Source organism: Geotrypetes seraphini, chromosome 13 (genome assembly GCF_902459505.1).
Source record: "Geotrypetes seraphini chromosome 13, aGeoSer1.1, whole genome shotgun sequence".
In the NCBI taxonomy this organism is placed as follows: Eukaryota; Metazoa; Chordata; class Amphibia; order Gymnophiona; family Dermophiidae; genus Geotrypetes; species Geotrypetes seraphini.
The window spans coordinates 62,778,612-62,922,790 of record NC_047096.1 but is presented as its reverse complement, the minus strand read 5'-3'; the positions used below and the strand labels follow the sequence as shown (position 1 = coordinate 62,922,790).

Here is a 144,179-nt window from a genome sequence, read left to right as displayed (position 1 = left end):
CATTCCACCAATGCCTAAGCTCTGTCCTCATCTGCACAAGCCTCAAACACTTTAAAATCATAAGTAGCAACATTCTAGAGCTCAGATTGTGATGTCATAATGCCTCATTCCACCAATGCCTAAGCTCCGTCCTCATCTGCACAAGCCTCAAACACTTTAAAATCATAAGTAGCAACATTCTAGAGCTCAGATTGTGATGTCATAATGCCTCATTCCACCAATGCCTAAGCTCTGTCCTCATCTGCACAAGCCTCAAACACTTTAAAATCATAAGTAGCAACATTCTAGAGCTCAGATTGTGATGTCATAATGCCTCATTCCACCAATGCCTAAGCTCCGTCCTCATCTGCACAAGCCTCAAACACTTTAAAATCATAAGTAGCAACATTCTAGAGCTCAGATTGTGATGTCATAATGCCTCATTCCACCAATGCCTAAGCTCTGTCCTAATCTGCACAAGCCTCAAACACTTTAAAATCATAAGTGTTCGAGGCTTGTGAAGTTAAGGCAGAGCTTACAGGAATGGAACAGGGACATCGACAGGGAAATTGAGTTCCTGCGGGGACGGGGAAAAATTTGTCCCCATGTCATTCTCTAGTTCTCATGTCAAGAGATGACAAAGAGGAAATGCCTTGACTGTACTCTGACTCCCTGTTATAAAAGAAACTCTAGGTCAGCAGCTTACTTGAACTCCAATGCAGAAATGCTTGCGGTAGAGCCAGTGGCGTAGCAAGGGAAGGAGATGCCCGGCATCACTGTGCCACCCCCCCCCTGCACTCTTCCCCACTGCGTCTGTCCCCTGCACTCCTCCCTTGCCGCACACCCCCTCCCTCTACATACCTCTTGAAATCCTTGCTGGCAGTGGGCAGCATCTTTTACCTGCTGCTTGCATCAGCCTTGGCTGGCTCTGATGTCACTTCTTGGTCCCACAACCAGGAAGTGATCAGATGCAGCGCTGAGGCCGACGGCTTGTGCTGGTGAACGTTTGAAGGGGTGGGTGGGTGGGTGGAGAAGAGAGGTGATGGTGCCCCTGCCAAGGCGGCACCTGAGGTGGTCTGCCCCCTTTCCCCATTCCTACGCCACTATGTAGAGCTGCACATGGCTGTCTGAATGCATGATATACAAAAAGAAAACTGAATGCATATTTTATGCATTTGAAACCTATGGCAAATGTGGGAATGACATGGGGGCAAGGGAAGCAGGATGGCTTGGCTAGGGTGTGTTGGGGAAGTAGGCTGGTTTGGCTTGTCGGGGGCAGGGAAAGCAGAGTGGTTTGGCTTGGCAGGAGGCAAGGAAAGCAGGGTGGCTTGGCTTGGCGGAGCGGGGAAGCAGGGTGCATCAGGGAAGCGGGCTGGCTTGGCCTGTCGTGGGGCAGGGGAAGCTGGCTGCATCGGGGAAGCAGGGTGGATTGGGGGGGCAGGGAGACAGAAAGAAATGAAAGAGAGGATGCACAATCAGAAGGAAATGCAACAAGTCATGAAATCACCAGATAAAGGTAGGAAAAATGATTTTATTTTAAATTTAGTGATCAAAATGTGTCACTTTTGAGAATTTATATCTGCTGTCTATATTGTACACTATATTGAATGGGATCCGGAGGATCCGGGATTCAGGTGAATGGATCCGGGGGTCCTGTCCCGTTTTGAGGAAAAAAATAAATAAACGGTCACGTTACTAGACGCATGCATACAACGTTTCAGGGTGAGCACAGCTTCTTCTGAGCATGTCCAAACGATACATCATGATACATTGTGCCATGTGTCATTGATACATTGGTGCTTGTTTTTCTGCACCTATATATATGAGTCTTGCACAAAATGTTTGTACTTGAAATTTTTGAGATGCTCATGTTTAGGCACAAAACAAGGTGCCGATGTGTGCTTTCACTTTCAGTTTTGATCAGTCACGTGCACAAACTTGCACGGGCTTCCTTCTGCTTGCATAACAAGACAAACCTGTACTGTGTCTGCCTGTGTGAGCTAACGTCCACACAGAATTCCTCTGTGCATCGCTCGGCACGTACAACTAGCGTTCGGCCAGCAAAAGCCCACGGTTACTTTCTACGTCGGCAGCTCTGCTTACCTTGTGTTCCTGCGTGCCGACCGGAGGACGAGTGCTTCTAAAGAGCGCCGTGGCCTCCTCTGAGGTTTCATATGGCATAGAAAACATCCAGGCCCAGATAGAGCCCTGTGAGGCTGGCAGAAAACTCAGGAAGCAAAGCATCCAGAGCAACGCTGGTGTCCCCATGATCCAAGCAAAGCATGTATGTGCTCTACAACAGGATAGTGGGGAGTTTATATGGCTCCCGTTGTCCCTGTGCCCCGCTGCTACAACTGTTTGCCCCCATAATGGGGAAAGTGGAGGCAAACAGTATTAAAAACTTAACTAATCACCAGCCTTCTGCAAAACAACAAGCTATTATTAAGTCCCAGCAGCCAGGTTCCAGAAATACCAGGCTATAGCCTGGTACCCTTATCTTAATCTTTTTTCCCCCCCTGGGGATAGCTGAACAAGCAGCCAGTGGGGTGAGATTTACAGCTCTCATTTTTGGTACGGATGGGGCAGGTAGCTGCGGGTTAAGCTAAATTCTGCTGTATAGATTTGGGTAATGAGCTAAGGAGTTGTTGGGTGTAATTACCAGTCAAAGAGGTTGACAACAGGCGCCACATGCCCCAGAATAACCATTGTCAAAGGGCCCAGGGAGTCTCTCCTTATGTCACTTCTCTGGTGTAAACTGGTCATTTATAAAGCCTTATACGACTTTGTGTTTTGTTTGCCTTCCTACTGTAGTGAAGGAAAATTATTTGGTTTTGAGAAAAATGGATTTTGACAGGTTGTTTGTTGTTGTTTTTTTCAGTTCTTTATTCATTTTTTTTTTAACTTACAATAAGTGTAACAGTATTTATAGCATTTAAAATTCACGTACAACACTTAATATTCTGCTAAACATTATATCAGACTTTTCCCCTCCCCCTAATCAATTACACTCTTAAAATTCCAGAAAACCTATCATAAGCCCCATTCTTATATACCTTATTTAATGTTCAAATCAATAAAAATCCCTTCCCTCCCCTCCCCCCATTCTGGATATGTATTATTAAGAGAAAAAAAGAAAAAGAAATATTCAAATCATTACAATATTTTGTTAATGGCTCCCAAATCTCCTGAAAGGTTATTGTCCCTATTTTCTATCTACATGTTTCTGGGTGGTAGGTGTTAGTGCCGTCACGATTCCGGGGACTTTTTCCTTAACAGTCTACAGCAGAGATTTGCCATTACTTCCTGGCAGTAGTAATGGATTACTGCAATATCGTTTATCTAGGTATCCCAAAGAAAACAGTACAAGAATTAAGAATAGTGCAAAACACTGCAGTTCGCTTGATCTTCGGATTGAGGAAAAACGACCACGTCAGCTTTTACTACAGAAGGTTGCACTGGTTACCAATGGAGGCGCGAATAATGTTCAAGTTTGCCTGTATTTGTTTCAAGCAGGTCTGGGGACTAGCACCTTCTTACCTACTACCACATTTCGTACTACACAACCCCACACGGTCAACCAGAAACCGTAACATATTTACATACCCAAAGATTACAGGCTGCAAATGCAAATCCTTTTTGGACAGGTCCTTCATGTTCCAAGCAAGCAAACAGCAGTCCTGGCTGGGTAATTACATCAATGGAGCCAGGCTGACCTATGGCGCCTTCCGGAGAGCATTTAAAACTCTACTGTTTGACAAATTCATCTCCTAAACAGAAGCCTCGCTACTTACAAAGTTATATTTTCCCTCTGTCAATTTCTGTGTAATATATTGTTCCCTCACTTTCTGCATTTTGCAATCCGCTGATTGTCCAGCATTATTCCTTGGGTTGCATACATGAGATCTAAATTACATACTTAAGATTCATATTTTCCTTTTAACTATTTCTTGTTAATAAGTTGTACCCTCACTACTTGCATTCTGTAATTCGCTGACTGTCTAGTTTTATTCTGTAATTCGCTTTATCCAGTATTTTGCTTTATTCTGTAATCCTCTTCATTCTGCAATTCGCCTTATTGTCCAGCTCTATTCTAAAATTTGCAGATTGTCCAGCTTTATTCCTTTGGTTGCATATAAGAGATCTATACTACATACTTAAGATTCATATTTTCCTTTTATCTATTTCTTATGTAATAAGTTGTACCTTCACTTCTTGCATTCTGTAATTCGCTGATTGTCCAGCCTTCTTCGTTGTGAACCGCCTAGAAGTCATTGTCGACTGTGGCGGTACAGAAGAATAAAGCTATTATTATTATTATTATTACCTTGGTTCTAGACGCGACCATGTGGAGCTTCTGAGATCTGTAGGCCTTCATATTTGCCAAGCATTCAGTTATGTATGGGCTCCAGACCTTCTGATGTAAGAACATAAGAAGTTGCCTCCACTGAGGCAGACCAGAGGTCCATCTCGCCCAGCGGTCCGCTCCCGCGGCGGCCCATCAGGCCCATTGCCTGAGCAGTGGTCCCAGACTATCCCTATGACCTACCTCTGCTCCTATCTGTGACTGGCCTTATCTAAAGACAGATCCAGCGCGGGTAGGGTTACCATATGGCTTCGGAAAAAGGAGAATGGATTGAGATATCCGGGTGTTACCTCCATGGCTTTCAATGGAAGTCAAATCCAGATGTTTCAATCTGTCCTCCTTTTCCAGGAAAACAAAACAGGGAGAAAGATCTCCACGACTTCAAACATGAACAAACCAACCGTGGAGATGTTCAAAGGTCCAGGTGGGCAACTTTATTTCAAAACTCTGCCTAATTGTGCGAAGGCTTGACATGCACATGTTTCGGCCTAACCGGCCTGCCTCAGGAGCTTTGTTATTAACTTTAATTACTATGCAGAGCAGTACATATCATACATAAAAGCTTCTGAGAAACACACTTCAGGATAAAGTTCTTGTGAGTACCATCCACATGATAAAGCAGTAGATAGGAGGGGCCTTAAACAACCTGGGTCAATCAGAGCCTCAAGCCCCTCCCCAGATGCACCGGCAAGGAGCCTAAGGCTCTGATTGGCCCAGATGCATAAGGCCCCACCCATAGGAGGGGCCTTAAACAACCTAGGCCAATCAGAGACTCGGGCCCCTCCCCAGATGCACCGGCGAGGAGCCTAAGGCTCTGATTGGCCCAGATGCATAAGGCCCCACCCATAGGAGGGGCCTTAAACATCCTGGGCCAATCAGAGACTTGGGCCCCTCCCCAGATGCACTGGCGAGGAGCCTAAGGCTCTGATTGGCCCAGATGCATAAGGCCCCACCCATAGGAGGGACCTTAAACAACCTAGGCCAATCAGAGACTCGGGCCCCTCCCCAGATGCACCGGCGAGGAGCCTAAGGCTCTGATTGGCCCAGATGCATAAGGCCCCACCCATAGGAGGGGCCTTAAACATCTTGGGCCAATCAGAGACTCGGGCCCCTCCCCAGTTTGCACCGTGGAGGGGAAGGCCTGTCATTTTGAAGAGGTGGGTCTGCTGACCAGAGGTAGTAGGCATCCTTCCAGCCAGCCATCTAAGTAAGGTAAGGGGGAGAGGGCGGAGATCATTGGAGGCACAGGGGGGTGTTGCGTGTGGGTGGGAGAGAGTGAGCCTCTCTACCACTGCTGAGGGGGTGTTGGAAGTGTGTTGTTTGCGGCAGAAGAGAGTGGGCTTCTCCCACTACTGGGGGGATGTTGGGGTGTGTGTTGCTTGGTGACAGGAGAGAGTGGGCATCTCTCCCGCTGTTGGGTGGAGAGTTGCTTGACTTTAGCAGTTTGACTTCGGTTAGCTATAATACATGCAGTAAGGCTCAAACAAATGGTACTAGAGCCCACTAGGGCCCAGGCCATCCTGGACCTGGTACTTACAAATGGGGAAAGCGTCTCGGAGGTCTCGGTGGGAGAAAAGCTGGCCACCAGTGACCATAACATGGTATGGTTTAACCTTAAGAAAGGCTTCCCTAGGTCACAAACAAAAACAAGAGTACTCAATTTCCGAGGCACTGACTTCGCACGCATGGGAGATTTCGTCCATCAGACGCTGCAGGCTCATGAAGTAACTGATAATGTTGAAACTATGTGGTCAACCTTGAAATCGACCCTTCATGAGGCAACTCAATGCTACATAAAATCGGTAACCAAACAGCAAAGAAAAAAGAAACCCCAATGGTTCACTGATGAGGTCTCGTACCTCGTCAAAGAGAAGAAAAGAGCATTTCTCGTATACAAATGCTCGGGGGAAAAAGAAGCAAACATTGTATACAGGGCAAAGTCTGCAGCGGTCAAAACAGCAGTCAGGGAAGCCAAACTTCAAATGGAAGAAAATTTAGCGAAAAACATTAAGAAAGGGAACAAATCCTTCTTCAGGTACGTTAGCGACAGGAAAAAGAACGCAAACGGGGTAGTACGCCTTAGAACGCCAGAAGGGAACTATGTGGAAACAGATTCCGATAAGGCCAAACTGCTGAATGATTACTTCTGTTCAGTCTTCACCTGTGAAGCACCAGGACACGGGCCACGGCTTGAAGCAAAGCAAAGCATGGAAGACCCATTTCAGAATTTTGATTTCACACCAGAAGATGTTTACAGAGAACTGTCGAGACTCAAGGTGAACAAAGCCATGGGACCGGACAATTTGCATCCAAGAGTGCTCAGAGAGCTATGCGATGTTTTGGCGGAACCGTTAGCCATGCTCTTCAATCTCTCCCTAAGTACGGGGAGAGTCCCCCTGGACTGGAAAACTGCCAATGTTGTTCCTCTGCACAAAAAGGGTTGCAGAGCGGAGGCTGCGAATTACAGACCAGTAAGTCTCACATCAATAGTGTGTAAACTCATGGAAATTCTACTTAAAGGCAAATTAGACACGATATTGGATGAGGGAAATCTGAGGGATCCCTGTCAACATGGATTCACTAGGGGCAGGTCATGCCAATCCAATCTCATCAGCTTCTTTGACTGGGTGACAGGAAAACTAGACTCGGGAGAGTCTCTAGACATAGTGTACTTGGATTTCAGTAAAGCTTTTGACAGTGTCCCGCACCGTAGACTATTAAACAAGATGAAATCAATGGGGTTGGGTGAGAAACTAACTGCATGGGTCAATGATTGGCTGAGTGGAAGACTTCAGAGGGTGGTGGTCAACGGCACCCTCTCTGAGACATTGAAGGTGACTAGCGGAGTGCCGCAGGGATCAGTACTGGGACCGTCCCTTTTCAACATATTCATAAGGGACTTGACCCGGGGGCTTCAGGGAAAAGTAGCACTGTTCGCCGACGACGCCAAACTGTGTAACATAGTAAGTGAAAGCAATCTCAAGGATAATATGACGCAGGATCTGATCACGCTGGAAAACTGGTCCTCGACATGGCAGCTGGGATTCAACGCTAAGAAGTGTAAGGTCATGCATCTCGGCAGCAGAAATCCATGCAGAACATACACCTTGAATGGAGAAGCACTAACTAGGACTTCAGAAGAACGGGACTTGGGAGTAATCATCAGTGCAGACATGAAAGCTGCCAAACAAGTAGAGAAGGCCTCGTCCAAGGCAAAGCAAATGATGGGATGTATCAAGAGAAGCTTTGTCAGCCGCAAACCTGAAGTCATAATGCCACTGTATAGAGCCATGGTGAGACCTCATCTGGAATACTGTGTGCAATTCTGGAGGCCACATTACCGTAAAGATGTGCTTCGAGCCGAGTCGGTCCAGCGGATGGCCACTAGAATGGTCTCCGGACTCAAGGGTCTCTCATACGAAGAAAGACTGGGCAAATTACAGCTCTATACTCTAGAGGAACGCAGGGAAAGGGGTGACATGATTGAGACATTTAAATACGTCACAGGTCGTGTAGAGCTGGAAGACGACATATTCGTTCCCAAGGGACCCTCGGTCACAAGGGGGCACCCGCTTAAACTTAGAGGAGGGAAATTTAGTAGTGACACCAGGAAGTACTTCTTCACAGAAAGGGTGGTGGATCAATGGAACAGACTTCCGGTGCAGGTGATCAAGGCCACCAGCGTGCTCGACTTTAAGAATAAATGGGACATCCACGTGGGATCCCTACGAAGGTCGAGCTAAGGAACTAAGTCATATGCACTCAGACTTAATGGGGTGGGTCAGTAGAGTGGGCAGACTTGATGGGCTGTAGCCCTTTTCTGCCGTCATCTTTCTATGTTTCTATGTTTCTATGTTTCTATGTTTCTATTCCCCCCCCCCAAAAAAAAAGACTATAATTTGAGAATCATGTAATTTTTTTTTTTTTTTTTTTATTAGCCACAACACACGCCACAAGATGCACTTTTAACATTGCTGGCGCTGTACCGGCATCCCTGGACCAGTGATTTTTGTTGCCAAAAGCCAATGCTGCTGTTGGAGAATGACTCAGTGATGTTTAAGAATCCACCAGAGTGCTTGTTTCAATATTCGAGAGCCCATTTTCATGGCAGTGTCGGAGACTGCTAGAAAGTTTGCTAAAGACCGCGATAAGCCGTTTTGATAATCCGCCACTAAAATGCATGCAGGCTAAACCGTCTGGAACCAGTTTAGCGACCGCGTTAAAAGCCACCTTAAGTTTTGAGAATCTGGCCCGTAGTGACTGTTATCTTGGTTTAACTATTATGTTTGCTGAATATCACTAATTTGATAAAAATAAGTCCAGTCTTCCTGGTGCTCAAACTTCATTTTGGCCTATCTGTTGCTGTGACCACAGAGCATTCGGAAGCACAATGTTAGATAACATTGCATTCAGGTAGCGTGGAAATGCCAGCACCAGTGCCAAAGACATGACCAGTTTTAAATCTAGGAAGGAATGCTCAGAAGGACCAAGAGAAAAGGCAAAGCAGCAGGTAGGTAGCAACTGTCCTACATGCTGAGTGGGGAAAGAGCAGGAATATCTCAACACTTTTGATCTGATGTTCTGATTTCTGTATGTTCAGCAAGAAAGTGCTGGGCCTGCATATCATATATGTAAACCGCCTTGTAGAGGCCGATCACATTTCGGTTTTGATGCCAAAACCAGCCTGAAACTGTGTTCGGCCTTATTTTGCTTTAGTACAGAAATGTTTGTGCACATACTCGTATTACACCTCTCCTCAAGTCACTTCAGTGGCTCCCCATCCAGGTCCAAAAACAGTTCAAACTCCTCTTACTGACCTACAAGTGCATTCATTCTGTAGCCCTTTGATATCGCTCCACACTTATCTTCCCCTATGCTCTCCTCCCCCCCCCAACCCATGTACTCTGTTCACTGGGCAAGTCCCTCCCATCTGTACCCTTCTCCTTCACTGCCAATGCCAGACTCTGTCCCTTCTATCTTGCTGCACCGTATGCATAGAACAGACTGCATGGGTCATTACATCAGGTTCCGTCTCTATCGGTATTCAAATCCAAGCCAAAAACCCATCTTTTCAAGGCTGCTTTCAACTCTTCTCCCACTCACCATAAAATTACCTTTATCCATCCTATCATTCTCTCTGTAAGTGACTCCCCAACCCCTATATGTCCTGACTCTCTGTCCAAATTAGATGATAAGCTCAAGCATGTATAGGGCTGCGTATGCCTTTTAGTGCTATAGAAATGATAAATAGTAGTGGTAATTGTTCGGCTGGAACCAAAGCTATATGCACATCCCCCACTCCCTCCTCTTCCCCCAATCAAAAAGAGCCTTCCAGATCTAACCTCTGGTGGCAGCCCCCTCCTAAATCCTCCTTCCTGGCAGTAGCCCCCTACTGGTTCTACCTTGTTGATGGGTAGTAGGTACAGGAGCATCTTCACTTGCTCCTGTGCACAGCTGGTTCCAGGTTAAAATGGCTTCTGGGACGTCCAGTGCAATCTCGCAACACCACTGCTGGAAGTCCCGGCACCAATTTTGAGACTGGAACCGGCATGGGCAGGAGAGAGGGAGGATCACTCCTGCCTGTGCCGGTTCCAATCTCACAATGGCTGCTGGGAGCTCAAGTGACAGTCTAGCTAACCATTTTAATCTGGAGCCAGTTGTGCACAAAAGTGAGTGGGAATGCTCAGTGTTGGTCAAAGTACTTAAGTAAAATAAAATGTACTTAAGTAAAAATAAATGTACTTAAGTAAAAATAAATGTACTATAATTTCATACTTAGGTAAAAGTATAGTGAAAGACACATTAAAAAATATTTATTTATTTAAGGGGTGCCCAGTTAGGATAAGGCCATAGTGGACAGACTGACTGAATTCTTTGCTTTGGTCTTTACGGAAGAAAATGTAATAGAGCTTCCTACACCGGAAATGGTTTTCAAAGATGATGATGCCTTAGAACTGAAAGAAACCTTGGTAAACCTGGAAGACATACTAAGCCAAATTGACAAGTTAAAGAGTGATAAATTACCTGGACCGGACGGTACACATCTCAGGTTACTGAAAGAACTAAAACATGAAATTGCTGATCTACCGTTGGTGATCTGTAACCTATTGATAAAATCGTCTGTAGTACCTGAAGATTGGAGGGTGGCCAATGTTAAGCCGATCTTTTAAAAAGGGTTTCAGGGGAGATATGGAAAATTACAGACTGGTAAGCCTAACTTCAGTGCCAGGCAAAATAGTGGAAACAATTATAAAATTAAAATTGTGGAACTGGTAGACAAACATGGTATAATGGGACAGAGTCAGCATGGGTTCAGCTAAGGGAGGTCTTGCCTCATACATTTGCTTGACTTCTTTGAAGGTTTGAATAAACATATAGATAAAGGTGATGTGTATCTAGATATTCAGAAAGTTCCTCATGAGAGGCTCCTGAGAAAATTAAAGCCATGGGATAGAAGGCAATGTTCAGTTGTGGATTAGGAATTGGTTATCGGACAGAATACAGAGGGTAGGGTTAAATGGCCATTTTTCTCAGTGGAGGAGGGTCAATAGTGGACTGTTGCAGGAATCTGGGGCTGGTGCTATTTTAACTATATTTATAGATGATCTGGAAATTGGAATGGCGAGTGAGGTGATTAGTGCAAATGACACTACACTGTTCAAAGGACTAGATTCACTAACCTGCCCGATCGTGACCGATCCGTGTCCAATCCTGGCAGGTCCGATGGATTCAGAAACCAATAATATTCTAATGGGGGCGATCGGAGGAACGCCCCCATCCGCCAACACGGATCGCTATTGTGCAATCCTGATACATGCGCAGACCATCTGCTTTCCCTGTAGATGGTCTGCGCATGTATTTGTTTTTGCTGCATTTTTTTTTTTTTTTTGGGGGGGGGCGACTCTCCTGCTATCTCTTCAACTACAAAGTTGTCTTGAAGGGCGATCCCCGGCGGCAGCAGCCTCTTTAAAAGGCTAAAACTCCCCCTGTTCAAACTCAGGCTCCCTATGACAGAGACAGTCGATCAAAAAGTTTGCAACAGTTTGCTTTGGATGAGCGCCAGGCACTCTCCATACACAAGAGGATGGGGATTGGATAGGAAGCTCAGCTAAAACTCACTGGTCCTGACTCTTCTGCTCTCTGCCGCCTTCCCTGCAGTGCGTGCCCGCATGTTTAAAGCGGGGCTCGTACTGCAGGGAAGAAGGCAGAGAGCAGGAGAGTCGGGGCAGCAGAGATCAGTCTGGGCAGCAGAGAGCAGGGTGTGTTTGGATTCGGGGCAGAGAGCAGGGCGGCGAGAGGAGCTAAACAATGCAGCCAACAGCCACTGCTCTCCACCCCCAGGACTTCTGCAGAGTAAAGGCAGTTAGATTGGGGCAGCAATGGAGATGGAGAGTGGGAAAGGATGTTTGCGACTGGTCCCCAGCAGTCGCTTCTTGGGTTGATTGGCCAGCCCAGTCGGTTTGCAAAATTTGTTTAGTGAATTGTGTCCCTGCCTACTTTGCATGCCTTTCCCTCATTTGCATGCACGAATCAGAATTGGATCAGCAGAGAGGTAAGTGAATCGGGTCGCTAAGGGATCGCAAACCGATTGGTACGCGATCGGTTTGCTTTGTCTCTCTAGCCCAAAGCTGTTAAAATGATTTCAGATTGTGAAAAATTGTAGGCAGACCTTAGGAAATTGGAAGGCTGGGCGTCCAAGTGGCAGATGAAATTTAATGTGGATAAATGCAAAGTGAAGCACATTGGGAAGAATAACCCAAATCATAGTTACCGGATGCTAGGGTCCAGCTTGGGGATCAATGCCCAAGTAAAAAGATCTGAGTGTCATTGTAAATAATACGCTTGAAACCTCTCCAATGTGCTGTGGTGGTGGCAGCGGCCAAAACAAACACACAAGATGCTAGGCATGAGAAAAGGGAAGGTAAACAAGACTGTTATAATGCCTCTGTATCGCTCCATGGTGTGACCTCATCTGGAGTATTGCATTTGATTCTGGTCCTCTTATCTTAAAAAAGATATAGTGGAACAAGATAAGGTTCCAAGAAGAGCGACCAAGATGATAAAAGAGTTTTTTCTAAAAATTTCCAGCCAAATGTTTAGCTACTTATTGAAATATATCATATGCTTTCTTTGAAAGGTTCCAATTAGATAAAGAGACGGCTGTTCAAACTAAAACTTAATAACATGTTGTAACACAGGCATATTGCTTTTCCTATTGGTTAATATGTATGAAAAATGTTCCTCTCTCCTCTTTGATGAGGATTCTTATTGCCTTAGAATACTGTATGCATTATATAATGTTATATTCAAATAAATTAAAAAAACAGCCCCCCCCCCCCCCAAGATGAAAAAAAGGATGGAACTCCTCTGGTATGAGGAAAGACTAAAGAGGTTAGGGCCTTTCAGTTTGGAAAAGAGACGGCCGAGGGGAGATATGATTGAAGCCTACAAAATCCTGAGTGGTGAAGACAAGTGATGGTACAAGTGGATCGATTTTTCACTCCGTCAAAAATTATAAAGACTAGGAGACACTCGATGAAGTTACAAGGAAATATTTTTTCACTCGGAGAATAGTTAAGCTCTGGAACACATCACCAGAGGATGATAAGGTAGCTGGTTTTAAAAAGGCTTGTTCCTGGAGGAAAAGCCCAGAGTCTGCTATTGAGAAAGACATGGGGAAAGCCACTACTTGCCCGGGATCGGCACCATGGAATGTTGCTACTATTAGAGTTTTTGCCAGGCACTAGTGACCTGGATTGGCCACGGTGAAGTGGGATACTGGGCTAGATGGGCCATTGGTCTGACCCACTGGATAGAAACATAGAAAAATGAAGGCAGAAAAGGGCCATAGCCCATCAAGTCTGCCCACTCTATTGACCCTCCCCCTTAACTACCCTCTGAGAGATCGCACTCTGATGACCCATCCCCTTAACTCTACCCTCTTACAGATCCGACATGGGTATCCCATTTATTCTTAAAATCTGGCACGCTGCTGGCCTCGATCACCTGCACTTGAAGCTCATTCCAATGATTAACCACTCTTTCGGTAAAGAAGTACTTCCTGTTGTCGCCATGAAATTTTCCGCCCCTGATTTTCAGCGGATGCCCTCTTGTGGCCGAGGGCCCTTTAAGAAAGAAAATATCATCTTCCACCTCGAGACGACCAGTGATATACTTAAATGTCTCAATCATGTCTCCCCTCTCCCTTCGTTCTTCGAGAAAGTATAGCCGCAATTTGTTCAGCCTTTCCTCGTACGAGAGATCCTTGAGCCCCGAGACCATCCTGGTGGCCATTCGCTGAACCGACTCAACTCTCGGCACATCTTTACGGTAATGTGGCCTCCAGAATTGTACACAGTACTCCAGATGAGGTCTCACCATGGTTCTGTACAATGGCATTAGGACCTCGGGCTTCCGACTAACAAAACTTCTACAGATACAACCCAACATTTGACTAGCCTTGGATGAAGCCTTCTCCACTTGATTGGCAGTTTTCATGTCTTCACTAATGATCACCCCTAAATCTCGTTCTGCTGCAGTTCTAGCCAAGGTGACTAGAAGTCTGTTGTGTTAGAGAGACAAGAATTGCTACCAGCTTTTGCCTCAATTGTGCTTTAAAGTGACCCAACTCATCGCTGTTCTCCCCTTATATTTAGGATGAGGAAGAAGTCTGACTCCTTCATCAGGATCTGTGATTGTTACACTGACATGCCAATGCTCAGAACTCCAGCGCTGTAGGGAACAGTGCCAGGAATACTGCAGAAACAGTGCAGAAAACCACTTCCCAATGTTTAACACTAAAAGCATTGAGCATTGGGAAGTTAAGGAGGATAAACTTGCCTGGTGGATGCATACCCAGTCAAAATTGGGGCGCCGGGATCCCCTGCTTTATGTTTCCAGGTTAAACTAGGACTTTGAACTGTACAGCCAGTGGCACAGCGAGGGTGAGAGGCGCCCCTCCCCTGCCCTCTTCTCCATCCCCCACCCCATACGCTCCTTCACTTCCCTTCCCCTGTACTTCTTTAATATTCCCGGCATGAGCAGCAAGCAACCCTGACCTGCTGCTCACGCTAGCGTTGGCTCTTCCTCTGACATCACTTCCTAGGCGCAGGTCCAGGAAGTGACATCACAGGAAGAGCCAGCGCTGGCACGAGCAGCAGGTTGGGGTTGCTGCTCACACCAGGAACGTTAAAAAGGGACAGGGGCGCACGTGTGCAGTAGTGGGAGGGAGGGGGAGGGGAGGACATGTGCCGGTGCACAGGGCAGACCATCCCCACCCACCACCCCTTACTTGGCCACTGTGTACAGCACAAAAGGCAGTATTTTTGAAAGGGTTTTTGCTCTCATTCTGTGCTTGTGCTCCTCATAAGAACATAAGAACATAAGCAGTGCCTCCGCCGGGTCAGACCATAGGTCCATCCTGCCCGGCAGTCCGCTCCCGCGGCGGCCCAAACAGGTCACGACCTGTCTGCATCACCAGAAGGGGCTCCCTTGCCACCTTGGTTTCTCATTTAAGTCCTATCTTCCCATCGTAGTCCTAACCCTCCGGTCTTGCACATGCACGACCTGTTGGGTTTCTATACTCATTACCTGGTTAGTTTTCTATACCTGTGTTACATCCCAGCACCTCTCTCAGTATCCCACGATCCCTTTATCCCTCAGGAATCCGTCCAATCCCTGTTTGAATCCCTGTACCGTACTCTGCCTGACCACTTCCTCCAGTAGCGCATTCCAAGTGTCCACGACCCTCTGGGTGAAAAAAAACTTCCTTGCATTCGTTTTGAACCTATCTCCCTTCAGTTTCTCCGAATGCCCCCTCGTACTTTTTGTCCCCTTCAGTCTGAAGAATCTGTCCCTATCCACCCTCTCTATGCCCCTCATGATCTTGAAGGTCTCTATCATATCTCCCCTGAGCCTCCTTTTTTCCAGAGAGAAGAGCCCCAGCCTATCCAACCTCTCGGCGTATGGGCAGTGTTCCAGCCCTTTTACCAGTTTCGTTGCTCTCCTTTGGACTCTCTCAAGTACCGCCATGTCCTTCTTGAGGTGCGGCGACCAATACTGAACGCAGTATTCCAGAGCATAAGAATTTCCATACTGGGACAGACCAAAGGTCCATCAAGCCCAGCATCTGGTTCCCAACAGTGACCAACCCAGATCACAAGTAGTAAACCAGATTTTACGCTGTTTACCCTACGAATAAGCCGTGGATGTCCCCAAGCTATCTCAATAATGGCCTATGGACTTCTCTTTTAGAAAATTAGCTAAACCTTTTTTAAATCCTGCTAAGCTAACTGATTTCACCACATTCTCCAGCAACGAATTCCAGAGTTTAACTACATGTTGTATGAAGAGAGATTTTCTCCAGTTTTTTTTTGTTTTTTTTTAATCTACTACTTAATATGAGCTTCATCATATGCCCCCTAGTTCTAGTATTTTTGGAAAGAGTAAACAAGCGATTCACATCTACACTTTCTAGCACCAGGGTTAGGTTCTAATCATCTGTCCATGAATGTGGAGGATTGTGTTCATGGAATGTTTATTCAAGAGATTGTCCCAGTACCTCTAATACCTTGTCTAATGGGCTGCAAATGGAATGTTTACTTTACTCTTCACACTCTTCTCCCCTTTGTCTTCAGCCATTGTGAACAACTCCTAGTCTAACACAATCACAAGACGCAAGACAAGCTTAATGACTTGTCCCATTCCTTAATTAAGGCCAGACCTGAAGGTGCAAAGTCAAGAGAACAGGTGCTAATAATTGCTAAATGTCTGGAAGTCACATGATTAAAAATGAATAAACAGAGGCTTGGCTCAGTGGCAGTGTCATGCTCTGCTCACATGGAAGGTCAAAAGTTTGGCTGGCAAGAGCTGAGGGTACTGCTGCAGTGCCATCTTGCCCCCTGTCATTGTGTAACAGTGATACCTAATATTCAGATTAAGCCCCTGATGCTTTTAGAAAAGCCATAAAAACTGCCTTATTCGACAGAAATATCACCTAAAAAATATCTACACAAAACACCAAATCAATTTCTAATATTTCAAACATGTCCACCCCTGCGTATAAGACTAAAATTTCTAACATCTGTTAACTATCTGTATATTGTATTTTGCTGCCTTTTTTAAGATTCTGCATGCTGTATTTCTCTTACCTCTGCATATTGTAACTCGCTGACTGTCCAGCTCTCTTCAGTGTAAACCGCCTAGAAGTCTCACGACTATGGCGGTATAGAAGAATAAAGTTATTATTATTACTAGTATTTTAGCCCGTTACATTAACGGGTGCTAGAATATATGTCTGTCTGTCTTTATTTCTGTCTCTCTCTGTCCCGCTGTATTTCTTTCTGTCTGTCAATCTCCCTGGCCCCCTTTGTCTGTCTGTCTTTCTGTGTCTCTCCCTGTCCCTGTGTCTTTCTTCTTTTCTTTCTGTCTCCCTTCCTCCTGCTGGTGCTAGAATATATGTCTGTCTTTCTTTCTGTTTCTCTCCCTACCCCTGTCTCTTTCTTTCTGTCTCTCTTCCTCCCGCTGTCTTTCTTTCTGTCTCTCGCTCTCCCTGGCCCCCTTTGTCTGTCTGTCTTTCTGTCTCTCTCCCTGCCCCTGTGTCTTTCTTCCTATCTCCTTCCCTACTTCCCTGTGCAGCAGCCGCAACATTCCCTCTCCCTCCATTTCCCTGTGCATCAGCATTTTTTCCCTCAGTCTAGCTTCTCCTGCCCCTCCTACACTCACTACTTTATCCACTAAAACTCCCCATAGGCAGGCTCTTAAGTAAACGTCCCAGAAGAACATTTCTGAGACAGGCATCAAAGGGGAGAATACTCACAGAGGCAGGCTCCTGAGTGAGGGAGCGTCAACTCACCGAGGCAGGCTTTCAGGATTGCCTCTGCTCCCTCAGTCTGCAGTTTCCTTCCTGGCTGGGCTTGCCAGCTCCTCAATGAGGCTACGGCATGGGTGCTCTTTTCCTTACAGCTGCATCTCCCGGCTCGTCCCCTTCTCTCTTCCAGCCAGCTGTTCCCCTCCTGTCCGCCGTCAAGACCGTGAGAGAGGAGCCTGCATGGACCGAACAGCCCGAGCCCCGACCAGTGTAACTTTCCAGTGGCTCCTCTCACGATCACCGCCTTCTCCGACGCAGGAGCGGCTCGTGAGAGGAGCCGCTGCATCGCCTTTTAAGTTAAAAAGAAACTTTGGTCCGGCCTGTAGGTCAGGGGTTTCTCGGGCTGACCGCTACCCGCTGGTGGCTCCGTGCTCGCCCACCGCGGCCTGCAGTCGCCGGCAGCCGACAGCCACCACAGCCTGCAGCCGCCTCGGGGGAAGAGAGAAAGAGAGAGATTCGCGCACATGCGCACTCCTACCTGCGGTGCCCTACAGCGCACGGAAAAACGGGAGCACGCAGGTGGGAGTGCGCATGCGCGGCTTAGGGTTTTATTATATTAGATTATTAAACTTACCATGCCTTTAGTGTTCGCCAGTAAACCAGTTCTAACTGGTTTAGCGTACAAGCATTTTAGCTTCCAGTGTACAAAATGAATCTGTGTGATCTTTTTCGTGCCTCGTAACAGCCTCTGAGAATAGTATGGAAATGAAGTACAATGAGCTCATTAATATTAAAATTAGCACTGCAGGCGATGCCCAGTCATTGCCGAGTGATGCACAAAATGAAGCACTGACCTTTAACGCTCCAAAATTACCGATAGGTCTGGAGGTGCCGCTAGCATTGAACTGTGTGCGTTAAAAGCATATACCAGCAGGTATGGGGCTGCCGATTGCATGAGAGGTGAAAGTTTAAAAAAAAAGTATGGAATACATGCATCAAACTTTTATAGGGTTGGGGGGCACAAAAAAACCCATATATGAATACATTTTGCTATACAAAATGTGTGTGTTAAAAACGCATCTCAGGTGCATGTGTTAAAGGCACGTCTCAGGCGCTTTAGTTAAAACTGTATACCAGCAAGACTGGGGCTGCCAACTGCATGGTGTAAGTTCAAAACAAAAATACATTTGCATGGTTTGCTGGTAGTTCTCTGTCCCCCAGTGATGCTTATGATGTAGCTTTCTCTGTTGCATGCACACATTTATATCTCTTTCCATGAATTATTCTGCACGTGTGTCAGTTGCTTTCTGTATCGACTGATTGAATGGTATTTCCGTGGACCTCATTTACATGGGAAGTTTGTGGAGCATTGCTCATTGTTTAGAAATTGGAAAATTTATCACCACTACAATGGTTCACAGGATTTTAACAGTGGCTTTAGAGTATTGGGGCCTGAGAATACACACAGCAGATGCTTGAGGGTGTCATGGTTTGTGGTCATTAGATCGTGGATGAAAGCTCTGGATAGTTGCAAATGGAGCCCTTTATAGTGCTGCTGTCCTTGTAAGAGACATTTCTGATCAAGCTGGAGGACTAGAGAAGAGGAGCTGCCAAGTTAATGTGTAATTGAACTCCGGAATTTGTTGTCAGATGATGTGGTGAAAGCAGTTAGCTTAGCGGGGTTTAAAAAAGAAAAAAAGGCTTGGCTAACTTCCTAAAAGAAAAATCCATAAGCCATTATTAAGATGAACTTGGAGAAATCCACTGCTAATTCCTAGGATAAGCAGAATAAAATCTGTTTTATTCTTTGGGATCTTGCCAGATACTTGTGACCTGGGTTGGCCACTGCTGGAAACAGGATACTGGGCTTGATGGACTTTTGCTCTGCTTCAGTATGGCAACTCTTATGTTCTTATGTTAGTTCCAGGAGGAAGACGTCTTGGTCCACCCTAGTTTTGAATTTACACCTCCAGAGCTGCAAAGAGAGCGCAGTCTTTGAGAGGGAGATGTTAAGCCACACTCCCAGCTCTGCCCCGCCATGCCCACACCCCCCACTTCTGGCTCCACCCTCTGACAGACCTTGACTACAACACCAACAAGCTGACTCCACAACCATTACCTCCTGTTGTGACATTAGTCTCATAAGAGTTATGAGATTTTACAGTTTTCATCCTGCAACTGGTCCTGCGGCAGCAGTCTTATTAATGCATCTCTCACAGCTGATGTAGGGGAGGCTGCTCATCGGAAGATCTTCACTTCCCAGCGGGAGTGCTAGAAATGATCCATAAAAGCAGGATTCTCCTGCTGAACATAGAAGAATTGGCATATCTGTACTTTAAAATAGTGTGGGATTTATAGTCCTTGATTCTACCCATTGAATCAGTGCTATAAGGCCAGGATTCACTAACCTGCCGATTCGGGCCCGATCCAGGCAGGTCCGATGGATTCAGCAAACTCCAACTGCAGGCACGGATCGCGCTATAGCGATCCCCGCGCATACGCAGACAATCTGTAGATGGTCAGAGCATGCGCAGGATCTCTGGGCCGTCGGAGTTGGGGGTTTTTTTTCTTCTTCAATTTTTTTACACTGAGCGCAGCCAGGGAACCTGAAAAGTGCTGGACGTCAGGCCGGCATAGATTTTTTAAAAAGGCGATCGAGGAACTTTTGGGAGCCCGTGGTTATAACCCACTTAAGCCCGCGGGTTAAAACCATGGGCTTGCAGTGCAGGGAAGGGTGGGAGAGTTGGGGCAGGCAAGGTGTTCGGGTTCGGGGCTGGAAGGCAGGCATGTTCGGGGCAGGCAGGAAGGCACGTTCGGGGCTGCAGGAGATCGGGGCTGATAGGACAGAGAGCAGGGCTGCAGAAGGCAGGGCAGTCGCAAAGGACTTCAGTGACTGGTCCTCAAAAGTCGCTTTTTTTTGATCGGCAAGCCCAGTCGGTGTTGCAGGGTTATGTTTAGTGAATCACGTCCCTGCCTACTTTGCATGCCGTTGCCCTCATTTGCATGCTCGGATCGAAGGATTGTCAGAAGACAGGTAAGTGAATCGGGCCGGGGTCGCAAACCGATTGGTACACGATTGGTTTGCTTTGTGAATCTAGCCCTAAGTCCCTTAACACCTTGTGAAAAGCTTGTCAGAAAGCCAGGACTGGCCTATAATCTCCCTCTTGGAATGTAACTTGGTAGCTCTGGAAGAAGGAGTCTTTCAGTTAAAATAATAATAATAATAATTGCAAACTAATCTTAGAAAAGGGACTAGAGAGCTTTTCATTTAATCCTGTCTCTCTTTGTTACATACACAATCTCAAGGTCGGGGGAGGGAGCTGAATTAAATAAGAACATAAGGCTAAAAGTTCACTAGGGTGCCTAATACCATTGCACTAGTCATGAGTATTGTATTCCTGCTTTAATTCTGATTAGACACATATATGATCAGAACTGGTTATTTATCAGCTTCCTGCATAGTTAATCATTCTAGAACCATCCCTCCTAAAAGTCTTGTAAAAATACAGAATTGGATACCATACTTTTTAAATATTCAGTTTTGTATATAGATGAAAGCAATTTCCAAAAGCTATTTACCTGGGCAAATTGCTCTCTGAAAATGAGTGTGCACCCCCCCCCCCCCCCCCTATAAACAGGGATCCTGGGTCTTTGAGTTTCTATAACTTGTAAGCATTTATTGGTTTGCTTTGACTGCAGTTGCTCTTTGCTGCCCTCCAGAGGCAGGCCCTGGGAATACTACTTTAAAGAATGTTCCAAATCATAAGAGCATAATAAGTACAGCCATACTGAGTCAGAACAAAAGCTTTCTGAAAATCTAAATATACTACATCAACCAGCTTACCTTTAGCCACATTTGTATTCACACCACACCTTCAAAGAAATCAAGCAAATTTGGCTGAACCCATGCTGACTCAGTCCGATTAAACCATGTTTGTCTAAAAGTTCCATAATTTTATTTTTTTTAAATAATAGTTTCCACTCTTTTCCTCATCACTGGTCTGTAATTTCCTGGATCACACTTGGAAACCTTTTAAAAAATCAGCATAACATTGGCCACCCTCCAGTCTTCAGGTACTAAGGACAATTTTAGCAATAGGTTACAGATTACTAAAAGCAGATCAGCAATTTCATGTTGGTGTTATTTCAGTACCCTGAGATAGTTACCATCTGGTCCAGGTGATTTATCACTCTAACTTGTCGATTTGGGTCAGTATGTCTTTCAGGTTCACAGAGATTTATTTCAGTTCCTCAGCCTTGCCACCCTTGAAAACCATTTCCGATTTAGGTAGATATCTTACAGAATATCTTCTTCTATAAAGACCAAAGCAAAGAATTCATTCAGTCTCTCTGCTATGGCCTTATCCTCCCTCAATGCCCCTTTTGCTTCTTGATGATCTAACAGTCCCTTGGATTCCCTCACAGGCTTTCTACTTCTGATGTACCTGAAAAAGTTGTTTCTATGAGTTTTTACCTCTTTGGCAAGTTTCTCTTCATATTCTTTTATAGCTTTCTTTATCAAATCTTTACATCTAACTTTCCAGTGCTTATGTTGCTTCTTATTTTCTTCATTTAGATTCTTTTTCCATTCTTTAAAGGATGTACTTTTGGCTCTAATAGCCTCTTTCACTTCACTTTTTAATCATGCTGGCTCTCATTTTCTCTTCTTTCCACTTTTGTTAATAGGTGGAACACATCTGGTCTGGGCTTCCATTATGTTATTTTTAAATAAAGTCCATGCCTGATTTAAAGCCCTAACCTTTATTGCCGATCCTTTTAGCTTCTTTTCAACCATTTCTCACATTTTATTGTGGTTGCCCTTTCAAAAATTAAATGCTGCTACAGTAGATTTCTTTATCGATGTCACTCCAGATATCAGCTCAAATTTGATCATGTTATAATTACTGTTTCCCAACAGACCTAAAAATTTTACCTCTTGTACTATGCCCTGCATTCCACTAAGGACTAAATCTAAAATAGTTCCCCTACTGAATGAGGGAACAATCTGTCATAAAAGTGGAGAAAAAAACCCTCAGCCGTATTAAAAGCACTGCAGTTATAAGCACAGCTTTTCCATAAACAGCAAGCTTTCATTCACTCATTAGTCAGCAAAAAACTCCACTCATTCTCATTCTTCAATAACCAAAACCCCTGGGAGATATTTAAAAGTAGAAAAAGGAACTCCAATGAAATAATAGGAAAGTTTAAAACATTCATACAACATTCACTCGGAGCAATACCAGGGGAAAAGTTTTACCTGATTAGGGAAAAAGAGAAATTAATGCCCCAAATGCCATCTTAGTGAGGGCGCAAGCACCCGTCCTCCTCTCTGCCACCCCACTGCTGCACGTACCACTTCCCTTCCCCCATACCTCTGTAACTTTCCTGGCATGAGCAGCAACCACCAACTTGCTGTCACACCAGTGTCGGCTCTTTCTCCGATGTCACTTCCTGGACCCATGCCTAGGAAGTGACGTCGGAGGAAGAGCCGATGCTGGTACGACAGCAACTTGGGGGTTGCTGCTCGCGCCAGGAACGTTACAGAGGTATGGGGGAAGGGAAGCGGCGCAGGAGGGGGCAGGGAAGGAGCATGTGGATGGTGGGGGGATGGAGAAGAGGGCAGGGGAGGGGCACCACCGTCCTGGGTGCCTCTCACCCTCGCTATGCCACTGACTGGCATTAACCGAAACCCTGTGTGGCACCATCACTCTGTGCATAATAGTACTGTTAGGCTCCTGTGTCATGTCACAAAATTTGACCATGTCTCACTTTTATTTAACATCACCACTGGCTTCAATTACAATTTATCTTATTTTATCCCACAAGGTTATACCAGATGTCTGGGAAAAATGCAAATATGTCCTCTTTTTAGAGGACCGTCCAGGTGCCTGAATGGATTTTCAAAACATGGCAGTTTGTCCGGGTTTTCGCATCTGGAGGGCCTCTGAGCATGCGCAGATGCGACACGATGATGTCACTCACATGTGCACATACATTGACATCATTGCCTCGCCTCTGTGCATGCTTGGAGGTACTCCAGATATGGTCTGGATTTGGGGAAGAATAGACGAGGTTTGTGTAGGGGCAGGGCTGGGGGCAGAATGGGGCGGAGCCACGTGTCCTCTCTTTTTTTCATGAAAAAATCTGGTAACCCTGTATACATACCCTTTATCGTTCTTCCCATGAGTAACCCTAATGGTTAGTGTAGTGGTCTGAGAACCAGGAAAACAATTCAATTCTCACTGTGGCTTCTTGTATCCCAAGTACAAAACCCACTTAGATTGTGAGTTCACTAGGAACAGAGAAAGTACCTGTATATAATATGTAATCCACTTTGATTGTAGCCACAGAAAGGCAGTATATCAAACCCCTTTCCCTTGTCATTCTATACACCTCCACCCCCGAACTCTTTCCCTTGTCATTCTAAAGTATTGGAATACCTGTGTGTGCATCCCTGTGATGCCTGCTAAGCTGGAAAAAATAATAATAATAAATCCTGTTTGACAAACCATTCTACTTTTTACCTAGTAGTTAAGTGAGGGAGGAGAAGCATAAAACATTCCTTCATAACCTCAACCCCTCTTAGCAGCCGTACAAGCTAATAGGAATGGAAAGTGTAATGTATACATAGGATGAGACTTAAATTACAAAATCATAAACACAGCTGGAGCTGTGTGGAAGGCAGATGCTGCAGATGGCTTTGTGTACAGCACAGAGCTAATCTGCTTCTCTACACTCATCCTAGACTCCAAGTCACATGGCAGGGTGACTTGGGGCCTGGGGAAGGGGTGGGCATTTACTCCTACTCTAAAAAAATCTTTCTCTAATCGCTCTCCCTAAAAATTAGACATTGGTTCTAGGAGCATGATCACAAACAGGCTCCTCCCCCTCCCCCTCCCCCCCCCAATACCCTTCATGCATGCAGTGAAAGGGAGTGATAAGCCTCTCACCAGATAAAAGAAGGAAGGAATAGAGTTCCAGCAGTGGACTGAGAGCCAGAATTCAAATTCCATCCCTCCCACTGTAAGAATATAAGAATTGCCATACTGGGACAGACCGAAGGCCCATCAAGCCTGGTATCCTGTTTCCAACGGTGGCTAACCCAGGTCACAAGTTCCCAAGGAGAAAAACAGATTTTATGCTGCTAGAAATAAGCAGTGGATTTCCCTAAGCCATCTCAATAATGGCTTATGGAGTTTTGTTTTAGGAAATTGTGCAAAACTTATTTTTTTTTTTTTTTTTACCCTGCTAAGCTAACTGCTTTCACCACATTCTCCGGCAATAAATTCCAGAGTTTAATTACACACTGAGTTAAGAAATATTTTCTCCTATTTGTTTTAAATCTACTACTATGTAGCTTTATTGCATGCTCCCTAGTCCTAGTATTTTTGGAAAGAGTAAACAAGTGATTCACATGTACCCTTTCCACTTTTACTCAGAAATTTAAAGACCTCTGTCATATCTGCCCTAAGCCTTCTCTTCTCCAAGCTGAAGAGCCCTAGCTGCTTTAGCCTTTCCTCAAAGGGAAGTTGTCCCATACCTTTTATCATTTTCGTTGCCCTTCTCCGTACCTTTTCTAATTCCACTATATATTTTTTAGAAATTACCCTAAAGCCTAAGCTTGGGGTTTTTTCAGTTAATTAAATAGCTGCCTATTGGATAACTCAGATTCTTAAAACCAGCTATTAAATATTTAATACAAACAAGTATTATGTGAATCAATTCAATTTTAATCTTCACTTCCCAACTTTCACACACATACTACAGTAATCACAATGACTGTGTGAAAGTTGAGAAGTGAAGATTAAAATTGAATTGATTCACATAATACTTGTTTGTATTAAATATTTAATAGCTGGTTTTATGAATTTGAGTTACTATATATTTTTTGAGATACAACGACCAGAATTGTACATAGTATTTGAGGTGCCAGCCATACCATAGAGCAGGGGTGCCCACACTTTTTTGGCTTGCGAGCTATTTTTAAAATGACCAAGTCAAAATGATCTACCAACAATAAAATTATAAAAAACACAAAGCACACCGTACGCAGAGAAAATGTTAATCATCATTTATATTGGGTCTTTTTTTCAAAGAGATCAAGACAGATGACTTTAAATTATGCAACGTCACCTCAGTAACAACTATACTAAAATAGACAAATATACCCCCCTCCCTTTTTACTAAACCGTGATAGCGGTTTTTAGTGCAGGGAGCTGCGCTGAATGCCCTGCGGCTGCTCTCGACACTCATAGGCTCCCTGCGCTAAAATCCACTACTGCAGTTTAGTAAAAGGGGGCCATAGTACAAAATATAGACAGCAGATATAAATTCTCAAAACGGACACATTTTGATCACTAAATTGAAAATACAGTAAAATAATTTTTCCTACCCTTATTATCTGGTGATTTCATGAGTCTGGTTGCACGTTCTTCTTCTGACTGTGCAACTTTTTCTTCCTCTCTCCCTGCTCCTTTTCTTTATTTCTTTCTATCTCCGTTCCCCTTTCTTTCTTTCTTTCTCTGTCTGTCTTTCTTTCTTTCTGTCGCCCTGTCTGTCTTTCTGTCCCTGTCTTTCTTTCTCCCCAAGCCGCCGCCACCGCCGTCATCTGGGTAGAGGCCCCCAAGCCACCGAGTTCTCCCTGCTCCCTGACGCTGTAACAGGCCAGCAGCCTTCCTCCCGTCGTCAATTCTGACGTCGGAGAGGAAGTTCTGGGCCAGCCAGGCAGCGATTGGTTAGCCCGGAACTTCCTCTCCGATGTCAGAATTGACATCGGGGGGGAAGGCTGGTGTGCCTGGCGCTTCTGCAGTCTGGCCTGTTATAGCGTCAGGGAACGGGGAGAACGCAAAGGCAATGTGAGTCTATCGCAGAGCCCGGGATGGGCTCCGCGATCGACTCGCGTTGCTTTTGCAATCTACTGGTCGATCGCGATCGACCTTTTGGGCACTCCTGCCCAAGTGATACATAGGCATTATAACATTTTCATCTTTGTTTTTCATTCTTGTGCTGATCATTTTTATCTATTTGCTTTCTTAGCCTTAGCTTGAGGGTTTCACTGTATCCGCAACGATGACACCTTAAAGTAGATCCTTTTCCTGGGCAGTGACTTCTAACATGGAACCCTTTCTCACATGCATTACTTTTCATTTGCTCACATTAAACATCATCTGCTATTTTAATGCCCAGTCTCACAAGATCCTCTTGCAATTTTTCACAATCATCTTGCAACTTAACAACTTTGTGTCATCAGAAAATTTAATTATCTCACAAGTTATTCCCATCTCTAGAAAATTGATAAATATGTTAAAAAGCAGCAGTGCCAGCACAGACTCCTGGGGAACCCCCATTATTTACCCTTCTTCATTGAGAATATCGACCATTTAAACCTACTCTCTGTTTTCTTTCTTAATCCATAATCCATGCTTACTTATATGTTCTATCATTTTGCCCGGCATTGTCGTTAGACTCACTAAACGATCATTTCCTGGATTACCTCTGGAACCCTTTTAAAAAAATTGGTGTTACTGTAACTGAATGCAGCTTACTTTGAACTACAAAAGAAAAAGTCTTTGGGCTCATTTTACTATAGGGCAGTGGTTCTTAAACCTGTCCTGGGGACCCCCAGCCGGTTGGGTTTTCAAGACGTCCCTAATGAATATGTATGAGGTAGATATGCATATACAGTAACAGAGGTGACAGGCATGCAAATCTGCCTCATGCATATTCATTAGGGATATTTTGACAACCTGACTGGCTGGGGGTCCCCCAGGACAAGTTTAAGAACTATTAGAGAAGAAAAGAATCTTACTTCCTTTAAAAAAATCCTTAAAAGCCTATCTTTTTAAAGACGCTTTCAACAGTTAAATTTTAGACATACGACCAAATGCTTAGGTCTTTAACTCTTTACCCTCCCTTTCGTCTTTCCCCTTTTTGTTTATTCTCTCTAAGAAAGAATTGTAACTTTTCCCTCCTTTCCTCCCTGACTCATGTTTGTTTTATACTTGTAAGTCTGACGTTATTTTGTTGGTTTTTATAACCATGTTTTTTAGAAAGTTGTACATCGCTTAGCAAATTGAATAAGCGATTCATCAAATATCAATAAAAGCTTGAAACTTGAACTACTGGCTTAGTGAACCACCCTTCCTTCCTCTGACATACAAATTCCTAGCAATATAGTGGGCCCTATTCCCTCCCATGAACCTGATTCCCATGACATAAAAAATGAAGTCCTTATAGTCTGGTAGCCCCTCTTCCCTTCCCATATCTTCCTTACCCTCCTCTAAAAGTTGCAAGGCAGAAGCAATGCTCACTTGCTGTTGCCTTAGCACCACTATTGTCTGAAATGGTGGCACCTGACTCATAGCAGTACAGCTTGGGATGTACCATGTGGGATCAGTTTGCCAAATAAGGGCGTTTTGTATTTCTTATACTCCACCCAGATTACCAAATAAAGCAAAAATTCCTTTATTTGGCACACTGACTATGCAAAGCAACCCAGGATGCATTGCACGGGGGTTAGGGGAGCAAGCACTGCCATTTTGGACTATGGTGGCATTGGAATCAGGAGTAAGTGGGCATTGCTCTAGCTTAGGAAGGGATGGGGCGGGTCCGGAAAGGGGTATCCATTAGACTACCAGGAATTTTCTTTTTGTGTATTAGGTGGGGAGGTTGCATTTGGGAGAGGGAAGTGAAGTCCCACTAGACTACTAGGGCTTGTATATCAGGGGTAGGGGGCGGCCAGTTCAGGGGCAGGAGGAAAGGGGCGGTCCAATAGACCACAGGTGTTAGCAGGAGAGGGGATGTATTGTCTGGCATGCTTCCAGTCAGTGCATGAGGTGAACCACAGGAAGGAAGACATTTGCATGAAACAGCTGCATATTACTGCAGCAGTGTATGCTGTTTTTCTGACAGTACACGCTTTTGAACCCTTTGCGTCAGGGAGCTAAAATGTGTACTGGCCTGTCAGTGGACTCTGAGCTTTCATCTCACCCCCTCCTCATTACTTCTTAAGCTACTTTGCCACTTAGGCTCAACTTATAGAAGAAGTGGGAGGGGAAGCCTAAAATTGGGGTGATGCCATTTTCAAAGATTAGTTTTTTCCTATTTCGCAGTAAAAGAAATCTCTTAAAATTTACAAACACATCTGGATCTGGTGCACACAAGGTGATGATGATTTTGTTGGCTAAAAATGACCATTAAACACATTACTACAGCTTTCCAGATGTGCTGCAGCATTTCACAGTCAGCCAGGAGGAGTACAGCAATTCTCCTGAGGGGCGTATCAAAAGTTATAGTTTGAGGCTGCCAGTTCTACACAAAGGATATACTTTGGGTTTCATAGGGAGACATCAAATCTTCTCATTATCCTCCTTCCCAGATGTACTGCTGTATTATTGTCACATAAATGCTGGTCTCGGCTCCAAGAACCAGCACAGAAAGCTGAACAGAATATTTTTGAGGCTGGAAACACAGAACTCCCTTGTATCAGGTCCCGGTCTCCTTCCGCCTGAGTTAACTCTAGCAGCAAACCTCTCTTCTATCAAAAGCAGGAGAGGGGACCATAAGTAAACCACTTTAGTTGTACCACTGAAAGGTGGTATATCAAATTTGTGACCCTGACTCTTACCATAGTTGGATTATCTGAGTTCACACAGGGTCCAAAGAGCCAAGCTGAGCCAGTCGTAAATGGCCTTATGTACCATGCGTGGTACCTTGAATTGGACCCTGCTTCTGACTAGCAACCAATGTAGTTCCTTAAGGAGAGATGTAACCCTCTCATATTTGGTTTTGCATACGATTAGCCTTGTCGCTGTATTTTGGAGCAATTGTAGTCTCTTAAGGCAGTGTTCTTCAACTTTTTGACACCTATGGACTGGCAGAAATTAAATAATTATTTTGTGGACCAGCAGTTGAAGAACACTGGGCTAAGTTTTGGGTCAGACCCCATCCATCTCCACCCAATCTCCGCCCCAGACCCCACCTCCATAATAGTACTAATTATACACCATTTTGTTCCATTCATTTTTCATATATATACACACACACACACACACACACAATATAATCGTATTTAATACATGCCTCTAATACACACCGTCGAGATGGGTGCTTTTAATATTTTTCCCCATCACTATATTACTATAATTTTTTAATTAATAAAAATTTTTAAAACCCTTTTACACAACCGTAGCATGCTTTTTAGCGTCAGCCATGGCAGTAACAGCTCTGATGCTTATAGAATTACTGAGTGTCGGAGCTGTTACCCCCACGGCTGGTGCTAAAAACCACACTATGGTTTTGTAAAAGAGGGGGGGGGGGATTTTTTAAAAAAAATTTTTATTAATAAGTTTTTATTCATTTTTATCATAAGCTACAACCAGAAACACACATCTGAAGTGTGCTTTTCACAATACCATTACTCCCGGACCAGCAGGTAAATTTTGGTAATTAAAAGCAGTTGCCTCGCTTGGAGAATCACTCGGCGATGATAGAGAATTGCCCGGAATGCTCACTTAAATTTATCAATGAGCCCATTTTACTTCCATTTTAATAACAATGACCTCGTTGTACTACATTTGCATGGCAGAGTCGGAGGCTGCTAGGAAACTTGGAAAAGACCACGATGAGCCGTTCTGATAACTTAAAATACTGGCACACTAAACTAGCTGGAACTGGTTTTGCGACCGTAATTAAAGGCATGGTAAGTTTTGAGAATTTGGCCCTGAGAATTTTGAGCTTCTAAATCTCTCACTGTGATATACCTCTGCTCATTAGAAATCCTTATTGGAGTTTAATAGTTTTAAGGACACAGTGTAATTAACAAGGTAGCAGTGAAGTTAGTAGGTAGGGATATCTATGCCTTTATTTTGAGCAATAGCTAGTAATACAGTAGTGAAAGGTAAATTGTGAGTCCACATACAGACTCTTACAGAGCTGTTTAAGACAATGTAATAGGTTGACTTCATATAAGGGTCCTTTTACAAAGGCCTTAGAGTGCCTTTATACCAGTCTTTCCTGTATGCTAAGATCATTTCTACCACAGTCAGAAATGTTTCAAGTTTTATTTTGATTTGATAAATCGCTTATTCAAATTACTAAGTGAGTTACAGCAGAATAAAATATACATTTAGACATACTATTTAAAATTAACAGTAATAGGTTGGACAGGCAGATTTTCTACTTTCTGAATTAATGACCATGCACTAATGTTCCCATCAGTATGTGACCATTAACAAGAATTAACACATGAGCCCTTACCATGTATTCTAATTCTGCGCTAATCAGCGCAAGACAATACTATCATGCTAACTGATTTAGCACAGGAACGCTCACTCTCTGCCCCCTAAACATGCTCCCTTGGTCAACCACAAAATCCTGAGTAGTGTAGAACGGGTACAAATGAATCAATGTTTTTACTCCATCAAAAATTACAAAGACTAGGGGACACTCGATGAAGTTACAGGGAGATGCTTTTAAAACCAATAGGAGGAAATATTTTTTCACTCAGGATTGTTAAGCTCAGGAACATATTTCCAGAGGATGTGGTAAAAGTGATCAATGTAGATGGGTTTAAAAAAAGGTTTGGACAAGTTCCTGGAGGAAAAGTGCATAGTCCGTCATTGAGACAGACACAGGGGAAGCCATTGCTTGCCCTTGGATTTGTAGCATGGGATGTTGCTACTATTTGGGTTTTTGCCAGGTTCTTGTGACCCGGATTGGCTATTATGGAGACAGGATACTGGGCTAGATGGACCACTGGACTGACCCAGTATGGCTGTTCTTATGTTCTTAACCAATAAAAAAACATGGGTAGTACACTCGTTTGCAACTTGTCACAGGATGCCTCAGCATGCCCTATGGAAAGCCCTTTTAAGCTGCAGTAAGCATGTGTCAGTGTTCAATGCAGCTTAGTAAAAGAACCCCAAAGAGTTCTTCAGAAAAGATTTCACAAGAATAAGCTTGGATTTGAAGAAGTTTCTGCAAGACATCCAGATTCTTTATTACTCTGTACCAGAAGAGATTAATCCTATTCAAGCAATAATGCAAAAACTCTTTTGAGAATTTGTAAAGCAAGTCCTCAAGAGAGATAAGATCAAAACTATTTAATAGTCTCAGATTGAGCTGTCTTGTAAAAATGTCCACCGTTTCAATTTTTCTATGAGCCACTGCCTTATCCTGTAGTGGGAGTAGCCTGGATAGCTTCAGCCTGGGAAAGTGATTCTCTGCTTCTCCGAGTCTGATCATGTGACCCTTAACTTGAGATTCCAGCTAGGAAAGTTTCTTGTCCTGTAAATAAAACCAGAACAAACTTGGTGAGGGGCACTCAAAGCAGTCCTAGAATGGGGCACTCACATTTATACACATAGAGGGACATAATCAAAACAAATGTCTAAGTCCGATTCGGACGTATGGTGCTAGATTCCCAAAGTCAGCAGTGGGAAAATGCCCATTTTTGAAAAATACGTGTAGAATATTTTTTCCCCTCGAAAATTGTCTATTTGGATGTGGTGTAAATATGGATGTCCAGAACATCCATCTGTACACCACATTTTTGACCAAAATTTCGTCCAAGTCCCAAATGCCCAGAATAAGATCATTTGAACATTGGACGGGCCAATCTTGTAATGGACTGGCCACCTAGACATGGCAACAGAGCAGTGGGGCACCTTAGAACTTCACAAAAAGGGTGCCAGATAAACATCTCACCAAAACTCTCTTATAGGTTATGGTGAGCCCCTAAAACCCACAATACCCACCTGTCTACAACCCCAGTGGCATGACAAGCCCATGTACCGTGACTGGAAAGGCTCATCAAACTAAACTAAACCTTAAGTTTATATACTGCATTCTCTCCATAATTATAGAGCTCGGCATGGTTTATAAAAGGTATATAAGGAAGGAACAGCATAATGGGGTTGGAGGTTGAGTATAGGGGGGAAGAGAGCCTTATATTTTTGTGAATAGCCTAGTTTTTAGATGCTTTTGGAATAGTTGGAAGGAGTCCAGATTCTGTAGTGGGGCAGAAAGGTTATTCCAAAGCCCTGTGATTCTGAAGAAGAGAGATTTTCCTAATCTTCCCGCACAGAGAATACCTTTTAGTGAGGGTGAAGGATAGCTTAAATTTTTGGGTGGACCTGGTGGTATTGGGACTCAAGGAGTTCCAAGATAGTGGAATTAGGGGAAGAAGGATGCCGTGTAGGATCTTAAAAACTAGGCAGGCGCATTTAAAATGAACCCTGGGAATTACTGGAAGCCAGTGAAGTTTGGACAGAAGTGGGGAAACATGATCAAATTTGCTTTTTGCAAAGATCAGCTTGGCCGCAGTGTTCTGAATTTGCTGAAGTCTTTGGAGACTTTTTTTGGTTAGACTTAAATAGATGGAGTTACAATAGTCTAGTATGGAGAGGATGATAGATTGTACAAGGATGGCAAAATGTTGTTGGTGGAAGCAGGATCTCATTTTCCTCAGCATGTGGAGGCTAAAAAAGCATGACTTTACCAAGGAGTTGAAATGGTCATTGAAGGAAAGAGAAGAGTCGATAATGATGCCTAGAACTTTGCTTGAGAACTCAAGCTGCAGTGTGGCACCAGAAGGCAGTGAAATGAGGGTGAGTAGCTGTTCTAATTTTAGGCCGAGCCAGAGTAGTTTCATTTTGGACTTGTTCAGTTTCATTTGTACTGAGAGGGACTAGGATTGGAGTTTCATTATGCATACTGATATGTTCTGAGAGAGGTTGGTAAGGTTCGAGTATATCTCGAGAAGGACAAGGATGTCATCAGCATATGTGTAGAGTGTTTCAAGGGAAGATAGATGGAAGAGTTTCAGGGAAGACATATAGATGTTGAAGAGAATAGGGGATAGAGGTGATCCCTGCGGGACACCGCAAGTCGGTTTCCAAGGAGAGGATGTTGTGCCATTTGTGTTAACAGTGTAGGAGCGGGATCGTAAGAATTTCAAGAACCACTCTAAAACTGTGGAGTCAATGCCTATCTCGGAGAGTTGATAAATTAGAATATCGGGGTGGACAACATCAAAAGCTGCAGAAAGAAAAAAATTGTAATAGGACAACAAACTTATTACGAGAATATAGTTGTTGCGTCTTTGAAATTAATGAGGCCAGTAGGGATTCGGTGCTGAAGTTGGGTCTGAAGCCATGTTGGTAAGGTAAGAGAATGGAGAATCTCTCTAGGTAAGATGAGAGTTGGGTAGATATGATGGCCTCTAGCATTTTGGTAAGGAGAGGGATATTTGCTATGGGACAATAGTTAGATGGTGAGGAAGGGTCAAGGTCAGCTTTTTTCAGTAATGGGGTCAAGGCAATATGTCCCATTTCTGCGGAAAATAGGCCCGATAGTAAAGCAGAGTTTATAAGTCTGGTGAGGGATGAGATGGCCTGCGCGGGAATTTTCTCATATAGGTAGGAAGGGAATGGATCCAGGGCACATTTGCAGAGAGAAGGATGGGAGCTGGCTCCACCACCAAGATGGCACCCTGTACGGACCCCCCGCACCCCCCCTTACTATGCTATGGGATATGAGCAGAAGGATCTGATACACGGGCATAATGCTGCAGCTTTTGCTAGATATTTGGGAGAAAAATTGAAGGTGATTAGATCAGCAGGTAAGAGGATTTATGGAGTTGCAGGAGGAAGATAAGATAAATGAGAATGAATTAGACATTTGGGATGAGTTTAGAATTTTGACTGAAGGTAAAGCAAGATTGTGACAAATTTGACTCCAACAGGTTCGCGTTTCGATCCCTGTTTATCAGCAATATTAAGACTTTATGTGATCAAACTGCTCCTGCTTTGGTAGTTATTGTTAATAAGTCATTGGTTTCAGGAGAATATCCATGTTTAGTGAAATGTGCAACGGTGAAGCCTGTGTTGAAAGGAGAAAAGCTCAATCCAGCTGTTCCGAGTAATTATTGTCTGATCTCAGTTTTGCCCTTTCTCGGAAAAGTGATTGAGGAGTTTGTACTGGATCAATTAGTCCAGCCTGTGGAGAGTATAGGTGAATTGGATCCTTTTCATTATGGATTTAGAGCGGCAGACAGTTAACCCATTGTTAATATCTACTATTGATGAGATTAGAAAAGGGAAGGATAAAAATCAGACCTTTTGTTTAGTGTCTTTAGATGTCTCTGGAGCATTTGACTCTATTGATTTTAGTTTATTGTTATCTAAATTACAGAGATTGGGAGTGAAAGGGAAGGTCTTTGCATGGGTTGAATCTAACTTAGGGCTAGATTCACTAAACAAATCGATCGTGTATCGATCATTTTGCGAGCCCTTAGTGACCAGATTTCCCTCCTGCACTATTCACTAACCTCTCCTGCGATCCGCATCGAATCCGTGCATGCAAATGAGGAGAAATGCATGTAAAGTAGGCAGGGACACGATTCACAAAAGAAAGTTTCAGATCTGACTGGGCTGACCGATCAACTCTAAAAGCGACTGCTAGGAACCAGTTGTTCAGTGGTTTCCGACTGCATATCCTGCTCTCTGCCCCAATTCAAGCACAAATCTCCTGCTCTCTGTCCCAAAGTCCTGCTGCCCTGCACTGCCCCAAATCTCCCCAAAGTCCTGCCGCCCTGCACTGCTCCGAATTTCCTGCTCTATGCCCCAAAGTCCTGCCACCCTGCACTGCCCTTCCCCGCCCTGCGAGCCCGTGGTTTTAACCCTCGAGTTTAAAGCAGGTTAAAACCACAGGCCCACAGGGTTGAAAACTATTTAAAAAAAAAAAAAAAAGATCGCAGCTCCGATGGGCATGCGCAGACCATCTACAGATGGTCTGCACATGCATGTGGATCGCCCATGTGTGATCCATGGAGGCAGATGGGGGCATTCCTCTGAGAACCCCCATCTGCATATTTTATAAATTGTGAATTTGTCGGACCTGCCCGGGTCGGGCCCAGATCAGGCCCAATCGGGCAGGTTAGTGAATCCAGCCCTTAATGGGTTGATCAATGAAGGTTTTGAGTAAAGGTGAAATTTCTGAAGTGGTGAATGTGTGGCGAGGTGTTCCTCAAGGGTCTACATTATCAGCCTTCTTTTTAATCTGTATATTTGGCTTATATGTGTGGCTATATTTTTATGAAATCAGGTTTCAGGTTTATTTAAAATTTGATATACCACCTTATCAAAATTCAAAGTGGTTTTACATAATATATAAAAACGTACATTAAAAACAAATAGCAAACCAATGCTTCAAACGATCAGACACACTGACAAACATTGACTTACCGATACAGGATAGAAAAGGGCAGAAATACAATATATATAAAAAAGAAAGAGAGGGGAAGAGGGGGAAAAAAACCCCAAAAGGAAGGGGAACAAAACATAAATAGTCAAGAATAATGTAAAATAAGCTAAAATGATTGTAAAATAGCAAGAAACAGATGTCCAATGCTGTCCTTAAAAGGACTATTATGCATCATATGCGTCTTTAAAAAGAAAAGCCTTCAAGTTACTTTTAAATTTGTCAAGGGATGTAATTTATCTTATATAATTTGGTGCTGAATTCCAGATGGTAGGGGCCGTAACAGAAAAGATGCTAGTGCGCATAGTGTTAATGTATCTTAAAGAGGGGATGGATAGCAAGTTTTGATTAGATGAACGCAATGTATGATGGGGGGGGGGGTATGGGGGATTAATAAAAATCAGGTTGGCCGGAATGTTGACTACCTGCTCTATGTGGATAAGGTACCATTTTACTTTCCTGAGGATGGATAGGTAGAGAAATTTGTTAGGAGGTTAAATGAAAGTATGAATGCAGTTGGTCGATGGATGAGAACAAACTGGTTTTGAATGTTGCTAAAACATAAGTTATGCTTGTAGGAAAGAAGGATGAAGAGGTCTGACCTGTGGATGTGAGACTGGGAGATTTTGGGGTCCCGATGCAGAGAGAGTTGTGCCTGTTGGGATTGATGTTAGAATCCCATTTGACTGAGTGGGCGAGTAGCACTTTCATGGGGGCGCTAAAAAGTTCTCAGCCCAACCAACTTCCTAAATTCTGAGCGTTATTTTTGCCGCTGTAGCAGAAAAGAGTGTTTATTTTATTTTGTTAAGTGCCTAATTGCAGAAACAAAAATCTCTTTTCGACATTATTTCAGATCATTGATTGAACTATGGGCTAGATTCACAAAGCAAACCGATCGTGTACCAATCGGTTTGCGACCCCTTAGCGACCAAATTTCTCTCCAGCCTGATTCACTTACCTCTCTGCCCACCATCCTCCGATCCGTGCAAGCAAATGAGGAGAAACACGTGCAAAGTAGGCAGGGACGGGATTCACAACACAAAACTTCACATCCGACTGAGCTGGCCGATCAACTGAACAAGCGACTGCTGGGGACCAGTCGAAAACATCTTTCCAACCCTGCTCTCTGCCCTGCTCTGCAATCTCTCCTGCCTGCTCGCCCCGGATGCCGCCCTGCTCTGGTCTGGGGGGAAGGTCTCTCACCTGTGGCTGCAAATTTAAAAGGTGAAAATGCATTATTTTTCATTAAAAAGTGACCGAATTCCACCCTGCTCTGCCCCGCACTGAGAACCCATGGTTTTAACCTGCGGGCTTTAAGCGGGCTACAACCACGGGCTCAATTTAAAAAAAATTAAAAAATGGCAAAACGAGCCATGGCTCGCGAGAGCATGGGGAGCGTGGAGTGGTGGGTCCGTGTGGCCTGGTGACCGACTTGTCGGTGGGGGGGAGTCACCGATGGGGAGTTCGAAAAAAACAACAACAAAAAAAGGACACAAAATGCATGCGCAGACCATCTGCAGAGAAACCAGATGATCTGCGCATGCGTGGGGATCGCACACCAGCAATCTGGGCAGGCAGATGGGGACTTTCCTCCAATCAACCCTATCTGCATATTTAACTTTGCAGTATTCGTCAGACCTGCCAGGATCGGGCCCGATCGGACAGGTTAGTGAATCTGGGCCTATATCTACATGTTCTCTTCTTGGTTGAGCTGAGAACTTTTCACACACCCTGGTATATTGCAAAGTCTAGTACTCTGCAAAGTAGATTACTGCAATGTGCTATATTTAGGTGGGACAACATGTGAAATCCAAAACACTGCAGTTAATTCGGAATGCAGCAGCTTGAGTTTTGACAAGCAATGCATGTGACCCCGATTTTGAAGCATCTACATTGGTTGCCAGTAAGGTGTAGGGTTTAGTATAAGGTCTTGATGTTAATTCATCAGATTTTATATGGGCAAGCACTATAGTATTTGCAACAGGCATTGTTTCTATATATGCCCAGTAGATCATTAAGATCAGAAACATCAATGCGATTGTTGGTAGTTTATGTGTCAACGAGCCAAGCTGCATTTTCAAGACTGTGGACTAGAGAGTTGCACGGGGACAGAAATCCCACCCATCCCCGCCCGGATCCTCTCCATCCCCACCCGTGCCCGCCAGGATCCTCTCCATCCCCACCCGTCCCCATAAAAAGCAGCAATTACTTCTGACAGGATCATCAATTCCACAGTTTCTTTTGTGTTTTTGCTGCTGTTTTCCTTGTGGAATCTCTTTGGTGGAACCCTTTTTTTTGTTTTGTGTTCAGGTAATTAACTTATAAACCCCCCTCTTTTACTAAGGCTGCCGCGTACATTATATTATATGGACGAACCCTGCTTCCAAAGCTTTCCATCCCCGTGAGGGTCCCGTTGGCCAGAGGGGGGTTCCCGCGGGAGTCCCGCAATCCCCGTGCAGACCTTTACTGTGGACCTCACTCAGGCAATTGCTCAAAACTCATCTGTTTGGGCGGTGGGGGTGCTAGTGTGGCCACAGGGCTGTCGGCTCCCCGTGTCCCACTGCCTGGACTGGCTGGCAGAGGGGTGGGGGTGGGGTGCTCCGCCCTGGGTTCCCACCTCGCCAGTGACACCACTGGGTGTTATGGCAGCCAAATAATTGACCCTGCCCAACACTAGCTGCTAGTGGTTTATAAGAACTGCCATCCTGAGACAAAGCGACGGTTCATCTAGGCCAGTATCCTTCTCCCAACAGTGGCCAATCCAGGTCCCAATCCCTGACCTACCCTGTTTCCCCGATGGTAAGACACTGTCTTATTTTTTTTGGAAGGCCAAAATATGCTCTAGGGCTTATTTTCGGGGGGATGCCTTATTTACATTTTTTTCTAAAAAGGGGGGGCTGTCTTATTTGACGGCTGAAGAATCGGTCGGCCGAAAAATCATACCGTGTATGGCCAGCTTTATCCATCATACCATATATTGTACCATTTAATGTCCCCAATGTTCTCCATCAGGGAAACACAGTAAAGAGATTATTCTGTAGTGCAGCATCAGAGGGGACTTGACAATGTGAAACCATTGTTTATATACCGTATGCATTTTAAACAGGCTTTATATACAGTAAGTGGTATTGCTCACAGCAAAAGAAACCTGTCTGCGGGTCTCACTTTTGGATGTTCTGGCCGTGAACAAACTCCTGCAGTCTCCGTTAGGGAGGGATGAGGGAAGCTGCCTGTGTTTCCTTGCGCGGAGTCACGTGCGCGCGCTGCAGTCCTGTCACTTCCTCCTCTTCACTTCATGACGAGGCGCGGCACGCAGCCATGGAGGCAAATACGGTAGACGGAGGGACCACACGGAGTCACCCACCGTACCACCCGATTCGGGTAAGCGCAGGTATCGGTGGGTGTCTTATTTGCGGGGGGGGTGCCTTATTTTACATTTTTTTCTAAAAAGGGGAGGCTGTCTTATTTGATGGCCCTGCCTTATCATCGGGGAAACAGGGTAGCAGGATTTCCTATTCTGCAAACACCCGCCTGGGCCAATAACACTATGTGCGAGCGTCAAGACGCATCAGTCCCAGAGCAAGATATTGGGGAAATTGTTCTCCATCTAGGACTAAACCCTAACAAGACGACGCGCTCCGCAGCCGGACTGTAATTAGCAGCAGAGAGCCGCAAGGGGGCGCCACGGTTCCCCCCCCCCTCTCCGTACCCGCGTTATGAGCGACTCCCCTCCGCCGCAGCCCTCTGGCTGGGTTCCGGGCGCGGACGGCGAGAGCCCACGCCCGGCTCGGTGGCGCTTCTGTCCGAAGGGAGGGGAACGGGGGGGCTCCGATGCTGAGCCTATAAAGCTTCCTGCGGCGCTCCGCCCGAGCCATTCGCGGGCAGCTGCCATAGGGGAGGGGGGGGGGCGGAGGGAGAAAGTTTGGAGAGATGCCGTCCGGGATGCTGCTGCTGCTGCTGTGTCTGCTCGGAGAGGCCGCCGCGGAGCCCACTCGTGACACAGGTAGGTTGAGCTGGCGAGCTTCGGAAGCAGGGGGGGGGGCGGCGGGGCGGGGCGGCTCGGACCTCCCGACGCCAGGAGGTGCACTGCAGAGAGCGGCGGGCTGAGATGCTAATGCTGTAGGTGGGATCCACCTGACCCTGGGCCATCCGCCCGGATGCCTCTGAGTTACTTCCTACTTTGCTGTTTGGGAGAAATGTTTGATATTTACCGTTTGTATTGTCACATGTTCCCCTTCTGACCGTCTCTTGTATTCACACAGTCTCGATTTCTCATTTCCAGGGCAGGTTTAATTAAAGCTCTGGTTTTACGCCCCCCCCCCCCCCAATTTCTTTTTGCAGCTTGCTTATTTCTTGATTTTTTGGTGAGGTCACTGGTCTGCCACCTTTTTCTCCACTACAATTATTAAAAACCAAACAAACACACTCCCCTACCTTTCTTCTCTGCAATGTTTTTGGATCCTCTGGTACTTGCATTGCATGTCACTACAATGAGAGACAGACCTCGGTCACAGATAAATCACCAACATTCAACTGATAAAGGCGGTGCAGTAGGATGGTTTCTTCAGCCATGAGATGTGGATTAACAGTATCAGACCTTGCTCTGTTAACCCTTTCAGGACCAAGGGACATATTTGTCCCATAACTTTAAAATCCTATACATTTTGATTGGGATAGTCTACAGTTCTAAATTTGATATGTACGGATTCCATATGATACTGCCTTTATGTAAACAAACTGGTTCCGACATTCATTCATTAGCGTCGTTGCCAGATTGACGAGAAGATTCACTTGCCACACTGTCCATAAGCCAGAAGTGTGATTTTTTTTAAAAAAAATAATGATATTTCACAAAAAAAATCAATTTTTTGGCATCTGCAAGCCCTTTTTACCATAAAAATGTCGTCAAAACCACAAAAATTGGCCTACGATCCTTATGGTCCTGAAAGGGTTAATGCCCTTCACAGCCAGCATGTGCCTTGCTGAGTCCCTCTCATCCGGTCCCATATCTGATGACATGATGGGATTAGGCTAGAGAGGGATTTACTAGACACAAGACTCTACCCCCACTCAGTACTGAGCTGACATGCAAAGGTTTCTAAGACTGATAGGTAGTGCTGTGCTGGTTCCTCACTTTGGCTAATGCCTCCACTTGGCTTGTTTTGTGCACATCAAGGTCCCGATGCTTAGGAATGAGCTTCACCTTTAAGTCAGGGGAAGTTGCCTATGACTTGTCGCAAATTTGCTGCTGGTGATCTATTCTGCATTATGCCAGAGAGAGCTTCCTTCTGGTACTCACAAGTGAACTTTTCCTGGTTTCTGATTGCTCCTCATGACTCTGGATGATCTCTGTCTTCAAGTTTCAAGTTTATTAAGTCTTGATGAATCGCCTATATAATTTGCTAGGCGATGTACAATAAAAGTGACATGTATTAATAAATGAAACAAGTACCGTGTTAAAAATGACATAAAAACAAATTTGTTGTGTAAACATATAACATACTTTACAAACTAATCTAAAACCTAATTTCACAATAATGTGAGGGTAAAACATACAAGACATGTGAGGCTAAATAGGGAAATAGTTACAATTTTGATAGAGGAGAAGAAGAAACATACAGAATATTCACTTGGCACTGACGTTTTATTTAGCAATTCCATTCTTGGGGTGGGGGTGGGTGGGTTTCTCCTTCACCACAACATCCAGTTTTCTTACATCAAGCTTTATATCAGTTTGGATGGAACAGTAAAGTGTTTTCATTCTCTACTGTCCTGCCAGTACTGTGACCTAGCATTTTCCTGGTATCACAGTGTTTTTACACTTTACATTTGTTTCAGGTTAGCGTGTTTTGCATATATTGTGACATGAAAGTTTTTGCTTATAACCCACCTGTGAAGAAGGTGTTGATATAAGCTTCCAGAAGCACCTACCCTCTGAGAAAGGGCTGAAATAAACAATGAGGATATTTGGGTTTGGGACAAGGTGAGGAGAAGGGAACAGGGAGAGAGAATCTGTCGGCAGACATTTGGGAGTGAGGTAAGGTAGGGTGAGGGTAATGCATTTATAGCTCTATTGCCTTTCTGTGGTTGGAAGTAAGGACGGGAACGGTGATGAATTTTGTCACCATGTCATTCTCTACATGGAGTAGGGTGAGTGTGTGATTTGAAAAGTATAGAGCAAGGTGGTTTGGAAGCAGAAGCTGCTTCAGTTATTTTTCCCTATCTCTGTTGATTTGAACCTAGGGGCAGCGGAACACTGTTTGATTAGAGGGGCTAAATAAATGAATCTCTGGCCCTGCCTCCAAGCTCTCTTGTTGCTGATGCTGGTAGGCAAAATATTGGTGGAACCATGGCCTTAGTGGAATGCCCCATTCCATATACCTATTGGGTCAAACTTTGGAATGAGAGAGATGGTCTCTTCCAATTGACTCTTCCAAGGGAATCATGTTTTCTTCATGCCTTATTTGATGACTTTTTAAAATTTTATTTTAAGTACTTTTTTTTATACTTGTCAAATAAAAAAACAAAACCCCACACAATACTGAGAAAGAAAAAAAATGTAAATAAAGAAACCACATGAAAGAAAACAATCAGTCTATATTGGGGTTTTCAACCCAGTCCTCAGCATATACCCAGCCAATCAGGTTTCAGGATTTCCATAATGTATATACATGAGATAGATTTGCATACAATGGAAGCAGTGCATGCAGATTTATCTTGTGCATATTCATTGTGGATATCTTGAAAACCAGCTTGGCTTGGTGTGTTCTGAGGACTGGAATGCAGTTGGCTTCCAGCTGGGTCGGTTCCTCAGGATGCAAGGGGAGGGGGGTGGGTGGATTTGGGGCGGGGGGAGGGAGGGAGGTTTGTTTTCCTGTTGTTCTGTTTCATAAATGAAAATTGTGAACTTTCATGGGAAGGCTCTGTTTGAGTGCCTGATTTCTGGCCTAGCTGTATAGTATACCTGATTACTGTATCTATGGTGTTATTCTCTTTTGGCTTGGTTGCTGATTGTACCTCTCGTGATTGGTTCATTCAATAAAAATATATTCAAAAAAGAAAAGCAGCTGGGCACAGTGGTGTGCCATCACTGTGATTTAGGGGTCCTTTTACTAAGGCATGCTAGCCGTTTTAGCACATGCTAAACGCTAACACATCCATAGACGATAATGGACGCATTTGCATTTAGCGCAATTAGCATGCGCTAAAACGGTTAGCGCACCTTAGTGAAAGGACCCCTTAACACTGCTTGTTACTTTCTATATTAAGTAGCGTTGCTACTAAAATAATCTGGCAAACATTAGCATATCATTTTACAAATCAAATTGCACGCAATCAAATGCGCTTTAGGAATGTGAAGCTTCCTAACAGAGTAAGATGCGGTTAATCTTTGTCTGGGCAGACAGGATGATATGTGATATTGCTAGAAGGATTGGGTAGGAAGTCGCTGATTAGAAAACGAGTGTTCGTTTGAGCTTGGAGGGTGGCTTCAAGCTCAGGGGGTCTCTTTTCAAAGACTCATCCCATGTTCCAATCTCAACAACCCCCCCCCCCCCAGAGTAAAAAATACAAAATTAATAATTGGAACTTTTTAAATAAACTCTAACAAACTGCAAAATTTATTTGAAACTCTTTCCTTCTCCTGCAACCAACCTACTCTTTCTTCATTCTCTGTCTCTGGTTCAGAGTTCTTTATATATTAGAATTAGGAATCTATAGATGTTGCTTCTCATGTATCGCTAATTAATAAAGCGTGGGATAAACATAGAGGGGTGTAAGCCCTGTCTGTATCCTGAAAATAGCAACTTCAGGTCAGGATCAAGTATGCTGATTTTATATGTATCTCTATGGGGGAGGGAAAGACTTCTTAAAGTTGAAATTGAGAGTAAATGTTAATTAGCAATATAATTAGGATGTTGGTTTAATTGTTATCATAATGAATGTGACCATGCTGAGATTACAATAATAAAATATTGGTGTGGTGATGTTAGGGTTACCAGATTTTCCCAAAGGAAAATCTGGACCCATGGCCACGCCCACAGGCCTGCCTAGTTCTGCCCCATTCCGACTGCGTCATGACCCATTCTGCCCCCCCCCCAGACGGCGTCCAAGCATGCACAGATGCGACACGATAATGTCATGTGCACATGCGCGGATGCCCTCTCCCGACCCAATTTTTACAGGAAGCTTTTCAAAACTCAGTATTGGGTTTTGAAAAGCCATCCGGACCCCTGGACATGTCCAGGGAAATCCAGATGTCTGGTATCCCTAGGTGAGGTGATATTGCAGCATCATACATGTGATAAGCATGGTAACACACAGAACTGAAAATGGGATCCTTATACAAAGCTGCAGTAGGAAGTGGCCTTAGTGTGCCCTTATATAGGTTTTTCCCACCTGCTAAGACCATTTTTTATGTCAGCAATAAAATATCTGATTTTCTAATTTTTTTCTCTCTTAATGGTCATGCGTTAATGTTTCAAAAGCAAAACAAGACAAGCATGGTAAAGAAGAACACAGGGAAAAAGACTTCAAACAGCCAGATGTAGATTAAAACTACATCTTTACTGGGCCACCCAATATTAGCATTGGTCAACAAAAAAACCCATGGTCACTTTTAAATGCTAATTAACTCTTGAGGCTCATTTTCAAAAAAGATAGACATCCAAAAGACAGCTTAAACCAGCACTTGGATGTCTTACTAGTCAAAATGTCCAAGTGACCCAGTAAGGCTATTCTTATATTCTTATGAATTAAATAGGGACTGTCTCCTGAATATTTTAATGTGCAGTGCTGCAGATAGTGACCAGTCAGACTCCGGGCCTGCCATGGTCCCTGTTAAATCTGGGAGAAAGGGTGGCAAGAAGCCCAAAAAGGGGATTTCCAAGGCCAGCTCCCAGTACCAGTCAGGCCAGCTTGATGATGTCACAGACCCAGAATGGGGGAACAGGGAAACCCTACCCAGTCACTATCCTCCACACAGCAGAGCTAGAAACATAGGCTTTAAATCTATTCCTGGGAATAGGGAGCAATGCTATTTCCCTAGTGTCCATCTGGGGAGCCAGAGAGAGACCCAGGTGAGATCCAGTTCAACCAGGATAGGGCATGGCTCCCCACATGAAAAGCCTGTAGATTTGACTAGGCTGTTAGAGAGGATAGGGAGGAGGAACAGGCTCTCGCCAAGGAACAGCTTCCCAGCCTAAGCCAGGATAATCTGCCTGACCCAATGGAAGTAGAGGAGGTAGGTTACTCTACAGCTATGGTCTCAAACTCAAACCCTTTGCAGGGCCACATTTTGGATTTGTAGGTACTTGGAGGGCCTCAGAAAAAATTGTTAGGGCTTCTTCTAATAAACTGCGCTAGCAATTTCTAGCAAGGGGAGCCGAGCTGAATGGCCCACACTGCTCCCGAGGCTCATAGAGTTCCTATGAGCGTCAGGAGCAACGCAGGCCATTCAGTGCGGATCTGCGCTAAAAACTGCTAGCACAGTTTAATAGAAGAGGGGATTAATGTCTTATTAAAGAAATGACAGTTTTGCATGAGGTAAAACTCTTTATAGTTTATAAATCTTTCCTTTTGGCTAAATCTTAATAATAATATTGTAATTTATAGCTAAAGAGACATATGATCAAGAAACTGTTTTATTTTACTTTTGTAATTAAGATAAACATACTGAGGGCCTCAAAATAGTACCTGGCGAGCCGCATGTGGCCCCCGGGCCGCAAGTTTGAGACCACTGCTCTACAGTATTGGAATTGCAGCTCCAGCCCAAGAGGAGCAGATGGAGTTCCAGGAAACGTAGATTCCCCAGGAGCTGTTCCAGGAACCAGACTTAACGGATATGGGTTTGGCTGCCATTTGCAAGTACTGATTGCAGGACTGTGAGTTTTTGGATTTTTTCCTGTGTTTGGGGACATTTGAATGGAACTGTTGTTTTGTTTTTTTTAACTTCTGCTTATTTTGCTGAGGATATGTTTTTTGCCTTTTTATTTATTTACTACCAGAACTGTTGAGTTTTGATTTCTTTGTTCTTGTTCTCAGCCCAAGCTTCTAGGAAGCTGAGAGTGTCTTTTGTGGGAGAAGTTTGCCACTATTTGGGAGGGAATTTTGAAAGCCGTTATTTGTGCTTTACTAATGCAAATTTGAGGCAATTCTGGCCCCAGCATTGCTGTGATAGCTGGAGGCTGTCGTGTTTGGCCTGTTTAAATGCTTGGACTGCTACAGCTAAGGAGCTGGACATACCTGTGACCTGCATTGGGCAGGTTAGGGGAAAGAACCTTGGAAAAAAGAAACTGTTTGAGTGGAAAAGTACAGTTTTTTGATTTGATAGAACTGTGTAGGGAAATCCTGAGCACTTCACAGGATTTTCCCCCTGAAGTTTTTTCTTTTGGAAATTACATTTTGCTTTTGGCTTGGCACATTCTGACTATTAAAACTATTTTGAAAACTGTTGCACTTGGAATTTTGTAGGTTAAAAAAAAATTTTTTTTTAATAGTATTTCAGTCCCTGAAGAGTTGACTCCCTCTGAGTCACACGCCCGGATCGGTTTGCTATGGCCACTAGGGGCACTGTTGAACCCTGTCTAGAGACCCTGGTGGTGGCTACAGTGTGTCTAGCAACAATAATAATAATTATTTATTTTAATATACCGCCTAACCAGCAGTTCATAGTGGTTTACACAATAGGTACTGAGCATACAATATAATAATATCTTACATAATAAAATTCTAAGTAACTAATTCAAGCATTAAAACTAATGAATAAAAAAACACAATATGAACTAAAATAAGTATAGATAAAAAGAGTAAAAGTACATTATAACTACATAGATGGTAGTAGTAGTAGTAGTAGTAAAGGCTTCAGGCTGAAAAGAAACCCAAAAACCACAAAAAATGTGTATTTAAAAACATTCAAAGCATTGTCCATATGGACCAATAGAGAGGAAACTCAAACTGGCCAACCAACAGTGCTAGCATGTAAGGCAAAGCACTGTTGGCTGGGAAGATAGGGGTGTAGGGGGAAGAAATGAGGAGAGACTGAAGAACGCAATTTTTTTTTTTGGGGGGGGGGCATGACCCCCATGGTTCCCCTGTTCTGACACCTATGCCTGCAGCTGCTGGCCCCTGGTGCTGTGCATCTGCAGCTCTGCCCAGCCCAAAGAGCAGTGCTCTGAGGTGCAGCTCATAGTTGCCCGCCTCAGATGGTAGGGGATCAGCTGCAGGAACTGACAATTCAGCTGCTCAAAGTGGCTCCCATGGCTCTCTAGCAGGCAGAAGCTCTGCTCTTACATCTGCCTCCTCTGCACTATCACTCCGATCACAATCCTGTTGCTGCTGCAGGAGAGAAGGAGCTGAGGTTTGACCACTGAATTGGTGAGGCTGATTTTAAAAAAATAATCGATTCAACTGGAGTGAATCAGTGAATCGATTCAAATCGAGAATCAGACAGTTCTGCTGCACAGTATCTTATCTTTAAACACTTAAAGGCCCTTAATATGTATTTAAAATTTTTGGATGAGAAGCAACAATATGTACGGACAAATTGTTGTACCAATATCTTTTTCATTCTCTGCTTCAGCACACTTGGTCCAACAGGAAGTCAATCAATTTGAGGAATAATGAGTGTGATTCTGCCATACCTGAAGAGTGTTACAGGTTTATTACCTTGACAGAGAACCATTTGCAACTAACCCCCTCTTCTAAAAAGCTGTGCTAGTGGCCCCAAAGCCCATAGAGATTTAAAAGGCTTTGGGGCTGTTGCCGCGAGGCAGCCGCTAACGCGGCTTTGTAGAAGAGGGGGGTTTTTTACCTTTGGGTTTTTTAAAAAAATCGCAGGCTGCTACAGTAAAAACTCCAATATTCATAGAATTCCTATGAACGTCGGAGTTTTTATTGCAGCGACACGTGATTACAAACCTAAAGCAGTTTAATAAAAGGGGGCCTAAGACTCTGGATTTATCCTAGATAGATTTTTAAGAAACTGATGCTGCTTCAGCATTTTCCACTGGCTGTTGCCTAATTTGTTTTCCTAGACCAGAGGTCACGTGGTTTCTTCTAGGTTTGACTGTGTGATGATCTGCAAATTTTAATACCTTGGTTCTTTTCATTATGATCTAGTTTTTGCATTCACATAGGTCCTTTACTCTTGGTAACTTAGCTAGAAGTTTGCAACAGAGGTTCATATTTGACAAATTTGTCTAGTAGAAATGTGTGACCTGTTAACTGCATTATGTATGTTGGCCTGTAACTCGTTCTGAGTTCTTTGGGGAGGATGGCATAGAAAATGAAATAGATAGATAGAAGGTTAGTTAACTGTATATTACTTTACCAAGAACATGTTTTCCTTTGGATGGAGTGCTACAGTTAATTGTCCAGGATCACAGAAAGGGTGTTTCTGAAGGACATTAGTAGAAACTAGCTCTGACAAGTTTATGGTGTCCAGCTGTCTTACATGCCTCAGGCTTTAAAAAAAAAAGAAAAGAAAGATACATTTTTCTTCTCTATTGTGCAAAAAAGAGCATCTAATCCAATTCATTTTGTTAGAGCATTATGATGTCCTTAATACTAAACCTGCAAATGATTTTTGGAAGTTGATGTCTGTAGACAAGTTTCTTCTCGCTGCTACTTGATGACCACTTTAGCAAAATAGAATAAGATTGGTCTCACTTTATATTGCTCCTTGCTAGCTGTAAATTCTCTCTTGTCATTCTTAAGATGTCCTTGACATCTCATTTATTTTATCCTCTGACTATCAACAGACATGCAAACATATAAAGGATATAACAAAAAGACTAATAAAATCAAACAACTGAACAATAAAAATACAAAACATTCTAGATAAATAAACATGCAGACACACCACAATTTAAATAAATGCACAAGCAGGTAATTCATAACAGGGGGGTCATCTGCTAAAAGCATTACGACTAATCAAATGCTCTCTTAGGCTTCCACCACTGGCGTCATGATTGTTGCAATTATCCTGGTCGCACAGCATCTGGACCCTCAATGAGACCAAGTTAACTGCAATAATCAAATGCCGATTTAAATAAATAAGACTTTAGGCTGTTATGGTTCAAGACCAAATCCTGCTTCAAATGCAACACTGTTGAGAGTGCATATACCACAATGAAGAATCTCTAACAGAAAATGTAAAGTCTAGCAAATTCCATCCCTAGTGCTAGAATTATCATAAGGATAGCCATACTGGGTCAGACCAGTATCCTGTTTCCAACAGTGGCCAATCCAGTTCATAAGTACTTAAGTGCTCAAAGTTTTGAGGTGGAAGACAAGCATTCAAGGAGTCAACCAGCTCACAGTAAATGATGGCAGATAAAGACCTGCATGGTCCATCCAGTCTGCTCAACAAGGTGGCCAGAACCATGCCTGCACTCTTGTGTGTGGACTCTAACCACCCATGCTTAAATACTTCTGGCGGAATTCTGCACAATGCAGAAATTCGGCAGAATTGCAGTCGCAGAGAATTCCCTTTTCCTAGGAAGAATCTCGACCGTGTCAGCATTTTTCGGTCACGATAAAGGCAGCAATTCCCACACTCTACCTGCTTCAAACCTGCAACAGAGGGGAAGCTTCCAGGTTACCAGCAGGCAGCATGTGAGAGTCGCTGCCGATACCACGTCCCAAAGAAGCAAGCCTTATAGTACAGGAGAGGAGCGGAAGGAAAGTTGTTGGCACAGGGGGAGAGAATGAGTGAGAGGAAGGAAAGTTGTTGGCACAGGGGGGAGAAGAGGGATGAGAGGAAGGTTGTTGTCACAGGGGGAGAAGAGGGATGGGGAGGATAGGGGGATGTTGGATCTAGGAGATGATGAGGGAGAGGATTAAATTGCACATAATGAGGGAGGGAGAGGATTAAATTGCACATAATGTAGAGGAGGAAGAGAGAGATGGTGCATGGAGGGGGATAGAGAGATTTGACACAAGACACAAAGAAATGAGACAGAGAGGTGTTGGACATGGGGTGGATAAGAGGGAGGGAGAGATGCACATGAGTTGGAGGGAGAGAAGGAGGAAGATGGATCCAGGAGTAGAATGGAGTGATGAAGAGATGCCTGGAAATGGGAGTGAGAGATGAGAGTGGGAGAAATGCTGGACTATGAGGGAGAGTGCAGCAGGGAAGAGATAGGGAGATGTCAGGCTATACAGGGTGGGGAAGGAAGAGAGAATAGATGCTGGGCTATAAAGGTGGAGGAAAGAAGACGCTGAGAATGGTAGAGCCTTGATGGGGAGGAGAGAATGGCAAGGAAACAGATGACAGGATAGATATAACAGAGGGTAGAAATATGGTAATGGGGAGTACATTGAAGATGAAAGGGAATGGAGGGTTGAGGAAGGAATGAGATGGGGAATGGGAGAGAAATTTGATAGGTAGCTGAAAAGTGAAAAAGAGGAAAAGGGTAAGAAAGAGGCAGAAAAGAGCTAAAAAGAAATGATCACTATATCTGAGGCAGGTATAGTGAGGAAATAGGAGAGAGTAGATAACACAAATGGATAGCAACCACTTGAAGGAGAATTAGTAGACGACAGGAAAGCAGAAAAAAGAAACTGGAACCAACATAATGGAAAAATAAGACATCCAGACAATGAAGGTAGAAGAAAACCATTTTATTTTAAATATTTTAATGTAATATGGATAATAATTAGCAAAAAATATTGTTTAAGTTTTGATTTAAAAAACATGCAGATCCACCCGCTGCGTCGGGGGAGAAAAATCCAGCCTGCCTTCTATGTTCTTCACAGGCTGAAAGCGTTTGTGGTTTCAGCCTGTGAAGAACATAGAAGGCAGGCTGGATTTTTTCCCCCAACACAGCGGGTGGATCTGCAAAACGGGAGCCCCGTGAAGAGGTCTTCAAGCCTCTGGGAGAAGTGCTAATACTTTGGATAAGTACTGCCTTATTTTGTCTTTATGTGACTTTGGAAGTTTGTACAGTTGTCTCTCAGAAGGTGTAATTGAATGTGTTTCCTGATACTTTTGCACAAAACTCTTTTGATATTAAGAACTGGACTACAACTGTCATGATAACTGACCTTGTCTAGGGGAAGGGATTTATGTTCCAGTGCCTTAACTAAAACTGAGCATTTGATGTACAATATTTATGATTGTGGTGTTTATTGCTAGGATATTGTGATAATGTCAGCTTGCTGATTGAGTTTTTTCAGCTTATGATGGAAGGTGATCTGACCTGTTTTATGTACTCCATTGGGGTTCAACAGGGTTTGGCTCTTTATACCTGAGGCTTTTTCTCCACCTTTGTTCGATGGATTGGTTGTGACTGGTTCTGTAATGAATGGATTTCAATTGGGTTAGAAGAGGTAGCCCCCATGGGAGAGGGCAGCAGCTGCAGTGGAGTCCCCTGTGGTCCTGTAAATTTTATGCTGGTGGCAGCAGCAGCCTGACAGGCTGCCTTCAGCCTGCCCTTGAACTTTACCTCTGCTGCGTCACTACCCACAGAAAATTGCATCGGAGGAAGCAGGATATGGCAGAGGGAAGACCCAGGGACTGGCTGAAGGCAGTCTGTCATGCTGCTGCTGTCTGTAGTGACTGACATAAACTTTACAGGATTAGGGGTGGGGGGGTGGGACCTGTGACGAGGGGGGAAAACAGAAGAAGAGAGACTAGACTGGGGAGGGGGAGAAAAGGCTTGATCTGTAGAGGAGGTGAGGTCAGAGGCTGGGTATTTGGCACCTATAGTTGCTGGTGCCTTGGGCCAGAGCCTCACCTGGTCTAACGATTAAGCTGGCCCTAGGCTACAGGCTAGGGGGCCTGAAAGTTAAATGAGAGGGGTTTAAGGCTGAACGTTTATCAGGGCATCCTCTACTCATAGGTGCAGAAAACAGAACCTTAAATACATCATGGCACCTGATGTCTGTCTTCACACAGATCAGATGTTGAGAGTCCTCTAAATTCCTCAGGCCTGTTTTACAGAGATTTATTTCTCCACAGGATGGTTCTACAGGAACTCCACAAGAGGAAGAGAAGGAAAGAAACTGCTGCCATGGAAACGGCAAACCCGGGAGACCGCAATCCACCAGCAGGAATCTGAGGATGCTAGAATCATCCAGGATTTGATGGGTGGTATCCTGGCCATAGATACCCTTCCAAATAATGAAACACAGATTGTGGTAAGCTAGGTTTGAAATCATAGCCTGGTCAGTAAAGGGGTGGGGAGGCAAGGATCTACATAACTTGCTTTCAATATATTTGAGGTAGCTTAGTCAAAGCTCATAAGTATTCATGCAAGAAGGAAAAGAATGCAGTGTCTACTATCTCACTGCACTTCATGTGATATATGAGAATTTCATTTTATTATTTTTTCAACTTCTTATCCAGGTCAGTCTGATATTTATAGTTTATCCTGTGCTGTATGTTTGCTTTATAATAAAAGTCAATCATCTAATAAGCACTCCTTCCATAATAATAAATTACAAAGTGTTGGACCATCTGCAGGTACAGATCTTAAAAGTCAATTGTAGAGATTTTTATACCAATATTTATCAATCCATATATATAATTTTACAAATTTTCAAAAGAGCTTTTTTTCAAATGTTTTTCACATACATAGAAAATCTCAAAATGTACTTAACTCAAGAAGAGATTGTGGAAACCCCATCCAGGAGAAATACTTCTGACACAAGAACCCCCCCCAAAAAAAAATATTGACCTGTGACCTTCTATACTCTATTTGCAGCCATTTGTAAGCTGATATGGATGCACTGTAATATTTTGGGACTATATAAGGTTTTATCCCAGGACAAGCAGGCATGATATTCTCACATGTGGGTGACGTCATCTACGGAGCCCCGGCGCGGACAGCTTTTCAAGCAAACTTGCTAGAAGTTTCAAGTTTGCACACTGCACCACGCATGTGCGTGCCTTCTGCCCACTAGAGGGCGCATCCCACCTCGTGGTCCTCAGTTCAAATTTTTCCGCGGAGCAAGAAAGCCCTGTGGATCTGAGCTCCAGTGTTTTTGCCTTCTAGCTGCCGCGTTTAGTTTGGTTTTCCTTCGAATTAGTTCGCGGTGCTGTTTTTCTTTTCGGTTCTTTTCAAAAAAAAAAAAAAAAAAAAGGTTTCGTTTTCGTCTGGCTCCGGGGGCTCCCGGAAGCCGTGGCCGCGGGACGTCGGTACGTTCCCGGCCGTCTTCTTTTCTTCGTGGATGTCCCGTCCTGTTACGGGATTCAAAAAGTGCAGCCGGTGTGAGAGGTTGCTTTCCATCACTGACCCTCACCGGTGGTGCATTGTCTGTCTTGGGCCCGAACATCCGACAGAATCGTGTGATCGCTGTGCTACCTTCCAAAACAGGGCCCTCCGTCGCCGCAAGGCCAGAATGGCGGAATTGTTCGCCGTCGACACGCCGCCTAAGGCCTCGACGTCGGCCTCGGCTTCGGCCCCGGCCTTGACCTCGGCCTCGGCGTCCTCGGGGGCCTCGGCCTCGCCTCGGCCCTCCTCCTCGAAGGCGGCATCGATCAAGCAAGCTTCGGGTAAGTCCTCTGTTCCATCCCCTTCAGCAAAGAAGCCATCCTCGAGTCAGGCCAAGGCGGGTGGGTCGACCCCGGCCCCGCATCGGACCTCGACTCCGCACACCCCGAGGGAATACTCGAGACCGAGGTCGCCCTCCAGGGAGTGTGCCCCGGACTCGGAACTCCCCACCTTCGTGGGAATTCCGGCCTTCCAGGATCTCCTCCGAGCTCTAATCTCATCGGAGCTGTCGGGAGCCCTGGAAGTGTTGCAGCGTGCTGCGGTTCCGGCGGCCTCGACCTCGGCCGGGGCGCCCTCGGTCTCGGAGGCCCCGGCCTCGGCTCCCTCGACCACGGGAGCCCCGGCCTCGGCGACCTCGGTCTCGGGTACTGTGGCCCCGTTCACCTCGGTCTCGGCCCCGCCCCGGACCTCGACCTCGGGGGAACCCCCTGAGCGGAGTGTAAGGCTTAAAGAAAAGTTGCGCAGAGTGCGCCGTCTTTCCTCCTCTTCCTCCGGGTCTTCCAGACACGCCTCGCCCTCGACGCGACATCGGACGGGGCGTCGATCGAGGAAATCTAAGCGGCCCCGAGGCTCGCCTCGGCGCGACCGTTCCTCGTCGTTCGGGGGCGAGGCGCTGCAGGTGTCGGAGTTGCGCCTCGACAATCCGAGGCTCCTCCGCTCACCTCGTGGGAAGTCCTCCCGGGCCGCCTCGCCGAGGAAACGGGAGAGTGTCCCACGAACCCCGGGGTCCTCACCCAAGGGCTCTGCGAGGAGGACAACTTCTCCTTCCCCCTCGAGGGCCCTCGAGAGGGGATCCTGGGATTCGGGATCTGTTAGGGATCCTCATTATTCCCATGAGGCCTCCCCCCTCTCCTCGGTGGGGCGGTCGAGAACCCCGTCTCCCCAGGCTAGGCCGTCCTCTTTTTCATCCTTCGTTCAGGACATGGCCCAAGCCCTGGGGATTGACCTGGCGGTAACTTCTCGGTATTCCAAAGAATTTTTGGAGGAACAGGACCTCCCCACACCTCCTAGAGAGGTGCCTAGACTCCCTCTCAACAGTGTCCTTCTGCAGACCTGGCTGAATAACTTGGCAAACCCTCTTACAGTCACGTCTGTACCCTCAAAAATGGAATCGAAGTATAGGACGATTCCTCCTAAAGGGTTCGATAAGGCGCAACTATCACACCAGTCTCTTCTGGTGGAGTCTGCTCTAAAAAAATCACAGCCCTCACGGGTTTCTGCGGCGTTTCCACCAGGCAGGGAGGGGCGGACCCTGGACAAGTTTGGCCGTCGCCTCTATTCAAATTCCCTGATGGCCACCAGGGTTCTTAATTACGCCTTCACCTTTTCCTCCTATTTGCGTGGTATGGTGAAGGTCCTTCCTCAATATCGAAACTCGTTACCGGACTCCCAAAGAGCAGGATTCGATAAGTTTATGTCCAACCTGTCTCAATTGCGGTTGTACCTATTCCATGCAGTGTACGACGCCTTTGAGCTGGTTTCGAGGGTGTCGGCCCTCGCAGTGGCCATGCGCCGCTTGGCCTGGCTTCGCACCCTCGACATGGACCCAAATCTGCAGGAACGTCTTGCAGACTTGCCTTGCGTGGGGTCCGAGTTATTTGACGAGTCATTGGATGCGGCGACCAAGCGGTTGTCGGAACAGGAGCGCTCTTTAGCATCCCTGGTCCGCCCCAAACCTAGGCCCCCGCCGCAGAAACCTTTCCGGCCTCCGCCGCGCCGATATCCCCAGAAGTCGACTCCGGCTTTCTCGAGGCCACCTCCGAGACGTCCGTCTCAGCGAGGCAGAGGGGGACAAACCCAAGCCCCGGCGCAGGGCCCTTCCAAGCCCGCGCCTTCCTTTTGACGGGCTGAGCGGACGGGGCGGGTTCCCCTCCGCAATCTCTCAGGAACCCCTTCCTATCGGGGGGCGTCTTCGGTTCTTCCGGGAGGCATGGACCGGGATTACCTCAGACGCTTGGGTGCTCCGGATCGTCTCCGAGGGCTACTCGCTCAACTTTGTGTCCTCGCCACCGGACAGTCCCCCAAGTCTAGTCTCCTGCAACCGTTCGCAGCTACCGACCCTCCTGACCGAAGCCAAGGCCCTCTTGAAGCTTCGGGCGGTCGAACCGGTCCCCAAGAACCAGCGGGGTACGGGGTTTTACTCCCGTTACTTTTTGGTCCCAAAAAAGACCGGGGACCTGCGCCCCATACTGGACCTCAGGAGGCTCAACAAATTCCTGGCCCGGGAGAAGTTTCGGATGCTATCTCTCCCGGTTTTGTATCCTCTCTTGGAGGAAGGGGACTGGATGTGCTCCCTCGACTTGAAGGAAGCATATACCCATGTTCCGGTGCACCCCGCCTGCAGAAGATTCTTACGATTCCAGGTGGGGGACCTCCACCTCCAGTACAGGGTACTACCCTTCGGCCTGGCCGCGTCCCCACGAGTATTCACGAAATGCATGGTGGTGGTTGCGGCATCCCTGAGGTCCCGGGGGCTCCACGTGTTCCCTTACCTGGACGATTGGCTCATCAAAGCCCCGACCAGGGAGGGGGTTATCTCAGCGACCCGACAGTCTATTGCCTTCCTGCAAACCCTCGGGTTCGAGATAAACTTTCCAAAGTCTCAGTTGAGGCCAACTCAGTCTCTTCAATTCATAGGTGCGGTGCTGGACACGGTGCGCCTGCGCTCCTACCTCCCGACCCAGCGGTCGGAAGCCTTGGTACGGATGGGCCGACAGGTCTCTCAACTACCGAGGGTGTCAGCCCAGCGCATGATGATGCTACTCGGTCATATGGCCTCGACGGTACACGTCACGCCGTTCGCAAGGCTGCATCTGAGGATTCCTCAGTGGACCCACGCGTCTCAGTGGCGTCAGGATTGCGATCCGGTGTCTCGCCTCATTTCGGTGACTCCGCTTTTGCGGAAATCGCTGCGTTGGTGGACAGACTCTTCAAATCTGTCCATGGGGCTACTGTTTCGCACCCCTCCCTTTCACAAGGTTCTGACCACGGACTCCTCGGAGTACGCGTGGGGAGCCCACCTCGACGGTCTTCGCACGCAGGGCCTGTGGTCGGCAGAGGACCGTCGGTGTCATATCAACGTGCTAGAACTTCGGGCCATCTTTCTAGCACTCCGAGCCTTCGTTCACATATTGCAGGACCAGGTGGTCCTCGTCCGCACGGACAATCAAGTGGCAATGTACTATGTGAACAAGCAGGGGGGAACGGGGTCTTGGCCCCTCTGTTCGGAGGCGCTTCGCCTTTGGGAGTGGGCGGTCTCCCGGAACATCTTCCTCCGGGCGGTCTACATCCAGGGAGAACTGAATTGTCTGGCGGACAAACTCAGTCGACTTCTCCAACCGCACGAGTGGACTCTACACTCAGCAGTTCTGCGCGAGGTTTTCGCTCGCTGGGGAACACCGCAGGTGGACCTGTTTGCCTCTCCGGAGAACCACAAACTACCACGGTACTGTTCCCGGATGTACTCGCGGGATCGTCTGGAGGCGGATGCCTTCCTTCTCGATTGGGAAGGGAGGTTCCTGTATGCATTCCCTCCTTTCCCTCTGATCATGCGAACGTTAGTACATCTAAAATCGTCCACGGCCACGATGATTCTCATTGCTCCTCGGTGGCCGCGGCAGCACTGGTTCTCCCTGCTGCTTCAGCTCAGTGCCAGGGAACCTCTTCTTCTGCCTGTCTCTCCTTCTCTGCTGTCTCAGAGTCAAGGATCCACGTTACATCCCAATCTGCAGTCATTGCACCTGACAGCTTGGTTTCTTGCTCCCTGACTCCTCCGGATCTGTCGCAATCGGTAAGGGAGGTCTTGGAAGCCTCTCGCAAGATCTCGACGAGGCTTTGCTATTCACAGAAATGGACCAGGTTTTCCACCTGGTGCTCGTCCTTTCAACTGGATCCGGTATCGGTCCCGGTATCCTCGGTTTTGGACTATTTATTCCATCTGTCGCACTCTGGCTTGAAAACCAATTCGGTGCGTGTTCATCTTAGTGCTATCTCGGCTTTCCACCAACATCTGGAGGGACGTCCCCTGTCACTCCATCCCTTGGTGACACGCTTCATGAAAGGGTTACTCAAGGTTCGTCCCCCTCTTAAGCCTCCTCCTGTCGTGTGGAATTTGAATGTGGTTTTGGCTCAACTAATGAAACCCCCCTTCGAGCCACTCAACAAGTCCCTCTTGAAATTTCTGACTTGGAAGGTGGTGTTTTTGATTGCCCTCACCTCCGCTAGGCGGATTGGGGAGTTGCAAGCTTTGGTGGCGGATCCTCCTTTCACCGTCTTCCATCATGACAAGGTGGTTCTCCGCACCCATCCTAAGTTTGTCCCTAAGGTTGTTTCTGATTTCCACCTCAATCAGTCCATTGTCCTTCCTGTGTTCTTCCCTAAGCCCCACTCCCATCCTGGCGAGACGGCGCTTCACACGCTTGACTGTAAGAGGGCGTTGGCATTTTACCTTCAACGCACCAGGCCTCATCGGAAGGTTCCTCAATTATTTTTGTCCTTCGATCCTAATCGACTGGGGCATCCAGTTTCCAAGCGCACTCTGTCTAACTGGTTGGCTGCTTGCATTTCCTTTTGCTATGCTCAGGCTGGCCTTCCGCCCCCGGGTCGAGTCACGGGGCATAAGGTCCGAGCGATGGCAGCTTCGATAGCTTTCCTCCGATCTACTTCTATGGAGGACATATGTAAGGCTGCCACCTGGTCTTCGGTTCATACATTCACCTCTCATTACTGTCTGGACACCTTATCCAGGAGTGACGGCCGGTTTGGCCAGTCGGTGTTGCAAAATCTGTTTTCCTAAATTGCCATCCTCCCACCTGCCCTTTTTTCTGGTTGGCTTGGAGGTCACCCACATGTGAGAATATCATGCCTGCTTGTCCTGGGATAAAGCACAGTTACTTACCGTAACAGGTGTTATCCAGGGACAGCAGGCATATATTCTCACAACCCGCCCGCCTCCCCGGGGATGGCTTTCTTTGCTAGTTATGGAACTGAGGACCACGAGGTGGGATGCGCCCTCTAGTGGGCAGAAGGCACGCACATGCGTGGTGCAGTGTGCAAACTTGAAACTTCTAGCAAGTTTGCTTGAAAAGCTGTCCGCGCCGGGGCTCCGTAGATGACGTCACCCACATGTGAGAATATATGCCTGCTGTCCCTGGATAACACCTGTTACGGTAAGTAACTGTGCTTTCTCTGAATTCCCAATAACAGTATACTGTATAATTGTGGAAGATCATTGGAAGAACTTTTGTCTATCTTCAAAAAGCTGGTTACTTGGGAAGCTCAGTCGATCTTTTGTTTTTTTTTTTTTTAAGTTTTTTTATTGAATTTTTTTTCCATTTAACAAGTGTCATAAATTTTCATACAATTATCTTAACAATACACTTGATATTTTTATAATATATTTTATATATAACATTTCTTGTCTTATTTTTCTTATGGTTTTATATATCATATAATTGTAATTATTTTTCTTATAAAGTTATACAATATATATATTGTAATGATTTTATTAATTATTATTTAAATATGAACCTTTTCCCCCTCCCTTTATTACGTTATTTTCATGTAAGAATATCATCTATTATAATATTTTATTTATAATGTATGATAAAGAGAATAATTCCCTCCCCTTAACCCCAGTCGATCTTTTGTTTTCAAGTTTGTAGAGATCTTCCCTCCCTATTGTTTTCTCCATATATGGTTCTCCTCTGTACTTTAAAAATACTGAGTTGTAGTTCTGTTTCCTCCTACCTTGTGTATTAGTCGGTCTGTAAGTCTATTTGTCTAACCCATTATTCTAAATTTTAAATTGTATGTCTAAATATATGTTTTATCAATTTTGTTCCTCGCTTAGTAAAACTAAATAAGCGACTCATCAAACTAAAATAAAACTTGAAACTTAAATGAACTTCCTGACTCCATTAGGCTTTTAGTCCAGCTGCAATTATTTCGTAAATTCCTGAAAACTTTGTTCTTGCAATTTTTAAATGGTTTAACCACAGTCTCAACAAAATGATAATATAGTTATTTTTCTTATGCTTTTCTTATGTACTTTAGTTTCTCCTAGGACAAGCAGGATAAACACATATGGGTGTTGTCCCAACACCTCCCAATTTGCGGATAAGCTCTCCAATAGCTCAGAGAGATTTTTTTTTTTTTTCCTCTGAGCATGTGCAGTGCCCGGGCCCCACTGGGCATGCCCGAGCCCTACCCATTTCCCCCTGCTTCCCCCTAATCCCCAGTCTTTAGTTTCCGCCCGTTCCCATCGGTCGGATTTTTCTACAGCTCTCCATTACAACTTTTCTACTCAACTTGAAGATGCCTGAATCATCTAAAGAAACAACTGGGATGCAGGAGGAGGATGAACACACTGGATCCTCATGAATTGTGCGCCCACTGATTGGATCCGGCGCTCGAGGTTTCCATGTGGCTTGCATTGTGCGCACATGTCACCACGTGCACGTAAGCTAAGGAAGAGGGCACTGAGAGACTTCATGAAGAGAAGTGAGGCCCGAGAATCTTCCTCCAGCAGCCATCCTCATCGGAGCGTAGCAGCGGGGGATCCACAGACGAATCCGGTGAGGAGCCTCCAGGACATCCTGGCTCAGTCAACCCCCCGACTGCAACTTGCCCGGTCGAGAAATCTCTCCCGGAAGTCCTGCATGCTGTCGCTAGCCGCCAGCCCCTGCAGGAAGCCGATAGGAGTCTCACCAGACCGAGAGATCTCTCCAGGAGTTCCTGCATGTTGCTGCTTACAGCCAGCCTCCGCAGGGCATGAAGAGAAGTGAGGCCCGAGAATCTTCCTCCAGCAGCCATTCTCATCAGAATGCAGCAGCGGGGGATCCACATGCTACAGTGGCAAGGAGCCTCCAGGATGCCCTGGCTCAGCTAATCCCCCCGCCTGCACTTGGCCCGGTAGAGAAATATCTCCCGGAGTCCCTGCATGTTGCCGCTTAGAACCAGCCTCTGCAGGGCAGCCGATAGGAGTCTCGCCAGACCGAGAGATCTCTCCAGGAATCCCTGCATGTTGCCACGCAGCCATCCTCTGCAGGGCAGCCGATAGGAGTCTTGCATGCTGCTGCGTAAATCCACAGCCTCTGCAAGCAACAGATCGGGGCTTTCACCCTCCAGACGGCATGCTGCCTCTTACAGCCAGCCACTGAAGGGAGCCGATTGGGGTTCAAAGGTAAGTCCTATCTGCTTGTTTTTGGGAAAACCTCTGATAATCTGTTGCAGCCCCGAGGGCTCTGCCCCACCCTCCTCCCAATCTGAATTTAAGGAGAAAGAATCTCCCATGCTTCTTTCCCTTGGAGGGGACCTGCAGACCTCTCCCCCCAGTAGGAGACATGCTGCCCCAGAGTTCAGCTTATAAAGGACATGCTGAAAAAAAACTCAAAAACAAAACAAAACCAACTCGATGTTTCTTTCCCTCTTGGGGTCCTGCAGAGTCTACAATTCACACCTTTCCCACCCCGCCCCCCTCCCCCTCTCAGGTTGGGAACGAGGAGTCTGCCTTTCTCAGCAGGGTGCTGTTATCTTCAGAGATGCGGCATGCCAGACCATGCCTCTCCAAGGGTGGGGGTTTGAAACTCCTCAGTCTAAAAAGCTGTTTGCTCTTCATAAAACCTAGGCAGAGTGCTTTTCCAGCTAGCATGAGGGACTCTGTACTATTCATGATTTCTATAGCACTGAAAGGCATATGCAGCGCTGTACAGTTTAATATACAATAGGCAGTACAGCAGGAGAAGCCCACTCAAGAGGCATTATCACTCCTCTTTCTCTGCCTCCAGGCACAGTGGGAAACGCAGCCAGGAGCACTGGCACAGATGAAGGGGTGCATCCTGCCCCCTCTCTGCAGGCTCTCCCCCCTTCTCAAGAAGGACAGAGAAGGGCGGTGGGGTACATGGAGCCACCCAACCAGTCAAGTGGAGCAGCACATGAACATGCGAACCACCAGGGGTGGGACCAGCAGCCACAGTTAATCCTCCTGCTGACCCACTCCTCTCTCAGCGGGCTACACTCCCCACAATGCCCCCCTTTAGAGGGAGCCACGCACAACAACATGGCGCGGTTCAGCGGCATGCCATGCACCCAAGCAACGGAGGAACAAGCTACACACCAGCCTCCAGCCACGCCCCGAGTCACCACCCACAAAAATAAATATTTACTAAAAAAAACCAAACAAACAAAAACCCACAAACGAGGACTCACCCCAAGTCCCTCCAGAAATTCACAGCCTTTCTCAAGATCCACATGGGTGGACAACAAGTACCCAAGACAGAGTACTACAAGGCCTGAACTACCAGTACCAGTACTTCACGCAGGCAGTGGCGATTCCAGTCCACAAGAACCTCCTGGACTGCAGAGACGAGATTTGGCTGACTCCCTCCTCAGGGCAACCAACATCAAGGAGACTGGGATTGAAGTATCAGATCTTTCCAGCCCAGGGATTCGACAACCCGCAGCGGCCATACATGGACATTGCGGTAGCTTAAGAGAAATAGGGCAGCACGACCCCCCCCCCCTCCAACCCCCGTCAGGGAAGGACCTGAAAAACCCTGGTTTCCACGGGGAAAAAGACCTTCGAGAGCGCAATGCTGAGTGCACGAATTGCTGCGCTCCAGTTCCAGATGCGGCTTTATCAGGAGGCCAGTGAGAGGAAATAAATAAATAAAATAGAGACTCCAGCTCACAACTGAGCCAGTCCACACTGGCAGCAGTCTGTGCCCCAGCGCTCGCAACAGTAACATAACTGCTATGCAAACAAGCACCGCCCGAGGGGCAGGGGCATCCAAGGGCAGCCCTCTCCCCAAGGCAAAAACAGAACCTTGATCACCCTCCGGCCCAGCATGATCAGATTGTCTGCGAAGGCTTGGCCCAGGATCACCATCGACCAGTGGGCCCTCAGCATCATCAAACAGGGATTCCGAATTCGTCTCCACTCCCGTCCCCCCCCCCTCGAGTGGGCGGGGCACCCTCCATCTGACGACCCAACTTTCCTGCAGCAAGGAGAGGACCTGCTTCGGCAGAATCAATAGAGGCGGTGACGAACAGAGGAGATCACCAAGGGGTTTCTACTCCAGGAACCCCCACGTCACCATGGACAAGGACAACGCTCGTTCCTGGATCTCTGTAAGCTCAACAGATGCATACACAAGGTCCAGACGCACTCTCTGGGTACAGTCTTGGCCCTGTTACAGCCCGAGTATTGGCTAGTATCCCATGCACCCAGCCCACAGGAGGCATCGTCGCATCTAAAGCCAAGACAGACGCCTCCAGTACAAGGTCCTGCCCCTTGGACTCTCAACGGCTCCAAGAGCGTTCACAAAGTGCGTGGCAGTGGCACATCCTCGCCTTCAGCGGGGTGCGCGTCCTATCTTATCTCGACAGCTGGCAGCCCCGTCAACCACCATAACCCTCCTCCAAGAACTGGGGTTCCTCATCAACTACATGAAACCCCACCTGATACCCATCCAGGGGATATCGTTCATCTGGGCAGTCATCGACACCACGCAGACCAAGGCCATCCTACGGGACTACCAGATCGATGCCATGACATCCCTGGCCCAGTGCATCCCTGCCAGCAGCTCATCATCAGCACGCTCCGGTCTTTGTTGTGCAGCACACCAGACTACTCATGTGATCCCTGAAAGGGCACCTCAGACGTCACTGGGACCAGTGTACCCAACCTCTGACCACCCACCCACTGGAGCTCAGGGCCTTAGGGAATGCCCTCGAAACCTTCAACCAGGCAGGGCAGTCCTCACCCAAACAGAAAACCAGGTGGCCTCGCACTATATCAGCAAACAGGGAGGGACAGGGTCAACCTCGCTATGCAAGGAAGCTTGCCACATGTGGGAGTTCTCCAATTCCATTCAATGCACCATCCAGGCAACTTACCTCCTGTGGGAACAGAACGACCTGGCAGAAAGACTCAGTCACCAGCTGGATCCCGATGAGTGGTGTCTCAACCCAGCAGCGATGAAGAAGATCTTCAGCACCTGGGGCACACCGAGCATCGACCTGTTTGCAACCGAACCGAACTCAAAATACTCGACCTTCTGCGCAAAAAGATCGACCCATTGCCATCTCAGCCCCGACGGTCTGTCTGTGAGTTGGAACACCCTAAGTCCTGCAGAAGATTCTTCAGGACAGAGCAACGGTGATCATGATTGCCCTGATCGGGCTCCTGCAACCATGGTTCCCGTTCCAGCAAGGGATAGCGGTTCACCCACCTCTCCCCGCTCCAGATCAGTGCAGTTCTCATTACCACCTCCACCACGACCTGCGTTCCTTAGCCCTGACCGCATGGATGATGAGAGGATGAACCTACCACAAGACGTGGAGCACACTCTTATGGCAGCCAGAAGACCTTCAACCAGAAAACGCTATGGGTTGAAAGGGAGAAGGTTCCGCTACCAGTGCACAGACACGCAACGAGATCCCTACAACTGCCCCATACCGGACATCCTGCAGTACATACTGAGCTTATCTCAGGGGGACCTAAAACCCACTTCCATCAAGGTCCACCTAAGTGCAATCACAGCATACCACGCTGGCCTAGACAGCAAACCAGTGTCGAGGCATCCAGTAATCACAAAATTTCATGAAGGGACTGTCCAATCTGCACCCACCGGTCAGACCACCACCGCCCGGATGGGACCTCAACTTGGTGCCGCATCATCTCACCTCGACCCCTTCAAACCTTTGGGGGAGGCAGATCCCGTATTCCTGGCTGGGAAAACCCTGACCATCGTGTCTACCGACACACTCCCTCATGAGAACAGGGTGGTACCCAGAACCCACCCCCGATTCTTGCCGAAGGCGGCTTCAGCGTGCCTCCCGGCACTCTACATCTCCCCACAGGGAGGCACACTGCCACCTCAGCAACACCTCCTGGACTGTGTGCGGGCCCTGACTATGCAGCAGATTAGACAAGCCTCAATTGTTCGTCTCCTACAACCAAAACAGACCAGGACTTCCGGCCACCAAACGCAGGCGCGCGCGCTGGATATAAGAGTGCATCCCCTTCACCTATAGAAAAGTGCAGCATCAACCACAGGTGGGAGCCAACGCCCACCAGCGCAGAACCATAGCCAACACAACGGCACATCTGGACCACACACCAATAGGGGACATCTGCGATGCAGCCACTTGGTCCTCCATGCACACCTTCACCAAGCACAGGTTCCCTCACGGGAGGGACAGCAACCACTAGCACAGCCTTGACAAACACTGATCAAGTAGGGTGTTATAAATATCGACAAACACTGTTCAAGTAGGGTGTTATAGATATTGATTAAGTAGGTCTTCCAGCACTCCTTCTAGACTGAATGTGGAATAGGCAAGTATGAATTCTCATATGCAAGTACGAATTGTCACTATTGACCAGTTATGAATTGTCACCGTTGACCAGTTGGTTTTCTCACTGTTCATTGATTGTCATTGACCAGTTTTCGCCGTTCTGTGAGTTAAGTAGGTCTTCCAGCACTCCTGTCTAGTCTGAATGTGGAATAGGCAAGTATGAATTCTCATATGCAAGTACGAATTGTCACTGTTGACCAGTTAAGAATTGTCACTGTTGACCAGTTGGTTTTCTCACTGTTCATTGATTGTCATTGACCAGTTTCGCTGTTCTGTGAGTTAAGTAGGTCTTCCAGCACTCCTATCTAGACTGAATGTGGAATAGGCAAGTATGAATTCTCACATGCAAGTACGAATTGTCACTTTGGACCAGTTGGTCTCTCACTGTTCATTGATTGTCATTGACCAGTTCACTGTTCTGTGAGTATTATTGCTCAGTTAATACAGCACTTTATCTAAAACCTTGTTTCCACAACTTTACCTGCTTTGCCTGATTACCTTGCCCGGCTCGGCCTCCACAGCCAGGCGAGGGATGCACAAAGCGCTAAGGCGCAGGTCCAGTCGGTACATCCCTCGGCTAGGGAGTCACCCATATGTGGCTGACTCATCCTGCTTGTCCTAGGAGAAAGTGTAGTTACTTACCTGTAACGTAGGTTCTCCGTGGACAGCAGGATAGTCAGCCACACAACCCACCCGCCTCCCCATACGGCCGACCCGGCCACAGATAGGAACATCCTGGGGATTAGGGGGAAGCAGGGGGAAATGGGTAGGGCTCGGGTATGCCCAGTGGGGCCCGGGCACTGCACATGCTCAGAGAAAAAAAAAAAAAAAAATCTCTCTGAGCTATTGGAGAGCTTATCCGCAAATTGGGAGGTGTTGGGACAACACCCATATGTGGCTGACTATCCTGCTGTCCACGGAGAACCTACGTTACAGGTAAGTAACTACACTTTTTAATTAGTTCTTCCTTCTCTTATGTTTTCTGCTATGTACTCTACTGTTAATTATATGTGAACTGGGAGATGACCCGGTATATAAACCAAAGATTAGATTAGAATGGTCATACTAAATGTGGCATTGCCACTGTTGTAGTCGAGCTTCGAAGGGCTTTCTTGGGCTCATACTATAACAAAGCGATGTCTTTCCTACTTGTGCATCTTCTGATCTAGTCATCAAAATCTTTCTGTCCCTTCCTTACGACACAAAAATCCATCTTTTCAGTAACAGCTCCTATATATTGGAATGCTTTGCCTCTACATCTTCATCAAGAATCTTCAGTAGTTAAGTTTTAATCCAACCTTAAAACATTCCTATTTCAGGATGCCTATAACATATAATTTTAAGTTATTTTTTTTATTGCTCTATATTTTAGCAATTTTTTTTCTCTCCCCTCCCTTAAGGTATACCTCTGTTCTTTCTTCTTTCTTTTTTTTTTTTTATTAATATTGTATTTCTCTCCCTGTAAGTGTATTTTAACTTTATTCAATTTTATTTTTATTGTTAACCACTTAGATATATGATAAGTGGTATATCAAGAATGGAATAAACTTGGAAACTCTCGTATTTAATTATTTGTCCATGCAATCTTTTAAATGTAGGAAGAACTACTTGTTCTTTTATGCTTCCTTTAAATAAGAATAAATCTCAATTGTGAACAGATAGACTGTCTACTCCATTAGCTGCACATTAGCAAGTTAAATAACACTCATCCCCCTCTTTTACTTAACTGTGATAGCGGTTATTAGCGCTAGGAGCCGTGCAGAATGCTCCACGCTGCTCCCAATGCTCATAGGAACTCTATGAGCATCAGGAGCAGCGCAGCTCCCTGCTCTAATAACCGCTATTACGGTTTAATAAAAGGGGTGGGGGGTCAGTGTAAGAAATTCACTGATGAATTATTGATAAACTAGAACGTTGGTGGGAAGGTAGTGATTATGACTGTTATTAAAATATAAAGAAAAACATTGGATATTTACATTGAATACTGTTGTTCTGAAAAGTTTGAATGAGGAATTAGAATGGATGATGTTCTGAGTTTATTGGCCAGTCATGGTCATGTGACTGGGGTATATAGGGGAAGGTATCACCATCATTTTATAAATGCTTTAATCTATAGCTGTGCGCCACAAAAGTATGTTTTGAAAACTTTAAATATTTGGACTGATATAGAACCTTGAAAACATTATTTTTCCAGGGAAATCTTTCCCTGATACAGTAAACAAAGAATGATGTCATGTCAAAAGTATTTCTTATGAATGGGGTTGCTATAGTATCTTTTTGAGTTAAATACACATTTAAGATTTTTGTGTTTTTAAATCTGTCTACTGAAATTTTCCATGCGAACAAACCGGGAATAAAAAATGATGAACTCCAGAAACAGTTATCAAACACTGAACCTATGAACAAACAATAAAATATGCAATAAAATAAACACTGATACAAAGTATTCCGAGAATGCTTTGTCCACAACCCCCCTTTATTCTCCCCCTATCCTCCCATCCCCAAATCAGCACATCTTTGAGAATTTTTATAAATGTGAAAATCTTTTGAAAAAAGCTCTTTTTTTTTTTAAGTTGTAAAAATATATATAAGGACTAATGATGGATATTGATACAGGTATCTCTACATATGATTTATGAGATCTGTGCCTGCTGATGGTCCGATACTTCATAGTTTATAATTATGGTAAGAATGCATGTTGGATGATTATTTACCTCTTCACCAATCTGACTTGTCTTTGCACATTCTTTATTCTCAGGAAGTGCTTTGTAATAAATGCATGCTCCCAGAAGCTCCAGCTGTGTGTGAAGCACAGGAGTCTGTCTAATCCCCCAAATTCTATAAAAAGTGCTAAAAGTTGTGTGCACAGTTTTGGTCACATACCCAAATTGTGTGTGCAATTTAATTGAATAATAAACAAATTAATGCCAATAACTGGCTTTTTAACAAGTAATTATTGGCGCTAATTGAAATCAACGGCGCCCTGTTCCCTCTAAGCTGAGCAGGTGTCCTCCAGCTGCATTGCTACCACTAGGGGGTGGAATATTTTCAGTCGCTAAGGACAGGTATGTTCCCTGGAGTCCTGCAGAACTTGCCTGTCCCTCACAATTGAAAAATGTGACAGTAAAACAGCACCCTCTATTGGTGAGACTGTGGGTGGAGGACTCCTGCTCAGCTTAGAGGGAACAACTTACAAGTGAGTTAAAAAAGAAAAAGGAGGCGTGGAAATGGGCAGATTGGGGCATAATTATAGAATAAGGGCATCAGTGCTTAGATGTAGGAACAGGCATTTGCACCACTAAACTAAACTAAACCTTAAGTTTATATACCGCATCATCTCCATAATTATAGAGCTTGGCACGGTTTACAAGAGCTTAATATAGGAAGGAACAGCATAATGGGGTTGGAGGTTGAGTATAGCCTAGTTTTCAGGTGCTTTCAGAATAGTTGGAAGGAGCCCAGATTCCGTAGTGGGCAGAAAGGTTATTCCAAAACCCTGTGATTCTGAAGAACAGATATTTCCCTAATCTTCCCGCATAGAGGATACCTTTTAGCGAAGGGAATGACAGTTTAAGTTTTTGGGTGGACCTGGTGGTATCGGGACTCGAGGAGTTACAAGATAGTGGAATTAGGGGAGGGAGGATGCCGTGTAGGATCTTAAAAGCTAGGCAGGCGCATTTAAAATGAACCCTGGGAATTACTGGAAGCCAGTGAAGTTCGGACAGAAGTGGGGAAACATGATCAAATTTGCTTTTTGCGAAGATCAACTTGGCCGCAGTGTTCTGAATTAGCTGAAGTCTTTGAAGACATTTTTTAGTTAGACTTAGATAGATGGAATTACAGTAGTCTAGTCTGGAGAGGATGATAGATTGAACAAGGACGACGAAATGTTGTTGGTGGAAGCAGGATCTCACTTTCCTCAGCATGTGGAGGCTAAAAAAGCATGATTTTACCAAGGATGGTCATTGAAGGAAAGAGAAGAGTCGATAATGATGCCTAGAACTTTGCTTGAGAACTCAAGCTGCAGTGTGGCGCCAGAAGGCAGTGAGAAGGGGGTAGGCAGCTGTTCTAATGTTGGGCCGAGCCAGAGTAGTTTCGTTTTGGACTTGTTCAGTTTCATTTGTACTGAGAGGGACCAGGGTTAGCGTTTCATTATGCATTCTGTTATGTTCTCAGAGAGGTTGGTGAGGTTCGAGTCTGTCTCGAGAAGGACAAGGATGTCATCAGCATATGTATAGAGTGTTTCAAGGGAAGACTGATGGAAGAGTTACAGGGCAGACATATAGATGTTGAAAAGAATAGGGGATAGGGGTGATCCTTGCGGGACTCCGCAAGTTGGTTTCCAAGGAGCGGACGTGTTACCATTTCCTTAGTGCAAATAGCCATGCCTAAATTAAATTGTGGTTCCCAGGGGTAAGCATTGTTCTATAAACCGCGCATAAGTTTAAGCGCAGCTTAATCAGTAGCACTTATATCGGCACCAATTTTTTGGGCACTATATATAGAATTTAGCCTAATATGGGAAGAACTTCAGCAGCATATTTCTGGATGCTTTCTACAGTTGTAGGATACAGCTTTTCTGGCAATCTAATTTTCAAAATAAGGTAACACAAAAGTCAGCCAAAATAGGGCTGGTTTCACAGCCTAATTATGTAAGCTCTTGAAAGCCTGAATATTTACTTGGATTTACTGTAGCTCATACTTTTTCCAGTAATAATTCAAGGTGTTACATTTAGATCATACATTTAGATTACTGTTCCCACTAAGCTGAGCGGTCCTCTATCTCAACTCCTTCAAGCCAAGTACTCCCTAAGTCTAACAAATATCAATTGAGTACCACCGCCCAATCTCCGCCCCAGACCCACCCAAGCTCTGATCCTGACCCCACCCCTATAATAATAGTACTGATTGTAATGCAATTTCTTCCAATTCATTTTTTTTATACAGACAATATAATCTTATTAATACATAATGGTAACCAAAAAGTAAAAAAAAAAAAACGCAAAGCACACCGTATGCAGAGAAAATGTTTTTGTTTTATTACATTTCACGTAATTCATAAGACAAATTCTTGTTACAGAAACTCAGGGAGCAACAATATTACAAGAAATCATATAGAAAGGAGAAGAAGAAGAAGAAGAAGAAAAAAAAAGAGAAACATTTTTACCTTTCCTTAGACCACAAAACTGTGGGTGTGAACAAAGAACAATAATAATGAGTTTAATTACATCCAAAACTTAAGGAAAAGGGTTAGTGTTTTCCCTCTTCGCATTTTTTATTTTTTCCTATCCTAGATTTATTCTCTTATGATTTTCTTAACATCAAAGAAGTCCTTCAGTTGTTCTGGGGCATAAAAAACATATTTCGCTCCCGCATAATGGACCAGACACTTGCAAGGATAAGCTAACAAGAAAGTCGCTCCCATTTTAATAGTTTCTTGTTGCAAGGATAAGAACATTTTTCTTCATTCCTGCTTAATCTTTGCTACATCTGGTAAACCCAGATTTTCTGTCCTCCAAAAGGAAGATGAGCATTTTTGAAATAGTCATAAAGCCATGTTCATGTCCTGATTGTAAAGGAATGATACAAGCAAAGTCGCCCTTTCAGAAACATCATCAATAGATTGTTCCAGAATCTCCGATATATTTACCAAATCAATCTGCTTTTCTTCTCTATTTTCTTTTCCCACAACTCATAGGGATTCTTTTTTTTTTTTTTTTTTTTTTACAGATAAATAATATATCTTATTTATTGGTGGAATATGGTCTGAAGAAATTTTTAAATTTTCCATTAGAAACCGTTTAAATATATCACTAGGCATTAACCCAGGAGTTTTAGGAAAATTTAACAAACAGAGATTCAACCGTCTGTTGTAATTTTCCATTTGTTCAAATTTCCTGTGAAAAACCTGATTCTCTTTAACCACTGAGATATTAAACTGTTGTAAATGTATATCATCTTGTATTTGCTTGACCCAACTAGTGAGATCTTCTTTAATAGATTCTACAATCTTAGTAAGATTTTCTACATTAGTTGCCATTAATGTTACCTCCTCAATCGATTTAGTGACTGTAGTTTCCAAACGTTGAAGGACTAACTATATGTTAGTCAGAGATACCTCCATGGTTGTAGCAGAATCTTCTACTGCCTTGCTCTGTTTCCTCAGTGTTACTGGTGATGACATCATACCCACGCTAGAAGATTCTCCTGCTCCACTTCCGGGTGCGGGTGTCTCCTCGACCGGTGCCCCAGCAGTTGCTGGACACGGAGGACCATTGGAATCCGGAGGCGACAAAGAAATTTTCAAGCCCTTGGAAGAGGGGTGCTCTTTCTCTCCTCTTCTCCGGGTACAAGCATAGGGTTCACCACCACAAAGCGATCGATCATCTGCTGCATAGGGGCAGACATGAGGACCGGCATTGGAACAGTCCTCACAACCATGGGCCCAACCCAGCCTATGTACCTAAAGCCCTGCCCACAGGAGGGGCCTATTCCAGTTGGCCCAGCCGTCTCAGGCCCCACCTGTGGGCGGGATTTGAGCCACCTGGGCCAATTGGGTCCTAAGGCCAGTCATTCAACGGATGGCTGGCCTGTCAGACGGACGGGTTTGGCACCTGTCCGTCCGACCAACGTTATTGAAGGTACAGGGGGTTGGCGGGGGGGTTGTGGGGGCCCTTGGGTCGAGGGGGGGTGATCAGGGGGGTGGTCGGGGTTTGGGGGGGGGGCCCTTGGGTCGAGGGCAGGAGGGCTTGGGCTCCCTCCTGCTCCAATCCTGACGGGGAGTTCGGGGGTTCCTGGGGCAGGAGGGCTTGGGCTCCCTCCTGCCCCGATAGTGTCGGGGGTGCCACGGGGCAGGAGGGCTTAGGCTCCCTCCTGCCTCGATAGTGTTGGGGAGGTTGAGGGTGCCATGGGGCAAGAGGGCTTGGGCTCCCTCTTGCCCCGATCTTCATCAGGGGTTCAGGGCTGCCGCAGGGCAGGAGGGCTTGGGCTCCCTCCTGCCCCGATAGTGTGGTGGAGGTCGGGGGTGCCGCGGGACAAGAGGGCTTGGGCTCCCTCTTGCCCCGATGTCGGGGGGTGGATTCTGTAACCAGTGTTGGTTTTGACAGACACCGGTTACAGAATCCAGCTTTTAGGCAAAAGACTGGCTCCTTCTTCGCCTAAAAGCCCTTGTTTTGGACGTTTGGGGCTTAGGCTTTTTTTAGGTTGATTATATGGTATAAGTTTAGACGTAGTGGTGGTCTGGGAGTTTAAACAGCTGAACATAGAGGCGGCCATTATTAAAAAAAAACCTCCTTTTGGACATTTTCCCTGCTTCTACTTTCAACATTTAAGGCCTTAGGCCAAAAGGGGACTTAGACTTTTTTTCTATTATACCCCTCTAAGTGAAATTATGTGTATAAAGTTATGCACTCAGCTGTAGATTCTTTTTTACCTTGGCTCCGTGGATCAGGTCAGTACAAACCTTCTCAAGAGACTTTACATTGCGACTTGTCAGGGTGATTCTAATCCAATGGATGGCAACCTCTTGTTCTACAGGTGATTTAGTAAATTTTAGAAGAGGGCAATTTGTGAGCTAAATCCTTTGAATATTGGGCCCCACATTTTTTAGAATTTAGTCTCTCCCTTCCTTTTTCCCATTCTTTCACACATTCCTTCTTTCTCCATGAAAGGGGATTCTGAAAGGGGGGGACAGAGGCAGAGCTCAAAGGCCTAGCAACACTCGGACAACTTTCCCAAAACGCTTAAGAAGTGTGATTTGGAAAAAAGGCCTTGTGAGAAGACTTAAGATTACATCTGATAGCTAAAACCTCCAAGGAGTGTTGTTGGTAGGAAGCTTTGGACCTGGCAGTGACTGGTGTGCAGCTGCTAGTTTAGGAGAAGCAGCCAAAGTCCATATGGACATACAGCCAGCCTCTGGTCTGGGTGTGATGTGCAGCTGTAGGGTGGAGTGCACAGAGTGGGGTGGGAAAGACCATGGTAGGTTAGGATCTGTGATTACAGTTATGTTCATCTATTTTCCTTCCTTTCTCTATATTTTCTGCTTCCTAGGGATGTAGCCACGGGTAGGCCTGGCCTGCCCATTTTGGGCTCAGTCCCACCCAGCAGCAGAGGACTTTGTCAGAGCTGGCGTTGAGGAGCAGACTGGGCTCCCACAGTCTGGGTTCAGTATGCAGCAAGATAGATTGGGATAGGCTGAAGTTAGCATGGACGGCGACTCCAGCTGTGGAGCAATATGGCTGATGCTGGCCAGCAATGGCATAGTAAGGGGGTGTGGACCGCCCTGAACACCAAGTCGGTGGGGGTGCTGGCACTTCTCCGCCCTGCCCTGCCACATCGCTCCATACCTGCCTCCCACCTTGTACCTCCGTATTATCTTCGCTAGCGCGAGCAACTTCTGCCTTTTACTCGCGCCAGCCTGGTTCCCCTCTGAATCACTTCCGGTGCGCTAGCGAAGATTAAGAGGTGCGGGGGGGAAAGGGAGAATGCAGTTGTGGAATGGGGGCGGGAATGGTGTGGGGGGCGTGGAAGGAATAGGGGCACAGAGAGGAGGGTGCAGGGTTGGAGGCGCCACCACCCCGGGCGTTACTATTCCACTGCCAACCATACTTCTAAAGCCTGTGTCCATATGCAGCAATAGGGATCAGGAGCAAGAATGCACATTTTTACCACATTCATATAGTTGGAGTACAAGTCTTGCCTAACTTGGGGGAGAGGGGAAAAAAACATCTTATAGTGCAGTGTCCCGCAAACTTTCTCGAGCCGCAACACACTAAAGCTAGTGGCTGCGGCTCAAGGCACCCGGAAGTTCTCAGATGTTGCCGTGATGACATCACGCACATGTGTGACTTCATCACTTCGATAGCCATGCCTGCACGAAGGTCCTACAGAAGGGCCCTGAGATGCCAGGGGGGGGGAGGGTGCTAGCAGGGAAGAGGGCCGGAGAGGTGCCAGTGCCCGCTGATTGCCTACAGGACGTGCCTCTCGAGAGGCACGTCCTGTAGGCAGTCAGCTGACACTGGTGCCTCTCCTCCACCCCAGTGTGCCGCGGCATATCTGAAATCTCAGGAGGCACAGTTTGAGATACACTGTTACATTGGAACTTGGCAAGTAAAATACTGAGTGGTGTAGAATAGGTACAAATGGATCGATTTTTTAACTGCATCAAGATATACAAAGACTAGGGGACACTCGATGAAGTTACAGTGAAATACTTTTAAAACCAATAGGAGGAAATATTTTTTCACTCAGAGAATAGTTAAGCTCTGGAACGCATTGCCAGTGGATATAGCTGGTTTAAAATGCCAGTGGATGTAGCTGGTTTAAAAAATGATTTGGACAAATTCCTGGAGGAAATGTCAATAGTCTGCTGTTGAGACAGACATGGGACAGCATGGAATGCTGCTACTATTTGGGGTTTTGCCAGGTACTTGTGACTTGGATTGGCCTCCGCAAAGACGGGATACTGGGCTAGATGGACCATTGGTCTGACCAGTAAGGCTATTCTTATGTTTTTAAAGGGCTCCTTTTACTAAACCACGGAAGAGCTTCTTACCGTGGGCTTGCATGTTAAATGCGCTGATGCTCATTCAATTCCTATGCGCGTCGGAGCATTTACCCTGCCAGCCCATGATAAGAAATTCTTCTGCGGTTTAGTAAAATAATAATAATAATTTTATTTCTTATATACCGCTGTACCGTGAAGTTCTAAGCGGTTTACAATAGAAACAGAAGAAATGCAATAAGTAAGATTAATTAAGATGAAGAGAGAGTACTTAGAGTTCCCTGACTGTCCCAAAGGCTCACATTCTTGCTAAAGTACTTGAGAAAAATAAGTTAGTTAGGTTATAAACATAGAGTAGAAGAAGGTAGGAAAACAGTTCATAGGAAAATTAATTTTGAATACATTATATATTGTTCAAGGCGGAATACAAATTATAGGAGATTTGGACATTACCAAAAGAATTGCGTAATAAAGATTATCTAGATAAATTACATAACAGTGATTCATGTACATTACATGGTGTGGTAGAGGATTCAATTATGAAAATTACATATCAGGGAATCAAGTGATAAGAGAATATAGTGGAGAATATCAGTATATACGGTTTACAGATTGGAAGTTACCTAATAATGACATAAGAAGTTTATTGGATAGTGTGGAAAATGTTTATATAGGAATCAGAGTATGTATGATAGGAAAGGTTCTAAGAATTGATTAATGTGTTATTCTATAGAGGGAGAGCTTGTGCATAAAGGGAGGATATTAGTTGGTAATGACGTGTTTTCTGAATAGAAATGTTTTGATTTCTTTTCGAAATACTTTGATGTCTGTTGTATTGATTATTAGTTTGGTGATTGTGGGGTCAATTTTTGCTGCCTGTGTCGCTAGAAGGCTGTCGTATAGTTTCTTAAGACGGGTTCCATTATTAGGTGGGAAGGTGAATAGGTTTTGAGTTCTTCTTGATCTGGATGAGAGGTAGCGGTTTAGGCGGTGAAAGCCAGTGAAAATGAGTAATTACTGGATTGCTGGTTTAACATTGCCTAAAAAATGAATGTGACCGTTGGTCTTTTATCTGCCATCATTTACTATGTTACTATGTTATTATGAATAGCTAATAATGCTTGTCAAGATAAAAGTGCCACTGAATACCCAGCTTAACCTCCCTATACAAATTGTATACAAGTAGATTTAGGACATGTATTTGTGCGGGCAATGCTGCCACAAGATTTAGCCAAGAGGTTTCTGAATATCAGGGCTACTCAGCTAAATTTTTAAAAAAAGAAAAAAAAAACATTCTGGGAAGACCCTGGCCTTTCTCACCTGAGTCACCTGTCTGTCTTTGTGTAGATAAAGTAACTACTCACACAGATTTAGGGGTGTAGTTATCAACTAGAGAATGACACGGTGACAAAATTTTATCACCGTTCCCGTCCCCGCGGGAAACCATCTTCATGTCATTCTTTAAGGAGAGAGGGAAGAATCAGAGTATGAATGGCCACAACCACTGACCCTCAAGCTTTGCTTTGAAGAATGCTGGTGTAGAAGACTGAGGTTGAAATAGACACTAGAAAATGACATGGGATTATTTCCCGTGGTTATCCGTGGGGACGGGAACGGTGATGAATTTTGTCACCGTGTCATTCTCTATTATCAACATAGGCTATCATTTAGATGTGCTATTTTATTACATATGTAATTTTCTGCTAGGGTTGACAGTAAACTAACTCTTCTTAACAGTAGCCCATATTGATTACTTCCCCCTTTACCTAGGTAAAGGGGAGGAATTGAACAGGAAAAGAACTATCTTCCTAAGGTCCACTTTTAACCAGGTAAATCCTCATACTGTCAACTTTTATCAGTTCTAGTGGAAATGAAGATAGTCGTATAGAGATCTTGCAGGCAGGCTGTGCAAGGGACCTGGAAGGTTCACCAGTAATGATAGCTTGACAGGATCAAACTAGCAAGCTGAGTCTTTCTGCTGTTTACTAGACGAGTTCCTGAAAGTGCAGGCACGCACATGGTTGGGTCTGTCTGGCAGGCTACACAAGGGACCTGGGAGTTGGCTGTTTAGGTAATGACATCGCTAGTTGTGCCAGAGTCTTACAGTTAGATATGTGATAGGTTCAGGAGGGAACTACTGTATGTGGGAGTGTGTGGCGCAGTGGTTAGAGCTACAGCCTCAGCACCCTGAGGATGTGGGTTCAAATCCTGTGCTGCTCCTTGTGAACCTGGGCAAGACACTTATCCAAAAAAATCTCAGGAAGGACATACAAAACTCCTAATTTTACTAATAAATTATGCCCTATTGGAAACCATAGGAGGGACCTACCTAGACACTGTCAGGTCTACCCACTGCACTCATACAAAGACCCACTCATTCACTTAACACACAAAAAACAAGAAAAAAAGTGGAGAAAAAGCCTCAGTTCATCTTCATATGGCAAAAAAACTCCACTTATTGTTTATAAGTGGAGTTTTTTGCCATATGAAGATGAACTGAGGCTTTTTCTCCACTTTTTTTTCCCTTGTTTTTTGTGTGTTAAGTGAATGAGTGGGTCTTTGTATGAGTGCAGTGGGTAGACCTGACAGTGTCTAGGTAGGTCCCTCCTATGGTTTCCAACAAGACACTTATCCCCCATTGTCCCAGGTACATTAGATAGACTGCGAGCCCACCGGGACAGATAGGGGAAAATGCTTAAGTACCACTTAGGCTATAAGGGGTATAGAAATAAATAAATAATATGATGTTCTAACCAAGATGTGGAATACAAAGGAGGAAGACAAATATAGATTTCCTGGCTAAGGAGAAATCTTGCAGGTGGTCCTATAGCTGGCAGCTGGGATGTATCATTAGCAATGTGGACAGGATAACTGAGGCTGGAGAAGTTGAATGGATTTTAATGTTATTTATTATAATACTCTGGTACGTATTTGGTATCCCATTGTCTCGCATCAAACAATAGTCACCATATGGTCCATAATGCCACATTCAAAAAGAGCTCCTAGTGGAAGGAAATATGACTTTGATGGATGGACATAAGAAGGAGAAGATGACCTCTGGATAAACCCATCTTGAGCTTCAATAGCCATTTTCTTCCTGCAGTCATTGTGAATAAAACAGCAATTTACCAGTAACTATAACAGAGACAACTTAGAAATCCCAGAGCAGCTGCACAGAGGCAAAATGGAGATCTAATTTTTACTTTGTGATGTTTGAGAGAGTGGAGAATGCTTTGCTTGACTCATGACACTGCTGAAAATGTCATTTCCATCCATAGCAGACACCACAGCAGTCTATGGGAACGTAGAACCCAGGTCAGTACTCAAATGTCGCAGTATGTATTCTTTTAAAATTCTGGCCACTTCATTTAAATATATTCCTCCCTGATTTTCAGTGCTATTTAACCTGCCAGGAACAGCTCCTGGCCAGTTAAATAGCATTTGGCCAGCTAACCTCTAATATTCAGTGAAAGCCAGTTATCTCCACTGAATATTCATCTAGCTGCAAATATTCAAGCGCTGGCTGGCTACGTTTAGCAATCAAATCGGGCCACGTAAATAGTCACTATTAACCAGCTAGCAATAAATATTGAGAGAGCCAGTTTAACCTCCCTGGATATTAAAAACTAGTCACTGGAAATGGCCTGGCATGGAATATCCGAGTTGAGCGCTGGTGTCAGGCGGACAGCTCCATTACGTACAGTCAGTCCTGCTGTATAGGGAATGATGCTGAATATAATTGGTGAGCAGTAACTGCCACCAGCTCTCCATGTAGCTAGGTGGTTTAATTTAATTTAATTAGCCTTTTGCAAACTAGAAAAGTTGCATAGAAATTGCTGTAGTGGGTTTGGGTCTTCCTAATCTAATGTTATTATATTTAATTGGCCTGCTTATCGTGTCATCTAAAAGATTGGGCTTTGAATAGGGAAGACTCCCATAGCTGCAGTCTGGAAGAAATTGCCCAGTTACCTGTATAAAAGTGTGATGGTGAGACCACTGAGGGACCTATGGAAAGAACTATCAAGTTTAATGGGACAGTGCTCAAGAAACTTTTATCATTCAGGGTCTTTGCTTATTGGGAAAATGTAGGAGAGGGCACACATTGAAACTACTAAGCAGCAAATGTAGAACAAATCAAATAATTCTTCACCCAATGTATAATTAAACTCTGGAGTTAATTGTAAGAGAATGTGGTAAAAGCAGATATCTTAGCAGGGTTTTTAAAAAGTTTGGATAATTTCCTAAAAGAAAAGTCCATAAGCCATTATTAAGATGGACATGGGAAAATCCACTGCTTGTTTTTTCTAGGATAAGCAGCATAAAATCTGTTTTACTGTTTTAGAATCTGCCAGGTACATGCGATCTGGACTGGACATTGTTGGGAAAAAAAGATACTGGGCTTGATGGACCTTTGGACTGTTCCAGTATGGCAAGGCATGTTCTTATCCAATATAGGAAACACAAGGGGGCCTTCAAGTTCTGAGCAATTTATTGAAGGGCCCGACATGGTCTGTGTTTCGGCATGTCCGCTTGCGTCAGGGGTCATTCAATGCAATCCACAGAAGATCAACGGTGATAAAATTAGCCAAACAAATAACACCCAAGTATTGACGCACTCAACAGGTGGTATCCTTGGTGCAGCGAAAATATAAAGTGCACGCATGCAGCTAGGGCTCTTCAGCCTGGAGAGATGGAGATAGGATAGAGGTCTATAAAATACGGAGTGGAGTGGAATGAGTAGATGTGAATCACTTATTTACTCTTTCCAGAAATACTAGGATTAGAGGGCATGTGATGAAACTACCAAGTAATAGATTTAAAATAAACCAGAGAAAATATTTCATCCCTCAATGAGTAATTAAACTATAGAATTCATTGCTGGTGAATGTCGTGAAAGTGGTTTGTTTAACAGGATTAAAAAAAATGGTATGGATAATTTTCTAAAAGACATGTCCATAAGGCATTATTAAGATGGACATGGGAAAATTCACTGCTTGTTTTTTCTAGGATAAGCAGCATAAAATCTGGTTTTCTCCTTGGGATCTTGTCAGGTACTTGTGAGCTGTGTTGGCCACCTTTGGAAACAGGATACTAGGCCTGATGGACCTTTGATCTGTCCCAGTAGGGCAACTCTTATGTTCTGATGGATCCTTTTTTTCTGGACACCATGTGAAATACTAGCATAAGTCCACATTTTAGTGTGTAATTATAGTCATAAACACATGTGGCATATTTAAGGCTGGTGTAAATGCTTGCATGTAATTAAGTCTTCTGTAACCTTAGTGCATAAGTGCTTGGCATCATCATTCAATCATTTATTTTAGTATTTATATACCACTTATAGTCCAAGGGTTTACATTCAAGTACTCAAGCATTTTGTCCCTATCTGTCCCGGTGGGCTCACACTTTATGTAATGTATCTAGGGCAGTGAGGGATTAAGTGACTTGCCCAGGGTCACAAGGAGCAGTACAGGATTTGAACCCACAGCCTCAGTGTTGGCCCAGTTTCTTTGGTGCTGAGGCTGTAGCTCTAACCACAGACCCATCCACACCTCTCCTATGTCCACATCCACTTGCAGTTACACCCTAAGGTTCTAGAATACTAAGGGCTAGATTCACTGACAATAGCGACTCAATCGCTGTTGGCCGATTTCCAACAGTGATTGATTCACTATTAAGTTTGCATGCACGGAGGTGCAAATCATTTGCATGCAAACCCACCAACTCAATTGCTCAGTGAGCAATTGAGACATGCGCAAAGCCCTAACAGTAGTGACAAGGGAAGTAGTCTAAGGCCCTGATTGGCTTAGATGCCTTGGGCTCCTCCCTTGGGAGGAGCCTGAGGCATCTGAGCCAATCAGGGACTTCCTTAGGAAGGAGCCTAAGGAAGTCCCTGATTGGCCATTGACTCCTTTCTAAGGAAGTCCATGATTGGCTCAGATGCCTCAGGCACCTCCCAAGATGCAACAGGGAGGGGCCTAAAGCCCATTGTCCTCAGAAAAAAGGAGGAGCAGGAGGTGTTTTGAATACCTCCTGCTCCCAATGTTAAGGTAGGATTTATGGGGCATGGGGTGGCAAGAGGGAGCGGATATCCCTCCTGATTTTTTGGGTGGGAGGGTAGATTCTTCATGGCAGGAGGGAGTGGGCATCCCTCCTGCCATTTGTGGATCGCCACATTTGTTAGGGGGGCACGCATTGTCGGGGTCATTGGGGGAGGGATTAAAATTTTTTTTTTATGGGTCAGATATTATGTGTGTATAATACATGCAAAATATCTGTGCCATTAAAAAGAAAAAAAATCCTGGCAGACCTGTCGTTAACACAGTTATTGACAGGTCTACAGCAGTCGGGTTTTAGGATCGTAAAACCCAATGCAAATAGCCAAGCAATGTAAGTGAATCAATCGCTTAGCTATTTTGCATGGGGTTGTACTAATTTGCATGTCTGGATCTGAAAAAGGGCGATCGAAGGGAAATGCACGTAGTGGGCTTTTTTGTGAATTGGGTCGGTTAGCAGTGATCGTTGCTAAACCTGTGAAACATCGCTGACTTTAGTGAATCGGGGCCTGTGCAGTTACATGCCTAACCACACGTTTGTGCTAATTAGCATCAATTAACACTAATGACCAATAATTGGTTGTTGTGAATGCCAATTAACAGCTAATTTGTCATAACTTTAAAGTGGAGGAGTAGCCTAATGCTTAGTGCAGAGGGCTGAGAACCTCAGGAATTGGATTTGATTCCCACTACAGTTCCTTGTGACTCTCGGTAAGTCACTTAACCCTTTCTGTTATCCCAGGTACAAAACATAGACTGTGAGCCCACTATGGACAGAGAAAGTGCCTGCATGTAATACATGTAAACTGCTTTGGTTGTACCCTACAGAAAGAAGTACATCAAATTTTGCATGCTAAAGGGCCAATATTCAAAGCAATCTAGCCAGTCACTGACTGGTAAAATTATTCTCCTCACTTATCTACTCCTAAGCGCCCCCCTCCCTTCCCCCGTGAACTCCATTTGTCGGGTAAGTCCCTCGTATCCGTACAATTCTCCTCCACTGCCAACTCCAGACCCCATCCTTTCTTTCTTGCTGCGCTGTATATCTGGAACAGGCTGCCAGAGTCGATACATCATGTTCCGTCTCCAGTTGAATATTACCCCCTAAATTTTCTTTATCTTTCAGCACCATGGTATTTCACCCTTTGGCATCTGCAGTCAGGGTTTTATGGCAGACAAAATTGCATTAGTGCAATTAGATGCTCAGAAGTTGTGGGCTCTAAAGAGTTAATAAGATTCTTTTGTTAGTGGAATGAGCTGAAAATTGTATTTTTTTTATTGGACTGGCCTAATGTATTTTTAACTATCTGAACAATTAAATTGTTTTCATCATATCCGTGTGACCCAAGCTAAGGGTGATGGTGTTTGGTTGGACTTCACCAGTAGTGCTTTCTATGTTGTAAAGTGCTTTAGTAGGGTTGGTCTGATTAACTAAGTTCCAAGCCTGGCTAATGCCCCAAGGTGATCTGCAGCTATGGGATGCTGTGAAAGAACATAAGAACAGCCTTACTAGGTCAGACCAATGGTCCATCTAGCCCAGCATCCCATCTTCACGGTGGCCAATCCAAGTCAGAAAACCCCAAATAGTAGCAGCATTCCATGTCACTGATCCAGCTAATGCTGGGTTGGGCGTTCTTTTGGATTTATTTCAATTCTTCTGTTTCTGCTTTCACAATGAATTCTCTCTAATTGAAGGTTCCTGATGAGGGATTATTGTTCCGAAACTGAAGTTCAGTTGAACCGTCTATAATTTTGAGTTATTTTCAAGTTTGTTGCAGAAGAACAGTGTTTTTGGAAATAGACCATCCCGCAGGAAATGTCTCTGGGAGTCCTTGCTCATGCCGGATTTCCCATTGAGAAGTCTTTCTCATTGACTTTTTGCAAAGACTGTGCAGTTTTTCTGTTTTTCAGACTGTGTCAGTGCTTTACTGTGAAAGTTCTTATATAATATTTAATCACTAAGTGTGTTTGCACTATTTATTTGATTTTCACCACACACGTGAATACTCTGAGGGTGTGGTGCGTTGGGCTGTGACCCGTGCACGGGTTGTAGTATCGAACGTTTTTTATGTTCATTTGACTTATACTGAGGTCTTCTCATTAATTTATTTAAGCTTATACTAATCACAGTTTATGTTCTCCACAGACTGTCAAACGATGACACTTTAGAACTTATATTGTCATTGTTTTTGAGTTCTATTGTTTTGGGATTTTGCTTTTCTGACTGATCCAGGGCAAGCAGTGATTTCTCCCGTGTCTGTCTCAAAAGCAGTTTATGGACTTTTCCTCCAGGAACTTGTCCAAACCTTTTTTTAAACCAGCTACATTAACTGCTCTTACCACATCCTCTGGCAACGCATTCCAGAGCTTAACTATTCTCTGAGTGGAAAAATATTTCCTCCTATTGGTTTTAAAAGTATTACTCTGCAACTTAATCAAGTGTCTCCCTAGTTTTTGTAAATCTTGATGCAGTAAAAAATCGATCCACTTGTACCTGTTGTACAATACTCAGGATTTTGTAAACATTAATCATATCTCCCCTCAGCCATCTCTTTTCCAAGCTGAAGAGTCCTAACCTCTTTAGTCTTTTCTCATACGAGAGGAGTTCCATTCCCTTTATCATTTTGGTCACTTTTTGAACCTTTTCTAGTGCCACTATATCTTTTTTGAGATAAGGAAACCAGAACTGAATGCAATACTCAAGGTGAGGTTGCACCATTGAGTGATACAGAGGCCTTATAACATCCCTTTTCTAATTATTCGTAGCATCTTGTTTGCTTTCTTGGCCACCGCCACACAATGGGTAGAAGATTTCAGCGTATTGTCCACGATGACACCCAGATCTTTTTCTTGAGCACTGACCCCCAAGGTGGACCCTAGCATCTGGTAACTATGATTTGCATTATTCTTCCCAGTGTGCATTGCTTTGCATTTGTCCACATTAAATTTCAGCTGCCATTTGGACACCCAGTCTTCCAATTTCCTAAGGTCTTCTGCAGTTTTTCACAATCCACATGCCTTTTAACAACTTTGAACAGTTTAGTGTCATCTGCAAATTTAATCACCTCACTCAATTTCCAGATCATTTATAAAAAAGTTAAATATCACCGGTCCCAGTTTAGATCCCTGCGGCAAATCACTATTTACCCTCCTCATTTGAGAAAAATGGCCATTTAACCCTACTCTTTGTTTTCTGTCCGATAACCAATTCTCAGTCCACAACTGAACATTGCCTCCTATACCATGACTCTAATTTTCTCAGGAGCCTCTCATGGGGAATTTTGTGAAATGCTGTCTGGAAATCTAGATACACTACATACATCAACTAGCTTGCATTTATCTACCTGTTTCTTTACACCTTCAAATAATTCAAGCAAATTAGTGAGGCAGTCCCCTCCATTCCTCAATACAAACACGGTCAACATTCAAAATGCCATTGACTATCCAGAGAGCCAACCACAACTGACTGGCTAAAGCTGCAAGTGAAAATCATCCTATATCTAGGCAGCCACAGTTTGGTTGGCTAGATTTAGGCCTGCCATTTGACTGACTAGAGTTGGATGGAACAAAGGAGGAGACTGGGAACTACAGTCTTTTTAGTCCAGCAGTCTCAAACTTGCGGCCTGCCAGGTACTATTTTGAGACCCTCGGTCTGTACATGATTGTCCACTCCACAAGTGTCCAGCGGTCATGTCCGGCAGTCGCTGTAACTTAACAATTGTGAGGTGGAGTCCAATCACAGATGCAAGAAAGCGATTGCATGAGGTTACAGCGAGTGGGCAACGTTCCAGAACGTAAGGTAACCATTGGAGCAATGGTTGGAGGCAGTGCAGCGTGTGTGAGTGTCCGGTGCTCGATGAGGTGAGAGCTGAAGGTGGTTGCGAACGCCTGTTATAACTATTATAATCTTTTGTTAATTAAAAGGAAAAGGAATGATGTTAAACTTTAACTGTGAGGGCCGCAGAAAAAATAGTTAATGTTAAACTCTTTATAGTTTTATAAATCTTTCCTTTTAACAGTTAAACAAACACCCCTCCCAAAACCACAATAATGTAGTGTGCTATGGCAGGGTCAAAGGGGTCCCTGTCATGGCTCATCAATCAGAGCATCCACCCCATGCTCCTGAGGTTACAGATTCAAATCCCAGCTGCACATGCAATGCAATGTATTTATTATTAAGAAGAAGAAAAAACCCAACCCCCCCAAAAAAAACCCACAATAATGTAGTGGTTTTGCTGTGCCACATTTAAAGGGGTCCCCACCATGGCTCATGAGCAAGAGGTTGCAGGTTCAAACCCCAGCTGCACCTCCACATGCAATGCTTTTATTAAAACTATAGTTTATAAATCTTTCCTTAACAGTTAAAGGAAAGATTTATAAACTATAAACGAGTTTTACCTCATGCAAAATTGTCATTTCTGTAATAAGACATTAACTATTTTTTTTCCAGCCCTCCAAGTACCTACAAATCCAAAATGTGGCCCTGCAAAGGGTTTGAGTTTGAGACCACTGTTTTAATCTGACCTTTGAGGCAAGGAAATTAATGGAAACATGGCTTTAAGAGCATAAGAGTTGCCATACTGGGACAGACCGAAGGTCCATCAAGCCCAGTGGTCAATCCAGGACACAAGTACTAGAAGAGACAGGGCTTGTCAGACAGATCTTATTTATTCTTATATTTAAAAAGTTTATATACCGCATATACCCTGTGCAGTTCACATAAAAAAACATGCATAAAAATTTGACAATACAGACGTAGTGGTTTAAAGGCAAATCCTAGATAAATTTAGAATAACATCAGAGTACATAAACCAAATCCTTGACCTGTCACCAGCCACAATGTTCCAGCCAGAGCGTTTCAAAGCTTCCCCCCCCCTTCTCACCCCACACACTGACACCATAGCATCTCCAGTCCTTGAATGTACAATTGACCTACGCTTGTTAGAATTTAACTGCATGCTTGTTTCAGATCTCAAAGTTTTTCGTGGGCGATAGATTTCAAAAAATACAACAGGAGGAACATGGTACACTATCTGATTACATTTTTTTTTTTTTTTTTGCATGGGTGACCAGAAATTTGGATCAAGGAAAAGCATTAGCCCCCAAATTCTATAAATGTTGCCCAAATTTGGGCCCAAGATTAACACACAAATAAATTAATGAGCCGTTAACAATCAATTATTGAATTGGATTTGTGTATGGATCTGGCTGCAGGCGTCTAAATCTTCTCGTGCATAATCCAGAAGGGGGCAAGGCTATGGGAGGCGCATGGGCAGGTCAGAGGCATTCCATAGAATTATACACAGTGTTACAGGGTTTAGTTGCTGTATGCCCAAGTTGCGCAGTAGGATTTATACCAGGTTTCAGTTGGTCTAAATCCTCACGCCCAAAGCTGGGCACTGAAATATGCACTAAGGGCCTGTTCTGTAAATGGCACCTAACTTCTAGGGACCTGTCAATGCAGTTCTCAATCCAATGTTAAACCAGCCCTGACTCTACACTTATTAAGAGTAGGGTTGCCAGATTTTCCTTTCAGAAAATCCAGACCCCCTAGCCCTGCCCCCGGGCCCGCCCTAGCCCTGCCCCCTCCCCCCCTACCCCCCACTGCTTGCTCTTATCAGGCTGGGAGGAAGTCCGTGCACACACGGACACTATGTGACAATATCACGCGCACGACGGCCGCGCATGTGCGGACTTCCTGACCCGACACAGCTTTTCAAAACCCAGACAAAGTGCCGGGGTTTGAAAAGCCATGCGGACCCCCAGACATGTCCTGAAAAGGAGGACATGTCCGGAGAAATCTGGATGTCTGATAACCCTAAGTAAGAGCTCAGCTCCAATTTACCAAGAAGCACAAAGAGGCAGACAAAAACAGGCAAAAAGAAAATAACAGTGTTCACAGCATGATATTTGGGGTTCTATCTACTGTTTTGTGCAGAAAAGTTACCTCTGGTCACCCAGTGCTTTATTCCATCCTCTTGCCACTATGAATGAACTTTATAAAAAGGATGAGGGTGTAGGAAGACTTAGGGCTACCATACGGTTCCAGAAAAGGGAGGACGGATTGAGACGACTGGGTTTTACTTCCATTGAAAGCAACAGAAGTAAGGAGGACAGATTGAGACATACGGTAACCCTAGGAAGACTTCACACTTCTCATAGCTTCCTCTCTAGAAGTCTTTTCCCGGCTGAACTATAGTAATCACATCCATAGCACAGAGTTATACTTTGGTCTACAATCATTTGCCACTTTCAGTATTTTTGCTTTAAAATCTTGGCAATTTGGAAAGGATGGAATGTGACTCTGCCCCTCCCCCCCAGGAGATCTAGAGATGAAAGCCTGACCTGCCTCCTCTTTATGAGAACTTTGCTAGGGACTGCCTGCAACTCTCGCTGGATAACTTGCTGAATCTTACAATTCCTCAGGGCCATTTCCAACCTTTAACCTACTGTTCTTGGTGCTGCTGTCCAAGAACAAGCCCCTCCCTAAATTAATGGTTTATTTTGGATGTTTTACTTTTTTTTTTCTCTCAATATATAGTTTAAGGCCAGTTGAGCTTGGCAGTATGAGAGGGTGGAACAGGAAGTTTATCTTGGCAACATTTGGAAGATGAAGAAATTTGCATCTGGGACAGAAAAGGCTGATATGGCACAGCACACCCCATAAATAGTGGCTCAGCACATTCAGGCTGTGGTAATCCTTGGTTTTCCAGAAAGGGATTACAGCAGTAAGAAAAACAGCCTAGAGTTTAAAGCAATGGGCTAAAAATTAGTGAAGCCCAGGATTCAAGCCCAGTTGCTACTCCTTGTGATCACGGACAAATCATCCAACCCTCTACTACTTTAGGCCTCTGTGGATTCACAATAAATTATGCACTTGCATAATTACATCCTATACATGGTCTCTCAAACTGTGTGCCATGGCCCAATGGTGTGCACTGATGAGATTCCGGGTGTGCCACGACAGATTCCAGACTTTTACTTTATTTTTAAAATTACCTTCATAAGTATACACTAGAATAGATAACATGAACATCACATACGCAAGAATCTGTCAGTTATGAGAGTCTGTGTGCGTAAAGATACAACCACCCAGATAAGCATCATTCTTTGATGTGATTGGGTCTTGAAAACTAAAGACAAGTAATTTTATTTATTTATTTTTATTATTTAAATTTATTTAAAACATGTGGAGGGTTTGGAAGATGACAGTACATCCCTCACCAGAACCAGTTCCTCCCCGACGTTAGAATTGACAGAAAAATAAAGTCACCAGACAACAAAGGTAGGGAAAATGATTTTATTTTCAATATAGTGATTGAAATGTGTCAGTTTTGAGAAAGGAAAGATATTAAACTTTAAATGTGAGGGCTGCAGAAAAAAATAGGGTACTTGGAGGGCCGCAGAAAAAAATAGTTAATGACAATTTTGCATAAGGTAAAACTCGTTTATAAATCTTTCCTTTAACTGTTAAAGGAAAGATTTATAAACTATAAAGAGTTTTACCTCATGCAAAGTTGTCATTTCTTTAATAAGACATTAACTATATTTTCTGCAGCCCTCCAAGTACCTACAAATCCAAAATGTGGCCCCACTAAGGGTTTGAGTTTGAGACCACTGATTTAGGTGTTATGATTCAAAAAACTCTGGAAGACACAATGACAGTAAATGAGAAATCTTTATTGCTGAAAGTCAAAGAGATAAGTGAGCATTGGAACCCTTTACATCTTTCTTGGTGGGGAGAGTACAAACTGTCAAGATGATGATATTGCCTGTAGTTTGCTACCAAATGGGGATGTTGCCAGTTTATTTTCAGGGGTCCTTTTATAAGAAACTAGCTGATGCCCCGGCGTTGCACGGGTATTTAATTATAGCAATAACACTGTAAATGGATTCAAATAAAGATACTTTATAGTGGTGAATGAAATTATTTTTTTACAGCTTAATAAAAAGTACAATATTCAAATTATAATGTGAAATATTTGACAAAATGAATACAATACAACTAACGCAAAATGTGATTATAAACAACAATTTTAGTTTCACCTCCTAAAGCAAGAACATATAAATTCTTGGGTGAACTGACCCTTGAACAAGCAACATAGAGTTGTGGGCCGCGAGACCCCCAGAACATATCACCCCAGGTAGTGAGGGATCTGCATACCAAGTTTCGTTCAAATCGGTCAAGCCGTTTTTGAATTACTGTGAGAATGGCAGCTTTTTACATTTTTTCCATTGACATGAATGGGTGAAATCTGATTTTCTGTTTGTAGCTCCGCCCATGTGTGCAGGTGGGCCGCGAGACCCCCAGAACATATCACCCCAGGTAGTGAGGGATCTGCATACCAAGTTTCGTTCAAATCGGTCAAGCCGTTTTTGAATTACTGTGAGAATGGCAGCTTTTTACATTTTTTCCATTGACATGAATGGGTGAAATCTGATTTTCTGTTTGTAGCTCCGCCCACGTGTGCAGGTGGGCCGCGAGACCCCCAGAACATATCATCCCAGGTAGTGAGGGATCTGCATACCAAGTTTCGTTCAAATCGGTCAAGCCGTTTTTGCGTGATCGCGGCACATACACACACACATACATACATACATACACACATACATACCTCCGATTTTATATATAGAGATTAAATAGAATTCTCACTAACTTTATTTGGCTGGGTAAAACTGCTAGAATAGCTCTAGTATCTTTGCAAAAACCAATTGTGGAGGGTGGGGTAAATTTTCCCAATTTCTACAGATATCATCATGAGACAGGGTATGTATTGGATCCTTCCTGAGCTCATGGAACATCTTCCAGATTGGCTTTATTTAAAATGGCAACTCATGTCTCCTTTGAGATTGTGTCATGTTTTAAGTATCAGGTTACCCAGATATGTTAAGGGCAATAGTATTTTATTTGACACCTGGAAAACCTTGAAATTTATTGACAACGTAACAGATATTCCAGAAGAAAAATCCACGTGTCAATCCTTATGGCTAAACTCCAAGATTCAAATTGGCGAGTCTAAGATCTTCTGGAAGCATTGGATGCAGGCAGGTATAAGTACACTAGATGATGTTTTATCAAATGGGAAAATGCTTGATTTTTCACGACTGCAACAATCATTCAGTATTTTAAAGTCTCAAATTTATAAGTGGTTGCGGTTGAAGCAGGCCATTCAGATTGGCACAATCTAAAAAATCTGTATAGTTTGCCGGTCCTATGCTTCCAGACAGATTTGCTAGGGCATCAGGCAGCCAAGTGGTATAAATTAATATCTGGATATATGAATAAGAAGCCAAAAACAAGTGTGAGAGATATGTGGAGCATTGAGATTAAGCAGCAGATTTCTGCTACTCAATGGCCACGAATTTGGTCTTGGAGGATGAGATGTACAGCGTCAGCATCTCTGAGACAAACTTGTTTTTTTCTTGTTGCATAGGATTTTTTGGACCCCAGTTCGTCTACAGAAGTTAGATAATTCTAAATCTAACAGATGCTGGCACTGTCATCTTGACATTGGGACATTGGACCATCTGTTGTTTTACTGTCCTTTAATACTTACCGTATTTGCCGGCGTATAAGACGACTTTTTAGTACCTTAAAATCCTCCCCAAAGTCGGGGGTCGTCTTATACGCCGGGTACAGTTTACATGCCCTTACTTGCGGGGCTGGATGTACTCAGTCGCGCGGCTCTTCTTCTCCCTACCTTCTCTGCTTGCAGCACAGAGCCGAACGGAAGTCTTCCCGACGTCAGCGCTGACGTCGGAGGGGAGGGAGGGCTTAAACAAAGCTTAAACAAAGCCCTCCCTCCCTCCGACGTCAGCGCTGACGTCGGGAAGACTTCCGTTCGGCTCTGTGCTGCAGGCATGGCAGGTAAGGAGAAGGAGAGTAGCCTCGCGGTTCGAGGGGTGGCCGCCCCGCCCCGGTTGCAGCACAGCCGGCCAGGTTCCCTTACTTTTGTGGCACTTCCCCGACCGACCGATAACAGCCCGGGTCCGACAATCCTCCCTGCCCTGTAGCCGCGAATCTAAATACCTTCTTACAGCAGCTGTAAGAAGGTAATTTAGATTCGCGGTTAAGGGCAGGGAGGTTTGTCGGACCGGGGCTGTTGTCGGTCGGTCGGGGAAGTGCCACAAAAGTAAGGGAACCTGGCCGGCTGTGCTGCACCCGGGGCGGTAGAGAAGGTGTGCGGAAGAAGGGGTCGTCTTATACGGCGAGTATAACACAAAACTCTATTTTTTAACTGAAAGTTGGGGGGTCGTCTTATACGCCCAGTCGTCCTATACACCGGCAAATACGGTAGTTTTTGGAAGTCGATATGGGGACAGATTAACACTGTACTGGATTTGTCGATCCCATTGACATATGATGTAGTCATATGTGGGACATTAGTACATCTTAAACCCCCTTTGGACCGATATAAAAGCCGGCTACTCCTTACAGATGTTGACTCGTAATTGGCAAAACTGCGATCGTCTTAATTTTCCTTTTTGGTGGGAAAATGTATGCCTCTGCTACAGGTATGAGAAAATGAATGCTGATATGTTGGGGCATAGCACATTATTTAATTTGATTTGGGGCCCATTGACGTCTTTTATTACTTCGTTATAATTGTCTTTTATCTTTAGTTTTTTGTGGAATTACACACACATCCAAGGTAGGGTGGGAGGTTGGGAGGGGGGGGTATATCTTTGCTTTGTTATGTTCTATGTCTACAGATTATAGAAGGGAAGGGAGGGGAGTTATTCTTTATGTATGATTATTGACAGATTATAAGTGCTTACTGTGGTGGATTAATGATTATATATATATTCTGTATTTTTGTTGGCTTGAAAAATTAATAAAGTTAAAAAAAAAATTAAACAGTTGACAGAGCATCAAAAAAAAAAAAGAATGAAAGCAGACATTCTAAGGGTGTAACGTTATATGCTGAATATACACTTCTCCCTCCATATTCGCGGGGGATGCGGGCAGTACATAGCCATAAATACTGAAAAACCGCTAACTTCTTGCATGTTATTCATGTTTTTTTGGTAAAACAGACCTGAAAAAGATAATAAACCGTGAATAACCCGACCTGCGATTTGCTCCGTACAACTCCGGGAGCAGCGATTTCCTTCAGGAACCACCGGGAGCAGCGATTTCCAATGTGAAACGCCGGGTTCGGTGATAAAAATTAGGGGGCGGAGTCAGCAGCCGAAAAATCGCAAATAAGCGAATCCGCAGATACGGAAACCACGGATATGGAGGGAGAAGTGTAGCAATAATATTATACAATCCTGGATATTTTCCCCTGACTAGCTCCATTCATAGAAACACTGGACAGTGGATACTGCTGCATGTGTTAGCGAATGTTGAAAAACCGCTAAGGAAACACAGTCAGAAAAATATGCAGCGTGGTGAAAATTTCAGCCTGTATGTTCTCTTTGCCACTGTGTCTTAAAGATTAATTCTGCAGCTCCAGCTGTACGTATGGGAGATGTGAATGCTGGAAATAATGAATAAGGGTGACACAGTAAGCATCATGCTCTGCAGAAAGGGAGGGAGGAGAGATGGAGGTGGGCTGCTCATCCCACACATATTCATTCTGAAACAGACTTGGATAAAGAGTCTTGGTTGATGTGTTAATTTAGGGAAAGGGAATGGGGACTTGTATACTGCCTTTTTGTTGCTTTGGCATTTCAAAGCTGACATTCACTGGAGGATTAAGTGACTTGCCCAGGGTCAGAAAGGGCGGCACTGGGATTTGATCTCTCAATCTCTGGGTGCAGAGACAGCAGCTCAACTTGTGATCCCTTTTCTTTATTTAACTGCTCTGTGAACAGAGACACTGAAGGGGGTAGTGGTTGCCAACCCCTGCTTGAGGCACTAGCACATCAACATTGGAAGGGGATGTTGGGATGGGCTGTAGCCCCCAGATGTCTATCTGAGGGAGGACACTGAATAAGCCAGAAGGGTAAAAAAACAAAAACACATGGTTTTTGTGATATGTGTATTGGGGGATGTACAAATGTAAATAGTGGGCCCCAGGAAACTGGCGACCCATGATGCACCACTGCCCTAAAATATTTCCTATCATCAGGGCAGAAAATCGTACTGTAAGATGTCCAAATCCATCTACATTTCTTTCCCGTTTTCCTCTTTGGAGGTACCATTGTGGTCATAATCAAGGGAACTATATTGTGAGGTTGCCTATGTCCTCCATAGACAGCACACCAAAACAGCTTATGATACCAAGCAGACCAGCTTCTGGTGAAGTCATTTGCTTGATCTTTTCACCTGCATTTTACCATAGTGATAAGGGCTGTGATAAGAGCTTTATTAAGAGAGATCAATATTCCAAGGGATGGCTCTGCCACAGAGACGGGGTAGCAAGCCCCAAACTTATCTGCATGAACAGTTCCCATATACCTGCCCCAAACAACAAAGCTAAAATAAAGCTGGTTATTGAAAACTGAGAGAACTCGAAGATCCTGGCAGTTTGCCATGCTATACTTGTATATATAATACAATGTCTGCCATGCTATGCTAGCCACGCTTGTAAGACTATGTTTGTCATGCTAAGTTGCTATCCTATGCTTTGCATGCAATGCCTGTCATGCTATGTCACACCGTGACATAGAAGTTGCCTCCGCTGAGGTAGACCAGAGGTCCATCTTGCCCAGCGGTCCGCTCCCGCGGCGGCCCATCAGGCCTAATCGCCTGAACAGTGTCCCTGACTAATTTTGTAACTGCCTCTAATCCTCTAATCATGTTAGGTTTTACTATGCTTTCTTATGTATGTAAAATTGTAACCCGTTCTGAGCTCTCCTGGGAGGACAGGATATAAAACCAAAGGAATAATTAACCAAAATGAGATGGCTGGGGACCATGAGACCTGGATTTAGGCCTTGCTTCTGCCACTTGCTTGTCATCTTGGCCAATTCAGTTTATCTCCAGTTGCCCTAGGTATCTATTTAGACTACAAGCTCTTCAAGGTTCCAGGAGTTTTTGTATCCGTTTGTCCTGTGTTGTACAGAGCCAAGTTTAGAATGGCTTGTAAATGTCTAGATAAATAGAAAAGCACGGCTTGCACCAGTCCTTCTATGTGGTGCTAAGCAGTTCTTGTTCTTCTATGGTTTATATATACAGGGACATGATATCCACTCCATGCCGGATTGTTTCCTTGTTAATGGCATTTTATTCATACTTAATGTTTGCTGGTAAAAGCTTTTCACAAATACTGTTCATGATAAGCCGTCTTCATAAGAACATAAGAATAGCCTTACTGAGTCAGATCATTGGGCCATCTAGCCCAGAATCCTGTCTTCGCGGAAGCCAATCCAAGTCGCAGGTACCTGGCAAAACACAAATAGTAGCCGCATTCCATGCCACTGATCCAGGGCAAGCAGTGGCTTCCCCCCTGTCGGTCTCAACGGCAGACTATGGACTTTTCCTCCAGGAACTTATCCAAATCTTTTTTTTTAAACCAGCTACATTAACTGCTCTTACCACATCCTCTGGCAACGTATTCCAAGCTTAGCTATTCTCTGAGTGAAAAAATATTTCTTCCCATTAGTTTTAAAAGTATTACTCTGTAACTTCAAGTGTCCCCTACTCTTTGTAAATCTTGATGCAGCAAAAAAATCAATCCACTTGTACCCGTTCTACACCATTCAGGATTTTGTAGACTTCAATCATGTCTCAAACAGGTACAAGTGGATCAATTTTTGTACTGCATCGATTCATGTTTGATTAAAGCAGAAAGCTGGAATAATTCTGCATGCATGGGTTGTTAAATAAACACTGGAATGATCTTTATACACCAACCACATTTGCAAATTTGTCCTTGGTGATATGTTTAGGGCTTTTATTTTAAATATTAGGCATTTCATTTAAGTGAGGCTTCTCCTGTTTTAATAATGATTTTTTTGTTGTTGTTGTTGCACTAATTATAGGAAGATAATCATAGTTACTACATTTCCCGAATTTATGGAGCAAGTGAAAGCCGTGCTAAGGAGCTGTGGTTAGACATTAATGAGATGAACAGGACACAAGTGAAAGTGCATGGAATCCTGTCCAACATGCATCGGCAAGCCTCGGTGAGCTTCTTTTTATTGCCTTGGAGACATTTTGAGGCCTATACAGCAAAACTTGTGCTAAAAAAAAAAATTCTAAGCACAAAAGTCAATAAAGACAGTACACCATTTAACGTGATGGTGAATGCTTTTGTGTGTGCAAGGTAGAACATTTCCCCAACAGTACTGCATATCCATCTTATTAACCCAAGAATGCAGTCTTCAAGGAGGTAATCTTATAAAGTATTCTAAACATTTACATGCCAGTTATACAAATAAATGTCTAGAATACTTGCAGATATGCACCTAAATGGTATTGTATAACTATGTGCATATCTCCAATAGCTTTTAGTTGGGGCGTAGTTGGGGCATAAAGTTACATGTGCAACCTATAGAATGCTATAAGTGCAGGAGCTCTGACTGACATCAGCGCTGTTGTCTAAGTGCATACATGCCTATGTACCTGGTTATGCTAGTTTTTTATGAAAAAAGTAGGCATCTACTTTATTTTAAATAATAGGTGCTAATCAGACACCTACTGTCTGTACATAGTTATACAGGTATCGAATTATCCCCCCCCTTTCTGGGGAATTCTATATACTGCGACCAAAGTTGCAATTGCAAATCTGTGCACATGTTCAATTTGTGCATGCAACTTAATTGATTAACAAACCAATTGGTGCTAATAATTGCCACTTAAGCAATTATTGGCGCTAATTAGAATTTATGAACACAACTTTCTCAGCATTTTCTATAAAGCAGAGCACGTACATTTTACAGTGCAGATCTTGAAAGGGGGCGTGGCCAGGGAAGGGACATGGGTGGATCATAGGTGATCCTAAACGTTAGGTGTTAGTTTAGTTTAGTGTAGTTTATTTGATAGACTGCAGATATAAACTGAAATAAAATCTATGTGGTTTACAAGTAAAAATGGGGGTAGGGACAATATCTAAAACATTAAAGACAAACATAATACAAAACGAGACTTACAGGTACAAAAGGAAAATGGAGTAAGGAAAAGTTACAAAACATTTTAGGGATGACAGGAAAAGGAGAATACAAGTGGTAAAGGTGAGTGAAATTTTTATGCTCAAATGAAGGGTCAGGCAAAAATCTTGAACTTCAAGGTACACTCAACTCGTGTCCAATTTAGATGCAGGCAATTATACCTGGTTTTTATTGGCATAAATGGCCATGCCTAAATATTAATCACATGGATGGGTGCTATGTATATTCTATAAATCACACCTTACTCTGGAGGTAGTTTACAGAATAGCTCTAAGTGCAGATTTTTCAGCGTTGATATTTCAGGTGACATGTATAGATTTTAGTCCTAAATGGATGGAAACATTACATACCGCTGGAAAGATAAATAGAGTGTACACATTAGAAAATGTGAGCAATCAAATCTAATATCCATATTTCAATCCAAATCCACATTAAACAGTTTGTTTTCCTTCTGGCTCCTGCTCCTTGTTTCAGAATGGGATTTTAGTAAGATAGGCATGTAGGGTTGCTTATTAGTGTCGGGGGTGAATGGAGAAATGGGAGAGCTATTGGACCCTTGGAGAGGACTGTAAAGGAGAGAAGAGAGCTCCAGGAGAGAAAACCCGGACATGAATTTGCAACTCTGCCTATCATTCTTTTGTCAGTAAGGTCTTGAAAGAATGACATAAGAGGTCTTGAAAGAATGACATAAGTGGTTGGTGACAGAAGGGGTGACCCAATGAGAAAACTGGTCACCCTGACTCAGAAGAGTATTGCTAACTTACCCCTGCCACCCACCCTCCATCATTCTGTAGCATAAAGGGTAAAGGGTCATGGATTTGATATATTACCTTTCTGTGTTTACAATCAAAGCGGTTTACATATACTATATTCAGGTACTTTTTTTCTGTCCTTTGTGGGCTCACAGTTTGTTATGTACTTATGCAACGCTTGCATGACAGACATCTAGGACTTCAAAGCTGAAAGAAAAGAGCTCTACACTGAAACCAAAACAATTAGTGAGCTCAGAGAAGCTTTTTAGATGCAGGCTGCCCTTCCAATTCAAGTTTTGGAATACCTAAGGTCAATACTATAAAGTGTGCCAAACTTTAGACACGAAAATACAGGGCACTGAGCGTGAATAATTTAGCCAAACCTGGGCCTCCAGATTCTGTTTTAGAATGGTAGCATAAGTCAGGCTTTATGAGCTAACACTGAGACACAGCTAACTTTTCTCCCTTTACAAACACCCTGTAATATTGGAGCCATGGCTGGTTTTGACCCTAGTGGTGCAAATAGATGAAATGACAGAGCTATGGATGAGGCTTTCATGGTAACAAAAAAGTAGGGGGGGGGGCCTTCTGAGTTGTTTTTGCAATTATAACAACAAGAAAGCACACTCTGGGAGAATAGAAAAGGCTGTAAAGTCAAACAAAAAAATGTACTGGTTGTAAAAATATTGCAATGTTCAGGGTCAGAATGGCTACAAAGGTCTGTGTGATCAGATTCCTCGCAACCATAACAACAATGATCACACTAAGTAACACGATTTTTGTTCCTGGGCAGTAAGAGTAATTTCCTAATCGCTCATGCCTAAAAAGTATAGAAAATGTCTGTTATTTACATAAAATGTTGCTTTTGTGACCAGGATAATCAAATTTTTGTAATTTACTTATTTAAAATGTGAAAACGCCAAATTTTTGTATTTCATTCTTATAAAGTCATAAAAAGCAACATCTGAATAGCAATTAACATGTATTTATATTGAAGTTATACAAAGATGACCACAGAAGATTTAGAAGTAAGCAGTTTTTTTAGATTTGTGATTTTAATATGTCACTTTCACGAATCAACCCCCTGGTGTACTCTTCCATTATGCTCTCATTATATTGTCCTTGGTAGCAGCATTCAAAGTCCAGTATATCTTGGTAGAAGCACTCACCTTGCTCCTCTTATGCTCCCATGTTCTCCTTGAATGTCTCAAGATTAGCCTCAAGGACATGGACTTTGAGAGACATCCTACAGCTCATTTTACAGTAATTCTTCACCAGATTCCCAATCAACTCCATGTAATTTTTGGCCTGGTGATTTCCCAGGAAACTCTGAACCACTGTAGCAAAGTTAGCTTCTTGGGAAATTTCTTGCACTCCAGGATCTTCTTTATATTTGGCCTGATGAAGACCCCAGCTTTGACATTTGCCTCAGACAGACTAGGGAAGATGTCTTGAAGGTACTTGAGGGCTGCTAACTCCTTAGCTAGAGCTCTGACAAATTGTTTCATTAGACCGAATTTGAACAGTAGTAGTGGCATCAGCACCTTCCGGGAGTCCACCAGTGGTTCCCATTTGATGTTGTTTCTTGCCACAGAGAACTCAGTCTTCTGTGGCCAGTTCTGCCTTTGGTCTTGTGCTTTTGTGTCCCTGCTGCTCCATAGGCAGAGAGAGCAGGGAAATTTGGTAAAACTGCTTTGAAGACCCATTAGGAATGCCACCATTTTTAAGTCTCTGATGACCTCCCAGCCATCCTCATCATACTTCAAGGCACCTAGTAAGGTCTTGATGTTATTGTAATCCTCTTTGAGATGCACTGAGCCAGTGAAAGAGACGAGTACTAGCTCCCGTTATGGCTTTGATGTTCCTGGATGAGCTGTCAATGAAGAAACACCACTCTTCCAGGTTACAGGTGATTCCAATTGCCTCAGACTGATCATATTATGGCAGATACAAAGGAAAAAACCACAGCCCCACGAACGAACTATAGAAACAGAAAAAAAAGTGGGTAAGGGACATAGGTCAAACAACTGTGTGGACAAATACGTTTATTTAAAATGTCAAACAAATTTCAATTAAAATCACACAAATATATAAATAAAACTTGGCAGGCATATACAGTCCTTTGTAATAAAACATATACTGGACCCCAACACGGCCCGTGTTTCGGCCACAACGGCCTTCTTCAGGGATTTATAAAGTAACCCAGTACATGGCGCCACATAACATACAATCAAGCAAAAACGAGGTTACTTGCAGTGAGTATTACAAGGTTCCTTCCGCCTGGCACATTATTAGAACAAAGGCAGTCTCAAAATGACGCTGCGATACAGAAGAATCGCTATAGCCTCAGCACCCTAAGGTTGTGGGTTCAAACCCATTCTGCTCCTTGTGACCTTGGGCAAGTCACAAAATCCCCCCATTGCTCCAGGTACATTAGATAGATTGTGAGCCCATGGGGACAGACAGGGATACATGCTTGAGTACCTGAATAAATTAATATAAATCGTTCTGAGCTTCCCTTGGAGAATGGTATAGAAAATTGAATGAATAAATAAATACAGTAGAATCTCAGTTATCTGGCACCCACAGGGATTGGTGGATATCAGATAACTGTTTTTATGGTTAATTGAGAGTGTGTTAGAAACATTGTTTAATACACTCTCAATTCCACCCTTCCTCCCACCCTGAAGCACCAGCACGGCAGCGGTCCTGAGACACAAAGAAAGAAAACTCAACTTTTATGAAAAACTTGGATAGCTGCTCTGCCATAACACAGAAAATCAAAGGAAAAAGCCTCAGACATGAAGAGAGCAATCATAATAGCTCTACTCCTTAGACATCACCGGCTTAAAAAACCTCCAGAACGCTGTGGAAAACAACAAGGGTGATATGACCAAACAGACACCAATTAATAGCCCCTTCCAACAGGGAATCCGCGTTTCATAGCTGCCTCCCGCTTCTTCAGGGCAATGGGGCATAGGTGAGTTGCTTCTGTCCATCCCTGGGAAACGCGAGTTCCCCGTTATAAGGGTAACCCACGTTTGGTTTTTTTTATTATGTGCTAAACCAGACCCTCAAATGCATGCTAAACTTTACTGCACAGGTGCTTTGGTTTTCTTAAATGCTGTCAGCCCAGTGTTATACACCTTTCTCCTCCTCTTCCTGCTCTCATTAACACGTTCATTTCATTCAACATCTGGGCTTGCCATTGCCTGAAGTCTGTGAATAACTGTTGTCCATCATAAAAACTGGCTTCTCCAGTAGGACTAACTTACTAACAAATAGTAGCAGCAATCCAGCCTTTTGAAAGAATTACTGTTTCCAGGTTAAAGCTTCCTCTTGAATAGCACCTGCTTTTTCACATTAATATACACCCCCTAAAAAAAAAAGTCAGTATTTTAGTTTCATGCTGTTAATAGCCAGCATCTATCCCACACGCTTGCAACAAACCTAACAGCTCTGGTAGATGTTACACCCTGCAGACCTCCAAGGAGACAATTGGACCAGCAAAGGTGTTTCTTCCTGGAATGCATAATATATGTGATTTAATTTAAGACACATCCTTTGCTGGCCCAAAGTGGAGCTTCCAAAGATCAAGTTTCAAGTTTTAATGATTATTTGATGCATCGCCTATTGTAATACTAAGTGATTATACAAAATGTTTAAAATCAGGGGATACACAACAAAAGTGCATATTGACAAATACAAAGACAGAACGGACTAACATGGTACAAAAGGACTACGGGTGAACTACAATAAAGTATAGTAAAGGAGAGCGAACGAAAAAGGATAAAAAAATGGGGGTGGAAGGGTTTTATTCAGGCTGTTGTTATCAGAAAGGGAAGGAGAATGCGGGAATGTTGGAGATTAGATCATAGTTCAAAGGCGTCTCTATATAAAAAAAACTTTTTAGAGCTCCTTTAAATTTATCTAAACTTGCTTCCTCGCTATTGTAAGGGGGCAGACTATTCCAGATGAGGGGAGCAGTTACGGCAGAGATGTGTTTACCTCTCTCAGGCCAAGAGGATAACTATCCCAGACTTCTTTATGGGTCAATAATCTCCATAGATCTTACTCCCCAGTCTAGGCTCCCAGGGTCATGGGCTCTATCTCTGTTGACTCTAACATACTGTAGAATCACTGTTGGTCTAATCCTAGCAGTGATATGGCTTGATATGAAGCTACTGGCCAAGATTAGCAGTGCTCAAGAGAAAAAGGTCACTCCATGGAGGCTTTCTTTTCATTACAGTACTTCCTCAATGGTGGACAGGGGAAGGCCCTCCTTCCTGCGCATTCTTGGAGGGGGCCCTGCTCTGCCTGCCTAGGAAAATCAAGAAGGAATATCCACCCCATCCCTCATTAGGAACCTGACATGTGTCCCTATACATAACATAGAAGTAATGAACTTGGATGAAAAGTTCAGAAATATGTGGGGTCATTCATGTGTGGAGCACAAGTTTGGATCATTCGGGACCTTAAAACCTGCCCATTCTGTGGATCCATGCACTGTATCCTACCTTGCACCCTCCAGATACCTTTCTAGTCCTCCCAAACTCCCTCTCTGTAGAACTTCCTGCATTTAGTACTAAATTTTGCTGGTTGTCATCTCTCTCTATGCTTTGTCTCCTCCCAGAGAGTGCTCCTTTCATTCGATTTTCCCTTCTATGGTCATTATCTTCGCCAGATTACCATAGCAACAGGAGGTGAGTATTTCCCTTAGGTGTTCAGAAGTGGATTGGTTGGGCAAACAGGGATGAGGCTGGGAAAGGGAGCAGCATCTTTACGGTTGTCATGGATGTCTTTTCCTAGCAGAGTACCAATATGTTAATAGCGTTTAACAAAAATTACTTGTACGTCTCGTTCACATGGGGAGCTGACAGAGAAAGACAGAAAGGGGGTCATTCCATAACTTTCAATACTGTGCGCTGAGCACCAACTCTTTAATGGCATCTTGGCACCAAGATCCATTATAGAATACTAGCGTGTTGGCATCGCCTACATTTAGGCATGACCATTTATGCAAGCAGTGGCGTAGCAAGGATGAGTAGTGCCCGGGGCGGTGGCGCCTCTCCCCCCAGCTCCTTCCTGACCTCCCCTGCCCTGCGTGCACCCCGCTTCCTTTCCACTGTACCTTTTTAATTTTCCAGGCAAGAGCAACAGCTGCCTGCATCATGTTAGCTATCCCTCTGATGTCGCTTCCTAGGCATGGGGCCCGGAAGTGATATCAGAGAGAGGTGACACCGACGCAGGCAGCAAGTTCGTAAGGCTGCTCACATAGGGAAAATGAAAGAGGTACAAGGGAAGGGAGGCGAGGGGGTAGAGAGGAGGATGGGTGCCTGTGCCCCACGCAGACCGCCTCCCCCTACCCCCGCCTTTACTATGCCAGTGTATGCAAGGTCTGCGGCTGGCATAAGTTGGTGTGTCTAAGTATGCAATATAGTTCACATAACTTATAGTTGGTGCCATATGCCATATGGTTCTCATAACTTAAGTTGGTGCCATACTTATGGTCTGCCCAAGCTCCGCTCATGTGTGTGCTCCCCTTGCACTTACATGTTACCCTATAAAATAGCATGTAATACATTTGGTGCATTTACATCCTCAAGGCTCATGCAAGGGCATACGCCCAGTTATAGAATTGCCTTCCGTGCGACTGAAATGACCCCCTACATTAGGGGTGTCAAAGTCCCTCCTCAAGGGCCGCAATACAGTCGGGTTTTCAGGATTTCCTCAATGAATATGCATGAGATCTATTAGCATACAATGAAAACTGGATCGCGGCCCTCAAGGAGGGACTTTGACACCCCTGCCTACGTTAAGGACACTCTTCAAAGATGGATTAGTTTTAAAGAAGACATCAGCACGGGCTAATGAAGGAGGGCAAGGAAATTAAAGGGTGAGGCTACAAGTCCCAGCCCTAAATTAGTTGCCTTAGGCAAGTAAGCAAACAAGTTCTCAAAGCTTGAATTAAAGGTCATATAAAAATGAGGGTTCAATTGTAGGGCCCAAACTGAAAAGCGAGGTAAGCAGATGAGTGGTTTCAGTACTTGGGGGAAGAAACCAAAGTGGAATTCTCAGTCTGTTTTATCTCTTCTTGAAGTGCAGGTTTTATTTTTATGGGAGACGTTATACATCGGATGCTAACAGCCACTCAGTATGTGGCTCCACTCATGGCTAACTTCAACCCCAGTTTCTCCAAGAACTCCACTGTCAAATACTTCGATAACGGTGAGATCATTAGTACATGTCAACATCTTTCCCCAAGGATATGTCATTATCTCTCCCCCAGTGTCATCAAACTCTCATAAAAGTGCTTGGAGGCTCTTAGAGCATGGTTGAACGGGGTAGACCCAAAAATCCATGTACTTTGCATGGTGTTGCCAAACATTCTGGGACAACACTTAATTGCAAGTAAAAGCAAATGCTAATTCTAGTACTTCAGTGCAAGTAAAAGTGCTTGTCACAATTCTTTTGAGATCAAAGTACCAAGACTGCAGTTGTGATAACCTTTTAATCCTTTAGATCAGGGTTGCCCAAGTCCAGTCCTTGAGATCTACTGGCAGGCCAGGTTTTCAGGATATCCACAATGAACATGCATGAGAGATTTGCATACCAAGAAGGCAGTGCAGGCAAATCTCTCATGCATAATCATAGTGGATATCCTGAAAACCTGGCCTGCCAGTAGATCTCGAGGACCGGACTTGGGCAGCCCTGTTTTAGTCTCTCACACACATGCTTCTTTTTGCCGGCAGCTAACATCAAAAAAATAAAACAAAAAACTTTCTTGGGAATCACTGAACTAGCACATCTGAGATGGCTCCCTCCTAAACGCTAGCACCCTAGGCATTTGCCTAGTATGTCTAAGCCTTCATTCTGCCCTGGCCATTATGGCATCTGTTCCTATTTTACTTAAGGTACTGAAGGCTTGCAGGATAAGCAAACCATAGCTTGCTGATGGGTACAAAAGCAGAAAAAGGGTTTCCCCCCAGCAGGAAGAAGATTTTTCAGCTGTGATTTGATTTGTGAATGCTATAGGAGAAGCAGGCAGTGTATTCTGCATAACATTAAACATTAAATAATTAGCTGAAATTATAAACACATTATAGTAGCTGGAGGAAAAATTCTACAATTTTGGGTGGCTCTGAAGGTGTTTTAAAAGGGATATTCCCTGTGGTAAAAGATTAAAAGGTTATCATAACTGCAGCCACCACTGCCTAGAAAAGTTTGTCTCTTCTTTCTACCCCCTGTGCATTTCCTCCTTTTAGCAAGAAGTGTTGGTGAACAATCTTTTCTACCGGCTGCTTCCTCTTCTGTCAGTTTTCAACTGCTCCCAGTACCAGAGGACTCCCTCCCGTATATGGAAGTTTTAAAATGTATTTACAAAGAGGTGCTGAAAGGTTCTCAGCCCAACCAACCAATTTCCTAAATTCTGAGTGTTATTTTGCCACTGTAGCTGAAAAGTGTGTTATTTTATTTCATTAAGTGCCAATTTGCAGAAACAAAATTCTGTGTTTTGACATTGTTTTAGGTCATCGATTGAACCTATCCTCATCGTTCTCTTCTTGGTTGGGCTGAGAACTTTTCAGCACCTCCTCGTAATGCAAAGACTTTCAGTCTCGGATAACCAGAGCTAAGATTGTGATGTCATAATGCCTCATTCCACCAATAAGAGACAACCTCATCACTGTCACAATGGATTGGTTGTCCTATACTTGGCTCACTTTTATTAATATACGAGGGGGTGCTGAAAAGTTCTCAGACCAACCAACCAACTTCTTAAATTCTGAGTGTTATTTTGCCATCCTAGCTGAAAAGAGTGTTATGTTATTTTGTTAAGTGCCAATTTGCAGAAACAAAATGCTCTGTTTTGACACTGTTTCAGATCATTGATTGAACCACAACGTTATTCTCTTCTTGGTTGGGCTGAGATCTTTTCAGCACCCCCTAATATATTAAAATGACATCATCTGACCTTTATAGGATTTATAAGCATTCTGTCTGAATTTCAACTGTCAGCACCTTACAAAATTAATAGCTATAATTTTCCCCAAAGCTCCTTTTTATCCTTCTCATTATCTGCCCAACATGAATTTCACAGATTTATCCAGGATCATCTGTCAAAACAGTAAAAAATAAATAGCTAAATGCAAATCTGCAGAAAAGAATCTGTGGGTGGAACCCATTAGAAATTCCCTGGTGGTATAAAAGCAGACTTTTCAAAACAATTATGGGTACTAAACTCAACATAGGCTACCTCTCCCTAGACACAGGAAAGAAGTCAGGGGAAGTTTAAGTACCTACTGGACTCAGAGTTCATACTTATGCCTGGTCACTCTGTGTCCTGGTGCCCTAGATGGGAGTGCAGGACACAAGAGAGAAGATGGTATTCTTTCTCAGGTGTTTTTTAGATATCTTGTGCAAATGTTGCTGGAAATCTGCTGATCTTGTAGGAGACCTCAACTCATGACATGAATTTCCAGGTGTCAAATATTCTAGTGATTCAACCAAAATGCTGAAGACTTATGAGAGTAAAGGAACAAAGGTAAGAAGGTATATAGAGAAATTATGAGAAAGGATTACTTAATTTACCTGCCCCTCCCCTTTTTATGAAGCAGTGTTAGGGTGGTTTTTTTTTTTTTATCACCAGCCACAGTGGTAAAAGCTCACACGCTCATAGAATTCCTTTGAGTATTGGAACTTTTATCACTGCGGCTGGTGATTAAAAAAAATGCTAATGCGGCTTCATGGAAGGGAGGGTTAGTTTACTTGAACCTTCATTTAGAAAGCTGTGCCTCCATGCAAGACTGGCACTCTCGTGTAGACAATGATTTTGCTGTCCCTGAGTGATTCCAAAAAATTATAACAATACTCCATATAGTGTTTTTCAGATTTGCTGTTAGACAGTATCATTAGTGGTTTGGCAAGGATGATGTAGTGGTATTGTTTAGTTGGGGTTTGTTTTTGGTTTTCTTTTGGTGGGGTCAGGACTTTGTGCCAGTTAGTCAAATGGGAATTTTATTGAGTGTACATGTTGACTGAGATACATTCAGATAAGAACAAACTGCCTTGTGCTTGGATGGCTTTGGGTTTATTTTGGGTTGCAGCAGAGACATATGGGTTGAGCCTGGGTCTTCTTAATCCAGCTTCAATTTTATGCTCCACATGTACCCAGGGCAGGATTAATTCATCGAGGGCCCCTAGGCACACAAGTACACTGGGCCCCCTGCCCCACCCCACCCCACCATGCGCCCAGGCGGAAACAGGAAGCTGCGTCAGAGGGAAGCTTTGGGCAAGCTGCACCACTTGCACAATTACAGTTTCCATTTCCTTTCTTACCCACATTGCTTGCTTGTCTTACTTTCCGTCGATCGGGGTGGGGCCTGTGTTGCCGATCAAGGGGGGGGGGGGGCATGTTGCTAATCGATGCTAGAGGGGCCCATCGCCGTTTGGAAAAAACAATGTTGATGCCCTCCTTCATCGGGCCCCCCTGACCATTTTGGGCCCTAGGCACATGCCTACTTGTCCTATTGGTTAATCCTGCCCTTCATGTACCCATATGCCAACTGTAAGCTTCTATGGTGTCTCCTTTCTTTAAGGGACTGTCTTTGTGGTGCAGTGGGACCGTGTCCACCTTCAGGAAAAAGAGAACATCGGCAGCTTCACTTTCCAAGCCACTCTGTACCAAGATGGTCGAATTGCCTTCGGCTACAAGGAGGTGCGTGGGATCTACTGCAAGAACCATGTGACAGAGTGGAACCTCTTAGTGTTTGGGTAGTGAGGATGCACCAACCAAATTGTAAACTTGACCCTGTAATGGAGCAGAGAATGGACAGTATCAATACTGATGTTACAGAAGGCAATGTTTTGTTTTATTATTATTATGTACAGCCCTTAGAAAATTTTTATAAGCGTTTTAATCAAATTTTAAATAAACTTGAAACTTAGGGCTCCTTTTACTAAGGTGTGCTAGGGCTTTAAAGCACAGAATAGCACGTGCTACATTGCCACGAGCACTAGACCTTAACGCCAGCATTGAGCTGGCGTTAGTTCTAGAAGTGTAGCACACGGTAATGTCCTGCGTGCGCTAAAAACACTAGTAAAAGGAGCCCTTAATCCTGTCAGAAATAGACAGCACTATTGCTTTTTGCAGAGTGGGTGGTGAAAGTATTCCTGGAAGCAAAGATTATTCAGATGATAAACTTGTCCCACTGTTGTACAGAATAATAACTACTTTTCTTTTTTTTTTTTTTTTTTTTCTCTGGCAGTGGCCACAAACCCGTACCAGTTTTATTAGCAGCAGGAGTTTGAATGAAAAAATCATTGTGAATGTTGGTCCTGGAATGTATCGGCTACAGTTTTGACGAGTGGAGGAAAAATACACCCTTTAGAAAAAGCTTTAGTAGAGTTGCATGGCATGCTTCCTAAGAGTTGCTGAGAGATGGGAAGAAAGGCTAGTGTCAGGCAGACTTCTCCAGTCTGTGCCGCAATTATGGCTAGGCAGATGTGGTTGGGCTACAGTGAGCCTCAAAAGCAACTACAGTAGCTGAAAGTTAAACCAGTGCCAGGCAGACTTCTATGATCTGTGCCCTGAAAATGGCAAGGACAGATGAGGATCAAGTGTGCATATGTTATATCATATCATATCATATGCTATAAGTTATCTTGTTGAGCAGACTATATCTGCCATCATGGTCTATGTTATTAAAATCAGACCCTCTGTCATTTATAAATGGGAACTATAATCCTAACGCCAAAGTCTCATGGCTTCAAAGATAACTGGCATTTGAAGGTGTTACAGAATTCCTCTTCCCTCTTATTAGATTCCCATTGCAGTGGAGGAAATCAGCTCCATACAACACCCGGTGAAAGCTGGTATTTCTGATGCCTTCATGATGCTCAACCCCTCCTCTGATGTGCCCGGTGAGTTACTTGCTTATTCACTAGGCAGTAGGGTGACCAAGTTACCCATTCCAGAAGGGAGGCTTTTTGGCCAGTCCTGGTTTTAAAATTACATCCCAATGCAGTGTAGTATTTTGTAGTCCATGATTCTATCCATTGATATCAGTGCTGCAGGTCCCATAATACATCAGGATGAGGTTGGCAGAAATCCAGGCCTGGCCAAAAAGTTTCCCTTCTTGAATGGGCAATCTGGTCACTAGGCAGGATGGTAGTGGTGGTGGGGGAAAACAGTGGTTAATTCTCTTTAATGCTTTTAAAAGTGTGAGAATAAGATAAAAGAAAGCATGGCTGAAATTAAAGACAAAAATAGAGACAATGGAAAGACATTTCTCTCTTCACTTTCAGAAACAAAACACTAAATTGGGGGGAAAAAAACCGCCCTAAAAATCTACTGTTACTGCTTCAGCTTCTTGCAAAATCTATTTTATAAAGCAATTGCATAAGAAATAGGAAACATTATTACAGGTGCAGTAAATACGACAGTAGCATTTTTATATATATTTTTTTTTAGTGCATTCTAAGTCTTGTAGAAATCATTAAGACTGTAAGAGACCTGCTGTGCAAATTTGCATACAGCATTCTTAACATTTCCATAGAGAACTCTTTCACCATCCCACAGAAATAAGTAAGGGGTAGAGAGATCACAAATGATTGTGAAATCTTACATTAGAGGGAATTAATTACCTCGCCTCTCAATTCATCCTCAACAGCTCTAATAAGAGCTCTCGCAGAATAAATCTCTTTAATTACCCATCCCTGAAATCATGTCTTTACAAGAAGTTCCTAGACAGAATGTTATCATTCCAGGCAGCCAAACTGAACACATGGCTCGTAAAACCCATTCTCGAGGCCACTTCTTACGCCGACTTCAGAAAATCACTGAAGACCCGTCTCTTTAACAAATTCTAATTCCCAATTCTTGCCCAGTCCCCCTCAGCTATCCTCATCCCAATCCCCAATTCTCTTGATTTTAGATTAACTCATCCTTCTTCCCATTTGTAAAGGTATTCCACCCAAATTGTTTTCCCCTGCACCCCAATCTCTGACTAGATACTTCCTTTTGATTCAAACCATCTTGGTTCTCTTCCATTTGCAATTTGTATCCCAGAAAGTACTTTTTCGGTTCCCTTTACATCTCATACACTCATTGTATGTATCTCATTGTAAACATCTCTTACTTCTTGTTGTAAACATCTCTTACTTACATAAGAACATAAGAACATAAGAAGTTGCCTCCACTGGGTCAGACCGAGGTCCATCTCGCCCAGCGGTCCGCTCCCGCGGCGGCCCATCAGGTCTGCGACCTGTGAAGTGGTTTCCGACCACTCTTACAGCCCACCTCAAGTTCTATCTGTACCCCTCTATCCCCTTATCCTCCAGGAACCTATCCAAACCCTTCTTGAACCCCTGTACAGAGTTCTGGCCTATCACTTCCTCCGGAAGCGCGTTCCATGTGTCCACCACCCTCTGCGTAAAAAAGAATTTTCTAGCATTTGTTCTAAACCTATCCCCTTTCAATTTCTCCGAGTGACCCCTAGTGCTTGTGGCTCCCCTCAGTTTGAAGAATCTGTCCTTATTTACTCTCTCTATGCCCTTAAGGATTTTGAAGGTTTCTATCATGTCCCCTCTAAGTCTCCTCTTCTCCAGGGAGAACAGCCCCAGCATTTTTAACCTGTCAGCGTATGAAAAATTTTCCATACCATTTATTAGTTTAGTCGCCCTCCTCTGCACTCCCTCGAGTATCGCCATGTCCTTCTTGAGGTAAGGTGATCAGTATTGAACACAGTACTCCAGGTGCGGGCGCACCATTGCGCGATACAGCGGCATGATGACTTCCTTCGTCCTGGTTGTAATACCTTTTTTGATGATGCCCAGCATTCTGTTTGCTTTCTTTGAGGCTGTCGCACATTGCGCCGATGGTTTCAGTGATGTGTCGACCATCACCCCCAGGTCCCTTTCAAGGGATGTAAACATCTCTTACTCTCATTGTATGTAACTTGTTGTAAACTGCTTTGAACTTATGGTATAGCGGTATATAAGAAATAAAATTATAATTATTATTATTAATAATTCTGTTTAATTTGCTTCTTTATCTAAAATCAATCCTGTTCAAGCTGAAGAGGACTATTAACTTGCATTTCTGTAGGTAGTTGTAAAGCAGGAGTGTCCAACCTGCGGCCCAAGGGACGCATGCAGCCCCGTGAAGTATTTTGTGCAGCCCCGGTTGAGGGCGATGCAGAGTTTTCGTCTGCTGCCCCTGGGTGTTTACCATCTTGCCGGCTCCCTCCTCTGTCTTGCTGCAGTGTTTGCGCGGCCCCAGAAACATTTTTTTCGGCCAGTGCGGCCCAGGGAAGCCAAAAGGTTGGACACCCCTGTTGTAAAGTGTCAGGGAGCAAGCTCCTGGTGGTAGAAATTCTCTCTGATGTATTCTTACCATGGGGCGAGAGCAAGCAATTCTGGTATTCAAAGCAATTTAATTGGACAGGAAAGGCTCAGTGTGTCATTTGCCAACATTCAATGGCACTTAACCAGGCTATGCCGCTGAATATCAGTTCTCACTGCCCATTCTCAAACTGGACAGAGCCACGGAGGAGCCAGGCGTTGTGCAAGTGTGGCAATATACTGAAGTGTTCTAAAGCAGTGGTTCTCAACCCTGTCCTGGAGGACCACCAGGCCAATCGGGTATTCAGGCTAGCCCTAATGAATATACATGGAGGAGATTTGCATGCCAGGCAACTCAATTATATGCAAATCTCTCTCCTGCATATTCATTAGGGCTATCCCCAAAACCCGACTGGCCTGGTGGTCCTCCAGGACAGGGTTGGGAACCACTCTTCTAAAGGATGCAAGGTGCCAAAATGGAGCAGATCTGTGCAAAAACACACTTACATGCTCGTTTATAGAGTACAGTACTCTCCTGTGAATTTTGGAAAACTGCAAATATTGGATGCGGGGATCAGAGGCAGGAGAGGCCACTTTGCTGTATTTTTGGTGGGGATCTCGCCGGAGGTACTCCTAACAACAACCTCTTGCTCCTGCAGCCCTCTCGCTCTCTTTCTTTACTCCCCACATTGTTTTAGCAGATGGGGCAGTTTGAATTGGTGCAGTAGGATCAGGGGGGGGTCAGAGGATGCGCATGGCAGGGGGGGTCCCGGGTTGCGAAATAGGTGAACAAAAACCCCCTGAATGACTGGGGCCGCAAACTCGGAACCACAAGTTTGCGGGGGAGTACTGTAGTGCCAAAAAGCCTCTTTTAGAAAGCTATGATAGCAATTCTAGGGTTACTAAACATCCCAATTTATCTGGACATGTCCTATTTTTAGAGGACATGTCCGGGTGTCCGGATGGCTTTTCAAAACCCGGCACTTTGTTCAGGTTTTGAAAAGCTTCCTCATCAGATTGCACCGGGAGGGGGTGCGGATGCCCTCCTGACCGACGAGAACAGGCTGGGGCGTGGTGTGGGTGTAACGGGGCAGGGATGGGTGTAACTGGGTGGGTCTAGGGGTGGGTCTTTAGGTCCAGAGTTTACGCAAGTAAAATCTGGTAACCCTAAGCAATTCTCCAGCAGCAAATGCACCGAAGCCCATAGGAACTGAATGGGCTTCAGTTCATTTCCCAAGGGGGAATCGCTGCCATGGCTTTGTAAAGGGAGCCATGTAAGTGTTTCTGCATGGATCTGCAAAGGAGGTGTAACAGTGGCAAAAACATAGGTGGGTTAGATGCATGCCCTTACAATGTGCATAGTGTTATAGAATAATGAGGATCTGCACCCAACTTACACATACCAGGATGTACATCCGGTTTCAGTTGATATAAATCCTTACGTCCAAAGCTGAGCACGGATTCCGGAGATGTATGCTGTTCTATAAAGTATGCCCATCCTGGTGCGCCCTTTATAGAGTACCATTCAGTGCCAATTTTTTTCTGCGTCAAATTTTGAGCACTGTTTACTGAGTCCAGCCCTAAGTGTGGAAATGTATGTGCAAGATTCTAGAATTAGGGGGTTAGTGATCACACAGGCCATAATAATTCCTCTTTGCCCTGTTTAGAATCACGCAGAAGGACCATCTATGAGTACCATCGTGTCGAACTGGACACCAGCAAGATTACCAGCGCATCTGCTGTGGAGCTCATTCCACTGCCAAGTGAGTAGCATTGTTATTGGCTAGACTCTGTTTGCTGCTTATCTTAACCACAGACCCCTTAAATAAGCATCGACATATTTATAGGATTGTGTGATGTCCTATGTGTCCTCTCGATCATTGCATTCTGCTGCACATTGTGACTTTGTTATTCCTACTCATAAGAAATTACATTTAGAAACCATGAAACCTAATACCTTTTAATGTGTGGGACCTGCAGAGTGGAATAAGCTTCCAGTATATATCGGGCAATAAAAAGATCTGTGTAGTTTTAAAAACTGTTAAAGCGTCATCTATTTTGTATGATGGCTGATGCTTGCTATATGAACTGGTACTTTTGATGATTTTGACATGTCTATTTTGTCATGGCTTTTGCTGTGATTTAATTATGGTTGTAATCCACCTTGTTTAAACACGGAATATAAATAATAAACTAGAAACTATTATCGGCCAAATTCTGCACGACTGCTATTGGAAGACTTGGCAGTCACTTTTGCTGCAGAGAAAGAATGAGCAAGAGTGAGTGGGAATCGCTCCTGCCTCAACGCACCACTAAACCACTAGGAAGTCTAAGTAGGTATGGGGGGGTTATTTTTGCTTGGGAGGGAGGGAATGCTAGCTGCTGGCTGGTGGGGATAGGAGTACTAATACTACTGTTAATTATTTCTATAGTGCTACCAGACTCAAGCAGCGCTGCAGAGAGTCACAAAGAGTAAGAAAACGGTCCCTGCTCGAAAGAGCTTACAATCTAAATAGGCAAGATAGACAAACAAGATGTCATGGATACAGTTAAGGGGAATGGTTAATCAGCGGGCTGGGTTGGAGGGCAGAGGAATAGGGTTAAGGATTGAAAGCTATATCAAAAAGGTGGGTTTTCAGTCTGCTTTTAAACAAGGGAAGGGCTTGACGGACAAACTCGGGTAATTTATTCCAGGCATAGGGGGCAGCTAGAAGGTAGAGGCACAGTATGGGCTGAAGTCTGCTGGTTCGGGGGGGTGGGGGTTGTTATAGCTCAAAACTGATAATTCATCTCATAAGAAATTAAAGTTGTTTATTTTTTGTGTACAGGTCATCCACAGATTTGAGAGATATTGAGACAGTATTGACCCTTAAGAGCTTTAAGGTCTAAAGCAGGGGTAGGCAACCTACAGCTCGAATTCAGCCTCCTATTGAATATTATACGTCCGCGAGACCACGGGGAATGTGCACAGATAATACCATTTAACCAGAGTTTTGGTGTTTGTAAATACTGTATTTTGCAAATTTATTCAGAAGACACTCTAGAACAGTGGTCTCAAACACATGGCCCGCGGGCCACATATGGCTCTCCAGGTTTTATTTGTGGCCCGCGGTCTGGACTGGATCATTCTCTTCCTTTTGGAGCAGCAGCATGTCTTGCCGGCTCGTTCCGTTCAAAGCCGTGGGTTGGCGGCTCCTTGCGCTATCCACTCCTGGATCGGAAGCCTCTCTGACATCACAACATCAGAGAGGCTTCAGACGCAGGCGCGGATCTCGCAAGGAGCCGCCACCCGCGGCTTTGAACGGAACGAGCCGGCCAGAAACGTTGCTGCTCCAGTGGCATACCAAGGGGGGGGGGGGGAGCGGTCCGCACAGCTGGCCACCCTCCACTGTTCTCCCTAGAGTGCAGCTCGTCTAGAGCAGTGGTGCCCAACCTGCTTCCCTTCCCTTCTCACCGCTGCCATCGGGGAACAGGCCGGCACCTTGTTCTTTGATCTCCCTGCTTCTCTCGCCGCCCAACGTCAATTCTGATGTCGAGAGGACGTTCTGGCTAGCCAATCGCTGCCTGGCTGCCCGGAACGTCCTTTCCGACGTTAGAATTGACGTCGGGCTGTCGGCCCCGTGGAGAAGAGAAGCATGGAGATCTCGGCCTGTTCCCACTGGCGGCAGCAGCAGCAGCAGCCTATTCCCCAGCGGCGGTGGCATGGGGGAGGGCAGGAAGGAAGAAAGAAAGAAGGGGGGGACAGGGAGCCAGAAACAAAGCAAAAAATGGGACACAGAATCAGAGAAAGACAGACATAGAGAAAGAAAGAAAAAGTTGGGGGAGGGAATGAGGTCTGGAGGAGAGGAAGCATATAGGAGGCTGAAAGAAGGGAAGAAATATTGGATGCACAGTCAGAAGAATAAAGTGCAACCAGAGACAGATGAAATTACCAAACAAAGGTAGGAAAATGATTTTATTTTCAATTTAGTGATTGAAATGTGCCAGTTTTGAGAAAGAAAAGATATTAAACTTTAAATGAGAGGGCTGCAGAAAAAATAGAGTACTTGGAGGGCCGCAGAAAAAATAGTTAATGTCTTATTAAAGAAATGACAATTTTGCATAAGGTAAAACTCTTTATAGTTTATATATCTTTCCTTTTAACTGTTAAAGGAAAGTTTTATAAACTATAAAGAGTTTAACCTCATGCAAAATTGTCATTTCTTTAATAATAATAATAATAATAACAGCTTATATACCGCAATACCGTGAAGTTCTAAGACATTAACTATTTTTTTCTGCGGCCCTCCAAGTACCTACAAATCCAAAATGTGGCCCTGCAAAGGGTTTGAGTTTGAGACTACTGCTCTAGAAGTTTGTTTCCATCGTTTTTAGTTACATTTTAACTTATTGATCACAAATGGTCTATGGAATGCTGTGCAGTTCCAGTTCCGATATTACATAATGCTGCAGCCTGCAAGGGACAGTACTGACATTCATGGGGCCTTCTTTGTATAAAGGTTGCCCATCATGGTGTAAAGCAGCGGTCTCAAACACGCGGCCTGCGAGCCACATGCGGCCTCCCAGGGACTATTTTGTGGCCCGCAATCTGTCCTCTACACTTCACAAGTTTTCCAATTGTGGAGAGGACAATCGCGTACAGACCATGACTGCGGCTCGCCTAAAGCAGGGGTCCCCCAATCTGCTTCCCTTCCCTTCTCACTGCCCTCCCTCAAGCCACCGCAATCAGGGAACAGGCCAGCGCCGAGGTCTTAGCTCTCCCTGCTTATCTTTGAGCCGGCCAATTCTCGCCACCCGACGACAATTCTAATGTCGGGGAGGAAGTTCCAGGCCAGCTAATCGCTGCCTGGCTGGCCCGGAACTTCTTCTCCGACGTTAGAATTGACGTGGGGTGGCGAGAATTGGTCGGCCCCACGCTGGGGAAGATAAGCAGGAAGAGCTAAGACCTTGGTGCTGGCCTGTTCCCCGATTGCTGCGGTGGCGGCCTGTTCCCCAATGATGGTGGCTTGGGGGAGGGCAGGGAGAAATAAAGAAAGAAACGGGGGGGAGGGGGGACAGGGAGACAGAAAGAAAGAAGGGAGACAGGACACAGACAGAAAAGTGCATGGAGAGAGAAAGACAGAAAGAAAGGGCAGGCATGGAGAAAGAAAGAAAGGGGGCAGAGAGAGAGAGAGAAAGACAGACATATAGAAAGGGGGCATGGAGAGAGAGAAAGAAAGAAGGGGGCAGGGTGAAAGAAATAAAAAGTTGGGGGATGGAAGGAGACAGATGCCAGACCAGGGGAAAGGAAGGAAGGAGGGAGGGAGTAAAAGGAAAGAAAGAGACCATGTCAGACCATGGAAATAGGGACGGAAGAAGAGAGAGATAGAAGGGAAGGTAAGACATGGAAACGTAGATTTTGAAAAGAAAGCAGAAAAATTGAATATTAAGTTAATGCCAAAGATGGATGCAAGGCAGAAAGTGAAGAAGGAGAGAAAAACAGTCAAAGGACAAGAAGGCCCTGGAAACATAATTAAAAGCACAGAAAAATAGTCACCAGCCAACAAAGGTAGGGAAAATGATTTTATTTTCAATACAGTGATTGAAATGTGTCAGTTTTGAGAAAGGAAAGATATTAAACTTTAAATGTGAGGGCTGCAGAAAAAATAGGGTACTTGGAAGGCCGCAGAAAAAATAGTTAATGACAATTTTGCATAAGGTAAAAAACTCTTTATAGTTTATAAATCTTTCCTTTAACTGTTAAAGGAAAGATTTATAAACTATAAAGAGTTTTACCTCATGCAAAGTTGTCATTTCTTTAATAAGACATTAACTATTTTTTTCTGCGGCCCTCCAAGTACTACAAATCCAAAATGTGGCCCCACTAAGGGTTTCAGTTTGAGACCACTGGCGTAAAGGGTTGTTTATTGGAGATTCTTGCAATTGCACAGACGTGCCTTTGCTGCTGGAGTGTGGAAGATTTTTCAATAATAGCATCAACTCTTGGAATAAACTCCCATTTGATCTTAGAAGTGGGTTGATTCTATTGGCTTTTCATAAAAATTAAAAACTTTTCTATGGGTGGTTTGGAAATTGGTAGTAGTGTTCTGAAAAGTGTAGATCATCAGACTTTCATTGATTTGCTTACTGTTTTGTTGGCAGTAATCTCATATCTTTTGTGTAATGTCTGTTTGCATTAGTAACAATAACACTGTATGTGTTTTACTTAGCAGGGTTTTAAAAGGATTTGGACTATTTATTTATTTTAAAAATTTATCATCCACAAAATCTAGGTAGGGTACAATTAAAACATAGATAATATAAAACAGACAAGACAAATATTATGCCAATTTCAACAAACTCACAGTCATATATTTACAAAATAACAGTTCCAAGTCTAAACCTATGCATTTATCCCCAGATTCTTTAAATGGTGTGCGAAATTGCCCTGCAAAATTGATGTTTGTACTATTATTATGTATGTATTTTTGTAATCCGCCTTGGAGAAAGGCGAACTAGAAATAATAAATTTAATTGAAATTATTCCTGAGATAAGCAGCATAAAATTTATTTTACTCTTTTGAGATCTTGCCAGGTACTTGTAACCTAGATTGATCATTATTGGAAACAGAATATGTTTAGGTTTATTAAAATTTGAAAAACCGCTAACAGCTTCCGACAGTTCTAAGCGGTTTATAATTATAAAAAATCATTTAAAGGAAAGGAGCTCCATAAAAATAGAAAGGTACAGTCTTAGACCATTCATAGAAGACAATTATTAATTAACAATATCAATCATCAATATTCTCCTTTACAGCCCCTCAATTATGAAATTTAATGCCTAATCACCTCTGGGAAGAAATCAACCTTGAAAGATTAAAATCAAACTTAAATACCTTCTTGTTCAAAGATGCATTCAACTTATAACTTATGACAGCCTGATCCTATCTTCTACCACAGATGCAATCCCCCTTTCCTACATGTGTTAACCCTTTATGTCTTCCTATCCTATATAAAATTGTATTTCTTCCCCTTATACCTCATGTAATCGTTGTCAGTCCATATTATCCGAATATTCATTTATATTGTCTGTTTGTATAGCTCCCATTTTTAAAAATAATTTTATTACTGTAAGCCGCTTAGAAATTTGATAAGCAGGATAACAAATTTTAATAAAATTTGGAAACTAACATTTTTTTTAACCTGTTCTCATGCCTTCCAGATTGTACCCTCACCTGGTTGTTCTGAGGAATATCCTTGGCAAAAGCTTCTTAAGAAAAGGATTTAAACAATGTTTTAAAGGCTTTGAAATTGGGATCCAGTCTCAAATAACTAGAGAGTCAGTCCCATAGACTGGGGGGCTAAATAGAAGAAGGCTTTATTTCTAGTAGACTCCCTTTGATCTGCCCCATTATAGTGATGCTGTACTTATGTGATCAGCTGATTAGGGCTTCCCCTGCCAGCTCCAGAGCCATGTCCAGCTGATCGAGGCTTACTCTGCAAGTAATTATGCTTCAGCCTCAGATCTGGTATCAAACCATGTCAGAAATCTGTACTTTGAACAGAAAAGGTTCTAGCTCATCACCTTCAATGATGGAATCTTTAAAAGTGTTCCCTGAGATGACCTCAGCATTTCTCCTGGCTGGTATAATTTATTTGGTAGGCTGCTAGTGATTTTTCATTTTCTCTGTTTTGTATGTTTATGTTGATTCCTAAGCCACCCAAAAAATAATTATTGGATTAGCACACACAGAAGTATACCAAGGACAGGGTGGTGGAGGCATTCAGGAATTAAAGGAGTACTGGAGTGGTTGGGGGCTGTGGTCCTCCTTTGTGAGGTTGTCAGCTTCGGAGGCCCCTGCCCCCTCTGATGGCTGGGGAGGGGATCAGTAGAGCTGATGGCTGCGCAAAGGTGAGCCATGACCCTGTGACTGCTCCACACACCCTCCCACTGCCTGGCGGAGGAGGGTGCTCTAGCCAGAGGGCGTGCTCTGCCCCCATTTCCCTTCCAATCAGGTATGCCACTGGGCACAAGGAAGTTCTCACAGATATAAAATACCAAAGGGAGAGGGGGAGGAGGAAAGGTTCTTTGCTATGGGTAGATGAATTTGTAATGAGTATGTGATTTGGAATATTTCCATTATATTTATGTCTCTGCAGCATTTTTTAGAGAGATAGTAATGTGAATATTTTATTTGTGGTTTACTGTGTGCCCTTTATATTTTCCTCAGTACAATATGTTGCATTCCAAACAATCCTCATCTCTTTAAATAACTCTGTCCTAATACCCGACTCTCCAACTGTTCACATATTTGTATGCATATATTTCATATTCTTGTTTTGTATTAAAACTGTAAATAAATAAGCATGCTAGGATGACCCTTTCTGTTTCTCTTTGTATGTATTCTGTAGCCTGCCTGCAGCATCAGAGTTGTGAAGAGTGCAAGATCTCAGATACCACTCTTAACTGCAGGTGGTGCCATGTCCTTCAAAGGTAAATGCTTTAGTCTTTGCTGATACATCCCCACTTTTTGAGTGAATGACATATGTTACCCTGGGAAAATACTTACTTTGATTCTACAAATTCAAATAAACTTTAAAAACTGCTTCTATCACCTGCAACAACTACAAAATCTTTTTCCATATATCAAAAGGTGAATCTGATCACAATGGTTTTTGTTGTGATGTCTAGTGCTGCACGATTCAAACAGGATGGTTGAATAGGTTGAAGTGAGCTTGGATGGCTACTTCAGCATTTGGAACCTAGGACAATACCAAGTGGACTTTACAGTCTATGACCCAGAAATATCAAAGAAGAGAAAAATTAATGTAATCATGTATTTTTTAAAATGGGTATAACTAATGGGCAGACTGGATGGACTGTTCAGGTTTTTATCTGCCATCATTTACTATGTTTCTATGATTAATTGAGGGTTGCAACAAACATATCCTAATACCTGACTCTCTCAACTGTTCATATCATTTTATATGTATCTATCCCATATTCTAATAGAGGGTTGCAAGCAATATAACCATATTACATTCTTACAGCAAAAACTGTACTGGCTAGAAGACCTTCAGACAATATGAACTGAATACCTAAATAATAAATTAGCCTTCTATACACCTTTGGGCCTAGGGTCCTCTCAAGGAGCATCACTATTTGTACTCTCATCAAAGGAAATCATACAGTGTGACACACACTAGCTGCCTTCTTAGTACTAGTCCTCAGGGCTCCACCAGACTAAAGACTACTTCAACTTCAGGAAACTCTTTTCCCAAGTCTTCAGTGCCAGTTGCAACTGACCATCCACTCATTCCACATCTAGACCAGCTTGCTCTATATCTTGCAAATAAGATCAATTTCTCATATCTTATTCAACTATACATTAGTTAGGTGCCATTGACTCATGCTCAAATTCTAGTGTCTTGAGGATCGGTTTTGTGCTAATTCGGTAAGGTCCTCCAATGTCATCCCCATGTTTTTTTTCAGCATGTCCAGCCATCTGATTGTAGGTCGCCCTCTTCACCTGGTTCCTTCGATCTTCCCAAACATAATGTCCTTCTCCAATGATTTTTCACTTTGACAGTGTAAGTTTATCATTTGGGTTCCGAGTGACATAGCCAGTTTAATACAGAATCGAATTGTTAGTTCTTTTGGGGGTCCATGGCGCACACAAAATCCTTCTCCAGCACCAAAGCTCAAATACATACAGGACTGAATTCTATATATTATGCTTAAAAAATCGGCACTGAAAAAACACACACCTAAAGTGCTATTCTATAAACAGCACCTAAGTTAGGCCGTTTATGCCTGGGAGCCAAACCTAACTTTAGGTACAACCATTTGCACCAAGAGAGGCAGGATGCAAAACCTCACATCTAACGTTAGGTGTGAATACCCCTTATACTGAAATTGCACACATAGCTTTGAGGAATACCCCAGATCCGCTCCTGATCCTCTCATTTCTGCACCCCCCTTTTTGGTGTCTTGCGTAAATGTATATTTACGTTAAATCCACACAAATAAAATCGCCACTTCCTCAGGTCCCGCTTGTTCCGAAGATATTGAATTTCCCACACTAAATGCTACATGCTCCAAACTTTCTCTCCCTTCATTAAAAGATATAGAAAATACTTTACACTCTATCAATATCAAAGGTTCCAATACTGAATCGTTTCCTCCCTTTCTTTATAAACGTTACTTCTCTATCTTGGGACCTTATATTCTCCAAATTATTCATAAAAGCTTTTGTACAGCAAGTCTTCCATCAGAATGGAAACAGTCCATTCTTTATTCAAGGGTTAAAGATACAAAAAATTATCTTATAGACAGTTCTAATTATCGCCCAATAGCCAATCTTCCGTTTTTAGCCAAACTAACAGAAAAACTCGTTTTTCAACAATTATCGGATTTCATCGAAAAAACTCAGGTATTACATCCTAATCAAGTTGGTTTTCGTAAAAACCACTCCACAGAACACTCTCTATTAGGACTCACTACAACCAGTGGCGTTCCTAGGGTATGTGGCACCCGGGGCCCATCATTTTTTGACACCCCCCCCCCCCCCCATGTAAAAATTTTTTTTTTTTTTTTTTGCAATAACCATGAAATGGAATAAATGGTCAGAATAGAAACAGGCAGTGAAAATTTTCTTTTTTTTTTTTTTTTTCAAAGTATTTTTATTGAGAATGGCAAAAGGTCCAGACAAGCAACCATGGTCTGTACAGAAACTTATACATTATCAAAAAGAACACAGAATGAGAGTAACAGCAACAACAAGCATGAACAAGCCTCTCCCAAGAGAAAATTGCCAATGTGCAAAGGTCTGTTTTTTTCTTTCGATCACTACATAGCCTAATGCCACACAAGCAGCGCTGTTACAAACATATTCTGAAGGTCAATGCTAAGGTTGACAAAGTTTCCTTCCTTGGACCAGAAGGAGATACTGACAAACCACTGGAAGAGATTCTAAAACAACTACCCAGAAATAACACCCAAAGACCCACTCAGTGTGTGAACCAGTTGAGTGGAGTGGACTAACTGGGGGTGGAAATGGGCCCAGAGTTTGCTCAGCAGAATTTCCCAGACTACCTCTTCCTCTCAACATACTGACATGCTACCACCACCACCAACACTAGGAACACCTCACCGAGTATGCCAGCAATGCTTATAAACTTTATAAAACACATTATTATATTTTCTTATAAAGCATATATTTTAACTGAACTCAGCCTTGCCATTCACAAAAATAGAAAAGTTCCCATTTCAAGCTGTCTCATGTACACTTTTCAAATCTAACATATTGTAATCACAAAACAGAAAATAAAATTATTTTTTCTACCTTTTGTTCTCTGGTCAATATTCAAATCTTGTTGGTCTCAGGCTCTTGTTGTCTTGCTTGCCAGGGTCTCCTTTCTCCGTGCTAACCATCCGTCTGCCATCTCTGTCCTCCCCTTCCGTTTCCCTTCCCTCTCCCGGAGATCTGGCATCTTTCCTTTTTTTGTCTCGATCCACAGATTCACCTTTTCTCAACTCCCCACCACCCCAGGATCCACCATCTCTCCCTTTCTGTTCCCAACTATCCTCCTATCCAGTATCTCTATCCCCCCTCCACACCATCCCCTGTTTCCAAGTTCTCTCCCTTTCTGTTCCTTCCCTCCCTAATTCCCATTATGCACCATCTCTCTCCCACTCCTCTGTTTTTAGACCCATTATTTCTAACCCCCAAAGTCTGGCATATGCACGTATCTTTGAACCCCCCCTTCCCTCTCTCCCTCTGTGTACTTTTACACCAGGACCCCCCTCCCCCGAAGGTCTGTCCCCCCTCCGAAGGGCTACACCCCACCCCTGAAGGCCTGCACCCCCCCGAAGGACTTTACCTCCCACCCAAAGGTCTGTCCCCCTCTGAAGGCCTAAACCCCACACCTGAAGGCCTGCACCCTCCCCGAAGGATTGTACCCCCCACCCGAAGGTCTTTCCCCCCCTGAAGGCCTGCACCCATCCCGAAGGCCTGCACCCACCCCGAATGCCTGCACCCACCCCAAAGGCCTGCACCCACCCCAAAGGCCTGCACCCCCCCCCGAAGGTCTGTACCTCCTGAAGGCCTGCACCCCCCTGAAGGCCTGCACCCCCCCCTCGAAGGCCTGCACTCCCTTGAAGGTCTGCACCCCCCCCCGAAGGCCTGTCCCCCACTTGAAGGCCTGTCCCACCCCCTTGTAGGCCTGTCCCCCCTTGAAGGCCTGCACCCCCTTGAAGGACTGCACCCCCCCCCCCCGAAGGCCTGCACCCCCCTGAAGGCCTGCCTGTCCCCCTTGAAGGCCTGCACCCCTTGAAGGTCTGCACCCCCCCCCCGAAGGCCTGTCCCCCCTTGAAGGCCTGCCTGCCTGTCACCCCCTCCCCCTTGAAAGCCTGCTTGCCTGCCCGCCCGCCCCACCCTGAAGGCCTGATGTCCCGACCCACCCCGAAGGACCGCTCGCCCCCCTGGCCTCCCCGCACCACCTATGAACAGCCGCAGCAGGATCGCGAAGTCAGCGTCAGCGATCTCTGCTGCTGCTTCCTGCGCCACGGTCCCGCCCCTCCTCTGACGTCAGAGGAGGGGCGGGATCGCGGCGCAGGAAGCAGCGCAGGGATGCTGACGCTGACTTCGCGATCCTGCTGGGCTGCTTCACAGGTGGTGCAGGAAGGTCAGTGGGGCGAGCGGTCCTTCGGGGGTGGCGGGGGACTGAACGGCAAGGCCGGGAACACCCCCTTAGGGCTGGTACCCGGGGCGGCCCGCCCCCCCCGCCCCCCCCCTAGGTACGCCACTGACTACAACTATCCAATACAACCTTGATCAACACAAATCTGTACTTCTAATTTCCTTAGATCTTGTGGCTGCTTTCGACACAATTGATCACTCTTTACTACTTCAAAGACTTGCTTCCATTGGAATGACTTGCTTCCATTGGAATAACAGATCCTATTTTTCTGACAGATCTTCTACAGTTCATTTTAATAAGACTACTTCAAAACCATATCATACTAACTTCGGTGTTCCACAAGGTTCTATATTATCTCCTTTACTATTTAATATCTACCTGGCCCCCCTCCTGACTCTTTGTCAATCAATAGGATTTACAGCTTATGCTTATGCTGATGATCTTCAACTTATGCATAATATAGACCCTGCAAATTGCTCTTATTAACCAAAAACTTTCCACCATTCATGATTGGTTAAATAATAATATGCTTTCATTAAATATTTCTAAAACTAATACCATGTTATTTGCATGGAAAGAAGGCTTACATTTAACTGCTCCAATTTCAATTGATAATATTCCACTCAAATTAACTACTATTATAAAAATTTTAGGGGTACTAATTGATCACAAACTTACATTTCATCCTCAAATCAGTACTCTAGTTAAAAACTGCTTCTATAAATTAAGGATGATCAGATCAATCCGCCCTCTTCTTGTTGCTAAATCCCTTACAGTTTTAATACATTCCCTTGTAATATCCAAAATTGATTATTGTAACTCTCTACTCCGAGGCATAAATTTAAAAGAAATAAAACGTTTACAACTAATCCAAAACACCGCTATTAAACTCATATCTGGTTCTAAAAAATGTGATCATGTTACTCCACTACTACGAAAAGCTCATTGGTTACCAGTCATACATAGGATAACATATAAAATCGCCCTTTTAACTTTCAAAACAATACAAACACACACCCCAGTATTCATTGACAGACTTCTAATCCCATATGACCCACCTAGAGCTCTTAGATCCACTTCTCAACACACTCTTAGTGTCCCATCTCTAAGGATAATAGGTACTCGCCGTACCACAATCTTCTCAGTAACTGCACCTATGATTTGGAATTCTCTTCCTATATATATAAGATCCGAACAAAATATACAGAAGTTCAAAAGCAATCTAAAATGCTTTCTTTTTAAAGACTTATAACACTAGGATTGTTCTCCCTTGAGAAAAGGAGACTGCGTGGGGATATGATCGAGACCTTCAAAATACTGAAAGGAATCGACAAAATAGAGCAGAGAAGATTATTTACATTGTCCAATTTGACACGGACTAGAGGACATGTAATGAAGCTAAGGGGGGGCAAGTTCAGGACTAATATCAGGAAGTTCTGCTTCACTCAGAGGGTGGTTGACGCCTGGAATGCCCTCCCAGAGGAGATTATTGCGGAATCGACCGTCCTAGGCTTCAAGAGCAAACTAGATGCATATCTCCTTAAGAGAGGCATATAAAGATATGGTGGACTATAAATTACGCCAGGTGTACACCTGGCAGGGCCTCCGCGTGTGCGGATCGCCGGACTTGATGGACCGAAGGTCTGATCCGGAGATGGCAGTTCTTATGTTCTTATGTTCTTAAGCCTATAATTGACTATTTGATTTAGTCCAGCAAATTTGTTAACTTTTCCCTTCCCTAATGTACTTTCCTTTTATGTATCTTTCCTTGATAAATATTGTAGTTCTCCCCTCCCTCCCCTCCCACTGTACCACTAAAGTCTTAATAGTTAAGTAAGAAAACTGTCTGACTTATTTGTTTGTCTATAAAAGTTTTTATTATCATTGTACAACGCTTAGTATCCTAGGATAAGCGTTTAATCAAATATATGAATAAACTTGAAACTTGATAATTGTTTGCTGAGAAGCCAATTAGCATTAATTGGCTCATTACTCAATTAAGTTGTGTGCAAAATTGGGCACCTTTTATAGAATTCAGGCAATAATTTGCCTTCAATTTAGCCACATATTTATTTGTCCCAAAGTCCTGTCTGCCTTATGTTTCAACTGCACATGCCCCCTGGACTGCCTAGTAATATGTTTCATTGTATTATACTGACATTGTAAGCATCGTAGCTATGTTATTTAGATGTTTTAACCTGTCTGTTAAAGTGTTTCATTTATAATTCGATAACTTTGTGAATATCATATCTCCGTTATATGAATGTTTTTCCATGGAACTTATTACATTAGACTCTTAGTTTACCGGCACCCATGGGGATTGATAGATGCTGGATAAATGTAGTTTCTGGTTGCTTGAGAATTACTATTCAAAATAGGCCTAATACTATACCCCATATTATACCATACCAAAAACTGTTCCAGACAAATTACCGGACATTTGGTAGGCAACGCGTGGGTGTACTCAGGTGTGTCATGCCAAGTTTACATTTAAATTTCCGCCAGAAATTGATTTTATTTTCATTTTTATTTAAATTACACTAATTTTTTTTTCTGGTTGCTTGAGAGTTCTGGTTGAGTTCCAGTTAACAGGAGAGTCATGTTGTATCATTTGTATTCTGCTGATATTTATCATATTCTGTTACATGAATATTCTACTGTGCTATTTTAATATGATATTGTATCATATCACCACTATTACTAGCATTTAATTTGCCCTCTCCAAGTCCACCTCATTGTTCTATGCATTATACTGATATTTGGACATTATACTATTATGTTGTGAATATATGTTAAGCTAAACCTGTTGTATATCACCTTGGGTGAATTTCTTCCTAAAGGTAGTTAATAAGTCCCAACAAATAAATGTTGGGCTCATAGTTTGCCCTGAAATCTAAGTTTATTCATTCAAATGGGAAAAAATATTTTAATATATTTGAGTACCAAATAATAAATAAATAACTTAATATCCAATTAATATGCACAGATGTCTCTGACAGTTATGCAGCGATGCAGCGATGCAGCGATGCCTTTTCCCTAGGATTTGGTATCTTTAAGACATTTTCATGGGAATTTTAGCTTTGCACTCTCCCTTTTTAGGACTTGACCTTTGCAGAGATTTGCAACAGTCTTGCATTGTCTCATTTCTGAGAAAAGTAGTGTACAGATAATCTGTTTTGTAGTAAAACAGTGGGAACATTCATACTGCAAGAACTGGCTGTAGATAATTAACCCCGTGTGCTCCCCTGTGTGTCAGCTTGGTTAAGAAAAAATGTCACATGTTAGCATTTTGTGTTTAAGCATATATTCCAGAATGCCTTAAGAACTGAAGGGCAGTCCTTTTTCAGCCAATCACAGTAGCCCACAATACCACAAATAGCAATAAAACTATCAATAAAATATAAAAAAAACAAATAGCATAGAATCCATTGTAAGAGCAGGCCGGACAGAGCATCAAGACTGTACCAAGGGGTGCACGAGTGGTACAGCCACACAGGACATAAAGGAGGTGGAAGTACCAATATTCCCTATCCATTATCTCCTCTTTTCAGCCACACAGTGCAATGGGTGGGGTGGGAGTGCCAAGAAATGTGTCACAAAGGTACAGTTTGGCTTGGTATGCTGCTACAGAGTATAGAAATATACATACATTTATATAGAACAGTGGTTCTCAACCTTTCTTCAATTGTGACACACCTGGCAGATGATGTTCACATCTATGATATACAAAACACTACAATTCATTGCTGAACAAAAAAAACAAACAAACAAAAAAAATCCCTTATATATTGTTCATTATTGCCGAAAATGATGCAAAAAAAATGTGGTGACTGTTGAATGGGGAAGAGCAGACTTGCAATATTTCCAGTTGGGCATGGTGGCAGCAGTGAATGGTGGATAATGGTGAAGCAGAAAAGATCAGTTCTTCAAGGTAGATTCCACCAGGAGAGATTCATGTGGAAGTTGTGGTTTGTCAAAACCAGGGATAGGAACCGCTCTTTACAGAGAATCCAACTTGTGAGGAGCCACAGGAATGGTAAGTGGCATTTCCAGATTTTTGTATAATGTTTCCCGTAAAATGTCATGAAGGAGAAGCTTGAGAAGTTCCTTAGGTGGTTGATCATAATCTAAGGCCTCTAGGAACTGTTCAGAACGTTTTGAATCAGCTTCAAGAGGAATAGATAAAATCTCTGACATTTCAAAAAGAAATCTGGAAAAAGAGGACTGCTCAGTCTCCTGAGAGGAATGGTGAGGAAAGTCATCATCTGAAGAACCCCGGCGATGAGGAAGCTGATGAAGAGGCACTCACTGATATCGGAGCGAAGCGCTTTTTGGGCCTCTTCAAGGTTGGCAGGACTTGGCTCACTGAGGCCCAGATGGGGTGGGGGAAGAAGGCTTCTTAGCCGTCTTACCCACAGAAGACTGCGACACCGGAGTTGTTTCTGTTGGTGTCGAATGATGCAGTGTTGCCTTGGCTGACACCGTTGAAGTCGGTATTGATGTAGACTCGCCTTCCATTATGATGCCGAAAAGCAGTTTCTGCTGGATCAGGCAGTTTTTCAATGTTCTTTTTTGAAGGGAAGAACAGCGTGAGCAAGTTTCCGAATGGTGCTCAGGCCCCAAGCACTGGAGTCACCAGCGATGCGGGTCAGTTACTGAAATGGGCCGAGCACAGCAACCGCACTTTTTAAAACTTGTCTGTGGGTGGAACATCGATGGAAAAATGGCCCCAGCTAGGTCGAAGTCTGAGGCCAAGGTGATTGAACAGGCCCCGCCGGGTCGAACCCACGAGAGGGAAAAAACAAAAATCTTTATGATTTTTTTTTTTTTTTTACACTCAAATGAACAGAGCAAAACAAAAAAAGAAATGACTAGAAAGTCAAAATTCTACAAGAGCGGGAAGGCAGCAAAAGAAAAAATTCCAACATCCGTTGAAAGACGCGTCTTAGTTCTGCAGAAACTAAGAAACTGAGGGACCACGCACCTACATCGGGCGGGAAGGCACTCACGTATGCACAGTGCGGGCTATCATAAGACTTAAAGTGGCAATGCACTTTTAAAGTGGTCCGTACCGGGGCTCCGTCAGTGACATCACCCATCAGTGAGAATATGCTGCCTGCTTGTCCTGGGATAAAGAATATACCATACATATGTTAGTATGTATGCACGTATTTTGCACATGAACTGATTATATACATAAGACAGACCAGAACAGGTTCACACACAATATACTCTTATCATAAATTTATCAAAGCATTTTTTAAATATAGGTTCAAATCTAAAGAAAACCTGTAATAAATTCAACCACCGGTCCATGGACCAGTGCCGGCCCACAGAAATTTCCTGCCGGTCCACAGGGCCAGCACGTGCATCAGGTCCACAGTGCGATCGATGCGGCGTTATCTTCGAGCCAGCTCCCTCTTCCTAACTGATTCAGTGCACAAAGCCACGGGCAGTGGCTCCTACGGGCATCCTGCGCCTGAACCGGAAGCCTTCTCTCTGACTTTGCAACGTCAGAGGGAAGGCTTCCAGATGAGGCACAGAACGTGCAAGGTGCAATTAGTACTATTATGGGGGCGGGGTCTGGGGTGGAGATTGGGTAGAGATGGGCGGGGTCTGGACCACGACTTAGCCCAGTGTTCTTCAACCACCAGTCCACGAACTGATGCCGGTCCACAGAATAATTATTTTATTTCTGCCGGACCATAGGTGTAAAAAGGTTGAAAAACACTGAATTAGATGATGTGTAGTTAAATGAAATATGTATGTATATGTACATACATACAGTATAGTTCAAAATAAACACATATTTATTTATTTATTTGGATTTATATCATGTCCTCCCAGAAGAGCTCAGAACGGGTTACAAGTTTTACATATATAATAAAACATAACAGGGTTTAGTAACAGAATTAACATGAAACAGTATTACATTACATTACATTACGGATTTCTATTCCGCCTATACCTTGCAGTTCAAGGCGGATTACAAAAGATTTGACTGGACATTTTCCAGTGAAGATAGTATCAGAAGTATACACATTTAACAGCATTGTAAAATTAAATTAAATATCAGTACTTATATCCCACAAAAGGCACTTTCCCATACAACTAGATTGACCTTCCATACCTGTTCTTGCTGTGAGGATGTTCTGCTCATGGTTGTGTCGCAAGATTGTTGGCGGTATATAAGAATAAAGTTATTATTATTATTATGTTCCTTTGCAATTGTTAATAAAGATAATTGAAAAAAAAAAAAAAAAAAGAAATATTATGACCTGTCTTTCTCTTCCCTTTGTAGATGCTCCAGTGGTTTTGACCGCTACCGCCAAGAGTGGTTGATCTATGGCTGCACACAAGAGGTAAAAAAGGGGCAACATGTATACATAGTCAAGAATGGGACCTGTGACGGGTAGGGGTTATATTTCTTGGGGGGCCAGGAGCTTAAAAGGATGGGCATAAACATTACATGACAAAGAGCATCATAAAAGGGTGGTTCTCACCTATGCCATCAATTACTTATGCTCGGATCTCTTCTGCAGATCCACTGTGATAAGCTTATTGGGACATAGATGTTTTAATTCTTTCTCTTACAAGAAATATTCTCTGATGATATTCAGTCCCAGGAGAATATTTGTGAGGATCTTGCACAGAGTGATCCATATGCCTCCGCATCAGACCTGACGCCATCCAATGGAGAGTTTTCTACTTCTAGCGCTTTGCTCTCATTTGACAGCCTCACCACTGAAGGTATGGGATGAGAAATGAACCTGAAAACTGACACCTGTATCTGCCATCTTTAGAAAGAAAACACACTTTTTCTATGCAATAGTATATTTATGTACTAGTATATTTAGAATTATGTGGTATACTTGCTGCATTTCTCTTTGAGACATCAGTGCCCTTTAAGAGTCACTTCACACAGTCCATATATTTGTCTTCATTCCCATTCCATTTCATTTCCAAAAATAAAGACCACAGTCACCTTGTAAGGCCAGTCAAGCAGAATACAGTGTCATGCAATGCTGCTCTGATGTAACCATAGGAGATTTTTCTCTGGAGCATCATTTTTGGAGCAGCACTGAAGCTTGAAATCCTGGACTACAGCATGTAGCAGACAGGGTTGCTGGTCTAATTCCTCACAGACCTTTTGCGTTTATCCTATTAAAGCAGAACAATCTGGTTTTAACCATGATTTGAACTGTTCCACTCTCACTACTTAATAATTCCTAAACAGAAACAGCTAATTTAAGTGAAAGCAAGGGAATGCTATCTCCCTGTGTGACAAAGTATATATGATATGGAACAGTGATAGTTTTAACCACACTGAGGGAGTGCAATTTTAAATATAGCTTTGAAACTTGCCTTCAGTGGGAACAATTTTCATATTGCTCACAAGACAATTTTTAAAAAGAGAATTATATATGTACTTTCCCTTTCAAAATTACCTAAGGTTAAAATGCCCAATTTTCTGTATTTTATCATACAACAGCACTGTGCATTCTTTGAAAAATAAAAAAATATTATTTCAACACACTGGGCCCCTTTTTTCAAACCACAGTAGATAGAACTTTTTTATCTCGGGCTGGCAAGATAAATGCTCTGATGCTCATTCACTTCCTATGGGCATCAGAGCATTTACCTTGTCAGCCCGTGGTACAAAGCTCTACCGTGGTTTGATAAAAAGGGGTCCCCTTCTGGGCTGCTGAGTCACAGGGCTTGGTACTGAATATTTGGGCCTATGTTTGGCCAGTGATGTTCAGCATTTACAGAAATACTCAATATTGACCACTCACTTTTTATAAGAATCCCAGAAAACCAAATTTAATTTAGTTTAAAAATTAAAACAGATACTCCTAAAATTATGTTATTTGAAAATCAGAAAGAATAAATACTAAAGTCATTAGTAAGAAGAAATATATTCAACTTGATTGCTTAACCTTTCTTTTTCAAGAGAGAGGTTTGATGTACTATTCTTACGAGAAAATCATTCTCTTTTCTAGTCTGTCTCACTGGCTATCTCAGAATGCATAAAGAAACTAGCTTCGCCAGTGTGGCAGAAGAAATGCTTGCTTAGTTTTGTTTAGGATGCATATAAGAAATAGCTAATAGCTAAAGGAGTAGGAATTCTAAAATTGGAAGCAATAACACTAAATATAGGGCCTAGGCTAACATGGTAAATGCTCTGATGCCCCTAAGGATTGAATGGGCATCGGAGCACTTGTTTGCACCACTTTATAAAAAGGGGCTATAGTTTTGCAGTAGGAAATATGAGAAATCCCACAGCACTAAACATTACACCTTTTTCTTTTCACTTTAGATGACACCAAGCTGACACAGTACACGGGAGATGGTAAGCCCTGTCATCAGCACCTGAACTTTGGTAATAGCAAACACTGATATCTGTATAGTAGGAAATACTTTGAGTAGAACCACTGGCCCCTCTCCTGCAGAGGAACACCTGCTATTGTGTTTATCTGGAGAAGGGTTGAGAGTTCTTGGTGAAGGAGGGTCTTCTGAAGGGAGTTGAAAATAAACTCTTTTAGTGAGTGGTTTGGAGATTTTCTGATTAAGCATAAGGTGTAGCCCTGAGTGACAACTCAAAGCACCCAATGATCTGCTGGACTTTTATCACAACGTTGATAGAAGTACAATAATCTGCCTCCAGTGGGGTGATTGGGAGTAAGAGGCAATGCTCTCTAAAAAGGAGTCCAAAGGATGACTGCTGATTGAACTGAGATTGAGGTTATGATTTTTGTGTCTTTGTTACCTTGCATGGGGTCGTTGGGCAGCAGGTCTAACAGATGATGAAGATGGCTGATTGTAATGCCATTTGGTGTTATTATAATAGGAACATCTGGATGAGGCACAATATTTTCTAGATCAGTGGTTCCCAACCCTGTCCTGGAGGACCACCAGGCCTGTCGGGTTTTCAGGATAGCCCTAATGAATATGCATGGAGCAGATTTGCATGCCTGGCACTTCCATTATATGCAGAGCTCTCTCATGCATATTCATTAGGGCTATCCTGAAAACCCGATTGGCCTGGTGGTCCTCCAGGATAGGGTTGGGAACCACTGTTCTAGATGATAAAGATTGAGAGGTTTGTGGTTTAGGTTGAGTTGCCACAATATTTGTGTGTGTTATCTCTAAACAGGTTGTTTCCTTTACAAGGAACATTCAAAAAGTGTTCTTGAACTGAAGTTTCTCCAGATTAGATATTCTAAGCCAGGCCAAGTGACACATTGCAACTGCCACTGCAGATGTTTGGGAAGAAACATCAAATGCATCAAAAATTCCTCTAGCCGTTTACTTTCTTATAGTAAACAAGTTCTTAGATAATTGTTGAAATTTTTTTAGTTTGTCTGGAGGGAAGAATTCCTCCAACTCTGACTGTTAAGTAAGGATTTATAACAAATAGACATGTAGAATTGGTGGTCCATAATTCTATTGATGAGGATAGATGACTGGAACATGCTTTTGCCAAAATAATCCAGTGTCCTGGCTTCTCTGCTGAAAGAGCAGAAGTGTAAGATCATGAGCTCTGTGAATGTTTGAGGGCAGATTCCACAACTAATGAATGACGATGAAGTTGAGTTCTGTCAAATCCTGGATACTTTTGAATTCTATACATTGTGCCTATCTTTTTAGGAGCTTCTCCCAGTTCTTAAATAAAGTATCTTTCATGACCCTATGCAAAGGTACTTTAATGCATTTGTTTGGTGATACTTCATAGTCAAGGAGTTCCAAAAGCTCAAGTGAGGTTCCTCCTCTGTTTCAATTTTGGTGGGTAAAAGTTTGACCCATCTGCCTTACAAAACCAGTAAAAGATATACTTTCTAGCGGAGACTTGTATCAGTGGGGAGGAGGTGAAGGATCAGAAAGTATATTCTAGGAATCTTCTGTTGAGCATTCTGGCAAATTGTCAGAACAGTTGGAAATATCTAAGTCAGACTCCTCAAAGTACTCCCTACAAGGTGAATCATGCCTACATAGGTGCTTTACAGCGCCTAATGCCACTACCTAATGCCTACAGTGGCATTAGACACTATAAAGTGCCTACATAGGTGCAATTCCGGTGCCATTTTTTTAGGCACTGGTAGGTACCTTGAAAATCATTTTAAACAGTGTTCTTCACTTAACTTAGGCACCTAAGTTAAGGTGCCATTTATAGAATATGGGCCTTAATACCTTGGCTAAAACCAGCTGACCTGAGGATGTTCCAAGGACATAGCTGGTACCTATGTGGTTAAGTGCCAATATTCAGGCCTTAACTACACAAATTGGGCTGCTTAAAAGAAGCCTATTTTTATACAGTTCATCTTATGCTGTTAAGGGTTGAATATTGCACTTAACCACATTAAGTTTTAGCATTCAACATGCAACTGGATAGTGCCTGGACATGGTTCCAGCATTGAATAGCCAGGCACACAACTGGTAGCAGACATAAAAACACTGACTGCTTCCTATTGGATTCTCTTTATCTTGAACATTCTAAGAATGAGATGATCAAGAAGCTATATACAGGCAGTCCCCGAGGTAGGTACAGTTGGCCCTTTTGTCAGCTGGGAGCAGAGGTAAGGAGCAAGAATCTTAAAATCTACAAGTTCTGAGTTACATACAAATCGGACTTAAGAACAGCTTTAAAAACGTAACTCATTCTTAACCCGGGGACTGCCTGTACTTCTAATACCTTAATGAGTGGAATAAAGCAATATCTCATTACTGAAAAAGCAAACTCTAATATACTTGAAATATGAGTATTTTAATCTTGCTCAATTTATATTATAATTGGGCAAGATTAAAATATTATTTGCATTATGTACACAAATGAACTGTACTATTAAGAATTTATTTTCATTCCAGGGCTAAGAAATGATGTCCCTTCAATGCAAAATGGTGCTCCAGTGCATGCAGGGACCATTGTGGGGATTGTCCTCGCTCTGCTACTCATTGCTGCCATTATCCTGGCTGGGATTTACATTAACAATCATCCCACTTCCCATTCTGCTCTATTCTTCATTGAGGTAAGTGTCAATATGTAGCTTTCATGCTATCCTGTTCTTCATAAACATGAGTGTTAATACCTCTTTCCCAGCTCACATCTTCCTTGCCTCCCATTCCTTGTTAGTGTTGAACCCAAATAAAACAGTGGTCTGTTCAGCCACAACCAGTCCTTTTCAGACTCCCTATGGAACTATTTTGCTCCTTTAGATATTTGGGGGTCATTATTGACTCAGGATTAATTTTTGCAGATCAGCATTTTTTGGTTGCGAAGCTCTACATAGTTTTCTAGAATTCTCCTCTCCCCGTTCACGTATACATGCATTCATTATATCATGCCTGTAATTCAGTTTATGCAGGCAGTTCTAAATATCATCCCAAAACAATGCTGCAAGATTTTTATGTAGAGCCCATAAATCTGTTCATATTATATCTTTGTTTTATATCTTGGCTTTCTATGCATCATTGCATATCATTTCAAAATTTGTGTTTGACACACAAGCATACTATTTAGGGAGCCCACTTTGTCATCTCTTGTCATTCCTTCTACTCCGCTGAGGACTTTGGATGTACACAAACCGATTCTTCTTGGACCTAAACAGGCACATTATGAGACAACTTGCCATTCAGGTTTGTTTGGGATTTTTTCTGGTTCCCAAGAACTGCTCAATTGGAGCACCTTTCTGTAATCTGGGAAATCATTCCATAGAATGATTTCCCAGATTACAGAAAGGTGCTCCAATTGAGCAGTTCTTCACTGAACTAAGTAAGGGAAGTCACAAAAGGTATTTTTCTGTCCAAGGAGAGCTCACAATAAAAAAAAATATATATAGGAAAAGAAAATTACAGACAGCTATAATGAAATTTGATTCAGCAACCAGTGGCTATTTTATGTCAATCATTAAAAAAACTTGACTTAAGGGGCTACCCTCAGACTATCCACGATTGAGATCCCAATAGCCAGCCTCCTCATCAAGTTTTCACATTAAAAAATTCTAAATATATTTTTTCATTTATCAATTTCACTTCATATCCCAAAATTTATTTTCTTGTATCTCTTTCTTCAATAAATATATATCCTTTAAAAGGCATAACAAATACTTTAAAAAAAATACTCATCTTGCAACAAGCTTAGGGGCTCTGACATGAATTCACGTTTCGCATTCTGCTGTGTCAAGGAGCTTCCCCTACAACAGGCATGTCCAACAGTTAGATCGCGGAGGGGTCAGAGGTAGATCGCCAGCCCCACTTGGCTCCATCTCTCCAGCAGCTTGCCCCGTCACTAGGAGAGAGCTTGTGCCGGCAGGTCGTCTGCTGAGGACTTGCCGCTGCTGCTGATCCTTTGTCTTTTTTGCCTGCCTGCGGGAATCTTGACTGTGGGTGTGTTGGGGGCATTTATTGTTTTTGTGCCATTAGTTTGTGGGTACCTCAGGGGGCCGCTATCTGCGCCCTGCAACAATATGCCACAGGCCCGGCGTCATACCTGGTGGTCTGCCTCTCAGAATCACCCATTCCTGCCCCCGCCCCAACACCCCTTAGAAGTGTGTTTTATACCGGGCGATATCCATTCGCCAGGGCTTTACCTGAATACACTTACCGTATTAGTTGTGTCGTGTGCTGGTCATTGGAGTGAAGCAGGTACAGAGGCCACTTATTTAAAGCTCCCACTATCCCCAACTAGCCTCTTTCTCTCCCATCCCACCTTGGTCCCCTGGAGCCTCCCCACCTTGTGCCAGCCCTTCGCTATTCGCTTCGGGCTTCTTCTTCCTTGGATTCTTCCTTCTTATTTTATTTTTCCTCATTCAGTCTGCCTGCCCATACACTGGAGCTGGTTTAAAAAGTATTTGCAGAACTCCAGTTCTTCTGCATTTTATGCATCATATCCCATCAAGGAAATAAAAGGACCAGGTTAACTACAACGCTAGCTCTCAAGCATTTTCATTTGGGGCCCATTTTCATAAAAGACCTGAGTAGAGAGGCACCTATGAGTCAGATCTTTCCCATAGCTATAGAGGGCACATTTTGTGGTCCTGCTAGATTTATAACAAGGGTCTGCTCATTTAAATACTACAAGCTTTTTGATTGGTGTCAATCATATTTCTAAGTGCTGATGGCTTGAATCGGGCTTAAATTAGGATCACTCAAATGCAGGAAGTGGCTCTCTATCCTTTATGGCCTGTATTTTTTTTTTCTTCATTTTTCCTCCCATTTAGGTAGGTGCATCTTATAGAGCGAAAAATATAACAACTTGATTTCTTATTTTCTTCACAGCACTGTCCATACCACTGGCCTGCAATGAAGTTTTGGAATCACCATGATGTCAACACAGCATACTCAGAGGTGGAGCCCACGGTTCTTGAGAAGGAAGGTTTTATTGAAGCAGAACAGTGATAGAAATGGCTAGGCACAGTATCTGTTTCCTACAAGGTTTTACAAAAACCTTCTATTTGGGACAGGGGTAGGGGTGGAAGGAGGGACAGTACAGAAGTGGAAGAAAGAGCTGAACAAAATTACAATATGAAATTCTGGACTTGCTTGCTGGTTTTCAGTTCCTTTGCTATGTATTCCTGAACCCCTATTAAGGAGCTTCTCAAGAAGGAATGGCAACATTTCAGCAAAGTGGAAAGCTGTAATTGAATGTTTTTTAATAAGACTAAAATAAACAAGAAAAAGATGTAGAGGCGGCCAAATCTGCTGTACTCTATTTTTCTCTATGCCCTTTCCCCTTCTAACAAATATAAAATAGGCAAAAACTTGTGAGAGTGTGCAAAGCAAATCTCTACTACTCCAAAAGATTGCACTTTTGGGGCAATTCTATAAGTGGGCACCTCCTTTTATGTGTCTTGATGTCATTAAAGAATAGAGTCTCACTATGTAGCATCTGTGTGCCCAGATTTCATTATAAAATATTATGAACACTGGCATGCCTTTTATTTAGGCGTATGTAGGTAGACACACCAGCCATAGACTTGATGCATCTGGGTGCATCTAAATGTGGCAAAGCCACGTGTAACTTTTATTGTATACGTGATGCACAAAAGTGGGAGATACGCCCATATTCCACTCTATGCTCTGCCCACCATACCCTTGCACAATAGCACTTACAACTTTTATGTACATAAGTGCTAAATTCTGGGTAAGTTTTTACAGTGTTGGAAATATATATATACAGTGGTGCCTCGCATAACGGCCGCCTCGCACAGCGAACGCTGCGCACAACAAACTTTATGTCTTGATTCGCACAACGGACTTCGTTTCACACAACGAAGTCGCCCGAGCTGCATCCTTCCGGGGTTCCTGCGGGGTTGGATCGCAGCGGGGTTGGTCGAGCCGCGAAGGTAGTCTCCTTCTCCTTACCTGCCCTGTCGCAGCACACAGCCGAACGGAAATCTTCCCGATGTCAGCGCTGATGTCGGAGGGAGGGCTTAAGCAAAGCCCTCCCTTCCTCCGACGTCAGCGCTGACATCAGGAAGACTTCCGGTCGGCTGTGTGCGGCTGTGGCAGGGCAGGTAGGAACAAGGCAATGGCGAACGAAAGAGGGGGGAGGGGGCGGTCCGCCCCGAAGAATGTGCACAGCTGGTCAGGTCCCCCGATCGACCGACAACAGGCCCGGCCGACAAACCTCCCTGCCCTGTAGCCGCGAATCTAAATTACCTCTTACAGCAGCTTCAATAATCCAGCTGCTGTAAGAAGGTAATTTAGATTCGTGGCTACAGGACAGGGAGATTTGTCCGACCGGGCCTGTTCTGTTGTCGGTCGGGTGCAAAAGCGCCACAAAGGTGGAGGCAGGGAGGGAGGAAAGGTGGAGTGGAGAAGAAAAGACGCTTAAGGGGGGAGAAGGCCGCTGAAAGCACATGTTGGAGCAGGGGATGAGAGGGAGGGAGAGAAGGGGAAATATTGGACAAGGGCAGAAGGGATGCTAAATCATAGGGTGACAGGCAGAGAGAACAACAGGAAAAAGAGTGGAAGCAATCTTGAACCCTGAGGGTGAGGGCAGAGAGAGGTGGTGAGATGATTGATCATGGGGAGAGGGACAAAAGGGAATAGAGATGGGATAGGAAGATAGTGGAAGTAAAAGGACAGGGAGATGTATGTTTTTAGATGTATCTAAATAAAAATAATAACAAAAAATTTATCTTTTTTTATGTCATCTTAGCATATTTTATGCTACAGAACGAATTATTTTTTTTAACATGTATTGTTATGGGAAAACGCGTTTCACATAACGAACTTTTCGCATAACAAACTTGCTCCTGGAACCAATTAAGTTCGTTGTGTGAGGCACCACTGTATATATAAATTGATTAGCGCACTGCGCCAATCTCACTCTTAGGTGTTTAGGAATAATGGCAACTGCACAAATATTTGCTAGTCAATTGTTTTTTATTAGCTTTATCAAAAACATCTTTCGGAAGGCATTCAGTGCACTGGAGACCCCTCAGGCGTGAAATTGTTATGCAGTTTAGCTGTCAGTGATTGCTACCAAGAGTAGCACCTGGATAATCTATAATATCCCCTCCAACACTGGTTTTATATGTCTGTTAAGGCTTAAGATAGAGGTTAAATTTTGCTTTTATTTGTCTTGATGCTGCTCCAGATCTATCCATCAGAAAGGGATGGAGCGGCTTATGCTATTTTCTGCAGTGAGATGAAGACAGCTGATCATTTAGCCCAGAATACACAAGGCCACTTTGCAAATGCGTTTATAGACATGGGAATTTTGTGTCACACTAGCTCCCATGTTGTAGCAATGTTAACCTTGTATCCTTTAGGATCAAAGTGAAGGAGCAGTCTAGTGGTTAAAGAAATGGGGAAAGCCAGGGTTCAAATTCCACTGACTCTCCTTGCGATTATGGGCATATCCCTTAACCCTTCATTACCTCTGGTTCAAACTGAGATTATAAATCTTCTGAGAGCAGGGAAATCCCTATTGTTTGTGAATAACTGGCCTTGACTACTACTGAAAAAGTATAAGCTAAAATCAAATCAAGAAAGATCTGTACACCCTTGAACATATAACCAAGGTCAATGAATTTGCTATAACCCCCATAGAAAGTCCAATAGAAAGTCAAGTTACTCACCTGCACCAGGTGTTCTCTGAGAACAGTAGGATGGATATCCATACTGATGGACAATGTCATCTGACACCCTGAATAGGAATTGCTCTCCAACAACTTCTTGAAGCCTTTGCAAGTAGCACAGTGCACTGCACTGTACATGCCTTGCCATCTGGCCACTGTAACATTAGACCAAGCCAATCTAATACTATAGCTATAACTGATAGAATACAACTCCAAGGGGAACTGAGCAGAGATAGTCATCCTGCTGTCCTTGGAGAACACCTACTACAGGTGAATAGCTTCACTTTCTCCAGGACAAGCAAATGATATCTTGATGCTGAAGGTAATCCCCTAGGTACCTGGCTGTCTGAAATACAAAGGAGAAAGAAAAAGCTTGCAGTAAACAAGACTAATGAAGAACTGAAAACAGAAAAGAAACTTTTTTTTTCTTTTGATTCTCACTTCTTTTTTGAACAGCCTGGAACAGAAATATAAGGCCTAGGGGGGAATCTAGACTTCAAATATATTCTTAAGGACTGTCTGACCAAATCAAATGTCGTTTTGGGAGTCTTATTCTAGACCAGTGATTACCAAAACTGTCCTGGGGGAACCTGGGCCAGTCAGAATTTCTGAATATCTGCAATGAATAATATTAATCAAAATGTACAATTCAATGAGGAATACTCAATAAAGCTTCTTCAAAATGTTATACCTTATCACAATTCAGCTTAATACATATAATTAAAACAGAATTAAACTCTTGTTACTGCTTCAAAATTTAAATAATCACAAAGATACACATATCAACACAATTTATTCACCTTACACGGGAACAATGTCATCAATAAATACAAATATTGCACCAAATATACAATTGTGCTGAATTTATATAAAGTGAATTCAACATTGCTCAAATATTTCAATCTTTCTAACTTATCCACAAGATCTATATTCAAAAATTATAGCAGTTCTCACATAGTTTCATTAAAAAAAAAATCACAAAAATCCACAATATATGTCTCTTGCAGTGCTCTTGGAGTTCTATTTTTAAAAAAAAGTTCCATCTGCCTGTTTGCTAACTACCAGAAGAGAAAAAAGTCCAACTGTCAAAAATTGCACTAAGTTGAAAATTTTCTTTAAAATATAATATATAGTATTTCAACATATCCGTTCAAGCCCTGATGATCAAAATTCCTCCATGGTCATGCAGTACTTTCTTATTCAACCCAACATGGATCTGTGTTTCTTAGCTTTGCATATACACGACTTCTTCAAATCTGCAACCAGTCAAACGGACCTACTGCTCTGTATCATAATCTCAGTATGGTTGCAACTCCCTGAGGGAGATTTGCCATCAGGTGTCCTGTCGCACAATCAACTTAGTTCAATTTTCGACAGTTGGACTTTTTCCTCTTACGGTAGTTAGGGTGTTTTTTTAAAATAGAACTACAAGAGCACTATAAGATGCATATGTGAGTGGGTGCTGAAAGGTTCTCAGCCCAAACAACCTAAATTCTGAGAGTTATTTTGCCACTGTAGCTGAAAAAAAAGTGATATTTTATTTTGCAAAGTGCCAATTTGCAGAATCACAATGCTATGTTTTGACATTGTTTCAGATCATTGATTGAACCACATCAACAAAAAGTGAGGAATTTTTAAGTGTGGAACTCCAAGCCGTCATGAAGTTCCTATTCCTGTGGAAGAGAACTCCAAAGGAAATCCATGAATATATGATGCAAACATTGAGTGACAAATGTCCATCATACTCCACAGTGAAGATGTGGTGTGCAAACTTTCTACAAGGAGATTTTGAGTCCAAAGATGCAATAATAACTGGGAGGCCTCAAACGGTGTCAACTCCAGAAATTGTTTACCATATCCATGACCTGATCAGCAAATATCGGATAAAACAATTGCTGAGACACTAAAGATATCCAGGGAATGTGTTGAGTATATAATCCACGAGCAGCTGGGAATGCAGAAGCTGTCAGACCAAATGTTTGAATGCTGATAAGAAATGATGTCAAGTGGATACGTCCAAGTTAATTTTGCAGCATTTTCAGCAAGCTGCTGCCAACCTTTTGGAATGACTAGTTACTATTGATAAAACATGGTTACACCACTATGATCCTTAGACAAAACAACAGTCCATGCAATGGCGGCACTCAGGTTCTCCAAGGCCAAGGAAATTCAAGACCCAAAAGTCATCAGAAAGGTCATGGCCACAGTGTTTTGGAATCAGGAAGATGTTGTAATGACTATCTTCCAAGGGTTTTTCAAACTATTGTTTAAATTTATATCATGCTTTATGAAGCAGCTTATAATACTTCTAAAAGATACAAGGGGAATCTCAGAATGCCACTTGTTGGTTCCTGCAGTACAGTGTGGCAGCACTCGCCACTGGCTCACCCAAATGTGCCCTCTATTCTATTTTAATCTCTTTTTTTCCTTTTTATATTCTTCACACTGTTTCTAATTCTAATTTTTCATACTGTTTCTGTGCTCTTTAATAAATAAATAAATATGCTAATATCTTTAAAGTCATTTCCAAAATCTCAATTCATTGAATTTTTATCTCTTCCATATGTTTTCTTAGTCATTTCATTCATTTCAATAATTTATCATTTTTTCTGATTCATTTTCAAGTAATATACTGAACATTTCTTATCCCCTAGATAACTTAGCTTTGTGTTAGTGCAATGTCGCCGTTACACTACGCCCCACCAACGCGTTTTGTATCTTCCTCAGGACGGGGAAAGTGCCTTAACTACAACAAAGCAAACACAGCAACATAAGAGTTATTGGGAGGGGAATGTCAATGAATAATTATTGGTATTATATCATTCCTTTCAAGTACTCACCAACTACATTTCATTCATTCGCTTTCTCACACTGCTTACAATATGTCATCCAAATATGGCCGCGGCATTCAGTTACTGCATGATATACACCTCCCTGATGACATCATCCATAGGATACCCAATCATACACTTTTGACTTCTGAATTGATGAAGCCTCTTTGCTTTGGAACCCTGCTAAAATAGATAAATGCAAACTCTGTTTAAGACAGGTACTTAACTGAGGCAGATTGTCTACTATACTGTAGCATTGTTCTGGACATCACAAACAAACGAAAGGAATACTGACGGGGTTTCAGGACCTCTACACCCATCTACAGGAAAGAAGATCATCGAGGTAAGAACCTAATATTTCTTTCCAGTGCAATGGATATAGAAGTCCTGAAATCTTGGGACGTACCTAAGCAATCCCTGGTCCTGGGCAGGCCATATGAGTCTGCTGCCAGCACTAAGGACCCTAAAGCTGTGTCCAGGTGAGCTGCCATATCAACCCTATAAAATTTCATAAATGTATGAAGTGTAGACCACCTCGCTGCCCTGCCAATCTCCTCGAGAGGAGCCGAAAGAGACTCTGTGAAGGAACCTGCTACCCCCTCCACTGGAGTGCGCTTTCAGTGATATCAGGGATCGCTGTCCACTCCCGACGTATGCTGCAGATATGTACACTGCAGATATCCGCCTTGAACCGCAAGGTAATGGCGGAATAGAAATCCCTAATGTAATGTAATGTAATATAGTTATTAGAATCCATCTGGAAATGTATGTTTCAGAAGCCGGCATTTTCCAACGGCTGGGGTTCGTCAAGACAAACAGATGATCGGTCAGACAAAACTCATTGGTCACTTTGAGATTCTGTAGAAGGAGTTTAGAGGGGAAGAAAGCAGGCAAACAAGAGAAAGAGAAGAGGGGGAGAAAAAGTAGGAGACGGCAGAGAGCAGAGAAAGAACTAGGGGCAGCGGCGAGAGTTAGCTCTGCCTACCCCCCAAAGTCACCCACCGGAGCTCCCCCTTAAAAGGGGAGGAGCCAACAATGAACTAAAGGCTCGGGCAGACGAGCAGGAGGAAGGAGAAGGAGTTTAGAGGGGAAGAAAGCAGGCAAATGAGACAAAAGAGGGGGAGAAAAAGCAGGAGGCAGAGAGCAGAGAGAGAACTAGGGGCAGCGGCGAGAGTTAGCTCCGCCTACCCCCCAAAGTCACCCACCGGAGCTCCCCCTTAAAAGGGGAGGAGCCAATGGTGCTCAGCCATTTGGCATGCATCGAAGGCGAGTGTTAAAGGTGCCCGCCTTAGCGAGAGCGCTTTTGCGAAGGGCCTTAAGAAGGGATGAGTCACTGAAAAAGAGCAAGAGGACAGTCACAGCAGACACAGAGGACAGCCACAGCAGACCGGCAAGCGGACAATACTGGTGATACGCGGTATATATTTTGTGCCTCGGTGATCATGTCCTTGAAAAGGGACCACGCTTGCTCTAGTGTTTTTATAGTGCTTATCCTCTTCTTAATCTTCTTCCCCACCATGAGTGTCATCCCTTCGTAATTCCATTTTCAGAAGTTCAGTGCCGTGGTCGATGTTCTGGATCGATGTTTTGCCCCTGTATCCATGTCGAAGCGGATCATATTGTGATCACTGCTTCCCAGCGTCCCTTCTAATTTTACACCTTGTGCCGGTCCTCGTAGTCCATTTAGAATTAAGTCTAGAATTGCATTCCCCCTCGTATTTTCCTTGGCAAGTTGTTCCAGGAAGCAATTGCCTACAGCATCCAGGAACTTGGTCTCCCTACCGCAGCCGGAGGTGCCTAGGTGCCAGTCTATCCCCGGATAATTGAAGTCACCCATGATAACTGCGTTGCCTCCCTTGCAGTTGCGTTTAATCTCATCTGTCATCTCTCCATCAATTTCTTTGGACTGCCCTGAAGGTCGGTAGTAGATGCCGATCTTCGTTTCCGTTCCTGTTGTCCCCGGAATTTTGGCCCATTGAGACTCTTTTTGAAAAATGGAGGCTGAGAGGGGACTTGATCAAAACATTCAAAATAATGAAGAGAATAGACTTAATAGATAGAGACAGGTTGTTCACCCTCTCCAAGGCAGAGAGAATGAGAGGGCACTCTCTAAAGTTAAAAGGGGATAGATTCCGTACAAACATAAGGAAGTTCTTCTTCACCCAGAGAGTAGTGGAAAACTGGAACACTCTTCCGGAGGCTGATATAGGGGAAAATACCCTCCAGGGATTCAAGATAAAGTTAGACAAGTTCCTGCTGAACCCGAACGTACGTAGGTAAAGCTAGTCTTAGGGCACTGGTCTATGACCTAAGGGCCGCCGCATGAGCGGACTGCTGGGCACGATGGACCACTGATCTGACTTAGCAGTGGAAATTCTTATGTTCTTATGACATCCAATAACTGCAAGATCTTGTTCTTCTTGGACCCATTGATCCTTCTTGATTTACATGGAAAGGCGAAATGACCTTTGGCAAAAAAGGACGGCACTATGCGTAATGATACTCCCACCTCACTAAACCTGAGGATCAGTTCTCTGCAGGACAAGGCCTACAGCTCTGACTCTTCTTACTGATGCAATTGCTACTAAAAATACCATCTTCATGGTAAGGTCTATGAGTGATGCTCCCTGCAATGGCTCATATGGCGCCGAGTTATGGGCTTTTAGAGCCAGGTACAGATTCCACGTCAGAAAACACTGTTTCACCGGTGGATGAACATAAGAACATAAGAATTGCCGCTGCTTGGTCAGACCAGTTGTCCATCGTGCCCAGCAGTCCGCTCAAGCGACCACCCTTAAATCAAAGACCAGTGCCTATTAGAGTCTAGCCTTACCTGCGTTTTCTGTTCCAGTAGGAACTTATACAACCTTGCCTTGAATCCCTGAAGGGTGTTTTCCCCTATAACAGCCTCTAGAAGAGCATTCCAGGTTTCTAACTTCAGCGAGTGCCCTCTCGCTCTCTTTACCTTGGAAAGGGTGAACAGTCTCTCTTTCTCTACTAAGTCAATTCCCTTCAATATCTTGAATGTTTTGATCATGTCCCCTCTGTCTTCTCAAGGGAGAAGAGGCCCAGTTTCTCTAGCCTCTCGTTGTATGGCAACTCCCCTCGTCCCTTAACCATTTTTGTCACTCTTCTCTGGACCCTTTCCAGTAGTACTATGTCCTTTTTCATGTACGGCGACCAGTGTTGGACGCAGTATACCAGCTGGGGGTGTACCATGGCCCGGTATAAAGGCAAGATAATCTTTTCAGATCTGTTCGTGATCCCCCTTCTTAATCATTCCTAGCATTCTGTTAGCCCTTCGCGGACATCCTGTATTTGTAAATACATTTTTTGTTACCAACATGTATCACCTTGCACTTATCCACGTTGAACCTCATTTGCCATTTTGCGGCCCATTCCTCGAGCGTATTCATGTCTCTTTGTAGGTCTTTGCAATCCTTCTGTGTCTTCACTACTCTGAATAACTTTGTATCGTCTGTGAATTTAATCACCTCACTCGTCGTGCCAAGTTCTAGGTCATTTATAAATATGTTGAAGAGCACAGGCCCGGAGACTCATGAAATCACCAGACAACAAGATAAGAAAAATGATTTCATTTTCA

General features: G+C 43.7%; 2 protein-coding genes across 2 annotated transcripts in view; one reads left to right on the top strand and one right to left on the bottom strand.

Moving 5' to 3' along the window:
* LOC117347203 (dickkopf-related protein 3-like) overlaps positions 1-2,302 on the bottom strand; it is a 7,147-nt gene extending 4,845 nt beyond the window's left edge. The window contains exon 1 of the mRNA XM_033917796.1: positions 2,083-2,302. Coding sequence (XP_033773687.1) covers positions 2,083-2,247 — 165 coding nt within the window. The 5' untranslated portion in view covers positions 2,248-2,302. The remainder of the gene's footprint in view (positions 1-2,082) is intronic.
* A 36,890-nt stretch (positions 2,303-39,192) lies between these two features.
* On the top strand, positions 39,193-135,540 carry PLXDC1 (plexin domain containing 1). Its single transcript, XM_033918334.1, has 14 exons — positions 39,193-39,414; positions 51,373-51,551; positions 93,758-93,901; positions 100,271-100,340; positions 101,743-101,865; positions 105,234-105,352; positions 106,458-106,557; positions 110,646-110,741; positions 117,370-117,451; positions 127,961-128,021; positions 128,280-128,409; positions 129,980-130,012; positions 132,526-132,686; positions 134,935-135,540. Exons 1-14 carry the CDS (start codon positions 39,342-39,344, stop codon positions 135,052-135,054), a joined length of 1,491 nt encoding a protein of 496 aa, XP_033774225.1. The 5' UTR covers positions 39,193-39,341; the 3' UTR covers positions 135,055-135,540.
* Positions 135,541-144,179: the final 8,639 nt, after the last annotated feature.

What these genes read in the sequence shown, in the direction of transcription:
- PLXDC1 (XM_033918334.1), top strand. Translation starts at nt 39,342, where the DNA reads ATGCCGTCCGGGATGCTGCTGCTGCTGCTGTGTCTGCTCGGAGAGGCC. An exon ending in ATAATGAAACACAGATTGTG is followed by an intron (nt 51,552 to 93,757) that starts GTAAGCTAGGTT and finishes CACTAATTATAG; the next exon opens with GAAGATAATCATAGTTACTA. An exon ending in GGAGCTCATTCCACTGCCAA is followed by an intron (nt 110,742 to 117,369) that starts GTGAGTAGCATT and finishes TGTATTCTGTAG; the next exon opens with CCTGCCTGCAGCATCAGAGT.